The 142,477-nt window shown below is 47.8% G+C and overlaps 1 protein-coding gene across 1 annotated transcript; it reads left to right on the top strand.

The window, feature by feature from the left end:
• Window positions 1-46,693: 46,693 nt before the first annotated feature.
• On the top strand, window positions 46,694-139,314 carry IQGAP1 (IQ motif containing GTPase activating protein 1). The gene is made up of 38 exons (XM_004577920.3): window positions 46,694-46,870; window positions 48,541-48,640; window positions 77,908-78,064; window positions 79,143-79,220; window positions 85,814-85,890; window positions 88,838-88,905; window positions 89,914-90,027; window positions 91,004-91,182; window positions 92,028-92,112; window positions 97,294-97,457; window positions 98,212-98,296; window positions 99,002-99,165; window positions 99,295-99,455; window positions 100,459-100,583; window positions 102,082-102,245; window positions 112,681-112,771; window positions 112,971-113,138; window positions 114,051-114,193; window positions 115,440-115,610; window positions 116,168-116,251; window positions 116,345-116,416; window positions 116,525-116,594; window positions 117,033-117,241; window positions 118,193-118,348; window positions 119,408-119,571; window positions 120,129-120,353; window positions 123,344-123,484; window positions 123,582-123,666; window positions 124,671-124,903; window positions 125,305-125,437; window positions 127,290-127,392; window positions 128,165-128,300; window positions 128,669-128,756; window positions 130,499-130,711; window positions 131,182-131,348; window positions 134,929-135,051; window positions 137,003-137,111; window positions 138,655-139,314. The coding sequence occupies exons 1-38, from the start codon at window positions 46,816-46,818 to the stop codon at window positions 138,766-138,768; spliced, it is 4,974 nt and encodes a 1,657-aa protein (XP_004577977.2). The 5' UTR covers window positions 46,694-46,815; the 3' UTR covers window positions 138,769-139,314.
• The last annotated feature ends 3,163 nt before the right edge of the window (window positions 139,315-142,477 follow it).

Here is a 142,477-nt window from a genome sequence, read left to right as displayed (position 1 = left end):
AACATCCCATGTCAGTTTCAAATCTAGCTCCCTGGTAATTTGCCTGGGAAGGCAGCAGAAGATGGTCCAAGTGTGCTTGGATCCCTGCCACCCGAGAGGGAGACTGGGATGGAGTTCCTGACTCCTGGCTTTGGGTATTTGCATGGGTGATCTCTCTCTCTCAAATAAATAAATATTTTTCTAAAAACTGTCTGGAGTAGAGGAGGTGATAGGACCAATGGACACAGCTGGCAGAAGTATAGCATGCATGTTTGCTGCAATCACTAGGAACGACGCAGGTCCTGAGGTCATGCAGAGAGCTGCAAGGCGGTGCTTCAGCACCCGCGGGAGCTTGTGGCCATCTGTGCTGACAGTTGGGGCATCCCAGTCAACACCTGGAACTGTGGCCCGGCTCAAGGACAGTGTTGCCGAGTGTAGGGTAATTGGAGTCCCAGAACTCTGTGTGGGGGACAGGGATGGGTGGGTGACCAGAAAGAGGCCATGTACAGGTCCAGCTCTGCTGTCATGGCCATGAGAGTCTGGGGAGGATCCCAAACAGCTCCCCTCTCTTCCACACCTGAATTTTGAAACCAGAGGGAAATTGAAAGGGAAGCCTTTTACTTGTAAAATGTAGCAATCGCTGCTTGTATGTGTTGCGAATAAAAATATGTATTGTTAGGGTCCACAGTTGCCCAACAGGGGTGTGGAGCCTGCTGGGGCTTGCTTTTGGCTCCCATGGTCAGGAAGGATTTTGTTGACAAGATGATGAGTGAAAGAGAAGGAAAAAGATGGGGAACCGCATCCTGCCAATATCTGAAGGGACAGGAACCTGAAGAAATCCAACCTGGGGCCTGGCTATGTGGCACATGAAGCCAATGCCTGCCATGCCAGCAGCCCATAGGAGCACTGGCTCAAGCTCTGGCTGCTCCACTCCTGATCCAGCTCTCTGCTAATATGTCTGGGGAAGTACCAGAGGATGGCTGTGCACCCACATGGAAGACCTGGAAGAGGCTCCGGCTTTCAAAAACTCAGGAGACGTGTAAATTGAAGGAGGCTTTAGCATGCACTTTAGCAGAATGTACCAATATTTCAACTAGACATCCTTTCTGAATCATTTACACATCTGGGTTATAAATTCTAGTGAAATATCTGTGCCTGTGTAAGGGTAGAGAAGTACACACACACATACACAGAGCCAGTGCTGTGGTGCTTCAGGCAAATCTTGCCTATGGTACCAGCATCCCATACGGGTGCCAATTCTGGTCCTGCTTGCACCACTTCTGATCCAGTCCCTTGGTAATGTGCCTGGGAAGGCAATCGAGCCAAGGTCTTGGGCTCCTGCACCCACATAGGAGACCCAAAGGAAGCTTCTGGCTTCAGACCGGCACAGGTCTGGCCATTGCAGGCATCTGGGGAGTAAACCAGCAGATGGAAGATCTCTCTCTGTCTCTCCCTCTCTTTCTGTAATTCTGATTTTCAAATAAAATAAATATTGTTAACAGATTTATTTTTATTAAAAGGTAGATCAGTAAACCAGCAGATGGAAGATCTTTCTGTCTCTCTTTCTCTTTGTAAATCTGATCTACCTTTTAATAAAAATGAATCTGTTAATAATATTTATTTTATTTGAAAATCAGAATTACAGAAAGAGAGGGAGAGACAGAGAGAGATCTTCCATCTGCTGGTTTACTCCCCAATTGGTCGCAATGGCTGGAGCTGAGCTGATCCAAAGTTAGGAGCCAGGAGGGAGCTTCTTCTAGTTCTCCCATGCGGGTGCAGTATTCCAAGGCTTTGGGCTGTCCTTAACTGTTTTCCCAGGCTGTAAGCAGGGAGCTGGATGGGAAGTGGGGCAGCTGAGACATGAACTGGCACCCACATGGATTCTGGCACTAGCAGATAGATGATTAGTGTACTGCACCAGCAGTCAGGGCTGGGTGTTTGGCACAATGGTCAGGATGCTGTGCTGGACATCTATATCCCACATCAGAGTGCCTGGTTTGAGTCCTCCTTCCTCTTTTCCGATCCAGCCCTCTGCTACTGCACGTCCCGGGGACAGCAGGGGCTGGCTCAGGTATGAGTCCCTGTCAGCCATGTAGATGACCTAGCTTTAGTTCCAGGTTCCTGGCTTTGACCTAGTCCAGCACCAAATGCTGTGGACATTTACAGGGGGTGAACCATGAAACTGGATAACTCCGTCTTTATCTCTCAACCTTCTAAAAATAAACAAAACATTTGAAAAATTGAAATCCACTCAAGCATTGATCCATGGTAGAGATTCCTTGTTACATTCTCAGTGCTTTTGATTCTTGTAATTCACAATAGGCGTGTTCTCACTGCATTACTGCAAACCCTGAGTCAGGGAGGGTGGACCCATTGCTCCTGGCAGACACACAAGCTTCCATGCCTGAGTCCCTGCTCTCAACACCTTCATCAGCTGTCAGCAGACAACCTAGACATAGGTGTCTGTGTGATACCTATGCCTGACGAATAACTAATTTCACTATCTACCAATGACTTATAGTTGTATCTTCAGAGACAACTTGCATTATATAACTTTACCTTCAAGGCCCTTGCCAATCAAGGAGTCTGCATATCAAAATCCTGCTCTTTCACGGAGTCCTCCTCCTCTACAACCCTGAGCTTCTGCTTTAAAAATTCTTCTTCCATACTCTCCTGATCTGTGGAACTTGCTGCAGACTTGGCAGTTTCCATACAGTACCACCTTTTGAAACATTGGAGACAGTGAGCCGGAGAGGAGCAGATTTTGTACCTTCTTGACTCAGGGTCATTGGCAATTAACTGGGCTTTTCACCCTGAGAAAAATGCTGCTAACCAAAGTGAAGTTGCTGTGCTCAATATTTATTTATTTTATTTGAAAGTCAGAATTTCAGAGAGGGATGGGGGAGGAGAGAAAAAGAAAGAGAATGAGAAAGAGAGATCTTCATTTTCTGGTTCACTCTCCAAATGGCCACAACAGCCAAAGTTGTGCCAATCTGAAGCCGGGAGCCAGGAACTTTTGGATCTCCCATGAGAGTGCAGGGCCCCAAGGCCTTCAGTCATCCTCCAGCTCTTTCCCAGGTGCATTAACAGGCAGCTGGATTGAAAGTGGAGCAGCTAGGACTCCAACCACAGATCATAAGGAGTGCTGGCTTTACCTGTTAAGACACAGTCCTGGTCCCAATATATACAATTTTTCAAAATCGTTAATGTGTTTATTTGAAAAACAGAGAACTCCTGTTAGAATGGACTGCTTCCAAATGCCTGCCCGGGCAGCTCACATTGTCACCACTCTGTACATATTTGTTAATAACCCTGAATGTTCTGGCCTGGTCTTCTACGTGACCCACCTCCTTGGGTCATCCTCTGCTGCCTTCCCAGGCTCATCAGCAGGGAGCTGGATCAGTAGGAATTCAAACCAGACCTCCAATATGGGATGCCTATATTGTAAACAACAGTTTTGCCTGCTGCCCCAGAATGCCAGCCCCTGAAATAACCCAATTTAAAATATAAGCACCCAGGGCTGACACAGTCGCTCAACGTGCTAATCCTCCACCTCCAAGTCACAGGCTCCCACATGGGCACCAGTTTATGTCTCAGCTGCTCTGTTTCCCATCCAGCTCCCTGCTTTTGGCCTTGGAAAGCAGTAGAGGATGGGCCAATGCCTTGGAATCCTGTACCTACATGGGAGACCTGGAGAAAGCTCCTGTCTCTTGGCTTCAGATCAGCTCAGCTCTGGCTATTGTGGCCATTTTGGGAGTGAATCAACAGATACAAGATCTTTCTCCATTTAAAATATCACAGAGCAGAAGAAGGATTGTGGAGGGAGGTTGGGGGTGATCGTGTGGCATCCAGGGAAGGGCGTGCAGCCAGTTGTGCAGCCAACATCCTTGTCCTCTCTGATCTGCTGTTTTCTGCCACTTGCTTCCTTTTTCTGGGCAAGAAGTGTTTTTCTGAACATGACCCCAGCAGCACCCTGGGTCCCAAGAGTATCCTAACCTCACAAGTTTCATATACCCTTGGGTGGGAGTCTCCTAGGTGTCAAGGCCATATTCCCAGGAGCGACAATGTGACTGGGTCATGGATCATGTGACCTCAGTTCAATGTCCTCTGTCATTCAACCACTCGTCAAGAGAAAGCCAGCTGGCCCCAGGGATCCACTCCAGCAAGAAGAGCTCTTCTCAGAGATGGAGCACATAGCCTAGTGAGGAACCTCACAAGGCACTCATGGTTGTGACATTCACTGCATAGCTGTGTCTGGGGCCCTCTGGGGCCACTGTAGCCTTGTGAGGTCCCTGGCTTCAGTTAGTCAAAGATGAGTTGCCAGCTGTCAAAGAGGAAGCAAGGTTTTCTTGAAGCAAGCAGCAAGCAGCACACTACTCCACAGACAGAACAGTCCCATGTGTTTCCCTTTGTGGGGCTTGACAAATGTATGTTAATAATCTTGGGTGGGACCAGCACCCTGGCATAGTAGGCTAAGCTTCTACCTACGGTACTGGCATCCCATGTGGGTACCAGTTCTAGTTCTGGCTGCTGCATTTCTGATCCAGTTCTCTGCTTATGGCCTGGAAAAGCAGCAGAGGATGGCCCAAGTCTTTGTGTCCCTGCACCTGCACCATGGAAGAAACTCCTGATTCCTGGCTTTGTATCAGCCCAGCTCTGGCCATGGCAGCCATCAGGGAGTGAAGCAGTGGATGGAAGATCTTTCTCTATCTTTTTCTGTCTCTCCTCCTTTCTGTGTCTCCTCTTCTCTGTAGTTCCACCTTTCAAATAAAAATAAAATAGCTCATTTAAAAAGTAGTCTCTGGCGGCCATTGTTAGCAATCAGGGATTCATTCCCCTCTCCTCTTTCCCTCCCTATAGGATCACGTCCATGGGTTGTCATGGCAACTGTGAACTCTCAGGGCATGAGAGGGAGTTATTTTTACAATGCTAAAGCGTTCTAACACATATATCATGGGAATTGAAGTCTTCTAGCCTAAACCAGGTTGCGTCACCCACCATGTTGGATCCAGCCGGCTTGAGCCAGTTCTTTTGCCTGTGTCTTGTTTTTTTCGACCCGCTTCCTGGTGGGTGGAGTTGAAGCTTTCCAGACACTGTGTCACAACCCCGGCATGCACGTCTAGAAGCGCTCGTAAACGCAGCATCTCACAGAACAGGAGTGCTTGGATTTCGGGGGAACGGGGTGGGGTGACCAACTCTCCTGGTGTGAGGGGATTTCCAGGTTGTCAGCTTTGTGTTCTAAAATGAAGATGGCTTTTAAGGGCTTTAAAGGATATGAGGATTTCGTTGTAAAAACCAGGGAGTACCAGGCAAACCAGGATTGGTTGATCTCTCCTAGATTTGGGAGATTGACTCTGATTTTGAATCTTGGCTTAGCTGTGAAAGCCACCCCAATTTTCTCTTACAAAAATGAGGATCTTTAGAGTTTTCTACCTCTAATCTCTGAATCACAGAAAAGCATACACATCCTCACCTGAGATCAATGTTTCTTTTCTCAGGCTTCTTGTCTTTCTTGTATTTCAGTGCGGTGTGATGTGGTCTGTCTGCCTTCCTTCCTTTTTCCCTTCCTGCCTCCCTTCCTGCCTCTCTTCCTCCCTCCCTTCCTTCTTTCCTTCCGTTCTTCCTTTTCAATTTGAAAGACAGACAAAGAGAGAGGGAGAGAGACCTTCTACCTGCTAGTTTTTTCCCCAAACGCCCTCAACATCTTTGCCCAAGTCAAGGGTCAGGAATTCCCTCTGGGCCTTCTGTGGGAGTGGTAGGGACCCAAGTACTCAATCCATCAGCTGCTGTCTTCCAGGGTGCACATGGACAGGGAGCTGGATTGGAGCTGGAGGAACCATCCAGGACTAGAACCAGGCACTCAGTGTAATATGGCAGCCCCAGCAGCCAGTTAACCACGGTGTAAAAAACTAGACCCTGACCCACAGTTATTTTTTATGCCGCATATTATGGTCCGTGGCTAGCTTTTCTTTTATGTTGTTTTCTTTTATGTTGTTCTGTATCTTAGCATTTCATATTAGAGTATTTAGAGTTGTCTCTTTATTGTTAATGGCTGGGTACTATTTCCTAGCATGGGAGTATCACAATTTATCTAGCATGATCTCCTATTGATGGACATTTTAAAGTCCTTATTGACTATAAACATTATGACAATGTGATAGTATTTCTCTTTAAAAAAAAATCACTTTCGGGCCCGGTGCAGTGGCCTAACGGCTAAGATCCTCGCCTTGAACATGCCAGGATCCCATATGGGCACCGCTTCATACCCCGGCAGCTCGCTTCCCATCCAGCTCCCTGCTTGTGGCCTGGGAAAGCAGTAGAGGATGGCCCAAAGCCTTGGGTTCCTGCACCCGTGTGCGAGACCTGGAGGAAGTTCCTGGCTCCTGGCTTCAGATCAGCACAGCACCAGCCATTGCGGTCACTTGGGGTGTGAATCATCGAACGGAAGATCTTCCTCTCTGTCTCTCCTCCTCTCTGTATATCTGACTTTGTAATAAAAAAATTACTTTCATTTTAAGCTTTTTTAAAAAAAATTACTATTTGAGCCATAGAGACAACAAGAATGTTGCCAAATGCTTGGTCACTGTGCCACGCTGAAGGCAGGAGCCCAGACCTCCATCCAGGACTCCCATGTAGGCAGCAGAGATTCAGGATCTTGACCCATTGCCCTCTGCTTCTCGGGGTCTGTGTTAGTAGGAAGCTGGAACTGGGAGCAAAGCAGCAAATCAATGCAGGTTCTCAAACACAGACCAGGAGCATCTCAACTAGTAGCCATGTGCCTGCCTGGACCATCAACTTGTGGATACATCTCCGCACATTCATCTGAAGGATAAATTCCATGAAGTGGAATAGTAGGACTAAACGACTTATTGTTATTGTTATTTATGATTATTAACTACTATGAGTCTTATTTAATCTTAAGAAATCAGCAGTTGGATCTACGTTTTCTTTATAAAAACTTGTCCCTCTGTGCATAAAGAGATATGCCTTTAGTGAGGCTTACAAGTAAAAGTTTATGAGGTCTCGGTACTGACATCCTGGAGCCTTCTAGAATGTCTCTGCCTCACTCTCCTTTCCTGCCCATCCTTCTTTCCTGCTTTCTTCGGCACAGAACCCCATTGCCGCAGAGTGTGTCTGTTGAGATGGTGTTTTAGGGCAGAATCAGAGCTAATAAACTTGACAGTTTATAGGGGTATAGAACCCCAAGGGAGCAGGAATGAAGGAAAAGGGAAGTAAGAGGGAAAGTGAACAGAAGAGTGCACGTGAATGTGTTGGCCACAGCTCGGCAAGACCCGCGCTGTCTTCTGCCTCGTGGGTCAAAGCTGCCTGACTTCTGAACAGCCTGTGGGATCCTAGGGGCAGGGAGCAGGGGCAAACTCAGGAGTAAACTTGTTTATAGCTGCCTTCTCCTGTTAGTCAAAACTTGCCCCTTTGGGACTTTCAGCCTAGTGGTTAGCATGCCTGTGTCGGAGCACTTGGGTTTGGTCCTTGGTTTGGGCTTTTGTTTTCTAGTAAGCAGCAGCTGACAGCCATGGGGGTAGACCCGGAACAAGTTTCTAGCTTCTGGTTCGGCCTTGGCCCAACCTCTGCCATGGTGGTCATTTACAGTTCTGCCTCTATTGCTCCCTGATCTTTTGTCCCTTGAATAAATCTATAAAAGGTTTTTTTTTTTCCCCTTAAAGCTTTTGTGTATATGAGAGGTTTTCCCCTGAGGGTTTCAAATCCTGTCTTTGAGTAGAGCTGAAGCTACAGAGGAAGAAGGTCCCCACTCAGCAGGGGAGCCCATGTGGCTGGGCACCCTTCAGTAGTGCAAGCCTGGGTGCACTTGTGGGGTGTAAACTGGCCCAAGGAAGCTGGTACAGTGGTATAGCAAGATCAGGCTCTGCCTAAAGCACCAGCATCCCATTTGAGTGCTGGTTTGAGTCCCAGCTACTTTCTGATCCAGCTCCCTGCTAATAGCTTGGGAAAGAAGCAGAGGTGGCCCAAGATCTTGGGTCCCTGAACCCATGTTGGAGAACTGGAAGAAGTTTCTGGCTCACAACTTTGGACCAGCCCAGCTTTGGCCATTTCAGCCATTTGGGGAGTGAATTAGCTGATAAAAGATCTTGCTCTCTCTTTCTCTCTCTTTCTCCCTTTGACTCTGATTTTCAAGTAAACAAAACTAGAAGATATATTTATTTTTATTGGAAAGACAGATTTTACAGAGGGAAGGAGAGACAGAGAGAGAAATCTTCCATCTGCTGGATCTCTTCCCAAACAGCCACAATAGCCAAAGATGAGCTAATCTGAAACTGGGAGGCAGTAGCTTCTTCCAGGTCTCCCTTGTAGGAGCAGGGGCCCAAGACCTTCAGCCATCTTCTACTGCTTCCCCAGGCCTTTAGGAGGGAGCTAGATGGGACAGGAACCAGCTAGCAGATGGAATGCTGGCACTGGCAGGTGAAAGATTAGCCTGTTGAGCCATTGCACAGGCTCCAAAAGAAATAACTCTTTAAAAAAAAGAGATTTATTTATTTTAATTGGAAAGTCAGACATACAGAGAGGAAGAGAGACAGAGAGGAAGATCTTCCATCCAATGGTTCACTCCCCAAGCGGCCGCAACCAAGAAGACGTCCCAAGGCTTTGGGGCGTCCTCGACAGCTTTCCCAGGCCACAAACAGGGAGCTGGGTGGGAAGCGAGCTGCCGGGATTAGAACTGGCGACCATATGGGTTACTGGCGCGTGCAAGGCGAGGACCTTAACTGCTACACTATCCCACCAGGCCCAAGAAATAACTCTTGGGAAAAAAAAAAAAGCTTGTTCAGGGCTTGCTTCAGTCAAGAGAATAGAAACTCAGATTGGCACCAGAATATGAGGCAGAGACCGCTCCTCCTTGGATAAAAGCTGATACAAGGAAAAGAGGTTAAGTTAAGGGCCCAGCACAGTAGCCTAGTGGCTAAAGTCCTCGCCTTGAATGCGCTGGGATCCCATACAGGTGCTGGTTTGTGTCCTGGCAGCCCCACTTCCAATCCCACTCCCTGCTTGTGGCCTGGGAAAGCAGTCGAGTACGGCCCAAAACCTTGGGACCTTGTACCCATGTGGGAGACCCAGAGGAGGCTCCTGGCTGCTGGCTTCGGATCAGCTCACCTGTGGCCGCCTGGGGAGTGAATCAACGGAGAAAGATCTTCCTCTCTGTCTCTCCTTCTCTTTTATATCTGACTTTCCAATAAAAAAAAAAATAAATCTTAAAAGAAAAGAGAGACCTCTCTCTCTTTAAGAGAGACTCTCTCGGGCCCGGCGGCGTGGCCTAGCGGCTAAAGTCCTCTCCTTGAACACCCCGGGATCCCATATGGGCGCCGGTTCTAATCCCGGCAGCTCCACTTCCCATCCAGCTCCCTGCTTGTGGCCTGGGAAAGCAGTCAAGGATGGTCCAAAGCTTTGGGACACTGCACCCGCGTGAGAGACCCGGAGGAGGTTCCTGGCTCCTGGCTTCGGATTGGCGCGTACCGGCCCGTTGCGGCTCACTTGGGGAGTGAAACATCGGATGGAAGATCTTCCTCTCTGTCTCTCCTCCTCTCTGTATATCCGGCTTTGCAATAATAATAATAATAAAAAATCTTAAAAAAAAAAAAAAAGAGAGACTCTCTCTTTAAGTCAAGACTCTAGCCATGTTGGAAAATGGGGATTTCTTCAGTAGGATGTGCTCTTCACTGCTTTGTAAGTTAGCTGAACACTTTCGCAGGGAGAATGATGAACTGGATGGGGGGCAGTGGGCAAGGAGAACAGGCTTAGGCAAGTCCAAGGTCATTGAAACCAGTTGGGCAGTGCCTTTGATGCCTGTTTATGACAAGTGGACCTAGTCTCCTGTCAGATGGGGGTACTTTTGGCCTCAGGCTGGGTAGCCACAAATTCCTTCCTTGTCCGAGGTTGTGGTTCTTACCATTTTCCTGGGTCACTCCCGGAACTCACATTGATTTATTTTCATTTTATTTGAAAGGCAGAGAGGTGGAGACTGGCAGAAAGAGAGAGAGCGAGGTCTTCTATCTGCTGGATAACTCTCCAACTGCTCACAATAGTTAGGACTGGGCCAGGCTGGTGCCAGGAACCTAGACCTTAATCAGGTTATCCTGTATGGGTGGTAGGAATCCAACTACTTGAGTCATGGTGTGTACCCTGTCTCCCAGGATGGACATGAGCAGGAAGCTAGGTGGCAAGTGGAGCTGGGACTCAATTTAGCCAGTCTTCTACAGCTGTCCCGAGTGGTGTCTCATTCACTGCATCAAAAGGCCACACCAGGCCCTGGAATTCTTGAGCAGGCATCATTTGATAAATTAACAGTTATAATTAGTCACAAGATCAGCAATCAGCTTGGTTAATTTTTTAAAGATTTATTTATTTTTTATTGCAAAGTCAGATATACAGAAAGGAGGAAAGATAGACAGGAATATATTCTGTCCAATGATTCACTCCCTAAGTGACCGCAATGGCTGGTGCTGTGCCGATCCAAAGCCAGGACCCAGGAACTTCCTCCAGGTCTCCCACATGGGTGCAGGGTCCCATGGCTTTGGGCAGTCCTCGATTACTTTCCCAGGCCACAAGCAGAGAGCTGGATGGGAAGCAGGGCTGCCAGCATACGAACCAGGGCCCAAATGGGATCCTGGCACGTTCCAGGCAAGGATTTTAGCCTCTAGGCCACTGTGCCAGGCCCAGTTAATTAAAAAAAATTTTTTTTTATCTGAAAGGCAGAGCTACAAAGAGCAAAGGAGAGACAGAAAGAAATACAGCTTCCATGTACTTGTTCATTCCCCAACTAACTATAACAGCCATAGCTGGGCCAGTACAACGATGGGCGCCAGGAGCTTCTTCCAGGTCTCCCATGTGGATGCAAGGGCTGGCTCAAGGACTTGGGCCATCCTTTGCTGTGTTCCAGGTACATTTGCAGGGAGCTGGATTGGAAGTGGAACAACCAGGACTTGGATGTCATTGCCGCACGCAGAGGCTTAACATAAAATGCCACCACATTGGCTCCAGCAACGAGCTTTTGTCAAGTAGAATGGGGAAACAAAAAAGACAACGGATTCTATTTAGTTGTAGTTACAGCAGGGTGGGAAGAGAACAGCTTGGGCAGAGATGTGAGCCCAGGGAGTGTTGTGACAAGCCCTGGAACAGTGTACTCTGTGCAAATCAGCACCAGAGTGCTGGCCTCTGGCAAGCACAGGGTACATGAAGAGGCACAAATGCATCTGGTGTCACCTTCCAGGCATGTTCAGGTGCCACTGATCTGACCTGTGGGCATCCATGAGCTCAGGATGCACCTTATACTTGGTGGCGTGTCAAAACTTCATTGGTTGTGGGCATGGTGTGGTAGCCAAGTGGCTAAAGTCCTCGCCTTGAACGCGACAAGATCTCATATGGCTGCCGGTTCTAATCCTGGCAGCCCTGCTTCCCATCCAGCTCTCTGCTTGTGGCCTGGGAAAGCAGTCAAGGATGGTCCAAAGCCTTGGGACCTTGTGCCCACGTGGGAGACCTGGAAGAGGCTCCTGGCTCCTGGCTTCTGATTGGTACATCTCCGGCTATTGCAGTCACTTGGGCAGTGAATCATCAGACAGAAGATCTTCCTCTCTGTCTCTCCTCCTCTCTGTATATCTGATTTTGCAATGAAAATAAAATAAATCTTTAAAAAAGATTTCATTGCTTGGTAAGGGATACTGGAGCTGTAATTGGGCAAATAATGGAGGCTGATGTGTGTGAACAGGACTTTTGCTAACCTTGGCGTGGAATTGTTCCACAAAAGAGGCCCTCTCTTCCCATCTCCTACTAGAAAGATTCATTAGCTGGGAAGAACAGTTGGCAAATTCGCAAATCCACTGTCCATAAAAAGCACTCATTACACTTCACGGGGCCATCTGCTGCCTGGAGCTCCCAACACTTGAAAATGATTGCTGAGGTCAAGTCCAGGCTGTAAAACAAAAGCTCTTTTATGTGTCCATGATGAGTCACTGCTTTGATTAGGACAGAAGTCCACGCTGAAGAGTTCTGCCTTGTTAGCCTTGACATAAATGGTGGAGAACATTCCCAGCAGCCCCCAGGCTTGGGATCAGAGTCGGCTGTGTTTAGACCCATTGGGTCCTCACCCCCTTGGAGCAGTCGTTTGCATGAGATGCTGTGTTAATATATTTGGCTAAATTAAAGAAGTAAGCTAATAAATAATACTGGAGTAATCCCATTTCATTGCTTTCAAGCATGGGTATATTCTTTTGAAGTTTATTTTGTTTTTATTTATTTGAAAGGCAAGGCAAAAGAGACAGAGGAAAATCTTCCATCTGTTAGCTCACTCCTCGAATGCCCACAACAGCAGGAGCAGGGCTGGGTCAAAGCCACTTGAGTGGCAGGAACCCCTTAGTTGAGTCATTATCTGCTCCTCCCCGGCTGTGCATGAGCAGGAAGTTGGAATCAGAGTGGTTCTGGTGCTCAAACCTGTGCATCTGGCATGGGAAATGGACTTCAGGTTGGAATTTTAACTACCACACCAGGCGCCAGCCCTGTATAAGCGTATTCAATCCATATGCTCCAAGTTCCTGTCTGTTAACATCGCAAGTCAGCATGCTCTATGATGTAGTCTATATAGTCTAAATCCTCCCTGTTCAAAGTGTGGCCTATCCTTGAATCAGCAGTATTAGGAAATTCATGGGAGCAGGTCAGGGCTGGCACGGAGCCTGGCCGTTAATATGCTGGTCAGGATGCCCACATCCCTCAGCAGAGTGACCAGGTTGGAGTTCCAGCTTTCTGATTCCAGCTTCCTTCTTCTCCTTCTTCTTTTTTTAAAGATTTATTTATTTTTATTGGAAAGACAGATATACAGAGAGGAGGAGAGACAGCGAGGAAGATCTTCTGTCCAATGGTTCACTCCCCAAGCGACCACAACCGCTGGAGCTGAGTCAATCAATAGCCAGGAGCCAGGAGCTTCTTCTGGGTCTCCCATGCAGGTGCAGGGTCCCAAAGCTTTGGGGCATCCTCAACTGCTTTCCCAGGCCACAGACAGGGAGCTTCCAGGTTTCTCTAATGCAGACTCTGGAAAGCATCAGGTGACTGATTAAGAACTTGAGCTGCTGCTATTCACATGCGGGACCAGACTGAGTTACTGACTCCTGGCTTCTGCCCCTCCGCCCCAGCTCCAGCTGTTGGGAGACTTTGAGGGGTGGATCAGCTGATAGATTTTTCTGCTCCGCATAATAAATCTTGAAAAATAAAGAGGAAGGGCCTGGCATGATGACTTAATTGGATGATCCTCCCCTTGCAAGTGCTGAGATCCCATATGGGCACCAGTTGTTGTCCCAGCTGCTTTACTTTGCACCCAGCTCCCTGCTTTTGACCAGGGAAAACAGCAGAGGACGGTTCAAGTTTTGGGGATCCTGTATCCACATGAGAGACCTGGAAGAAGCTCTTGGCTCCTGACTTCGAATCAGCTCAGCTCCAGCTTTGCAACCATTTTGGGGAATGAACCAGTGAATGGAAGATCTTCTCTGTCTCTCCTCTCTATAAATCTTTCCAATACAAATAAATAAATTTTTTAAAAAGAGGGAAAAATATAGCATCTCAGGTGCCATCTGAGACCTACTGAATCAAAATATGTGTGCATGTTTGTTAATAAATTTTAAAAGATCTATTCATTTTTATTTGCAAGGGAGGATTTTATAAAGAGAGATTTTCCATCCACTGGTCCATTCTGAATTAAATGGCCATAAGGGCTGGAGCTGAGCCTTGAGCTTCCTCAGACTTTCCCATGTAAGTGCAGTGGCCCAAGGCCTTGGGCATATTCCACTGCTTTCAAAAATGCATTAACAAGGAGCTGGATCAAAAGTAGAGCGTCTAGGACTCAAACTGGTACCCATACAGGGTGCTCGCACTAGCAGGTAGGGCCACCTGTTAAGCCACCATGGCCAGTCACTATGTTGAAGTTTTTAAATATTTGTTTATTTGAAAGACAGAGTGACAGACACAGAAACCATTTATCCAAAATGCAAGTGACAGCAAGAGTAGGGGCGGGGTCAGGTGCTCAGAACCTGTATTTAAATGCAAGGTCCTGAATAATCGAATATGTCTATTCATGCCATGCAAATCACTCAGTTACAAATGGGAATGAAGTACTGATAGATGCCATGACATGGATGAACTGTGACAGTGTGATATCCAGTGACAGAGTCTGGACACAAGGACGCACAGACATGATTCCTCTTTCAGGAAACATCCAGGAGCCATGTTAGCCAGGGGTGGGGAAAGGGGACGTTTCTTGTGACTCGCCCTGACTTGTGGGCTGGCTTCCTGGAGAGTTCTCAGAAAAGCAACAGAAAGAGTTTATTGTACAAAGCAATTTATCTGCAGCATCTAAGGAGACTGCGGCGACTCCTTCCCCAAACTGTGACTCCTTGAGCAAGGGAAATGGGTGCCTTTATTTTAGAGGTGGGTGTGGGATAAGGTGACAGATGGGAAGTGGTTGCTGCAGCTTGTAGGCGTGGGTGCAAGTCCATGCAGGCACAGTTCAGCAGCATGGGCTGGCACTTTGCTAAGAGGCTGGGGCACCTCCTGAGGCATAGCACTCCAGGGGCACCTCCTGGGGCATAGCACTCCAGGGGCACCTCCTGGGGCATAGCATTCGGCCCTGAAACTGAGCCAAGGTGATCCTTCTGTGCCCTCCCAGCAGGTGTGTCTCTTGCAATGGGGACAGGCCAGGTCCAGGGTGACTGGGGAGTGTTTCTCTCACTGGAGTGTGGCTGAAAACCTCAAAGAGAACTTTGGGGAACCCCAGGTGCTTCTAGGTTCTTGAAATAGAAATGAGTCACAGTGAAGACTTGAGCTACCCCATGACATGGGCAGGTCCTATTAGTGGTACCAAGTTGCTTTTTAGCTCTAAAGAGAATGTTCTGAAATTAGGTAGTGGTGACTATGATACAACATTGCAAAAAAACCAAAAACCAAACCAAAAACCAAACCAAACCAAAACAAAACAAAACAAAACAAACAAACAAACAAAAAAAACCCCAAACATGCTGAACTGTATGCATTTTAAAAAGATTTACTTATTTTTAACTTAAAGGCATATTTACAGAATGAAGAAGAGACAGAGAGATTTTCCATTTGCTCCCAAAATGGTCACAACAGCCAGAGCTGAGCCCATCTGAAGCCAGGAGCCAGGAGCTTCTTCCAAGTTCCCTGCTTGGGTACAGGGTTCCAAGGACTTGAGGCATCCTCTGCTGCTTTCCCAGGCTATAAGCAGAGGGCTGGATCAGAAGTGGAGCAACTAGGCACAGGTACTGCAGGTAAAGGATTAGTCTGTTGAGGGATCACATCAACTCCTGAACGGCATACTTCATAACAGTGAATTTTAGACTATGAAATTTTCCTTGAAAAAAATATTTTGAAATACAAGCAGCATAGCACATTGCCTGCTAACTTGAACGTATCCTATAATAGCTTCCTTCTATTCCCATGAAGGAAGCCAACAAAATGTGACTTTGATCATGATATTCCTAACAAAGACCAGCTGGTTGGCCTGTTCCCTAAGCAAGACAACTCACAGTAGCATGAATTTACTTAACCTCGCCCATGCTACTGTGGTGTGAAAAGATTTCATGCCTGTTGCTGGCACGAACATCGCTAACACATTGCTAGCATCCATCACAACAGGAAAGTGTAGGCCAGCACCATGTTGTGGCAGGTTAAGCCTACACCTGCACAGGTGCTGGCATCCCATATCCTATAAGGGCGCTGGTTCAAGTCTTGGCTGCTCCACTTCCACCCAGTTCCCTGCTAATGGCCTGGGCAAGCAGTGGAAGATGGCACAAGTACACTGTTGGTCACTCATGGGGTGGGCTTAGCTGGTGGGCATAACTTGCTGCTGCCCCAGGTGGCATTCCCTTGCAGTCCTAGCCACAGCAGTCAGACCCCAGCCTCTCCTCTCCTCCCCTCCCCTTTCCTCCCCTCACCTCCCCTCTCCTCTTCTCTCCTTCTCAGGCACCAACCCCTGCACCATCCACCTCTGCTCCCTCCCCACTTTAAGTAATAAAAGCAAAAACCTCCAGGTGCCAATCCCGGGAAGAAAGTCCCAGTGGAGGAGATGAAAGGAAAACCGGGTAGTTCCCCCTCTTATCCCCACTACTATCTGAACCCAAGTTCAGCTGCCCACACAAAGGAGAGCTGGGTAGCAAGATATTCATAGTGCTTAGTGGTGTTTTTTTTTCCCCCACAAGCTGATTTTCATTTCAGTTTCAAAAGTTCGTGGAAAAAGGGGTGAAAAGAGAGTTCGACCTTGGCGGCTCGGGTGACAGCAGCCCTCCTTAGTGGTGGCGACCCAGTTGCAGAGAGTGCCTGAGCCAGGTCAGACCCAATGCCTGGGACTCGACCCATAGGCTCCTTCGCCACATGATGACCGAGTCCTAGGTAGGCTTTGTGCAGCCAGTGCGCCTATTTGGCATCAGGCTCTGCTTGCTGGCTTCCCGGCAGCAAGCTCTAGGTTTTTTAGGGTTTGTAATTGCTGCCTAGGGACACCCATGGATAAGGCCAGTGTGAATGTAGGTAAGGGATGAATTCTGTGTGATTCCTAGTGATGGGGTCACCGAACTTGCTTGCAAACATGGGGATTGAGATCTGAGGTTTGGATGGGAGAGTCCATAAATTCTGTTTGGGCCACACTGATTCACCAACCCATATTGGAATCCTGAGATGGGCTGCTAGCGTAGAGTATCACTGACTGACACACACCAGTATACGTGAAAGCTATGGCTGGGCGCCTGTCTGTCTGGGCTAGGTGCCAGTATGTGACCAAGGGCAGAACAGGGGATGGGTCACATTTGGCAGCGTCAGGACACTAACCAACATGCAAGATAATCAGATCTGGGGGTAGATTCTCTGGGGGAAGTGTGGGCCCAACCCTGTGGAAATACAAGTCCCACTGGTTAGCTCACGAGTTGTTGTGGTGATGGGCTGAGCTAGGTGTGACCATGGAACCTGCCATCACTTACGCATAAAGGAACTGACAACAGTCTGAGCAGGTCAAGGCAGCAGCACCCGAATGTGCATCCTAAAACAGGATGTGGGGTGGGCCAAGCTGCAACTGGAAGGGGACAGACTGGACAGGGCCGAGTAAACCTTCCAATTTTAGTATATGTGTTGCCGAAGCGAGCACAGGGCAGAGTAAACCTTAACTCACAAGGAAGAACAGAAATCAGGATGGAGCACAGGTCATGCTGACCTAGACTCTTACACCAACTGGTCTGCATGAGCCAGGGATACTAGGCCACAGCATCAAAGGCATAGGCCAAGACAGGTGGGGGCTATGCCAAGCTGAGTCAGAACAACCACTGGCATACACACGATCTATGGTTGGGAACAGGCCCGACTGGGGAGCTAAGAAGACACCCTAACTGGGTTGGGGTTTCCACTGGTGAGTGCGGGGGCTGGAGTGGGGTCTGCGTTCTGGTCTGGACATGGCTGCAGTCTCCCTTGGCACAAGTGTGAACCGGGACTGAACACACCAGGCCAGGCTAGACTCCAGCACCCTCTGGTGCTCTGGAGGACTAGGGTAGATGTAGGATGCACTAGGCTAGGTCTCTGCCCCTACTGAGTCATGTGTGAGCCGTGTCTGGGTATGGATGAGGCTTGGCTGTGCTGAAACATCCAACAGTAAGAACCGGAATGGGTTGAAGGCAAGTCAGGAAAGGCCACTGTTCCTGCTAGTTCAGGAGGTAGATTAAGTAGGGCTGGCTCATGGATCTGCCAATATATACGAGATCTGGCAATGGGAGAGGTTCTGATAGAGGAGCCTGGGCAACTCCTGTGGCAGGACATAGTCCCTGCAGGTAAGTTCAAGAACCACAATAGGGAGCAGTCTAGACGAGGCCAGGGAAAGATACCCACTGGAATACATTTGGCATAGGTTGGGGGCAGACTAGGCTGAACCAGTTCACATCACCCGCTGGCGAATCTGAGCACCAGAACAGAGTGTGGGTCGGGCCAGGTATGATTGCAACTCATACCAGTGCACATTATGGCTGGGATTGGATGCCTGTTGGGCTGGACTAGGCTATAACCCTCACCTGTGTCAGCTGGAATTGGGGGTGGGCCAGGTCAGCCAGGCTACAACACCCACTGGCAAATGCCATGATGAGGTGGGCCGTACCAGACTGGGCCTCAGTGCCCAATCGGCACATGTGAGAACCAGGGAGGGAGGGGTCAAAGCTCGTAGGGGGAATGTGGAGGGCTCCCCAGCTGAACAGTCACTCCCACTGGAGAGCATGAGCTGGGATGGGGGCAGACCAGACCAGGCAGGGCTACAACACCTGTGGTCCTCATGTGAGCTAGATCAGGGAAAAGCCAGGCTGGGCTGATTGTTCCTACTGGTGCAAGCATAAATTAGAGTGGGTGATGGTTGGTTGGGCTTAGTCGCAGCATTAGCTGGCAGAAGCTGGCACTGGGGGCTAATTCTGTCAAGTTAAACAGCAGAACCACCTGGAGAGTGCATAATCCGGGAGTGGGAGTGGCCTAGAAGGGAAATAGTGGGCTCCTCCCTCTTGGGTTACCACTCTCATTGGAGAGCATGAAAACCAGGATTGGGGCAGGGGTGGCAGAACAGCACCTGCCAGTATGTGTGTGGGCTGGATAATAGGGTAGGTTGGGTTGAACTAGGCTTCAATGCCCATTGACATGTATGAGAGCTAAATGCGATGTGGGACAGACTGAACAAGTCTGCGGTACATACTGAAAAGCATGGGACCAGGGTAGGGGGCGAGCCTGGTAGGGGTTATGGGGAGTTGCTCTGACTATGCTGCAGCTCCCACTGGTTTGCATGAGGGCCAGGTATGAAGTGGGCATGATCAGGCTGGACTACAACACACATCAGTCCATGTGGAAGACAGGGCTGGAAACAGAACTGACCCAGCAATTGCAACCACCAGCATATGCATAAGCTGATTGGGGCAATGGACTGTGTTGGACCCTGTACTGGCAAGCACACACAAGAATCAGGTCTGGGATCACCTCAGATGAAGTTTCTCTGGGGATCCCTCCAACTGAACTGCTGATCTCAGAACCCCAACCATGAAAAGACTATGTCAACCAGTCGATTCTGAAGAGATTTCATCGCGCTTGGAGCAGCGAGATTGGCAGCAATTCAGAACTGTTGAACTATCAAAATTGTATGAGCAGGACCCTCAGAGCATGCCCCATGTTGGGGACCTGGGATGGGCGGGAGGCTGGGTGGCGCTTTTCCCTTTTCCCCTTATCTCTTCCCTTACCCCAGATACAGAAAAAATAGATTAGTGTGGAAACAATGGTCTTACCCACTTTCCTATAGCCCTTGAGCCTTTGTGCCCAAATCTACTATGTAAAGATAACCAACATAAAAGAATAATTTTAAAAAGGGTGAAAAGATACATTAGTGTTACTGAAGGACTCTGTCGGGCTCTGTGCACATGAGCATAGTGGTAAAGATCCAAGTACTCTGGAGAGGAAATCAGCACAGACATCTCTACAGCAGGCCTGCCTTGCGAACGTTAGCCCAGGAGTGTGCTGGCAACCTCCTGATCCCCTTCATCAAGGACCTGGGGTTCCAGAGACAGGCAATGAGGTTGGTTTCCAGATCTTCCCAGGAGGCACTGGGCTAGACTTGGTGGCATCTGCAGAGAGGGACCCTTATTTGGGGGCAGCCAGTCATTGTATTGCCAATTGGTGCTCATCCCCACCTGATTCTGCTTATCTTTCAGCCCTAAGCCTTAAATGCTTTGCTTTGAATTTCTACCAAAAAGGAATTGAATTTGTTCATTACCCTGGAGGAGATTCCGACTTCTTGCAGGATCTCCCCTGTGGCCAGGCCGGCATCTGCTGCTGGTTCAAGTCCCGGCTGCTTGGCTTCTAATTCAGCTCTTTGCTAGTGTGCCTAGGAAAGCACCAGAAGATGACGCAAGTGCTCGGGTTTTTGCCTCCCATGTGGAAGATACAGAGTTTTAGGTTCCCGGCTTTGACGTGGCCCAAATCTGGCTGTTGCATTTTGGGGATGTGAACCAGTGGATAGAAGATCTGCCTTTCTCCCTTTCTCTGTGCCATTCTGCATTTCAAACAACTAAAGGTGAAAAAGCATAAAAAGAGATAAAAATTTAAACTTAAAACTAAAATCCCGAAAAGGAAGAAAGGCTCCTATGTTTATGTACCTGTGTGTGTGTATGTGTGTTTCTAGACAGGGTACATTAATAGAGACTTTGTAAGTTGGTAGTAACTGAGATTTTGTAAGTTGGTAGTACCACTCAACCTAGCTTAATCAAGAAACAAGCTCAAGAAAAATTCAGGGTCGTGTCTGACACCTGTGACCCTGGAACCTGATGCCCTCGGCCCTCTTGGTTCTTGTGCTCTGCCTCCCTGTCTCTGTAAGAGGAGAAGTTCTCATCCCCCCTCATTGTGCAGTCGGTAGGCAGCCAAGATAGGTGCCCACATGCTACCTGTTCTCTGCGACAGGCAGGCAGGTCCCATAAGCAGGAGGCAGCTCACACTGAAACGTGGGGACTGCTTTGTAAACCAAGGCCAGGTGTTCCTTCCAAAGGACTGTGCTGCAGGACAGATGGCAAATACTGATCACCCACAAACAGGATCCCATCTCATATTATTTTGTGGCATTTTATTTTCTGTGTCCTCTATTTCTCTGCTTTATGGCAGAATTTCAATGATGATGGCATTTAATGACAGAATAATATTCTTTTTTATTATTTACTTTTATTGAACAGTAGGTTGAGAGAGAGAATTGATTGATCACCTGCTGGTTTAATCCTCAAATGTTCACAACAGCCAGGGCTGGGCCAGGCTGAAGGCAGGGGGCCTGTAACTCCAGCCTGGTCTTCCATGTGGGTAGCAGAGGCTCAAGCACGTGGGTCATCATTATTTTTTAAGATTTATTTATTTTTATTGCATGATCATGGTGTCTCCCCTGCCAGGTAAGTATTATTTATTTTTCTTGCAAAGTCAGATATACAGAGAGGAGCAGAGATAGAGAGGAAGATCTTCTATCTGATGATTCACACTCCAAATGGCCGCAACAGCCAGTGCTGCGCCAATCCGAAGCCAGGATCCAGCAGCTTCTTTTAGGTCTCCCACATGGGTGCAGGGTCCCAAAGCTTTGGGGCCGTCCTCGACTGCTTTCCCAGGCCACAAGCAGGGAGCTGGATGGGAAGTGGAGCTGCTGGGATTAGAACCGGCGCCCATATGGGATCCTGGGGTGTTCAAGGTGAAGACTTTAGCTGCTAGGCCATGCCGCTGGGCCCATGGACTCCCCCCCTTTTCATCCTTCATTAGGTGCACCCCCTGTGGCCCTCCTGAGTGTGGTAAGATTTCTCGAACAGTGTTCACACACAGGAGGGAAATCTTCCCACTGTCGTAAATGTGTCAAGCGCTTCCTCCAGAAAGCCCATCTTTCATGCCATCAAAACACTCATGGGTTTGGGAGGAGGGGCAGTCTTTAGGGATTCTGTTCCTTCCCAAATCTCCATGCCCATTCCTGGCGGCTGTCTTCAAGTACCCCAGTATCTCTTTTTCCTGTGGTAATGACACAAAGTAGGTTCTTTCCAAATAAGGGGCAACATTATTGTTAACAGTGGTGATTCATTATTTGAGGTTTTTCTACATAACAATCTTCAGTCTGTGCTTGATCCTTAAAAATTCACCCAAGGACAAGCTTGATTGCTTGCTTGCATCAGCCTCATTACTCAAGGAATAAGGAGTTGTTTTAGTCTAACCCCCTCCATCCCCAGCCCTTGCAAGAACTTCAATTAGAACTAGAAGGTCAGGGATGTGAACACAGAGATTTAATAGAACGGAAACTCTTGCAATGCAGCGCTGGTCCGGGATTAGTCACCGGATCTCTCCCTGACCTGACAGGGCAGGATTATTGCAGTCTTCTGACTTGGGGACCAGGAGAAGCTCTCATGGGGCTGGAGGATGGGGCGCTTCTCCCTGCCCCTTGGCTGTTTTCTGAGGGCATGAACACCCTGTGAGGAACAAGCAGAGAGTGCTGGAAGAGGGCTGTGAAAATGGTAGAAGCAGAATGGCTGGGAAGGTCGGATGTTATTATAAGGACCCTCCCTGGCACTTGGCTGAAGGAAGCAGCCCTTGTCTGCTGATTCGCTGGGCCATTCGATTAATGCAACTCTGCTTGCTTTAGGGCCATTCACTTTATTCACTACTACATTCGGAAACGGAAGGCAGGCAGTGTGGTCCTGAGAACTCTGAGAAGGTAAGGGCTCGAAGTTTGGTATTGAATTCGGCCAAACTTTCCCCTTTCTCAGTCCCACATTATACCTACTTTCCCATCTGACAAGATTTATGTGAAGGTCCAACACACACACACACACACACACACACACACACACACATACACAAGCATTTTGGAGTTGAGTTATAAATGTAATAGCTCTCTGTAATGTTCCTAGTGTCTTTTTTCCCCAAGAAATTCTAGTTAGTACTTCTTCAAGTGTATCATTTTATCTCATAAGAAGGCTTGGGAAAGCAGTAGAGGATGGCCCAAAGCCTTGGGACCCTGCACCAGTGTGGGAGACCCAGAAGAGGCTCTGGGCTCCTGGCTTTGGATTGGCATAGTTCCAGTTGTTGCAGCCACTTGGGGAGTGAATCAATGGATGAAAGATCTTCCTCAATGATTCTCCTCCTCTCTGTATATCTGACTTCCCAATAAAAATAAAATAATTCTTTTTAAAAAGAGAGATAGAGCAATAAATTCCACCTGCTTGTTCATTCCCCAAATGCCTACAAAGAGCTATGACTGAACTAGGCCAGGAGCCAGGAATTCCACTGGGTGTGCATGTGAGTGACAAGGACCCAAGTCCATGAAGTATCATCTGTTGCCTTCCAGGCACATTATCAGGGAACTGAATCAGAAGCAAGGGGGCACTTGAAACGGGAGGTGCCCACTCTGATGTGGGAAGTGGATGTTCAAGCAGTGCCACCCCACCCCGAGTCCCAAATGTTTAACCTACTGAAAGACAAGAGCTGAAAATACTGAAGGACTTGACTCGCTGTGGGTTGCACAGCTAACAGACGCTGCAGGTCACCGAGCATCCAATGCACAGGCCTCCTCTTCACGCGCAAGGAGCAGACCAGCCCTCGGATTTGTCAGAATCACGTGGGCTCCGTGAAGTCAGTGTGAGATGGAGAAATGATGGACAGCTGGGAATGATACCGGACCCTGCTGGGGCCCTTGATGCTGATGAAATGAGAGGGGAGGGCTGGAAAAAAATTAATCTGGTCAATCCAGTGCAGGGTTATCATAACATGAGCCCAGACCAATGGCATTCACATCACATGGAAATTTGATAGAAATGAGTTCTTGGTCTTCGCCTCAGACCTACTGACTAGGAAACTCTGTGGTCTAATATGTATTTATTTAGGTTTGGGGATGAATTCATGCACTCTATCTTCATGTATTTTATCTACCCAGTTATTGTTTAGGCTCAGAATGCAAGCAAAGGCAATAAATGGTAAAAACCAAATGAGATGGGAAGGAAAGAGCTGGCCAGCAGAGTAGTGATACTTCCCGTGGAATTCAGGGCTTTCCTTTCTCAGGGGAGGGAAGTACTTTTGACCAGGATGCAGAACAAGAAGGTACCGAGTTGGATTTGACCTCCCTAAGAAGTGACATTAGAGAATTTATATTGGATTCACAGCAAAGGTCCCAGGCATCCCACAAGAGGGAGCCAGTTAGAGGGCATTTGAGGGAAATAAAAGCTGCAATATGAGCACGAGGAATCATAACCTCAAGCCCAGTTAGGAACGTGGTTTGGGCTCTTGGTGAAAAATTTAGGAGGCAGCATAGAAACAGAGGGCAGGTACCGCAGCTCCCAGCTTGGATGCTGCTATTGATGTGTCATTGTCCTCAACAGGCCAGCTGACTACTCTAGGTCTGTGCTGAATCCAGCTCTAGGAATGTATGAAGCCTGGACTCTCGCAGGCACTGGAGCTGTCTGGTATCAGCCGGCTTTTCGTGCTCAGAGGATGCAGGCTGGTGCTGTGTGCGCCAGAACCTCCCCAGCTCCCATGCCTCAGCCCAGATTCTAGGAGGAGAAGGGAAACCTCCCAGCTGTTGGCACAGCAGGCTCTTTGCCTCCAAACCACGGACTGCCCCTGGCTCCTATAGAGATAATCCACCTTACTGATTCACGTCCCAGGCAGAAGCCAAGAGACAGGAGCTGTAGCGGGGTCTTCCGTGTGGGTGGCAGGGGCCCAGGCACTTGGTCCATCAACTGCCTTTTTAGGTACATTAGCAAAAAGCTGGATTGGGACTAGAGCAGCCAAGACTTGAACCGGTGCTCTATATGGGATGCCAGGGACATAGCAGGGGTTCAATATGCGGCAATAAGGCACTAGCCTCAGGCCCAGCGGCGTGGCCTAGTGGCTAACGTCCTTGTCTTACATGTGCCAGGATTCTATACGGGTGCTGGTTCTAATCCCGGCAGCCCTGCTTCCCATCTAGCTCCCTGCTTGTGGCCTGGGAAAGCAGTCGAGGACAGCCCCAAAGCCTTGGGACCCTGTACCCACGTGGGAGACCTGTAAGAAGCTCCTGGCTTTGGATTTGGATTGGCTCAGCTCTGACCCTTGCAGCTACTTGGGGAATGAATCAGAAGACAGAAGATCTTCCTCTCTGCCTCTTCTTCTCTCTGTATATATGACTTTTTAAAAATACATATTTTTAATTTTGATAATCTTACATAGTTGATTAGGGCACAAAGGGCCAAGGGTTACAGGAAAGTGGGTAAGACCATTGTTTCCACACTAATCTAAATTTTTTTTTTCTCTGTATCTGGGGTAAGGGGAGAAAAAAAGAGAGAAGCTCCACCCAGCCTCCCACCCATCCCAGGTCCCTGATGAGGGGCATGCTCCGAGAGTCCTGCTCAAGCAGTTTTGATAGTTCAACAGTTCTGAATTGCTGACTTTCCAATAAAAAGAAAATAAATCTTAAGCAAAAAACACTAGCCTCTGGGCCCAGCCTGGCATGGTACCCTAGTGGCTAAATCCTCACATACGTCGGGGTCCCATATGGGTCCTGGTCCCCTGGCCGCTCCACTTCCCATCCAGCTCCCTGCTTGTGGCTGGGAAAGCAGTTGAGGATGGCCCAAAGCCTTGGGACCCTGCACCCAAATAAATGGGAGACCCGGAAGAAGTCACTGGCTCCTGATTAGCTCAGCTCCAGCCATTGCATCCACTTGAGGAGTGAACCAGCAGATCTTTGTCTCTCCTTCTCTGGAAATCTGACTTTCCAATAAAAATAAATAAATCTTTAAAAAAAATTTTTTTTAAATTACAACAGCCTCTTTAATGTTTTTTGTTTACAGACACAGGGTACCAGTTAATAAGGAATGCTGAGGTTTCTTAGCACTCCTTCAGTTGTATATCTGCAGATGTCTATTCTATGAGATGTGAAGTTTTTAAAAAGATTTATTCATTTATTTGAAAAGCAGAGAGAAAGCAAGAGAGAGAGAGAGAGAGAGAGAGAGAGAGAGAGATTTTCTGTCTGTTGGTTCATTCTCCAAATGGCTGCAATTGCTGGACCCGAGCTGATCCAAAACCAGGAGCCAAGGAGCTTCATCTGAGACTCTCACATGAGTGCAGGGGCCCAAATACTCGAGCCATCCTCTGCTGTCTTCCCAGGCCAAAAGCATGAAGCTGCATAGGAAGTGGAACAGCCGGGAATAAAACTGGCACCCACCTGAAATGCTGGCATTTCAGATAGAGCTTCAGTATACTAAACCACAGTGCTGGCCCCCAGTAAACTTCTTGAAGCTTCCACTTGTAACACTGGCATCCCAAATTGAAGCACTAGTTCAAGTCTTGGCTGTTTTGCATCCCATTCAGCTTCCTGCTAATGCACTTGGGAAGGCAGAAGAAGATGCCAGTGCTTGGGATCGTACCATCCACACCAGAGACTGGGATGGAGCTCCTGGCTTCAGCCTAGACCAGCCCCAGCTGGGGTATGGGCAATCTCTTTCTGTTCCTGTCTGTCTTTGTTTCCTGTCTTTGTCTCTCTGTTACTCTGCCTTTCAAGTAAATAAAAGAATAAACTTTAGGTTCTGGTACAGTGGTACAACAGACTAATCCTCTACCTGCAAGCACTAGCATCCTATATGGGCACTGTTTTCAGTCCTGGCTGCTCCATGTCTGATCTAGCTCCCTAGTTATGGCCTTAAAAAGCAGTACAGGATGGCCCAAGTCCTTGAGCCCCTGTACCTAGATGAGAGACTCAGATGAAGCTCGTGGTTTCACATTAGCCCAAATCTGGCTGTTGTGGTCATTTGAGGAGTGAACCCAAGGACGGAAGAAATTTCTCCCTGTCTTTCCTTTTCTCTCTGGAAATCTGCCTTTAATTAAAAAAGAAATAAATCTTTAAAAAGATAAAATGGAACTGTATCATTAAATGATAATAATAGATAAAAGTTTTAAAAGATAATAAACTTTAAAAAATCATGTCTGAAAAAAAAATAATCTGAGAGGCAAGCAGAAACACAAACAAGCAGAAACAAACACAAAAGAGTGAGCTCACATATGCTGGTTCACTCTGCAATGGTCAGAGCTGAGTCAGGGCAGGAGCTAGGAACACAGAACTCAATTCAGGTTTCCCCACGTGAGTGGCAGGAATCTAATCACTTGAGCCTTCACTGTTGCCTCCTAGGTCTGTGTTTGCAGGAAGCTGGAGCCAGCTGGGGCCAGGAATACTAGGTAAGTGAGTGAACTCAACGCTTGCTCTCCTGCTCCGCCCTCGGATATGGCTTACCACTCCCAGCTGCTAGAACCAGGTTCTCCCGTGTTCAGAGCTGAGGGCCTCTTGTTAATCTTCCCATCCTTCCTTCCTACCTCCCTTCACTCCTTCCATCTTTCCATCCTTCCTTCTTTTCTAGTTTCTTTTTTAAAATGTACTATTACTTTCTTTTTTGTTTGTTTGGAGTTTTGTTAAGAGATTTATTTGTTTTTATTGGAAAGGCAGGCTTACTGAGAGAAGTAGACAGGAAGATCTTCGATCCTTTGGTTTACTCCCCTAATGACCGCAACCATCAGAGCTGAGCTGATCCGAAGCCATGAACCAGAAGCTTCTTCCAACTCTCCCACATGCGTGCAGGGTTCCAAGGTCTTGGGCCATCCTCTACCACTTTCCCAGGCCACAAGCAGAGCGTTGGATGGGAAATGGAGCAACCAGGACATGAACCGTTGCCTGTATAGAATGTGGCACCACAGGCTAGAGATTTAATCTGTTGATCCACAGCGCCTATTCCAACCATCAGTGCTTTTTCACAGAGTGCACCTTAGCGGGGGCCAGAGTCAGAGGCAGTGCCAAGGCTTTAAGCCAGGCACTCTGAAATGGGAAGTAGCATCTTAACCACTTACACCAAATGCCTATCCCTCTACAGTATCTCTTAAAAAAAAAAAGTAATAAAGGCATGATATGTTTGTTGTAAAAGGTTACAAACAAGAATGCCACAGAAGTTCCCAAAGTAAACTGTACGGAAGGGCTTTGTCTTGTCCTCTCTTCCCTCTCTCCCTGTCACTCACTGCAATCGAGCACAGTCAGAGCCTGGCAGGCCACATCCTGTTGCCAGCACCGTATTTCCACACCCCACTGCCAGCATCTGGCCTTCAAGGATGCTTTCCCATCTGGTCTCCTGGACCCTTCCTTTTGGTTCAGCTCAGCAAGCACTAATGGGGTGTCTGTCAAACACTGACTCCTATGCCAGAGCCCAAAGGCTCCATGATAAACGTTGCTGCTTAGACAGGATTTGGCTTCCCCCCCACAAATTCAAACCAATATTTCCCTCCAAAGTCCTTCATAGTTCGTGGCTGTGTGATGAAGACAGAAGTTGGATTCAATGATAATGTTTATCTGAAGATGGGGCCTTTGGGGTGCGACAGGTTTGGATGAGGTTGCGAGGGCAGTGCCCCATCGAGGAATCATGACGGCTTTAGAGAGTCAGACCTCTGGCCATGGGGAGGAAAGCCCACTCCCCCACCCATCACGGTGTTTCCTCCATATGCATTCAGCATTTACCATCCTCATTTTAGATAGCCACACCCCCGCGGTGCCTCATCCTTACCTATGTGAAATACACCTTTTTTCTTCCTAGATGGCTATTTTTGTGTATTTTAGTAGCAGGGATGAAAAGCCAACTAATGTGACAAGGTAGACACAAGGTTCCCACAGAAGAGCTGTTCAACTTCAGGCGAGTTATACCCTCTCTCAGAACCTTGTTTCCTTGTCTAAGTAACTAGGATAACTCAGTGTCCTCTTCATGGGGCTGGGTAAGGACTCATGAGCTGATGTGCATAAAGCTCTTTGTGCCACACTTAGCACATGGTGTCTCTTCTGCAAATGTCAATGACAGGATTATAATAGGCCAACCCTTCGTCTGCAGCATTGTTATCCCATTTGGGTACTGGTTTGTGTCATGGCTGCTCCACTTCCCAACCAGCTCCCTGCTTATGTGCTGGGAAAGTAGTGGAGGATGGTCCAGGGATTGGTACCTTGACCATGAGGGAAAGCCAGAGGCTCCTGGCTTCAGATCAGTTTAGTTCTTGCCATTGCGGCCACTTGGGGAGTGGGCCAGTGAAAGGAGGATCTTTCTCTCTGTCTTTTCTTCTCTCTGTAAGATCTGCCTTTTCAGTAAAAGTGAATAAAACTTAAAAAAAAAATGATGTGTTTATCTGAAAGGCAGAGACAGGGAGAGACATTGAGGTCTTTGACCTGCTAGTTCATTCCTCAAATGCCTACGATGGTCAAGGCTGGGCTAGGCCAAAGCCAGGAGCCTGGAACTCCATCTGGGTCTCCCACATGGGTGCAGGAGCCCAAGTACATAGGCAGCCACATAATGCCTTCCCAGGTGCATTAGCAGGGAGCTGGATTGAAAATGGAGCAGCTGAGACTCAATCCCAGGCACTCTCTTAAGGGTATGAGTGTCTCAAGTGGCAGTTTAACTGTCTGTGGAGTAACTCTTCCCCCAACCAAAGTTTCCATTTCTTTTGAAAGGTAGAGTTACAGAGAGAGATATATATTCCATCCAGTGGTTCACCTTCCAAATGGCCACAACAACCAAGACTGGGCCTGCCTAAGGCCAGGAGCCAGGAACTACATTCAGGTCTCTCACATAGGCTGTGGGGAAACCAAGTCCTTGAACCATCTCCTGCTGCTTTCCCATGCTCATTAGCAGGGAGCTAGATCAAAGCGGAGCAGCCAGGTCTTGCATATTTTTAAAGTTTAGTTTTACTGAAAAGGAAGATTTTCCAGAGAGAGAAGGAGAGACAGAGAGAAAGATCTTCCATCCGCTGATTCCCTTCTTAAGCGGTCTCATTAGCTAGAGGTGAGCTGGTCTGAAGTCCGGAGCCAGGGACTTCCTCTAGATCTCCCATATAGGTGCAGGATCCCAAGTCTTTTGGCCATCCTCCATTGCTTTATCAGGCCATAAACAGGGAGCTGGACGGAAAGTGGAGCAGCCAGGATACGAATCAATGCCTGTCTGGATGCTGGCGCTGCAGCATGAATGATTAGTGTGCTGTGCCTCTGCAGTCCCTATTACGTGCATTTCACGAGAAGAAAAAAGCTCTCTCAGAGGCTCACATTTTTTACTTAAATTTCATTGTTATACTTTGGCACGGGGTGGGGGAGAGATATAGGTAGGGAATCTGTGTGCCCAAGATTTGGGCAGAAATCAAACCAACAAACACATCCAATTATGTCTTGCACACACACACACACGCTCTTCAGCTCTTCTCTGCCAAATCTTCAAAAATAAAAAGTATCAAATCAAAAATAAGCCTTCCTTTAGGTGCACAGTGAGTGCAAATCAGTGTCCACCCTTCTATAAATAACTCAGCATTCACCTGCTCTGGGTGGGAGTGCCCTGTTACATGAATAATCCTTGCATCAACATCTTTTTTTCCCTCCAAACAAAAGTTGTCTTCACGCTTCAGATTATTTCCACAGAGTGTGAATATGTTTCCTGCTCTAGTTCCTGGCTGCCAAGTAGTTCTTTAAGTGAATTGTAGCCACATACAATGTTATCAGGAATAAATGACTGCTAGTTTCGCCACACCCTGGCTCATGAAAATAGTTCCGCTAATGTCATAGGTCTGATTCTTACACATTCCTTTGATTTGCATTTCTCTGATTTCTCAGGGTGTTGATATATATATATATATATATATATATATATATATATATATATATATGATTTTTTTTCTTGTGTTTCTTCTGTCATCAGTTACCTGTATACTCAAAGGAAGAACAGGAATAATAATAATAATAATAATAATAATAATAATAATAAAAACCTATTCCATCTTGAAAAAGTTTTTTTTCTTTAATTTGAGTCAGAGTTGCAGAGGGTGGTAGAGGAGAGACAGAGAGAGATCTTCCATCTGCTGGTTCACTCCCCAAATGGCCCAAATAACTGGGTCTGGGCCACATCAAACCCAGGAGCCTGGAAATCCATCTGGGTCTCCCATGTGGAGATCCATCTGGGCTACTTTCTGTTGCTTTTCCAGGAGCATTAGCAGGAAGCTGGATTGGAAGAAGTAGAGCAGCTGGGACTCCAACTGATGCTCTGATATGAGGTGATGGCAGTGCAGGTAGTTTCACCCACTGTACCACAATGTTGATGCTTGAGAAAGTCACCTTTTCCTCGTCCTTCCCTTCTCCATTAAAAAAAAAATCTCATAAGTTAAGCATGTTCATTCATAGAAATGTCAGAAAACACAACAAAGCAAAAGCAAGCAGAAAGCTTGCATGGTGCAGGCTAAACCTCAGCCTGTGGTGCTGGAATAAGATAACATACGGGCACCAACCGGTTTGTATCCTGGCTGCTCCGCTTCCTATGCAACTCCCTGCTTGTGGCCTGGGAAAGCAGTAGAGGACGGCACGTGGGAGACATGGAAGAAGCTCCTGGCTCCTGGCTTTGGCGCTAGCTGTTACAGTCATTTGGGGAGTGAGCCAGTGGACAGAAGTTATCTCTGTCTGCTTTTCTCTCTGTAACTGTGCATTTCAAATAATAAAAATAATAAATATATATGCATATATATTTAAAAGAAAAGGATAAATTCACCTTTAGATACTGCTGTGGAGATAAGCCACTCAACAGCCACTTGTAGAAAGGAAGTCACCTTTTCTCCAGAGGGCATGTACCGAGCCCCGAGTTTCTCTTGTCATCTGTTTTTACAGGGTGTGGGAGCAAGCAAGCAGGGAGATACAGAAGAAAGATTCAGCTGTTAGCCTTGGGCTGTGAAAACACTATGACACAATTCCTGGTCCTTTCCATCTGTTTAGTCAACCTTTTATCTTTGCGTCAGTGGTACTGACCTTGCCCCTCCTGACTCACAGCTAACCCATCTCCCCTTGTCCACCATGCTGGCCACCTCCTACGTCACTTACGCGTGATCAGTGAGAGGCCTCCCTGCAAGTCTGCTGTGTCTCCTTCAACACCAGTAGGAATTGTTGCCTATCCCTTTATGCTTTTTCTTTGCTGAAAACATTTGCAAATACATCACCTAACCTTTTGAAGCCGTTTCCCCACCTCTAACATGGGAATACTCATCCGTCAAGTTGATCGAGTGTGACCTGGTGTGTGTGAAAGTGTTTTAGACAGTACAGGATATTGCACAAATGCAGGCTGCTTTTAGGACAAATAACAAATTCCTTTATTCTGCCAGGCAGAGTGGTGGTGCAGTATTCCCGGAGCACAGCCTGCTCTCCCCTTCTCCCCTCCCCTGCATGGTACAATTTCTCCCCTTGGAATGACTTCATGCCTCAATTCTTCCTGCTTAGCTGCCCTCCCGCCTTGAAGAAGAAGCTGGTGATCAGAATGCACAATACAAAGATCCGAGCAAGAAAAATCAACTGTGGGTGTGCCATGTAGGTTAGGAAAACAGGCTGCTAGAGCCCTTGAGTCCCATTGGCCCCCAACCTATATTCCATTTTCCTGGGGCTGGCTGGAGTTTCCCCTCTCCCCATCTCCCTCTCTCTCCATCGCTCTCTCTCTCTCTGTATATTTCTTTATCACACACTGTATGTGTATATGCTGTAGCTGCACTTAGCACAGTATCTGTAAGTATTGTATAATACTCATTTGCATAAATTACTTAGATGTCCTAAAAAAAACTAGGCAACTCTTCTGCCTCTGAGGTTCCCCTGTGTTGGTTTGGGTGGTTGCCCTTCGTTCCTCTCCCTGCTCTCATATTCTGTACTTAGCCTGGCCACAGTGGGTCTGTTTTCCTGCTGGTGGCTGCTTAGACTATTGCAGACACTTGCCATCACAGGCATCTCTGCTATGAATGTTTTGCTGCATTTCTTTGTGTGGCTGTGTAGGTGTTTCTCCAGGTGTGCTTATCTGGGGGTGGATTCGGAGGTCACAGGGCAAGTGTACCTTTAAGCAGATCTTGCCAAGTGATACACCTGCTTCCGTTTGGATCATTACGCACTGTTTTTTTGCTGACCTTGAGGAGTTCGGCAATCTGGGGTATGTAAAAGACCATGTCATGGTGCCTCCCTCTCCCCCCCAGTGGGGAAGCAGAATGACTTCCAAAGCATATGGCCACCTGGGCCCTTGTTCACTGAGTCCTCTTCGTGGAGGCACCTGTGAGGATATTGTCTGCAGGTCTCCTCCATTGAGCACATGGGGGCTCCTCTTCGGCTGTCTTCTCCCTCCAACTGGGATTCTACCCCCTGCTCCATTTCACCCTGTGCCACAGCCATTCCTGACTACAGGGCAGGGGTTGCATGATGCCCCTCTGCATGCCCTAGGCTTTGCTAGCAAACACTTTATGAATCTTTGTAGGATTAAAGCGCACTCCTCCCAGCTTAGGAACTCCTGTCTGCAGGAGACAGCTGGCTCTTACTGTGGACTCTGAGACCTTCTATGGCTCTGCCTGGGACCTTTCCATCCTGCCTTCTCCTGTGACCACCCTGTCCTTTCCCAGACATTGGTTTCTGGGTCTGCAGCAAGGTGTCAACAGGGTGTCAGGCTGATGCTGCATGTATGAAGATCCTATCAGATTCCTCCAGAGACAACTTCGAGAGTCTGAAGTCAGAAACTCACTTTTGTTACTGAGTGGGACTTGATATGCTTCTTTTAAAAAATATTTATTTGCTTACTTGAAAGAGAGACAGAGTGAGAGAGAACGAGGCAGATCTTCCCATGTGCTGCAATGGCCTGAGCTGGGCCAGGCTAAAGCCAGGAGCCTGGAGCTCCATCTGAGTCTCCCACAGCAATGGTAGCAGCCCAAGCACTCAGGTTATCATCTGCTACTTTTCTAGGTCTGCTATCAGGGGTCTGGACTGGAAGTACAGCAGCGAGGTCTTGTACTGGAACTCCAACACAGGACACCGGAGTCACAAGCAATGGTTTAACATGCTGTATCACAACATCTGTTGCTATTTCAATTTCTTTTCTTTTCTTTTCTTTCTTTCTTTCTTTCTTTCTTTCTTTCTTTCTTTCTTTCTTTCTTTCTTTCTTTCTCTCTCTCTCTTTCTTCTTTCTTTCTTTCTTTCTTTCTTTCTTTCTTTCTTTCTTTCTTTCTTTCTTTCTTTCTGTTTTAAAGATTTTTTTTAAGATTTTATTATTATTGGAAAGCCGGATATACAGAGAGGAGGAGAGACAGAGAGGAAGATCTTCCGTCCAATGTTTCACTCCCCAAGTGAGCCGCAACGGGCCGGCGCGCGCCGATCCGATGCCGGGAACCAGGAACCTCCTCCAGGTCTCCCACGTGGGTGCAGGGTCCCAAAGCTTTGGGCCGTCCTCGACTGCTTTGCCAGGCCACAAGCAGGGAGCTGGATGGGAAGTGGAGCTGCTGGGATTAGAACCGGCGCCCACATGGGATCCCGGGGCGTTCAAGGAGAGGACTTTAGCCGCTAGGCCATGCTGCCGGGCCCCTAAATATTAGTTTTATTTGAAAGGCAGTTACAGAGAAAGAGAGAGACAAAAAGACACACACAGACAGATCTTTCATCCTCTGGTTTACTCCCCAAAATGTCTCAACAGCCAGAGATGAGCTGATCCAAAGTTAGGAGACAGGAGCTTCTTTCAGGTCTCCCATATGGGTGCATGGTCCCAAGAACTTGGGCCGTTCTCTGCTGCTTTCCCAGGGCATTAGCAGAGAGATCAGAAGTGGAGCAGCTGGGACACGAATCAGCACCCTTATGGGAGGTGGCACCATAGGTTTGGAAGCATGGCCTACTGCGGCACTGTCTTCCCACATCAATTTCTCTGTCCAGGTGACTCAGACTCAGTTAAAGGAAACTAGAACCACCCACACTTCAGCTCCTAAGCTTCGACTATGGGTCCCAGCACAGCCAATAAAACTGCTTCTCACATTATCCATGTGGAAGCTCTCCTGCTACATGGTATCAGAACTGACATGTTCTGGTTGTCCCACTTCCCATCCAGCTCCTTGTTTGTGGTCTGAGAAAGCAGTAGAGGATAGTCCAAGTTTTTGGGCTAATGCATCCATGTGGGAGACCTGGAAGCGGTTCCCGGCTCCTGGCTTTCGATCGGCTTAGCTGTGGCCATCATAGCCATTTGGGGAGTAAACCAAGAATGGAAAATTTTTCTCGATTTCTCCTTCTCTCTGTAAATCTGATTTGCTTTTCCAATGAAAATAAATCTTTAAGAAAAAAAAAGTATGTTGGGGGGTAATAAGCATATTGAAATATAGACCTCAGAAAGTGTGTGTGCCATGTTGTGTGGCTCGGGTCCTGTGACTGAGTCTCGGGTTCCTTGTTCCCTATATCTGCTCTCCAACACTGCACGCATACCACCTGCAGGCTTTGTCCTAACCACCTCTGGACTCCCAACTCCTGATCTAGTGTCCCCAGTCTCTTGAGGGCCACTAGATCCTCCTTTGTCTCCAGCCTGGAGGGTGCAGTAGGGCTTTGTGGCCTATTCTGACCACAACCCGGAAACCAATGCCCCAGCTCCCTTCTGGGCTGACTTTCTGGCTTCTCCACACACTTTCCGGGACTCCGCTGCTGCTTCTGTGTGCAGTGCCAAGACCATGACCCGGGCGTTGGTGGATGCAGGTTGGAGGGTCTGCAGAGGTGCCAGGCCTGGCCAGGAAGTGGAGGAACACCTACTGGCCAACCTGTGGCTCCTGTATCAGGAGCTGTGTTGAACAGTGATTTGTCCAACAGTCTTAGAGTCAGCAAGAGCTAGGCTTGAATAAAACATCTGCTAAGCTCTGGGTGCTGCCTGTCTTCTCACTTTTCAAATTTTGCAAATAGGGGGTCACTGTAACAGCACATAGAATTAAGCCACTGCTCGCAACACCGACAACCCACATCCAAGTGCAGGTTTGAGTCCTGACTATGATGCCTCTGAGCAGCTCCCAGCTAAGATGCCTGGGAAGGCAGTGGGAGGCAGCCCAAGCGCATAGACCTTGCCGCTCAGAGAGGGCTGCTACTCCTGGCTTCAGACTGGCCCAGTCCCACTGCTGCATCCATTTGGGGAGTGAGTGAGCAGATGGAAATTTCTCTTTCTTTGTTACTTTGTCTCTCAAATAATTTTTTTTGTAACCTCAATGTGACATAAATCTCTTTTGTTTTTTAAGATTTATTTATTTTTATTGCAAAGTCAGATATACAGAGAGGAGGAGAGACAGAGGAAGATCTTCCGTCCGATGACTCACTCTCCAAGTGAGCACAACGGCTGGTGCTGCGCCGATCCAGAGCCAGGAGCCAGAAACTTCCTCCAGGTCTCCCATGCTGGTGCAGGATCCCAAGGCTTTGCGCCCATCCTCGACTGCTTTCCCAGGCCACAAGCAGGGACCTGGGTGGGAAGTGGAGCTGCCGGGATTAGAATCGGCACCCCTATGGGATCCCGGTGCATTCAAGGTGAGGACTTTAGCCACTAGGCCACTCTCAGATCTTGCATTCTCCAGGTGATTCTGCAGTTAAACTTGACAGATTTTGCCCTCTTGAGAGCCTCTGTCAGTGGGAGTGGTGATCCAGCAGGTGCCCCTGCCAGGTTCATCCTTTCACCCCTGGTTCTCACGTGTGCTGGTTCGGTTCTGGCCTAGTCTAGTATAGCCTGTCTCACCTCGGCATTTGTCAGTGGGTGTTATACCTGGCCAGGCCCGGCTCACCCCCAATTCTAGCTCATGCTGGTGGGGGCTATAGCTTAGCCCAGCCAGCCCCCAGTCCTGGCCCTCATGTGAACTGGCTTGTGTTGTGACCCTACCTGGCCTGACTCACACTCCATCCTGGTGCTCAGATTCACCAGAGGGTGAAATGAACTGGCCCAGCCTGGTTCGCCCCCAACATGAGCCAAATGCATGCAGGTGGGTACTATAACCTGGCCTGGTCTGGGCTGCTCTCTTTCTTGGTTCTTGTGCTCACCTGCAGTGACTGTGTCCCAACAAAGGGGTTCCCAAAGCTCCTCCATCAGAACCTCTCCCAATACTAGATCTCACACATTCCAGTAGGTCCATGAGCCAGCCCTACTTAGTCCACCTCTTCTCCTAGCAGGAACAGTGGCCTTTCCTGATTACTTTCACCCATTCTGATTATTACTGTTGGATGCTACAGTCCAGCCAAGCCTGGTCCACACCTAGACACAGCTCACACATAACTCAGCAGGAGTAGAGACCTAGCCTAGCCCGTCCTACACCCACCCTGGTTCTCACGAGCACCAGTGGGTGCAGAAGTCTAGCCCAATCTGGTGTACCCCAAGACCCAGCCCACACTTGTGCCAAGAGAGACTGCAGCCATGTCCAGACCCGATCGCAGCACCGACTCTGGCCCAAGTACTCACCAGTGGGAACCACAACCCATCTAGGGCATCCCCTTAGCTTCTCAACTAGGACAGATCCCAGTAGATCTCGTGTGTGCCAGTAGTTGTTCTGACCTACCTTGGCATAGTCCCTCACCTATCTTGGCCTTTATCTTTGGATGCTGCAGCCTGGCCTGGCCCAGCTGGCCCCCCATTCCTAACTCTCACTGGTGGGTACTGCAACCTGATCCTACTCAGTTTGCTCTCATCCCTGACTCATACAAACCAGTAGGTATGGCAGCCTAGCCCAGCATGACCTGCACTCCATCCTGGTTTCTACGTTTGCCAGTGGGCTATGGTTTGCTCTGCCCTGCCTGATCCATCCCCTTCCAAAACCAACCCACACATTTGCCAACAGTTGGAGCTACCTTGCCCAGCCCACCTGACTCTCAGGCCTGGACCATGTGCTCATCAGTGGGAACTATGACACACTAGGGGAATTTCCCAAGTTCCCCTATTTGGTCCACTTCCAGACCCATATCTGATACATGCCAGTGGGTGATTGGCCCTTACCTGGCATGGCCTGTCCCATCCATCCCAGCCTTTGTATAAGTTGGTATGACCTGGGCCACCCCCACAACCTGTTTTAGGATGTTCATGTGATTGCTACTGCCTAGACCTGCCCTGCTTGTTCTTAGCCTCAGTACCGGTGAGCATCAGTGAGTTCCATGGTATCACTTAGCTCCGCCCATCACCATTCCAACTCTCAGCCTAACCAGCAAGACTTGTAGTTCCATAGGGTTGGGCCCACATATCCCCCACAGAATCCACCCCTGGACCTCATTCTCTTATGTGCTGGTTGGTGTTATGGTCCACTCTAATATGACCCATCCCCTGATCTGATACTCACTGTCAGGTACTGGGATCTAGCCCTGCCAGACAGGCACCCAGCCATAGCTTTCATGTGGGCTGGCATGTGATGGTCAGCCATGTTCCATGCTAACAAGCCCAACCAGGACTCCCATGTGGGCTCTTGAATCATTCTGACCCATAAAGATCTTTAGGTCACTCCCCTCCAAACCACCAGGTCTCAGTCCCCTTGCTTATCTGCAAGTACAGTGGCCCTGTCATTGGGAATCCCACAGGATTAATTCCTCACCTACACATACAGTGTTCTTATCCATGGATGTCCTTAAGCAGTAATTCCATACCCCCAAGACCCCAGAGCTTGTTGCCATGTGGCCAGTGGGTAAAACCCTGCACTGGTTGGTGCTATGGCAGCCCACAAACCCAGGACCCTCCCCCCGCCTAGCAGGAGTAGATGGGGAGCTGTGATTCCCCAACCAGAAGTCTGGTATGGCATGGGTTTCCCCAGCCACAATCATGTGGCTGGGGGATCCAGACACCCATGCTGCTGCTCATACTTACCTGGACTCCACCCCATAACCATCAATTCTTAAAGTCTCCACAGTGGGGATGCTACTTTTGTTAACTGTATATATTAGGTCTTATTTACCCCAATTTTTGTCTTTGAGGAGTTCATGATCTGTGTAGGAAGACAGACAAATAATCAGTCATAATTCACGGACTAAGCGCAGTCACAGAGCCATCTAGAGTCATAAGCTATCTGGAATCCAAGCTGTCTTCCTAGGATTCCTGCGACTTTGAGGAACAGCAACGCGGTAGTTGTAGAATCGGTTTGAGCAGCAGGTGGTTAAAGGAGGAGCTGACATTTGAACAGGTACCCTACCCCTTTTGAATATTCAGTTCTTTAAAGATTTATTTATTATTATTGCAAAGTTAGATACACAGAGAGAAAGAGAGACAGATCTTCCCGCTGATGATAGACTGCAATGGATGGGAACGGGGCTGTGGGATTAGAACTGGCGCCCATATGGATTAGAACAATCACCCATATGGGATCCCAGCATGTTCAAGGTGAGGACTTTACCCACTAGGCTATCGTGCCCAGGCACAGTCCTAACACCTCCCAAGGATATAAAGGGACTACTAGACCGCTGTGTGAGAGGTTTGTTTGGGGTTTTCTGCTTGGATCTTTCTGTGTTTTGGCTTTTTTGCTCATTCTCTCAAACTTGCCTGCATTTTTCCTTGGCTTTGACGAAGTCCTGTTTCCTTGCACATCCTACACCCCGATTTTGAATTATTTCGTGAGTGCAAGGAAGACTCCTGGTAAACGCAGCCAGGGACCGATGTTTATGTTACAAAGCAGACTTAATTAGCAATGATGCACCTGTGTCCCCAGCACCTTGTCCACCTCACAGGCAGGGAGTGGGGACTTGGTGGTTCTCCCGGGTCTGTATTTGGAGCCACCTGGCTAGTCCTCAGGTGTGACTGTGTCATCCATGTCTCTGGCCGTTTGTGAGAAGTGAGTGGAGTTGCCCATCTGCAAGCACTGAGAATGATGTCACAACTCTCTCTACTTTTGTCTTGGGTGACTAACTTGCTTTTTTTTTTTTTTAAAGCTGATGATTTACAACTGCTGATTGAAACATGAGAAACCTGGGGACTTGTTTTGCCAGGACACATGTGTATGGTTTGTAGTACACGGCTGGGAAATAAATGTGGAAGTGATTCTAATTTTTTTGGGGGGAGTGACCTTTGTGTAGGGTCTGGGAGTTTGAGTGGGAGTTTCCTGGGCAGATAAGAGCCTGAAGGGTATTCCAAGCAAAGGGAAAGCTCTACTTGGGAGCTTATCTGAAGTTATCCTGAGAGTATTTTTCCACTTCTACCGGCCTGCAAATTGAAGTTATAAACCAATTTTATCTTTCAAAATGATCATTCAGTTCATTATTTTGTCAATTTAGGGTTATTTGTTCTTAGGCTGTTAACATGTTTAACTCTAAATTATTTTTGGTTTCTTTGAAAGACAGAGGCAGTAGGAGACAGAGAGGAATCTCGCATATACTGTTCATTCCCCAAGTGCCTACAACATCCAGGGTTGGGCCAGGCCCAAGCCAGGAGCCTGAACTCCATCCAGGTCTCCCAAGTGGGTGGCAGGGGACCAAAGCACTTGGGCCATAACCACTGCCTTCAAGGGCACATTAGCAGGGAGGTGGATCAGAAGTGGACTACCTAGGACTTGAATTGGGATATGATACAAATAGCAGTCTAACCACTGTGCCACACATATGCCCCCGTGTTTGTTGATTATACTAGGTTTATATTTACTAATAAACTAATATCTTAAAAATTGTTAAAGATTTTATTTATTCTTTTTATTGGAAAGGCAGATGTACTAAGGGAAGGAGAGACACAGAGAAAGATCTTTCACCTGCTGGTTCACTCCCCAAGTGGCTGCCATGTCCAGAGCTGGAATTTCTCCCTGGTTTCCTATGTGAATGCAGGGTCTCAAGGCTTTGGGCCATCTTCTACTGCTTTCCCAGGCCACAAACAGGGAGCTGGATGGCAAGTGGAGCAGCCTGGACACGAACACATGCCCATATGAAATCCTAGAAGTTGTAAAGCAAGAATTTAGCCTCTAGGCTACCGCACCAGACCCATATTTTTAAAATTAAAAATACATATTTATTTACTTTTTAAAATTTTTATTTATTTCTATTTGAAAGGCAGAGAGTTACAGAGAAAGAGAGAGGAAGAGACAGAGATCTTTCATCCACTGATTCACTCCCCAAACGACTGCAACAACTAGATCAGGCTGGGCCTGCCTGAAGTTAGGAGCCAGGAGCTTCTTCCAGGTCTCCTACCTAGCTGTAGGGGCCCAAGCACCTGGGCCCTCCTTTGCTGCCCTCCTAGGCTTCCAGCAGGCTGCTGGATCAAAGTGTCACTGCCGGCAATGCAGACAGAGGTTTAGCCTTGTATGCAACCGCATTGGTCCAAAACTGGTATTTTTAATAGGTCATTATAGCAAACTTGGTAAATATAGAGAAGCAAACATATCCAGTGTAATTTTAGCACATGGAGAAACCACTGATAACACAGTGGTGCATATACTTCTTTTTTTCTATTCACGTGCCCATATCTATCTTTCTGTCCACCTACCTGTTTTTAACAAAATAAAACCAAAACCAAACCATAGCAACAGACAAGCAAACTGGTGGCTGGTATTGTGGCCCAGGAGAGTACGCTGCTGTTTGCAATGCCATCATCCCAAGCCAGAGTGCTGTGTGAAGTCCTGCTCCTCTGCTGCTGATCCACTTCCCTGCCAATGTGCCTGGGGAGGCAGCAAAAGATGGTTCATATACTCGAATGTGGAAGACCAGGAGGGCAACTCCTGGTGCCTGGCTCCTGGCTCCATCCTGGCTCAGATTGAGTTGTTTCTGTCATTTAGGGAGAGAACCAGTGGATGGAAACTATTTTGGGACTGGCATTATGACATAGTAGATACAACCGCCACCTGCAACGATGGCACTGCCTGAAGACATTGGTTCTTGTCCTGGCTGCTCCACTTTTGATCCACCCTACCTGCTTATGGCCTGGGAAAGCAGTAGAAGATGGCCCAAGTGCTTGGGTTCCTACACCCATGCGAGAGACCCAGAAGTTGTTCCTGGCTCCTGGCTTTTGTCTCTTTCTATTCTACCTTTCATATTAGAAAAATTTTTTTAAAGCTGATAATCGCTCTCTTTTCTGCGATTCTGCCTTTCAAATAAATAAGCAAAAATATAAATTTTTAAAAAGATTTATTTACTTTTGTTAGAAAGGCAGATATATAGAGAGGAAGAGAGACAGAGAATAAGATCTTCGGTCTGATGGTTCATTCCCCAAGCAGCTGCAATGGTTGGAGCTGAGCCAATCCGAAACCAGGAACCAGGAGCTTCCTCAGTGTCTCCCACATGGGTGCAGGGTCCTTGACTGCTTTCCCAGGCCACAAGCAGGGAGCTGGATGGGAAGCAGGGCCGCCAGGATTAGAACCGGCACACATATGGGATCCTGGCGTGTTCAAGGCAAGGACTTTAACCGCTATGCTATTGCACTAGGCCCAAAAATACACATTTTAAAAAGAAAAACTTGAATCAGAAAATATTAGGACTTTTAAAGAAAGGTTTTAGTTATTTGAGAGATAAAAAGACAAGACAGAACTCTCATTTGTTGGTTTGCTCTCCCAAACCCTGCAACAGCCAAGGGTGAAATCAAAAGCCAGAGCTTTCTCCTGGTCTCCCACGTAGGTGGTAGGAGCCCAGGGACTTGAGCCAGCACCTGCAGCCTCTCCCAGTGTCTAAATGAACAGAAGCCTGGACTTCGGAGAAGAGCTGAGGCTGAATCCAGGCATGTGCTGTGGAACGTGGTGGTTCCAGGCAGCGTCTTTACCACTGTGCCACCTGCCTGTCTTGTAGTTCCTGACTAGGGAATGTGGACCTTGTCATGAGACAGACACGGGTATGCATCCCAGCTTTGCTTCTTGCTGTGTGGCTTCGGGTAAGGACCACTGCTCTTATAACTGCTAAATGCGGGTGAGAGAAGTCTTCACATTGCTGAATGATTACGAGGACAAGATGAGTGGGTGAATTCAAAACACAGGTAAGGGCTTGGTGCAGCTCAGCTTTCTTAGTTGCAAAGGAGGACTTAACCATGGTGTTAACTAGAGTTAGGTTATATACTTAAAACTTGAAACAATAGTGCTTTTTTTTTTAAGATTTATTTTATTTTTATTACAAAGTCAGATATACTGAGAGGAGGAAAGATAGAGAGGAAGTGGAGCTGCCGGGATCAGAACCAGCGGCCATATGGGATCAAGGCGAGGACCTTAGCCACCAGGCCACGCCGCCGAGCCCGCTTTTTGTTTTTTTAAGATTAATTTATTTTTATTCAAAAGTCAGGTATACATAGAAGAGAGACAGAGGAAGATCTTTCGTTTGTTGAGTTACTCCTTAAGTGTCCACAACTGCCAGAGCTGAGCTGATCCTGAGCTGAGCCAGGAGCCAGGAGCCTCTTTTGGGCCTCCCATATGGGTGCAGAGTCCCAAGGCTTTGGGCCATCCTCGACTGCTTTCTCAGGCCACAGGCAGGGGGCTGGATGGGAAGCGGGGTTGCCAGGACACGAAATGGCACCCATTTGTGATCCTGTTGCATGTAAGGCAAGGACTTTGGCTACTAGGCCACCGTTCCAGGTCCAGGGACAGTGCTTTGAAATCCTGTGGAGTCGGCAGTGTTTTGGCGTAGTGAGTAAAGCTGCCACCTGAAACATTTGCATCTTTTGTGGGCACTGGTTCACATCCTGGTTGCTTCACTTCCATCCGAGCTCCCTGCTAATAGCCTGGAAAGACATTAGGAGATGGTCCAAGTGTTTGGACCCTGCCATCCAAGTGGGAAACCTGGATGAAGAATAAGAAAAAATCCAAATTTCTAAGCTTTTCCACTATAGAGGAAAGATATTTGTATTACTGGACCCTCCTCATTACAAAGATATTAAGAATGAAATTTGGGCCTGGTGTGGTAGCCTAGCGGCTACAAGTCCTTACCTTGCATGCACCCAGATCACATATGGGCACTGTTTCATATCTCAGTTGCCCCACTTCCCATCTAGCTCTTTGTTTATGGCCTGGAAAAGCAGTCAAGGATAGCCCAAAGCCTTGGGACCCCGCACCCATGTGGGAGACCCCTGTGAGAGACCCAGAAGAGGCTCCTGGCTTCTGATGGGCTCTGCTCTGGCTGTTGCGGCCGCTTGGCGAGTGAATCAACAGATGGAAGATCTTCCTCTCTTGTCTCTCCTCCTCTCTGTGTATTTGACTTTCCAATAAAACAAATAAATCTTAAAAAAATTTAAATCAATATATAAAATATATATAATTTTATATATAAAATTTTATATATAAAATTATATATATATGTATATATATATATAAAATAACATGGGAATGGTGGGCTAGAGCCAGGTTAAACTGGCCACCAGCCCATGTCTGGCTGCTCTACTTCTAATACAGCTTCTCGTCAATGTACCAGGGAAGGCAATGGATGTTCCAAGTACTTTGGGTTCCTGCCACCCTTGTGCGAGACTGGGATGCAGTTCTACGCTCCTGGCTTCAGCGTGGTTGAAATTTGGGTGTTGTAGCTATTTGGGGGGTGAACCAGCAAATGGAAGATCTCTTTCTATCTCTATGCCACTCTCCTTTTTCAAATAAATATCTAAATAGATAAATTTCCAGAAAAATCTAATATAAAATAATTATACCAGGTAGGACTTTGAGAATTTCTGACAGCAATTAGTGGATTCTAGTATACCCAGCTCTGACTGCAGCTTTCTGCCAATGCAGTGGGGGTGGGTCAAGGAATTGGGTTCCTAACACTCATGTGGGTAACCTGGATTTTGTTCCTAGTTTTTGCCCCATCCCAACCCCGCCCACTGTGGGCATTTAGGGAATGAATCAGTGAATGAGAGCTTTCTTTGTCTCTTTGACTGTTAAATAAAAATATAAAGTTTCAAATGATAAGGAAGTGACAGCTGACCCTGCAAATCTTCAGCTATAGAATTTACACTTGGTGGGACCCTGTGATTAGAAAGGATTTAGTCTTTTTTTTTTTTTGTACATTTTAAAATTTATTATTTGGAGAGAGGCAGAGAGAGAAAGAGAAAGTTAGTTCCCACTACATGGTTCATTCCCTAGATTCTGCAATAGCAGGGGCAGGAAGAGAGTCTGAAGCTGGGAGCCAGGAATTCTGGACAGATGGTGTGTGGATAACAGGAACCCCATCACTTGAGCACCTGCCTCCCAGGGTGAGCATTAGCAGGAAGCTAGAATCAGCTGCAGGAGCCTGGAGTCAAATCTAGGCCCTTGGATCTGGGCCTTGGGTATCCCAACTGGGGTCTTAACCACTAGGCCAAATGTTCCACACCTATTCCCTGGGGATTTATTATTGTTATAACTTTTTAGTGTTCTTTTTCTCCCACTTACTTGAAAGAGCAAAAAGAGAGAGAGAAAGACCATTTTTCATCTGCTGGTTCATTCCCTCAAATGCCCCAATAACCAGTGTCGGGGCCAGGTCTCCCATGTACGTGGAAGACACTCAAGCACTTGGGCCGTCATCTGCTGCTTACCATGATGCATCAGCAGGAAGCTGGCTTGGAAGAGGATTTAACCGGGACTGGAATCAGTACTCTGATATGGGATGCAGGTGTCCCAAGCAACGATTTAATGTTGCACCCAAATCCCTACCGCGTAGCTCTTTTTTAAATGGGAAATTGAACTAATTTTAGAGCTAGATTTTTTGAATTGAAACTTTACCAAATTACATATGGAAGTGGACTATCAAATAGTATTTTTCTTTTTTAAGATTTATTTTATTCAAAGATTTACAGCAAAAAGGAGAGACAGAGAGAGATCTTCCATCTACTGGGTCACTCCCCAAGTGGCTGCAACAGCTGGAGCTGAGCTGATCTGAAGCCAGGAGCCAGGAACGTTCTCCAGGTCTCCCACACGGGTGCGGGATCCCAAGGCTTTGGGCCATCCTTTGCCGCTTTCCCAGACCACAAGCAGGGAGCTGGATCGAAAGTGGAGCAACTGGGATACGAAACAGCACCCATACGGGATCTGGGCATATGCAAGGTGAGGACTTTAGCCACTAGGCTACCACACCAGGCCCTCAAAGAGTACTTAAACTACATTTGTAAATGTATTCGATTTATAAGAAATATTGAACTTAAAAATGTTAAGTTGAAGAAATTTTTAAAAAAGGTTTATTTCTATTTGAAAGAAAGAGCTACAGAGATCTTTCCTCTGCTAGTTTGCTCCCCAAATAGCTGTAACAGCCAGACCTGGCCAGTCATAAGTCAGGAGTCTGTTTCTCCAACGTGGGTGCAGGGTCCCCAGGACTTGGTCCATCCTACACTGCTTGTCCAGGCCACAATCAGGGAACTGGATGGGAAGTGGAACAGCCCCAGGACTCAAATCAGTACCCATATGGGATGCCGGTACCACAGGCATTGGCTTAAAATTTAATCCCCACTGTGCCAGCACAAAGGAATTCAATTTTAACGTATTAAGTTTATTAGACACACATAAATGCTTGAAGATGTTGAATTCAGTCAGTCAGTTATTTGTTTTCCGGAAAGGGATCGGCGGTAAAAATAGAATAATAAAATTTGTAAAGGTAAACTTCAAAGCTTAAAAAGGAAATGACTTTTGAATCTGTAACTGCCACACCCTTGCCTGTTTTTCTGTGGGGGTGTTTGTTCTCACAGGGTGTAAGCCATCTGACTTGTGGGGATTGAAGGAAGCGTGAATCAACTGGAAAGGGCTGAATGGAAAAGTCTGTAGAAAAGCTTGTTTGACAGGCAGAGGAGCTTGGGCGTTTTTGAGAGGAGCAATGGGGGACACGAACAAGCTTACTTGACAAAGCACCTTCTGGCTGGCGGAGGTCACAGCGGTGACAGTGGCATCCTTGCAAGCAGGCAATGGTGAAAGCCGCAAGCTCCCCAAGTCAGCCGGGTCGGGCGCGGGTGTGAGGCGGGAGCCGAGGTATTAGGCAGGCCAGAATACTGACAGTCCCTGCTGGACCCAAGACTCGGACGCCACCGGCAGTTCATGGGGGAGCACAAAGCCCCTCGGGAGAGGGCTGAGGACCGAATACCCTGGGATACCAGGGCGGTTCACCAGGGCCAGGGAAGGCGGCACCCTGACAGGGGTCAAAGAGTCTCCTGAAAAAAGAACTGGTCAACAAGGGTAGGGGCCCAAAAGGAAGGGCGTTGGGAGACGCATGGTTCTTTCGCCTCGGCCTCCGCGTCTCAAACACGTCCTAAAGCGCCCCGGGTACGACAGGAGGACCGCCGGGCTGCTAGGGGAGGAGATGCGCCCCCGCTAAGTCGCGCGTTGGGAGGCAGCCCGGCCAGGGCGCGGCTACAGCCGGGAGCTCCTTCCCCGCGTAGCCCAGCCGAGCACGAGCCCGATTGGTCGCCGGACTCCGCCTCCTTCCTTCCGCCTGCAGCAGACGTTAGCGGGAGGCGGCAGGGGCGGGGCCCTGTGCGGTTGGCCACGCCCCTCGCGGAGGCGCGTGGGCGGGGCCCGGCCGGCCGGGCAGCCCGCGCACTCGGCAGGAGCTGCAGCTGTCGCCGCCCGCGCCTCCGAGGTCTCTCGGCTTCCTCCAGCAGGGACCTGGGCTCGGCCGCCATGTCCGCCGCGGAAGAGGTTGACGGGCTGGGCGTGGCCCGGCCGCACTATGGCTGTGAGTGCGGGGCCGGCGAGGTGCAAGGTTCTGGTGGGGGAGAGAGGTGGTCGCGTTCGCAGCCTCCGAGGGAGTTGGCCTCGATGGTGGGTGTGCGGGCCGTGGGCACCCGGAAGAGCTGGCTCGGCGGACGGCCAGGCCCCCGGAGCCGGCGCCTCCGTGGGCTCCGAGGTGGCAGGGAGGGACCTCAGAGGCCTCCCCACCGCGCCCGGACTGGGGGCCCCACCCAGTGCCTCCCGTCGCCCGGCTCGACCGAGATTGGGAGCCGGCCTGGGTGAGGTGGCAGCCCGGTGCAGGGCGTGTCCCGGGGGCCGCAAGAACGTGCTGCCGCTGGTGCTGCCTGGCGACGTGGCCGAGAGCTCCCCACCTGCTCGCCCCGGGCTGTCCGAGGGGTGCGGTCCCTGGGCAAGTCGCTTCATCTTGCATGGACTTACAGTTGTCTCATCGGGATTTCAAAAGAGAGCGAGATTGCAACCTTAGCCCGTTTGACTTCCTCATTTTTTGGTAGCAGGTTCCTGGGACATCAAGTTCCAAGGAGTCATGTTCTTGGCTTAAAGGATAATTTCACGCACTTATACAATTCCACCTTGAGCTATTGTGCCACGTTCGTGAAATTCAAGATAAGAGCGGGCCCTGCCTTCCAAGAATATTTTTTTCCTTTTCTAATCAGAGAGACAGGTGTGCACACCAACGGTAATGTGTGATGGAGAGAAGAGACAGGGAAGGAGGCAGACAGGGACTTGGGGCAGCAGCCTGAACACAGGTGGGGACGGTGAAGGATGCTGCCGAGGGCCTGGGTGGGGCAGGAGAGGTGGAGGCCGGGTGGTGTGCAGGAAGGCCAGGCTGGGGTTAGGAACTTACTCCACAGTCTGGGCACCGCTTCAAGCTCCAGCCCCCAGGCTGTGGGACCCTACTCCTCCTTGACCTGCAGTCACCCCACCTATCAGAGAGCAGTGCTGGAAACCATCCTCCACCGTTTCCTGCCACTTAGTTCTCTACAGGTTCAGGCTTTGCTCCAGAGGGGGGTGCAGTGCCACTGGACCTGCGCTGGGAATAAATCCTGGTGGACAGACAAAGCAAAATCGGGCCGAGAATTCAGATCCGTATTTTTGTTGAGATTTGTTTTATTTTGAAAGGCAGAATAAAAGAGAGAAAGGGAGAGACCGAAAGAGATCTACTGCCGGTTCACTTAGGGCTGGGCCAAGCCAAAGCCAGAAAGGTGGCACTCCATCTGGGTCTCCCGTGTAGGTGACAGGGGCCTGAGCACTTGGGCCATCACCTGCTACTTTCTCAGGCACATTAACAGGGAGCTGGATCAGATTTGAAGCAGCTGGGACTCTAACCTGTGCTGTGGTTTGGGATACCTGTGTGGCAGGTAGCTTAACTCGCTGCTCCACATGCAGACCTTTCCAGCCAATGTTTTTCAAGGTTATGCTAAAATGCAGTCCGTGTTCAAGCTTGTGTGAAATGTCTCGAAAAAGGGCATGATGAGTATAACTGAAACTCTAGGGTTCTTTTTTAGGAAAGGCCTCGTACTCTATCTGGGGGTGTCTACACTTGTCCCTGCTGCTCTGACCTGGGTAGTGACAAGCAGGCATTTGTGGGCGGTCTCAGGCGGATGACTGATCTTGCTGTTTACCGGGCCCTGCTTCTTTTTTCTCCTGTTCTAGCTGTCCTGGATAACGAGAGACTCACTGCAGAGGAGATGGATGAGAGGAGACGGCAGAATGTGGCTTATGAGTACCTTTGTCATTTGGAGGAAGCCAAGAGGTAAGGATGCCAAGCTGGGGGAGGAGGGAACAGGTGTAGCTGGGAGGCGGAGGTTGGGGATGTCAGTACAGGTAGAGGACTGATTCATGGGAGCAAGTGACCTTGAGGGTAGCTCATCAGGAAATGCTGTGTTGAATGTTTCTGTGTCCTGAAAAGTTTCCAGATTTCTGCTGTTAAGTTTTATGCTTAATAGTATCTTTTTGGGTTTGAAGTTCTTAGTCTTCAGGTTTTACGAAATTCCTCTGGTTTTCATTTGTACGTGAATTGAGTTCCTTCCCTCAAGACTGGGGGGATGTAGGTAACATGGGAGGCTTAGAAAAATTAGTATTATTGGGACTGGTGTTGTGGCCTAGCTGGTAAAGCCTCCACCTGCGATGCCAGTGTCTCATATGGGCACTGGTTCTTGTCCTGGCTGCTCCACTTGTGATCCAGTGCCCTCTTAATGTGCCTGTGAGAAGCAGTGGAAAATGGCACAAGTGTTTAGTGCCCTGCCACCCACATGGGATACCTGGATAAAATTCTGGGCTTCAACTTGGCCCAGCCCTAACCATCTAGGGAGTGAGCTGGTGGATGGAAGATTCTCTCTCTCTCTGTAACTTTTACCTTCAAATAAATAAATCTTAGGATAAAGAGTGGGTAGTATTGTTCATATGGGTCTACCTCCAGCAGTATTGTGACGGGCTCCCCTGTGCACACATGACATGTGCAGGTACAGTTGTTACTTGGCTTCCATGGATATCTGGTGGTTAATTTCCTTTTGTTCTGTTGCCTGTGTTCTTTGTGAGGCCCCAGGACAGAGAGATGTAATTATGGATCATGCTTTGTCTAAGTTAACTGCTACAAGAGCTAGCAAGAGGTAATAAAAGGTATTTGTAGTCTAAAGTTAATGACAAAGATATTTCAAAGAGTGCTAGATAATAAGTGGTTTTGTTTGTTTTGGAACAATTCTGAAAATGTTAAAAACAGTATAGGAAAATCTCCCGGAACAATACCACAAACACTCTTTACTCCCAGAACTAACCCTTCCGATCTTTCCTTTGCCCCTAAAACACACAAAACAGGGGCAGACATATTCATGATAGTGTCACAGAAGTTCACCTAGCAGGAGGTGACCGTGTGGTCAACAGAGTGGGCATTTTGTTTCAGGAGTTTTGTAAGGGAACGGGTACTAAGTCCTCTGCCACTTACGTTGTATTCTGGTTTTGCTTAGTTATTTGAAGAGATCATTCATCTCCCAGCCTACACCTCAAATGGCTGTAGTGGCCAGAGCTGGTTCTGGCTGAAGCTAGGAGCCCAGAACTCCATTTGGAGTCTCCCGTGTGGATGGCAGGGATCCAGGCACTTGGGACACCTTCTGCTTCCCTCCCAGGCTTGTTAGATGGTAGCCATATAGGATGTAGAGTTGCTGGCTGGGACTTGAACTGACACTCTGATATACAAGTGGTGGGTGGCTGAACATGCTGCACCCCCACACCAGCTACGACCTCTAGCTTTGAAAGCTGCCCTTGGTCTGGGTGGGCCCTTCTGTGCTCTAGAACACCAGAAATTCTCTTCACCTTGTGGTGAGAGGGAGGTATCCCAAGCTATTAGCCTGCCTTCTTCTGAGGAAGATTTGAAATTTATTTGAAAGAGTGGCCGAGTGCGGGAGAGCACTTCCGTATGCTGGTTTACTTCCCAGATGCTCCGCACTGGACCAGAACCTCAGAACTCAATCCAGTCTGCTACGTGGGTGGCAGGTACCAAGGGGTTGGGCCTTCACAGCTGTCTTTCAGGGTGTCTGCTAGCAAGAAACTGGAATTGGCAGCGGAGTGGAGATGTGAATCTGTGCATGCTGGAATGGTTTCTCAAGTAACATCTTAATCCCCCACCTCAATACCTTCACCCCTGACAGTGTTTTGTGTGTGTGTGTTTGTGTGTGTATGTTTAATTTATTTGAAAGAGTTAGAAGGAAAGACAGAGAAAAGTCTTTCATTTCCTGGTTTGCTTCCCAAATGATTGACTGCAACTGCCACAGCTGGGCTGGGCTGAACCTTGGAACTTTCTCCTGGTCTCCCCCAGGTGGGTGCAGGGGCCCAAGCTCTTTGTCCATCTTTCGCTGCTTCCCCAGGTACATTAGCAGGGAGCTGAATGGGAAGTGGAACAGTTGGGACTACAAACTGCATCCATATGGAATGCTGGTGTTGCGGGTGGTAACTTACCTCACTATACCACAGTGCCAGCCCCATTCCTGGGGAGAACTTTAATCCAGGTACCTGGGTCTCAGCAGAGGGCCAGGCCATAGCCAAGATCTGGAAACTCAGTCCAGTCCTCCACACAGGTGACAGGGACTCAGCTCTTCGCACCATCACTTGCTGACTTGCTGGATGCACATTAGCTGGAAACTGGAGTCAGGGAACTAGGGAACTAACTGCCTGCTAGTGCACCTGGGCGGAGCAGGGCTGTAGAGTCGGGAGTGGAGTTGGGCGTTCCGCTATAGCGTGTGGATGAGATACAGACGTCTTGATTGAGAAGCCATTGCCCGTTCCTGATACTTTTACATCCTTTGGAGTTGTCTAAGGCCGTGGAGCCATTTATGATGTTCTTTATTTTCTTACACTCTGGGTGATAAGGGAGATTATAATAATGGCCCTTGTCCCCCTTGTCCTGGCATATGCCACCCATTGGCCTAGCTTTATGGTAAGTCTCCTAAATTGGGGAGGGAATTGTATAAAATTTGGAGTTTTTTTTTTTTTTTTTTTTTTTTTTTATTGGAAAGCCGGATATACAGAGAGGAGGAGAAACAGAGAGGAAGATCTTCCATCTGATGTTTCACTCCCCAAGTGAGCCGCAACGGGCCAGCATGCGCCAATCCGATGCCGGGACCAGGAACCTCTTCCGGGTCTCCCACGCGGGTGCAGGGTCCCAAAGCTTTGGGCCGTCCTCGACTGCTTTCCCAGGTCACAAGCAGGGAGCTGGATGGGAAGTGGAGCTGCCGGGCTTAGAACCGGCGCCCATATGGGATCCCGGGGCTTTCAAGGCAAGGACTTTAGCTTCTAGGCCACGCCGCTGGGCCCGGAGGTTTTTTTTTTTTTGTCTGTGTGTTTTTGTTTTGGTCTGAAGCTTGAATTAGGAAATTAAGTAGAAGAAAAGCCTGAAAGTGTTATGGTAGGAAAAGAGGGCTGATGTGGTCGCTGCTACCTCTCTAACAAGTGTCCTGGGCACACCGCAGGCTGATGGCGTGGGCTTTGCTATAAGCCTGGGCTTCTGTTGCCAGCTCAGTCTCCTACTGAGGGGAGCTAAGCGGCAACCCCTCGCTCCCCCTCTAGGACAGGGACTCTGTGAGTTGGCCCTGTGCTGTTTCTTTTATGTCCTCCACCTCTCCCAAGTTGGAGCTGCCTAAGGGGTAGGGTTTGCAGTGGCTCCAAGGCCAGGAATCAGGATCAGAGCGCTCTGCAGGGGACAAGGGCTCTCTCTCCAGCTGTATTTATAATATCCCTACTCCTCCCACCCGAGCACAGTGGCCTCATTGTGAGTCCCGGGGTACTCCATTTTCTTCAGTACTGTTAACAGAGCTCTGTCTTGGGCAAAGCCGAGAGTGTGGAGAGAGTGGAATATGAACACACGCTGGACTGTGTGTGTGGAAAGACAAGTGTGTCATGCCCCAAAGGTTAAGTGGGAAATGATGAACATGTAAATTTGGGTGGTTCTTCAAAGTGCACACTGAGAACAGTTGGGAATTAGAACCCATAGAAATTGGTGCTTTTCTTGATCACTTCCATATGGGAGTTAAGCTGTCCTCAGGAGATGTCATCTTGGGATTCGAGGCTTTTTTGCTGAGGACTCTGCAGCAGGTGAGGACTTCATTATCTCTAGGCTCACACTGGGGCTTGTTAGATCTTTCTGTCCGTTCTAGTCAGGCTTTGCATTTGTTGAGGCTACCAAGCAGTTATGTAAGAGGAATAAAGAACATTTTCATGGGATGGAAGGAGGTGACATTTAAATAGACGAAATGCTTGGGTGCTGTGCAGGAGGAAGTCCTTGAGAGAGCTCAGAGGAAGGCACAGGTGGAAAGAACTGAGAAGGGAATGCAGGGGAAGAAGTATGTGCTGCGCTGGAATCGCTAGAATGGGGAAGAACTGTGTGATGTTGCACCGCCCCCTCCCCTGGGGCAGAAGGGAAGGGTAACAGCTGGGTCTGAGTGGAGGCTTTCTGTAGCTCCCCAGTAGGAACAAGAGGTTAGCACTGACTAGGAGCCCTTTGCCTGCTGTAATTTAGGGGAACTGAAAAAGTATCTTGGAAAGAACCAGTTCTTGTGAATAGTTCCCTTTTGTGCATATCTCTTCATTTTTGGCAGTGAAAAAAACACAGCATTTTCTGGGATGGGCTCCATCAGATCTCATTTTCCTCTAAAACATATCAGAATGGCGGGACATCTAGATCTGTTCTGGCAGGCACACTGTGGTCATCTAGGATGTCTAAGGAAACCCAGGGGATAGGCTGGGTGACTAGCCAGAGAAGCTTCTAGAATCCTCAGAGAAACAACACCAGCTTCGGGCTGAGGTTGCCCCAATGTGTAAGCACCGCTTAACCCATTGATCTGGGGCCCCTAGCCTGTGGTTATTTAACCTGAGGTGCCCCCTAGTCATATGGGACACCTATAAAGATTTAGCTTGACCATTTAGTATACCACTCAGTGTGACTGTGAAGTAGATGTTAGTGGAGTAGTCTGAGTGGAAATAGAAGCTGGATACAAGTGAGTCGTCAAGGGAAAGTGTGGGGTGAGATTTCATCTCAGTTGTTCAAATGGAGAGAGCAATAGAAAGAAGCCTTAGGTCTGGGCTCTGAAAATGCAGCCCAGCTCCAGGGAGAGAAGTGGGTGTATTGAAGAGTTATTTGTTAAAGTGGTTGAAACCAAGTGCTTCTCCACATAGTAACAATGTTGCAGCTGGGGAGTGTGAGTTCCTAGTGTGGCCAGAGAAAACATTTTACCCCAAAGAGCTGAGACAGTACAGCCAAATTTACAATTTAGAAATGTAGCGAATAGGGCCCAGAGTTGTAGCCTAGCAGCTGGAGTCTTTGCCTTGCATGCACCAAGATCCCATATGGGTGCTGGTTCTAATCCCAGCAGACACGCTTCCCATCCAACTCCTTGTTTGTGGCCTGGGAAAGCAGTCGAGGACAGCCCAAAACCTTGGGATCCTTCACCTGCATGGGAGACCTGTAAGTGGCTCTTGGCTCCTGACTTCAGATAGCTTCAGTTCCAGCTTAGGGAGTGAATCATCGAATGGAAGATGTTCCTCTCTGTCTCTTCTCCTCTCTATATATCTGACTTTCCAATCAAAATAAAATAAATCTTAAACAAAACAGAAATGTAGAAAATAGGGATTAGTTTAGGCGTTCATTGTAGTAACTGTCATTATTACTAAGAAAGTTGGTTGTATGACTGTATACTCAATATTTAAGTAAGTCTGAATTTCAATAAGTCTAAATCAGATGTCTTTTTGAACATCTTGGTTGGTGAGGTTCTTGGTGAAGTGAGGCTTGGAGTTGGGGCAGGGTGAGTTCTGCCTGAGTTTGCCAGTTAGGAAGCTCACAGGGTGAATCTGAGTTTGGAGCAGAGTGCGTTTGGCAGCGGTGCTGTGAGGGATGCACGTGGTAGACGTGTCCCTTCTCCTGGCCCTCCAGCAGACGCAGTGTGATGGTAATAAGGCCCTGGTGCATGTTTCTGGGAATTGGATAGTCCTGAGGGTTGGCCGTCCTCATTCTCCATTACAGACTAGTTTGTATCTGGCAGGAAAAGCTAGATGACAGCGCTTCCAGGCAGCGGGATGGGCTGTAGGGCATGAAGACTTTTCTTTTGTATTTTAAGGCCATACTGCATATTTAAAATGATAATGAATTTTATAATAGAGAAAAGGAGGAAGAGAGTAGGAAAAAGAGAAAGTCATACAAGTCCATAATTTTTAGAGAATTATGATAACATTTGGCTTTCTAAGCTGCTACGTTGTTTTAATTACTGTTTTCAGGCTGCATAATGTCCATTATTTACTTAGGCTTATTCCAGTTTCAAGTCATATTTATTTGATTGTTATTTTCCTGGGTTATCAGTTTATAAACTTTATTTTCATGTGCATTTTTTTCTGTTTATTATTTGGTTATCATCTAGTGTCATGATATTAACATTTCTAAGTCTTGAAAAAAATATGCGTGTTGATGTTTTGGCTTGATTTTTCCATTTTGTCTTTTACACTGTAGAGTTTTAAATTTTATGAAGTATGTGGAGGATAGCAGATGTGGTACAGTGGGTTAAACTGCTACTTGTGACACCCACATTCCTTATCAGAGTGTTGGTGCGAGTTTTGGCCACTCTGCTTCCAACCCAGCTTCCTGCCAATGTGCGTAGGCAGCAGCAGATGACAGCTCAAGTGCTTGAGCCCCTGCTCTCCATGGGGCAGACCTGAGTGGAGTTTGTGGCTTTTGGCTTCCTGTCACTCTGCCTTTCAGACTAACAAAGTAATCTTCTGAAGAAATTGAAAAAGTTTCTGGGTTAACATAATGTGAAGAAATACAGAAAAATTAAACAATAATGGATCTTTAAAGCTGATCTTTCTGTTGTTGATCTGTTCAAAGCCTAGACTTATGTCTCCCAAACCTTGCTAGGACTTTGTTTTATATTGGTAGGTTTTTTTTTTTTGTTTTAAATGGTATGATATTTTGGAGACTCTGAATCTTCAGAGTGAACTCTGATGTAAGTTAGTCCCCGTTTTTTTACTGCTGGTTGGCAGGTGGTGGCTATTTTGTCAAATATTAACTCACTTACGGTTACACTCCTGAACGTTTTATTCTGTTTCAGTGAGCCCTGTTCCTTCTCATTGAGAAAGACTTATGACTTCACGTACTTGCACTTCCTATTCCTGAGAAACAGCATCTGAAGCTAGCTTGCTTTTAGTTCCATGTAACTGGATTTTTTTCCATTTCTTTCTTTATCTTTGATTTGAAACTTGCAGAATTCCTTGAAGTATAATTATTTCCCCAGGTTACTTATTAGGGTTGCTGTTGGTGTAGTAATTTTGCCTGTAGTGTGCAGACTCTGCTTGATTTATAATACTTTTTTTTTTTAATTTTAGCTCTAGGAAATTATCCTTTATACCTTTAATAATTGGTTCTGATTCATTAGTGCCGTCTAGGGGATTAGATCCGCACACTTGTTTTATGACTGTTCTTCATTTCATCTGTTTAGGCTAAATCATAACAACGATGATTTAACACAGCTCGTTTCAGGCGTTTGTGTACCTTGTGTTCCACTGCCTGGGTTGTTTTCCTGGGTTTCTATTCATGGTAGTCCTTTTGTTCTGTTGTAGTTTTCCGTTTGAACTGTTAGGTATCCTTCCCCTTTTGTTCTGTTGCTGATTTGCTGAAATGGTTTCTGTTTAGTTGATGAAGGAGAATGTGGCACATGTAATGTTCTTTCCACTGTAGGGAAAAATGCAGGGGTAGCCAGGAGAGGTGAGTGAAATGCTTCAGCCATTCCCTTTGCAACAGTACGTGGGAGAGCAGATGTGACCACAGCAAACCCGTGTTAAGTGACCAGCTAAGTGGCCCGCTTGTCTAACACTCAAGGATGGGAAAGTCTGCCTGTTAAGTGGCCAGTTGGTTTACCTGATTTGGCATATGTTTTGTTCTGGTCTTGCGGTCAGAGTAATAATAAGAAATAGTATAGATTGTAACAAAATGATAAAAATACATTTCAGCCCCAGGAATGTCATTATTTGGCTTTGCTCGGGGTCTCTGATTTCTCTTGTCCCTGCTTCATGACAGAGCGATTCAGGGATATCTATTGGCAGCAAGACTCCTTGGGACGTTTTTGAAGCCATGTGATGTTTGATGGATTTGTGGTTGTTTCCAGTTTGAGCTGCTGAATAAACCGCTTCACAAGAAGTGTTTTGTGTTGAGAAACTGCTGGTAGGCAGAGGGAACCCATCCGGAAGTGATTCACATCTCTGCGGCTGTTTGTTTAACTCGGGACTCGGTTGCCTGGAGACTATTCTTGAGCAAGTTGAGTGAAGGGTGGTTGAAGTGCCTGATCAGACCAGGACGGGACTCTGCTGATGAAAAACGAAAGATCTGGTTAATGGTTTATTCTGAAGAGTTTACTTTTCCTTACTTAGAATTGTGTGTTGGAAAGGTTTGGCCTTTCTGTAAGGCATTATGCTTTAACCTTTAAAAGGAAGGTTTTGCCCACCTCGCCCCTCCCCTACAAAAGCAAAATCCTGTAGTTTTTATGAGGCCATGGTGATCTATTGTATTTCCTGTGTCTCCGAGTCAGTGGCCTCTTATTTCCTCCTCCTTGCTTGGTGGCATCTTCAGTACTCAGCACTGGCTCTGTGATGAGCACTGCACTTGCTTTATCTGATCAGCCATCCTTGAAGCCCTGTGGAGTGCTTATTATGTATTTTCAGCAGATAAGGAAGTGGTTGGACCAGGTTATGTGTTCCCCCCACCTTGTTCCCTGCTCTGCAGCATTCTCCAAATTAGTGGTGACAGTGGGGTCGATCCCAAATTCATGGTGAAAGATGATGCGAGTCAGGGTGATTTTCATTTCATAGAGGGGGAAAGGAAGCTAATATCATTTGGCCCAACCACCTGGAATTCAGGCTCCAGTCTGTGTGACAGTATCGCTAGTACTTTAAGCTGTACAGATAGTCTCGGATGCTAATACCAGGTCAGCTGGTGCCTGGGGACATTTGACGGGTCCTTTGCCTGCCTCTGGTGGTGACTGAGAGAATGAGCTATTTGATGGATGTCTCTTCCTGCAGTCTGCTCCAGTCGCTGCTCAGTGGGGGCACAAGTCTGCAGATGGCTCCTGTACTTGGGAGTTTAACTGGCTTGTTGTACTGTGCCTGGTTGCTTTTCTTCTCCACAGCCTGCCACCTGCCCTGGAGGTCCCAGGAATCCAAGGAGCAGGTGTTCCTTCCTGCAGGTTTCTGGTCTGTGTGTGCAGAAGGGCGTGGCCACTAGATTGGAAATGACCCTGGGTCATTTGGCGAGCACTGTGTGCACTGTGTGCACCGTGTCTGGGGGTTGTGGGTGGAGGAAAACCTGTGGAAAGGCCTCCCTTTTTTCTTGACTCAGAATACCTTCCTGCTGAATCACTGAAAATGGTAATGAAAAGCAGAAGGAACAGGGGACAATGAGACATGAAGAGCAGAAGGAACATCGTCGGAGAGGCTACTGCCAGCACAGGGCTTGGCTGCTGTGGTGGCAGGTGGCGGGGTTGGGCTCCCAGAAGAGCTGTGCAAATTCGTGGTAGAAAGGAATCCTATTCTCAAAAAAAAGGAATCCTATTCTCAAGGTGGGTGTTTGTCTTTAAGGTTAGTAAGTGTCAGGCTGTGGCCTTGGAGCCAGAGGATTTGTTGGTGATCCTAAATATCCCGATGGAAAAGGACTTTAAGAATAAAGTAGGGAGTGGAACAAATTTAGAAAAGGCAGAGTTGAAAAGAGAATAACCTGTGGTCATTAAAGAAAATTATAAAAATAGAAAAAAGAAAATTATAAAAATAAAGTTGAATAGAAATTTCTTGGATAGGCAGTTGTTGTTAACCAACAGACCATGATAAAAGAAACAATATGAATATCCCAGACAATCTTGAACTAGCTAAAAAGGAAACAAATTATCTTCCGCTTAGAAGACCATTACCGAAGTGCTTTTTTGCCCTTATGTCATTAGTTTGGGCAATATTTGCTGATGCTTATTTGTTTGAAAGATAGTGCTAGACACTGGCTTGACTTTGGGGATTTTCCTTAAAAATTCAAGAACTGGGCCCAGTGTGGTGGCCTAGTGGCTTAAGTCCTCACCTAGCACGCGCCAGGATCCCAGGTAGGCGCCAGTTTGTGTCCTGGTGGCCCCGCTTCCCATCCAGCTCCCTGCTAATGACCTGGGAAAGCAGTTGAGGATAGCCCAAAGCCTTGGGACCCCGTACCAGTGTTGGAGACCCAGAGGGGGCTCCTGGCTCCTGGCTTAGGATCGGCTTAGCTCCTGCCATTGCGGCCAGTTGGGGAGTGAATCAATGGATGGAAGATCTTTCTCTGTCTCTCCTCCTCTCTGTATATCTGACTTTCCAATTAAAATAAGTAAAATAAGTAAATCTTTAAAAACTTAAAATTTAAAGTATGTTTTCAGTGCATGAACATGAAGCATAATCCATAGGGTGGGTGGGGCGGAGCCTGTTCCCACTGCTCCCTGCATCATGCTGAGATTCCGGGTCCCCCCAGAAAGGTGTCCTCTTGGGAGGGAGGGACAGGTCTCGTTGACTTCTTATGGAAAGAGGAAGCATGCAGTGCATTTTGGGCTGCTTCTTGGGACTGCTCAGGGGGACATGAGAGCAGCTCTTTTTTACTTTTTCAGAGTTCCTACTTTCCAGCTGTGAATTTAACCATCAGTGGGCATTCCCTGGCTTTTGCTGCTGTGAGCAGTGCTGAGGTCAACAGATTCATGTATATATCTGTGCGTGTGTGTGTACTCTTGCTGGATAGGTTTCTGAAAGTGAAGTTTCTGCATTGGAGGGGATATGCCTGTTTGGTGTCAGTAAATATTGCCAGTCTGCTCTCCTTGGAGGTGGGGCTGGTAGTCTCACCAACCTCAAATACTGTGAGTTTTGAAACCAGTGCCTCTTTCACGGATGAAGATGGTGTTGCATTGTGGCTCCCTTCCCAGATGATTTCATCAAGAGTGAAGCGTGCCCCTCGGTGTGAAAGCCATGGGATTTCCTTCACTGTGAACTGTTTTAGCAGACTCTTTGGCTAATTTTTTCCCCATTGAATTGCTAATATTTCTTAGTGATTTGTAAGAGCTCTTTTCATGAGGAAATTAATCTTTTACATCCATCCGTGTGTGTTGCAAATATTCTGTTTGATTTCTGACTTATACACTGTGTTTAAATTTAATCATCTTATAATTTTGGCTTTTGAGTTTTCTAAAAATTATACTTTGAGAGTCTTTATTCTGAGATTAATGAAAACATTTTCTCCAAGCCTTTGTAGGATACGAGGCGTTTTCATGCTGTTTGATCTGCTTGGAGTTTGTTTTGCTGAGCAGTGAGGTAAACTTCTTACTGTAGTGTGTCTCCCAGGTGATTTCTGAACTCTGCCTGGTTCACTCCCCAGATGGCTCTAATGACCAGAGCCAAACCAATCAGAAGCAGGTGCCAGGAGCTTTTTCTGGGTCTTCCATGTGAGTGCAGGGGTCCAAGGACTTAAGCCATCCTCTGCTACCTTCCCAGGTCATGAACAGAGAGCTGCTTTCCCAGGCCATAAGAAATAGAACAGCTAGGACTAGATCTGGCACCCTTGTGGGGTGCAGGTGCTGCAAGGTGGAGGCTTTGTGTGTTGAGCCATCATGCTGGCTCCTGTTTTGATCTTTGAGCATCAGCAGCTGCTATCTTAGCGAATGTGCTCTGCAGTCCACAAACTGAGATCTGCTTTTTCTTCGTTTTCTTTTTAGAGTAAGGTAGTTCCCATTGTTGAGATGTGTGAACCTTGTAGCTTAAAATCCTCTTGGGGGCCCGGCGTGGAAGCCTAGTGGCTGAAGTCCTTGCCTTGCATGTGATGGGATTCCATATGGGTGCCAGTTCGTATCCCCACTGCTCTATTTCCCTTCCAGCTCCCTGCTTGTGACCTGGGAAAGCAGTCGAGGATGGCCCAAGCCTTGGGACCCTGCACCCGTGTGGGGGACCCAGAAGAGCTCCTGGCTTCGGGTCAGCTCAGCTCCAGCCGTTGAGGGTACTAGGGGATTGAACCAGCAAATTGAAAATCTTTCACTTTGTCTCTCCTCTGTGTAAATCTGACTTTCCAATAAAAAATAAATAAATCCTTTTAAAAAGTTCTCTTGGGAGAATTGGCTAGAGTTGTCCAGGGTGATTCCAGGCATGTTGTGTTGTTAATATTCAGCAGGGTCCCAGTGAGAAAGGAAGCTGGTATTTGAGAATGTGGCCTTGACCTAAAGACAGCAGAAATGAGCCAAATTAGTATCATTTAGTCTTTGTGCTAAGGAGAGTTCAGGTTTAGGATTCCAAAAACTGGGGCTAACTTTGTCTTTTTAAAATTGAGTACCGTTCCACTAAGGAAAGGGTGTAGAGCTAAGATAAACTCCAGGAATCTGAGTTAAATCAAGCCAGATCGTTGGACCAGTGGGTTATTTAGAATCCCCGCCATGGAGGCGAACATTCTGAATCTCCAAGGGAGAGTGTGATGTATGGATCTTCCGCAGACCTGGCTCAATTACCCAACTCCTGTCTCACACACCATTAGCTTAGGACTGGCGTGCCAAGTTTTTTTTTTAATTTGGGAAGCACTATTCTGTATCAGAGTTAGAGAGATTTGAGGGACTAGGGGGACAAGTCCGCAGTCAGTTCTCAATTGTTTTATGTTTTATCACAGCTTCATTCTTCATTTGCATTTCCATGCTCTTGGTTCATTGAACTTGAATTAAAGTGGTAATTTTACTAAATGGGGAGGTGTGATTGCTTAGCTGCCCTAAGTGGTCTTTAAGGCATTGTGAGAGGTGCAGGAGGATAGTTTTTGAAAATAGGGAGTATAGCTTCATTAAAAAGAAAATTAGAGAGTACAGATATGCTCATTATTAATCAAAGGAAAGGAACAGCGTTAGCCCGGTGATGCCCGGCCTGAGCTCCTGTGTCCAGCTTCCCTGGAGGAAGCAGACCTGGAATGCCCGTTGGCTCCTGGCGCAGTTCCCCGCTAAGCCCCTGCCACTGTGCACATATAGGCAGTGAGCCAGTGGATGGGAACTGTCTCTCAAATAAGTAATACCTTAAAAAATAGATAAGGACCTGGTGTGAAAGCCTAGTGGCTAAAGTCCTCACCTTGCATGTGCCGGGATCCCATATGGGCACCAGTTCGTGTCCTGGCGACAGAGCTTCCTATCCAGTTCCCTGCTTGTGGCCTGGAAAAGCAGTCGGCCCAAAGCCTGGGATCTTGTGCCCAGATGGGAGACCTGGAAGATGATCCAGGGTCCTGGCTTCGGACCAGCTCAGCTCCAGCTGTTGTGGTCACTTGGGGTAGTGAATCATTGGACAGAAGATCTTTCTGTCTCTTTTCCTCTCTGTATATCTGACTTTCCAATGAAAAAAAATACATCTTTAAAAAATAAAAAAAAAGGTGTAAACAATTACGATCCAATTAACTAGTTTCTGGCAAAACATAAGGCTGGTAAAATTCTGGAGCAACTGTCAAAAAGGTAGGTAACTTAGGAGCACTTAGCAGGAAACAAATGATGCTTAGGGGCCATTGTGGATGCGCTGATAAAAACCACGTGACAGAAACATCATTTCCTTTTGGACATGATCGCCAGATTGGGGAGCCAGAAAAAAAATTTCAGCATGGCCTTTCAAAGAGTGACTCATATATTTGTGTGTGTATGTATAAGATTTATATATTTAAAGGTTTATTTACTTGAAAGGCTGACTTACAGAGAGAGAGAGAAAGATCTTCCATGTGCTGGTTTCCCTCCACAATGGGTGCAATGGTCAGGAATGAGCCAGGTCAGAAGTAGGAGTTTCTTCTGGGTCTCCTACATGGCTGCAGGAACCTATCTACTTGGGGCACCCTCTGCTGCTTCCCCAGGTATGTTAGCAGGGAGCTGAATTGAAAGTGGAATAGCCAGGACTTGAACTGGCTCCTAGGTGGGCTACCGATATTTCAGGTAGCTTAAATGCTACAGTGCTGGTCCCAGTTTGTGATACTTTTCACAGTGAATAAATGTGAGCTAGGTGTTAATGGCATTAAGAAGATTTATAGCTGGTTAAATAAAGCAGATTCTAGAAGAGCTGCTAGTGGGAGAGTGACTGCTGAATGGGTGAGGTTTGTTTATGAGTGGTGAAAGTGTTCTAGAATTAGTGGTGATGGTTGCACAATATGATGAATCCACTAACAACCACTGTATTGCCTACTTTGAAAAGGTGGAAAATGGTGAGCTCAATTTGATCTCAATAACAGAAAGAGCTATTAAGCTTATAATTCACATAGAGCTCTCCAGAACATATAAAATATGTAATTTTTTTTGAGAGAATGCTTTATTATTTGAAAGGCAGAATGACAGAGAAGAAAAGGAAGAAAAATCTTCCACCTATTGTTTCACTTCTCCAAATGGCTGCAGTAGCCAAGTCTGGGCCAAAAACTCCCTCGTGGCCTCCAGCATGGGCACCTAGGCCACTGGCGCTTGGGCTGCCATGTGCCGCTTTCCCAGGTGTGTTAGCAGGCTGCATTGGAAACAGGACAGCTGGGATCCAGCTGGCACTCCAATAAGGTATGGTAGTGTTGCAAGCAGTGGTTTAACCAGCTGAGCAACACCAGGGCCTGTAGGACATTTTACCTGGGAGTTGTGAGGTCATCAGTGAGGTTTTGGTCAATCAGGTTTTGGTCTGTCTTGTTTGTGGAGGGGTAGTTAATCTACTGCACGGCAAATTCTATCTTTCAAATACCCTGAATCTTGTGAAAATTAATATTTATTTAATATCTAAATGTGATAGTCTACATTGGGGCTTAAGAAATGCTTAAGTGTGGGCTCGGCAGTGTGGCCTAGTGGCTAAGGTCCTCGCCTTGATCCCATATGGCCGCTGGTTCTAATCCCGGCAGCTCCACTTCCTCTCTATCTCTCCTCCTCTCAGTATATCTGACTTTGTAATAAAAATAAAATAGATCTTTAAAAAAAAATTTAAAAAAAAGAAATGCTTAAGTGAGGATAGGGAGAGAAGTGACATTCCTGGGAATAGTATTAATAGGACAAGAAGGCAGAAGAGTCCTAAGAAACATCAACTCATTGATGGAGAAGTGGTGTCCGCAGCAAAGGGACAAGTGGGTCTGGAGTCGGTGTTCTTTTCTGTAGGCCATCCTTGCACAGGGACCCTGGTCGTGGGGAGTGGCCTGGTGGTGGGGCCTTCATACCATTGTCCACGCAAGTGTTTATTAATGCTTTGCTATCAAAAGATTCCTGAGAATTGGAAGGAGAATTAACTTAACTCATGGTGCCAGGGGAACTTTAAGAAGAAGTTTCCAGAATATGTTTGGGCTGTTTTTGGAAAATCCACGCTACAGAATATTTTCAAGCATGGTCTGTAAACAGTTAATGGAAGGTTGTTATTCTGTCTTAACCTAAGTATTTTCTCAAGTTATTTAAAAATTTTTATTTTCATTTTCTGTTACTAAAAGCTATTTTTATTTTCAGTGACTTGTTAATATTCCATTGCTTTTTTTTCTTGATATGATTAAAAATGTTGAGCAGAATGCCCTTAGTAAAGAAAAACATTGCAGTGAAACAAGTAAAAAAAAAAAGAAGAAGAAAGAAAGAAAAGAAATGATTTGTCAACTCTGGCCCTGCTCGGGGAATGGTAGAAGCGGAGAGGAGACGCAGCAGGAGATTTGCAGGTGGATTGGCAGACGTGTGGGCAGTTGCCTGGCCTCCAGGAACCAGTGGTCGCGAGTCACAAGGCCGGATGCCAGAGAGGGAGTGTGTGAGAGTTGAGATGAGCCAAGTGTTACTTTATGGCTGGGTTGTGTAAGATGAGCCACAATGTGGGGGAGAAGGGACAGCATGTGGAACTTGAGCTCCTTCAGCGTTGTTTGTGAGTTTCTCCTCCTTGGTACCCAGTCCCACCTCCTACCAAACATGAGACAGCCTATTGGGAGTCTAGTTCCAGTGGAGGGGGCTGTAGTGGGCCAGAGGTAAAGAGCTGTGAGGTAAAGCTATGAAGTAAGAGCTGTGGGTAATTGCTTCTCTCTCTTTTTTTTAAGATTTATAAGATTTATTTTTAATTTTTATTAGAAAGGCAGAGTTACAGAGAGAAATCTTGCATCCGCTGGTTCTCTCCGTAGCAGGAGCTTCTTCCAGGTATCCTGCATGGGTGCAGGGGCCCAAACATGGGTTACTCTTGGCTGCTTTCCCAGGCCATACGCAGGGGTCTGGATGAAATGCCATATGGGATGCCAGCAATGTAGGTGGAACCTTAATCTACTGTATGACCTCTCCAGGCGGCCCATATTTTTTTTATTTGCCTCCCTCCTTTTTCTCTTTCCTTCTTTTAAAACAGGTTTGTTTTAGCAGTAAGCATTTGTTAAGCAGTAAGCATTGTAGACAAGTTTAATGAACAGACTAAGTACACCTGATGGACCAGGTGGGCATCTCAGACAAGAACTGAGAGCCAATAGACTTATTAATTTGAAAGATAGAGAGAGAGAGAGAGAGAGAGAGAGAGAGAGAGAAATATCTTGCATTTGCTGTTCTGTTCCCCACAACAGCCTCCAGGAATCTCCGTCCGAGCCTCCTCAGTGCATGTCAGGAACCCTGGTCATCAGGGCTTCACCGCTGCCTCCCAGGAGCTGGATTGAGAGCGCGATGTCAGGGTGAACCAGAGCTTCTTACTTGGAATACAGGTGTCCGGAGCAACAGCCCAACCATTTGTAGCACAATGCTCACCCCAGTATTTTTGTTTGGTTTGTTTTATTATTTCATTAGAATTGAGACCAGGAATAGTATGGTCCTGAAGTAAGAGACAAAGAGCAATTTGTGTCTTCCGGTGGTTAGAATATTGTGTTTCAGAGTCAGGTTAGCAAAGAATTCCAGTTTTACATAGGTGAGTAACTTTAAGGGCCTGAAGAAATACAAAAGGCCATAGGAAGCTTTAGAGCAACTTCCAGGGAAGAGGAAAGTGTTTCTGGCAGCAAATCATGGAAGAGTTCACAGAGGCGGTGCCCTTTGAAGGTGACATTTAGACAGCGGCTCCATCCCTCGCTTCCTGTGTCTGTGGCCTCTGTGTTCCGACCACGCTTTCTCAGCTCGTAGCCCTTATGCCCTGAGCCCATCTCGTGCCGCAGTCCGTTTTGCCTGCCTTCCCTGTAGCCGTGGGAGAGGCTTGTCTGTCCAGCCTGTCCGGAACCTGGTCCTGTCCCTTCTCGTCTCCCAGAGTCCTGATCCAGTGTGACTTGCTGGCACTAACTTGCGCATTTTTCTACTAGTTCTTTCTCATTAAGGCACAAAAATCTTCCAGTTCAGAAGATACACTCCCCAAGCCCTACACTAACTTCACATTATCTCTTTTACTTCCAGGAACACTTCCTTTATCCTCCACTTCTTTTTTTTTTTTTAAAGATTTATTTATTTTTATTGGAAAGGTAGATGTTCAGAGAGAAAGATCTTCGTTCTTCTGGTTCGCTCCCCAAGTGGCCCCAAGGCTTTGGGCCATCCTCTACTGCTTTCCCACAGATAGGGACATGGATGGGAAGTGGAGCAGCTAGGATATGAACCTGTGCCCATAAGGGATCTCGGCATGTGCAGGGAGAGAACTTTAGCCACTAGGCTACCGCGCCAGACCCTATCTACCACTTCTTAACTGAGGTGGACGTAAATCTTGCGTCCTTTCTTACATTACTGGTGCATTGAATGCTGTGCCCAGGAACTCTTGAGTTCTTATCTTACTTGTTTTCTGCATATTGCCACTCCTGTCTCTCACTTTTTATACTTCTTGAATTTTGAACTGTGTATCAAATTACTGACTGGTGTGGACTAATATACTGCCTGTGCTAACACAGTCCCTTCAGGTGGCGTCCCGGACCCTGCCTCCGTCTCTGCCAGGTGCTAGCTCTGTTTGTGTTGCCACAACCCATGCAGTGAAGGGGCCTTGTGCTTTTCCTTAAAATACCGTGAACTTAAACAGGGTCCTTAATGGATGTTGTAGTTGACCATTCTCCCTTATTATTATGAATTTTTTAAAGATTTATTTATTTGAATGGCAGCGCTGGAGGAGGGGAGAGATATCTTCCAGCTGCTGGTTCACTTCTTCAGTGGCCTCAGTGGCCAGGACTGAGCTGAATCAAATCCAGGAGCTTCATCTTGGTCTCGCACCTAGATGGCCAGGGCCCGGACACCTGGGCCATCTGCTGCTGCTTTTCCCAGGGCATTAACAGGGAGCTGGGTCAGAAGTGGAGCAGCCAGGAGATGAACAGCACCCACGTCGGATGCAGGTGGTTGGTTTTACCTTTTTTGCCACAACACTGGCTTCAGTTAGTCCTCCCTTCTAGGATGTTCTTACTAAGTATTCTGAAAATTATGTTTTTGACCTCCACAGATGTTTGCTCTTGCAAAGAAATGTGGGCCTCTCTTCTTTGTGGAGAAGTCCTTCTGCTTGTCTTCTCAGGATCTGCCTCAATTAGGAATGTTAGGATGGTAGCTGCTGAGTAAGAGCTCTGGCACTTCATGAAATGTAGTGCATGAGACGTGGATAGGCACACAGATTGAGCCTGTCATGGTCAGAGTTCTGGCCCTGAAGACTTGGCCTGGGAGTAATTGGGCAGTCCTGTTTTCTAGAGACACCATCACCACCACCACTAACAACAGAACCCTTTGATGCTTTACATGCTGTGAAATTCACCTACTTCAATGCTTTTTTTTTTTTTTTTTGGGAGTTCAGTAATATTTCTTAAGTGGACTGAGCTGTGCAGTGTATCACCATAGTTTAGTTTCCATCACTCCAGTAAGACTGGGACTGTACTGAGTTGTGGTAACAGGTGTTTAATTTTGGCATGTAGATTGGCCCTCTCTATCCACTTCAGCTAATAAAGAAATGACCTGCACCCAGCCTGAGTTTTCGTAAGACAGAAATAAGCAAAGAAGTTAAATACCTTGCTTAAGGAAACATTTTCTTAGTGTTTCACTTACAGTTTTTCAGTTTTGTGCATTTCCACTCATTGTTTGAGATTTGTCATTTTGCTGGCGTGGCCTAGAAGGGAGCCTGACATGGTTCCTGTCTGGGTTGCAGCAGTGTTACTTTGGCCACCCTGTCCCTTTTCTCCTCTTCCCCCTCCCCATTCCTTCTCTATCTACCCTCTTTCCCGAACCTGTCCTGCTCAGAACCATCCTCTAGGTCAGATCTTTTCCTTGTTTTCCCATTTCCAACCCTCTGGAGAGAAGGCAGAGTCTGGACCTTGGAGGTGCGTGTCTGGATGGTGTGTTTGCTGCCATCAACATACACTCCAAGTGTCCTTCAAGACCTAAATGCCATTTTCTCTGGGAAAACCCCGGAGTGCTGCTTCTCTTTGATGTTCACAGCTTCATTAGATACTCAACATTCCTTTCCGTCATGACTGTACCTGTCACACTGTGTTAAAATCATGGGGCCAGGTAGTGCTCTGAAGAGTGGGGCCCTAGTAGGCTCCTGCTTGTGGGAGAAAGGCAACCAAATTTGGGAGGCTATCCCTGGGGGCATTTGCTCTGCCAGCTGGGTGTGGCCCCGGGGGAACCACTCCTGCAGGAACCGAATCCTCACAGCTTGGCCAAGTCAGTTCCTGCATTGCCGGGTTCCCCTTCCCTATTGCACTGAGCCAGGAAACCGCAGGAGTCACGTGTGCTGCAGAACTTGTTCAGCTGGTTTCCTCTTCACAGACCCCTAATTCAGATTCCCACCCTGTTTCTTTTCTGCATAGGCTCTTAGTCTGGGCTTGTTTTAAGGCTTACCACAGTGGAGTTCTCAGCATAGTCACTTCTTTGTCTCACCAAGTGGCAGAGTGGGTGGGGCTAAGTATTTCCTCCCTTTGAAGAATGTTATCAGCTGGACAAGGTAGGCAGGTATGACTTCAGTTACCGAGCGTCCATAGCAATAGGTTCATTTCTGGGAACCTGGCTCTGTCCCATTCTGACTCCTGTTGAGGTATGCAAATGCATAGTTCCCATTAGGTTAGTGGTGTTCCCACTAATCCTGTTACAGACAGGAAACGGAAGCCCAGGGAGGTTATAACACACCATTCTTGCTCATTTTCATTTCCTTCCCTCTTTTCTCTGTCACCACCACCTCTGCTTTTGTTCTTTGTTCCTGGATCTTCATTCTTGTAGGTGGCAAATAAGTGCTTAGTTATTTAAGTACAGGTGCCTTTCCTGGACATGGCACCATCTCAGACCAACCTTCCTCTAGTCTCCTAGTTTCTCTGTCTTTCCTGAGCTTCTTGAGGCAGGGGCTTAGCTTTACCTCCTGTGTTTGCCCCCTCCCCTCTCCTTCCTAGTGGTGATCTGACTCTAGCCTCACTACTCCACCCAGACCTTCCCCACGTGGGTGGCAGGTGGCTTCCCTGACAGGCCACATCCTTTCCCCTTGATACTCATTTCTCAGCGGTGTTGGCAGTGAGTGGCCCCTGCCAGCTCCCTGGCATGGTTTCCTTCCTAGGTAGCTGCCCAGTGACCTTGTGAGGCTCTCGGAGGCTCAGTTTTTCATCCCTCTTATTCTCCCCTCAACCAGTGCTGCTGTTGAGTTCATCTACCCGCAGGTGGGAGAGTGATGCAGGTTTCCCAGGTCAGGGGTTCCAGACTGGGTGTCACTCCTGGGTGTCAGGCTTGAGTCTACCACGTGCTGCAGGATGTCACTCATAGGTGTCCCTGTCAATGCTTCAACCCGAAGAGATCTCAGGCATGACTTGGCTGTCTTGCCCGTCTCTGCGGGTGTACTGAGTCTGCTTTCATGGCCGCCTCTCATTTAGTCATCCATGCCATCAGACCCCGAGTCATCTTTTAAAAATAAAGTGGTTTCTTTTTCCCTTTTATGGAAGTTTCTGTAAGTTTGCTGTAGATGGCACATGGAGCCAGGGTTCTTTTTTTTTTTTTTTTTTTCCTGGAGCTGTGTGTGGGAATGTGGGATTTCCCCACATACTGGGCAATGAGTGAGTTATTTTTTTTTATCTTTTTTATCTGTCTGATAGCTGTCACTTTAATTTGCATTTGTTTGAGGTAGAGAGATTCCCCTGTAATTACTGGCCACTTATGTTTATTATTTTGTGAATTGCTTATTTGTGCCTCCAGTCTCTTATACTAAGGAGGTGGCTGTCTATTTTAGGTGTTTAGAAATGTGTGTGTGTGTGTGTGTGTATTGTAAGAGAGGGGCCAGCACTGTAGTGAAGTAAGCTGCTGACTAGGATGTTTAGGTTCCAGTCCTGCCTTTCTTTCCAATCCAGCTGTCTACTCATGTGCAGTTTGGGAGGCATTGGGTGCTGGTTTAAGTGCGTGGGTCCCTTCTGCCCACACAGGAGAGTAGGATACAGTGCCTGGCTCCAGGCTTTTGCCTGCCATAGCCCCAACTGTTATTGGGTAAATGGGAAAAACTGAAACAACTAGTGAAAGATCTCTCCTTGTCATTGTGCCTTTCAAATAATTCAGTAAAAATTTTAGAAGATTGTAGAAGACTGAGCTCTGTTGTGTGTGGTAATTTTTGTTTCCCATTTGTCTTCTTGAAGTTCTATTTCGTTGTTTTTTTTTTTTAATTGCCCTACAGAAATTTAGATGCTTTGCTTTTAAAATTTTTAATTGAAGACCTTAGTAGCTAAGTCCTCGCTTTAAGCACATTGGGATCCCATATGGGCACGAGTTCCTTCCCAGCTGCTCCACTTCCCACCCTCTCCGCTTCCCACCCAGCTCCCTGCCTGTAGCCTGGGAAAGCAGTTGAGGATGGCCCAAAACCTTGGGACCCTGCACTGGCGTGGGAGACCTGGAAGAAGCTCTTGGCTTCAGATGGGCTCAGTTCCAACCGTTGTGGCCACTTGGGGAGTGAACCAGTGAACAGAGATCTTTGTCTCTCCTTCTCTCTGTAAATCTGCCTTTGCAATAAAAATAAGTGAATTTTAATTTTTTTAAAATTGAGAGAGACACACACAGAGAACAAGAACAAACACCTGTGTGCTGGTTAACTCTTCAAATGCCTGTGGTACTTGAACCAAAGCCAGGAGCCGAGAATGTTACCTGTTACCCCACTTTTTATAGAGCCTATTTATTTATCTTTTCATTTCTGATTTCTGCCTCTTCAGTCTTGTTTGTAAATTCTTTCCCCATTTTAAGATTATGGTATTTCTTCTGTATAAAAATCTATAATCCAGGGGTCAGTGTTGTGGTACAGTGGGTTAAACGCCCATCTGCAGGTCTGCATCCCATGTTAGAGCACTGGTTCGAGTCCCAGGTGCTCCATTTTCAACCCCACTCCCTTCTAATGCACGTGGGAAAGCAGAAAAAGATGATCCAAGTACTTGGGCCCTTGCACCCACGTGGGAGAACTGGATGGAGCTACTGGCTATTGTGGCCATTTGGGGAGTGAATTAGTGGATGGGAGATTTCTTTCTGCCTCTCTCTATAACCCTGCCTTTCAAATAAGTGTTTTTTTCCAGAAAAATATGTAATATATTTTGTGCTTCATATTAGTTGCAAAATGTAAGGTGAGGACTAGCCTTTTGTTTTATTTTTTTCCCAAGTCATCTGTGAAACTTTCCCCTTCCCCCTAACCCTCTCTGTCACCTAGCAGTTTGTAAAAACGGAACAGATTTCTTTGTAATCGTTCATGATTGCCCCGCTTAAAGCCATGATTGCCTCTGTCTGGGTTCCCACCTGCCCAGGCCGTGGTGCTCCTTGACAGTGTTCCCCGTTCCTACACCTGCAGCTTACCCCATTCACTCCCCACCACACTGACTTGTCATTTACGGAGCAGGCCTTCTTTTTTACTTTCTCTCTTGTTGATGCTGTGTCATGATCTTAAATGCTCTTCTTTACTCATTTCAGGCTCTCTAAATGCAAGTTATCGTACAAAGCCTGATCCGGGCAGATGTGGTCTCCCCTTGTAGCTGCGGAGTGTGATTTCCTTCAGGCAGGAACTGGGCTTGAGTTTGCCTTGGCCACTGATAGGCATTGCAGTGGGTCCCAAGTACTTCCTGTGTGACCATGTAGCTGTCAGAATAGATCATTTTTCAGGATAATTGATTTAAAATAGGTGCAAAACAGACCTGTGTAAAAAATAAGCATATAAGATTGCTTATAAGCATTATGCAGTTACATTAAAGACAAACCTTTGTTAAGCGCTCATTTTTTTTCACAACTAATTGTGTCACTTCACCCATGTCTAGTCATTAAAAGAGTAAGGGTTGTTAACGAGGCGGTGAACTGTGGTGGGTAGACCTGCTTCAGGAACCTGATCTTTGGATAGGCGCATTCAGGAGGTGACATCTCAGCATCCCTGAAGGGGGCTGTGGGTGGCAGCCATCAGGAAAGAATATGAACTGACTTGCTGGGTAAACTTGAACAGGTTACTCTACTTTGGGGAACCTATGATTTTCTTATCTGTAAAAAATAAGAATAACACTACTTACCATACGTCTTCACAAGGATCAAGTGAGAGAGCACACGTGAAGTATTTAGCTTCGTTCTGCTACATGTTGTTACGGGCTTTTTGTTGTTTTGTTATAAGATTGATTTATGTGAAAGAGTGATAGAGAAAGGAAGACAGAGAGCCATCTTTCGTTTACTGGTTCCTCCCCAAAAGGCTGCAGAAGCCATGGCTGAGCCGGGACCCAAGTGCTTGAGCCGTCATCTGCTGCTTCGCAGGCACATCGTCAAGAAACTTGATGTGAAGTAGAGCAGCTGCAGCTCCAACTAGTGCTCCACTACAGGACGCAGGAGTCCCAAGTGTCAGTTTAACCCACTGCGCCACAGCTGTTTATATTGAGAGTAAATTATTCACATGTTACTATTTTCCTATTATAGTTGCCATATCTGATATCACTTTTTCTTAATAATTTGTATTTAAGTTAGATTTGTAACCTGAAGAGAAGTGTTGATTGTGTGTCCTTCCTATGAGAGGAAGGGCTGAGTCCTGAGCTGTCCACTTGCTTCGGTTCCTGTGAGGAGCCAAGGAGAGCTTTGCTGCCGGCGGCCTGTGTTGGGACACGTCCAGTTACCCTCTGGGTGCTGGTTTGAACACTGATCCTGCTTCCCCTTTGGATCCAACTAATGTTCCTGAAGAAACAGTGGAAGATGGCCCAGCTGCTTGGATCCCTGCCACCCAAAAGGGAGACCTGGGCAGAGCTCTGGGCTTCTCGCTTTGGCCTGGCCCATCCCCTAGCCCCTTACGGGCATTTAGGAAGTGACCAGCAGATAAAGATCTCTTGAAATTTCTCTCTCTCTCTAACTCTGTCTTTGAACAAATGAATCTTTTTTAAAAAGTTTTGTTGTCCAACTCTGTTTTTAGCCATGACTGAATCCTGACGCCATGTAGGGTGTGCCATGTCACCACTTGGCATCATATTCTCTGGAATCCTTTTTCATTTTTTTTTCGCAGTTACCTATTAGCTAATTAAAACATTTATTTGCTAGTAAAGAAAATCAGAAAGACTGGTTTGTTGCTAGTGAATTTCTGAGAAGCGCATCCTTCGGTGTCCTGTGTGACCAGAATAGAGCGAAGGCTTTTTGGTGTGACAAGGCCTGCTCACCTGCCCTCGCCTCCCAGCACTCCTAGGGGTGGCAGTGCCAGGCGGGGCTACCACACAGTGTTTCTCAGGCCGCCTCTTTCTGGGCCATTTGGGTAAACTCCTCTTCGTCCTGTAAAGCCCATGAACATCTGTGGATGCTATGTTGCTGGAAGAGAAGTTGCTGTGTTAGGTAACATTAGAACTCTAGATGTAGACCTTCTGGACAGTCAGCTGAATCTAACATGGACAGTTGTCATGGAGGTGGGTGCAAAGCTTGCTTTTAGTGTGGGACTGGTGAGAGATGATTTGACAGCTCTGTGTTTGGGAAGAAATAGAGCTTCTGTTGATTGTAACAGAGTAGAGAATGTAATCTGAGGCTGGCTGTGTGGGTCCAGAAAGTTCACAATAAAGAAGGTGGTTGTCGCGTGCCTTTCCTGGCTGGTCAGACCATACCTGGAGCCTGGCAGCCAGTGAGAGAGCATGCAGAGGTGAATGAGAAAGATGTGAGGGATACCTGCTAGGAGTGCTGGGAGCCTTCCTGGTGCCCAGGCGTCATTCCTAGCTTTTCCTGTCACATCTCTTAGTCCTCACATTCTGGGAGAAAGAGCTGTTGTTTCTCTCTCTGTTTTTGTTAAAGAATTTATTTATTTGTAAGTCAGAGAGGGATAGAGACAGAGTGAGAGATCTTCCATTTACTGATTGATTCCTCAAATGGCTGCAATGGCCAGGGCAAAGCCAGGAATTTCATCCAGGTTTCCCATATGGATGCAGGGATTCAACCCTTGAGCCTTCTACTGCTTTCCCAGGCACTTTAGCAGGGAGCTAGATCGGAAACGAGCGCCCGTGTGGGATGCTGGCGGTGCAGGCAGTGGCTTTGTCCAGTCACCCCGTTCACTTTTCTCCTTAGGAGGGATGCTTGGAAAAACTGGAAGGATTTACTTAGGGAAGTGTCAGCTGTGCGACTCATCCCAAGAGGGCTACAGGAAAGGCACGGTGCTTGTCAGTGACCAGTTGGGTGTGAGGCCAGCTTTGCACTTCACTAGGTCCTCAATCCTCAGCAGCAAATCTGTTAGGACAGTGTTACTCCTTGACAGGAGGGCAAATGGATGCAAACCCGGGTATTACCAGTGACCGGTGCTGATCAGGGGGTACTCTGTGTTCTGCTCTAGAAGGCCTCTTCGGGGTCCCTGGAGAACAGGCGCTGGCCTGCAGAAGTGAAAGTTTCAGTTTCCTGTCACTATCCATGTTCAGTATCAACTTACTCAGACCTCGGAGTGGGGAGGGGGTGCCAGAGTTGAGGTGAACAGGAAGCTGTCTTATGGGCCTTCCTCCCTAAAGACACTGTGACCAAGACCTGGGCAGTCTTCCCATGCGAACTTGCAGAAAGGTGTGTGGGCACCAGTACTGTTTCTCTTGTCTGTGGACTTATTTTTAAATATATGTGTAAAGACAAATTGAATGCTTAAGTTTCCAAGGAGAGTTTGGTGTACAGAACATGGAGCCAGCAAAACCTTTCTCTCCGTGGAACATCTGAGACTGCCCTGACTGGACTGTCCCACAGCTTGGGGCTGTGGTACGAGGAGAATTCTCAACTCACAGTCAGTCTTGTTGCATCTATGCCACGAGTCAGCTGGTGACCTTGAATGAACCTCAGTCTTATTTGTAAGCAGCGGTACTTGGGGTGGGATTGCACACGGAGCCCTAAGGTTTGAGAAGGCTCATGGGCAAGAATGGAAGCTTTCAGATGCCTCTGATATTGCAGCTAACTAAGGATTCCTAAGGAATTAATTTTCCTTAAAGTGTCATTTCATGCTTGAAAACATACAGAAATGACATAAATGTCCAAACAGGTGACATAAATGTCCAAACATAAGCACTTGGTAGAATTTTTATGTAAGTTAAAGTCTTCAAAATGATACAAAAATATGGGAAATATTTGTAAAATCCCAAATGCTTATTAATTTCCTGCAGTGGAATGTATTATATTAAACAAAACAAAAACAGCAAGGTGTTTGCCTTAGAAGCACCTTGGGCTGCTGGCTGGGTTGTGATGTGACTCTATGGTTTGCTAGCAGAGCAGGTGGAGGCGCTTGTGTGCCTTGGAGGAGTGAAAGGAAGGCTTATTGTCTTGTTGGAATTGGAGTTGATTCCAAACTTCTGCCAGCAAAAGTCACGTGGCTCCTGACTTCTCCAAAGCAGTTCGATTCTGATTTAACTGATGATAAAGAAACCAGTTGATGTTCTCTGGGAAGCAGTTTGGACTGGAGGAGGGGTGACCTGTGGCCACTTGGGAGGCAATTAGGTTTGGAGCAGTTAAAAAATTTTATATATATATATATATGTGTGTGTGTGTGTGTGTAATTTTGTGTGTTTGAAAGCAGAGTTAGGGTGCGGGGAAGACAGAGGAAGACAGAAGTTTCCATCTGCTGGTTGATTCCCCCGGGCTAGGAGCCAGGAGCCCTGAGCTCAACACCCTCTCCCTGCCCCATCTCCCCCATGGGTGGCAGAAATCCAAGTACTCTGCTGCCTCCCAGAGTGTACATCAGGTGGAAGCAGGAATTAGAAGCAGAGCTGGAACTTGAACCCAGGCAGCGTTATATGGGAAAACAAGTGTCCCCATTGGCGCCATAAGCCCTCTGCTGGGCCTGCCTTTAGTTCTCCCTCTACTTACAGCCTCCACCAAATCACAGTCGGCTGTTCTCTCTCTGACCCTTATGGCAAAGACAAAGTATTCTGTCCTGCTGGAGTCTTTGACGGGGACTCTGACAGCTGTGGCACTAGGCCAGGCAAAGATCTGGTAACCCAGCAGCAGAGGAGGACTGGCCCACTCCTGGGATCTGGCATCGATGTAGGGCCCAAGTACGTCCTGTCCTCTTTATCTGTAGCCTTCCTGGGTGCTCACCTGACTTTGAGATGCTGGTGTTTTTTTTCTTTGTGCTGTTAGGTGCCACATGGCTGCTTTTGGCTGAGGCTGTAGTGTGGGAGTTCATGAGAAACAATGCTAGTTTGTGACCTGAAGGCTGGGGTTGCCAGGAACTCTTTGCCAGAATGCTATTACCTACATCTCTCCTAGCAGTAGTGGGAGGACAGTTAACTGAAGCGTGTCTTTGGACTGCAGCTATTTTCCATACCAGTGTTACAGGCATTGGCAGGGGTATAGTTCTGATGATGTAGCTGTTGTGAACAGTATCTATTGTAGTTACCATGGCAACTCTTTTTTTAAATAAATTTTATTTTTTAATAATCACATGGTTGATCAAGGTGGGAAGGATCGAGGCTTAGGGAAACTTGGGTGAACTCATTGCTTCCAAATTTGCTATTTCTTGTTGTTCCTAGGGCAAAGGGAGAGACAAAGGGGGAAACCACTCATGACTTTGCACACATCCCAGTCCCCAGGAATGAGGAACTGCCACCTCATATCAACCCAGAGTCTTGATATGTACATGTTTCGAGGGTTTCAGCTAAGTGGTTTAGATAGTTCCGAAATGCTGCCGATTTCACCGATCCAAGGATGATGTCACCCTCCATGGCAGCTCTTCTAAGGAAAACTTGCTTGTTTGTTTCCCCCGTTTCTCTCCCCTTGAGAACCTTATTGTCATTGAATGTGGGAAGCAGAAAAATTCCCTGGCCCTTCATAGATTCATCCTGCTTTTATCAAGAACTGTTGTGTCAGTTGGATGACGGACTGCTCCATAGAATTGAAGTAGAGAAATTGTTATTTTTCCTTGTTTAAGAAATAAAACGTTGTCTTGTATCAAGTCATTGTACATTGTACATTGTACATTGCTGGGAGAAAAGCAGCCAATAGCTGACTGGCATCCTGTCCTGGGCCTGGTTCATGTCAACTCTGTGTTAACTATACCAGTGAGCCAGCATAGTTGTCTGTTGTTTAATGTTATATGTGCAAAAGATAGGCTTTTTTTGAAAGAGACCTGAAAATCCAGACTTTTGGTCCTAAGGCAGGCTGCTTCCAGTGGCGCTTTGTGCCACCCATGTGATGTCAGGCTAGGAACAGGCAGCCTGAAGCGGCTTTTCCCATGCCTTGCCACTGAGCTAGGCCAGGGGTCTAAGGCCAGGATCTGGGAGAGTGGAGGGCCCAGTGAGAGCCTTTGGCAGGCCACAGGCCTGACACGTCCCAAGCAGGAGTGGCAGGCCAGGAAATGTGACACTGAGGTGCTAGGCAGGCTGCACCCTTCTGCCAGTCTGGGAGCAGACAGGTCAGGGGACATGCACTTGGGTCATCTTCCCCTGCTTTCCTAGGTGCATTAGCAGGGAACTGGATCGGAAGTAAAAGCAGGCAGGACTTGAACTGGCACTTATATGGGAGGCTGGCACTGCAGGCAGCAGCTCTGGCTGCTAACCCTGAAACCTGTGAAATTGAAGCAAAATGTAAAATCTAATTCAATAATTTCCCTTAGATACTCAAAGAGTCTTTGTCTTCAGAAGTGGCCCAAAAGCATTGCCACAAATGACTTTTAGCTAATTACGTTTCTGGTGGTGGAAAATACACACAGCTGAGCTTCCCTTTGTTTTATCTCACACTTCCCTAAAATCTGGGGAGGGGATGTGAGCATAGTTCTCTCTTCCTTCCCCTGTTGTGCCCTCTTCCATGAAGACCTCATTGTTTCAGTATCTTAGAGAATTGACTATATTGGCCCAGAACCTGAGCCTAGACACTTGCTGTGGAGTGTCCAGCACTCCAGCCTATGGAGGCTTGTAGCAGTTAATGGATTGGTGCTTTCCGTTACAAATGATTGTTTCCCAGGCAGTACTGAAAGGTCTGAGGAGCAGTGGGGGTGGCGGAGGGGGGACCACCAGAGCTGCCAGCCTATCAAGTGGGTGATGTTCACACTCAGGGATTTTCCCAAGTTCACTGCCTCCGAGCCCTGCCTGGGCTGGGGCATGGTTCCATGTGGAAGTGCTTTGCTGTGCTCCAGTTAAGCCTCCAGTGATCGTGGACACAGAGCTCTGGGTTTCCAAGAAGCAGTTCTGACCTCCTTTCTCCTTTCATGTAGGTGGATGGAAGCATGCCTGGGGGAAGATCTTCCCCCCACCACGGAGCTGGAAGAGGGGCTGAGGAACGGGGTCTACCTGGCCAAGCTGGGGAACTTCTTCTCTCCCAAAGTGGTGTCCCTGAAAAAAATCTATGATCGAGAGCAGACCAGATACAAGGTGAGTCCTACCCTTGCTTAGGACAGGGATTCTTTCCCGTAAGCTGAGAAGGAAAGCTTTACATATTTCATTCCTTAGGAGAGTTGTTGAGAAACAGGTTGAAGTATGTGTATATGTGTGTGCTAGCAGCATGGATAACCTTTTAAATAACCTGGAAGCATGAAGAAAATACTTGCACTGCAAAGGTTAATTCAGCCATGAAAGAGTTTTGGCTTTCTGTGTTTCTGGTCAGATTCTTATAATAGTGTGTATCTATAGACATTTTCATAGTCCTACATGAAAGTAGAAGAAGTGACAAGAGGAATTATTACTGTAAATGTTAAATTTAACTAAGCCCTGAGATTTGTTAGCCACTTCAAAGCAGTAGGAGCTTGAGGGGAAAAAAAATTCACCCCATGTTATTCAAGGTCAAGGTAACATGGAGAATTGATCCAACTTGAGACAGGTGGAGGACTTTGGTTGCTGAGCCCTAGTGCCCTGGGACAGCTGACTGCTGAGCTGACTTAGGATATGTACAATGGTAAGGCCGGCATCCCACTGTGTGCACATCACCTAGAAGGGTACTGTGCAGGACCACATAACCCAGAGCAGACACAAGCAGGGCTGCATATACCACGGACCACAACTCAGTGTGAACTGGGGGTCTCAGTGTCAAAAGAGATTTTTATGTTATGTTTAAATTCCATGAAAGACAAAGAAGAGGCGTAGCATCTAAACAAAAAGTAGCATCCTAAACAGAAGTTTCTTAGAAAACAAAGACTTGAACGGTGCGTTTTAATAAACAGTGACTCTGCAGACAGCTCTGTCTTGATGGTTGAATGATGAGAAGGGCAGGCTACAGCAAGAGCTGACAGCAAGGCCTGCCCTGAGAGGGGGCTGTTTCTCGGTAGTGTGAAAGCCTTGTTGAGCAATTGCCAGCTGTGAGGACCACCCCAGTAAGGGCTCCCTGCAGATAGATTATCCCATTCCATCTTTACAACAAGTAGATGTTGCAGGCAGGAAACACAGACTCAAAGTGGGGAAGGGCCGTAGTGTGAGCTGGACACAGCAGTATTCTAATGCTCTTCTCCTTCCCCAGGCGACTGGTCTCCACTTCAGACACACCGATAACGTGATTCAGTGGCTGAACGCCATGGGGGAGATCGGATTGCCCAAGGTACCTCATGGAGATACACAGTGCTGGCTGTAAACTTACTCTCAGAACCTTTGCTGGTTTTTGTTTTTTTTTTTTTTTTTTTTTTTTTGTTTAAATGCTTAGGGTCTCTTTCTTCTGTTTAGGAAGTGGTTTCTTTCTTTTTTTTTTCCTTAGCACTTTTTTCCCTCATCCAATGAATGCTCCCAATGACAATACTTCTACTTCGGTGAAAGTGATATTTTTCTTAGCTATAATTCATATACAGTGGGATTCACAGCTTTAAGCCTGCAATTCAGTGATTTGGCCATATTCAGTAAGTTGTTATATTAAAGTTTGACTTTGGGGAATATCCTAGAAATGTCTTTGGGTACAGAATAGGCGAATGCAGCAAGCTTTGAGGGTTGTTCCATGTGTGAGGTGGAGGTGCTGCAATGATGGCAACCTCTGCCCTCTGTGGAGCTTGCCAGGTCCTGCCTTGAATCCGCGAAGGCCTCGCTGGGTCGGCACCCTCACAGGCATGGCTGTCGTTTTCTCACTCCCTTTCCCTTTCTCTGTTTCTCACTCTTTGTTGCTCTTTCTTTGACCTAAGAATTTCAGTTCTAGAAAATTTTTGTTAAAGGTTTTCTATTTATTTGAAAGTTGAAATTTGAGAGTGAGCTTCCATGCTCTGGTTCGCTCCCTAGATAGCCACAATGGCTGGGACTGGGCCAAGCCCAAACCAGGAGCAAGGAGCTTTTATTCATGTCTCCCTTGGGGTGCAGGGCCTCAGATATTTGGACTGTCTTCCTTGCTTTCCCAGAAGCATTAGCAGAGAACTGGATTAGAAGCAGAGGAGCCAGAATTGAAGCCAATGGTCAGAATGGATGCTGGCATCCACAGGTAGCAGCTTTACCAGCTGTGCTACAGTGGTGGCCCTCACAGCTAGGAATTTGTCCCCTCAAGATGAGCAGACAATCCCTAAAAGGTATATATGGCAGGATATTTTTTAGCATTGCTTTGAATAGTAAGCTCTATGTTGTTTATAAGAGGCATTATTTGTGTTAAACTCAGTCAGATGTGAATTCCATTAAAGAATGCATCAACCTGGAGAATCAAGATGGCGGAATAGGGTAAGGACACGTTTAAACGGATGGAAAAACATTTAATCAGGATGAAGCAGAGAGGACACATTCCAGGAAATAGGAAAGGACAGAACAACAGCAGAGGGGTACGTGGAGACTGACAGACACAGGAAAGCAGCGGACACAACGGTGTTGCAGTGACTGATACTCCAGCAGCATTCAACGAACAGCAATCTGAACTCCACCAGCAGCCGGAACTCCACCAGCAACCAGGTGGGAAGGGACTTTCACTGGGAGCTTGGGAGGTGAGCCCAGACAAAGAACTGTCCGTCCTGCTGGTCCGTTTGATTTGACCAGGAGCAGAGACAGAGCAGCAGATCTCAGACAGATGGTGCGAGAACAGGGTGGATTTCACAGCCCAGTCAATCCCCTAGAGCTGAATTGGGCGCCATTTTGCATAAGGAGGCAAAGGCAAGGGAAAGGACTGAGCATATGCTGAGTTGGGAGTGAACTCATTTGTGACTCAGTGAACAGCAGCAACATGGAATTCTACAGGTTCCACCCAAGACAGGTCTGGGTAGCCCTAAGACCTGACGGCCAGCAGATCAAGAACTCCAGTAGTGGTGCATCAGGTGCCATTTTGTACACTGTGGTAATAGCTTTTGGACTGTAGGGGACAATAGTGAACTGTGCATGTGCTGAGCTCACGAGAACTCCCACTGAGTTCCGTGGATTACACTGGTCCCGCAGGAAAATAATACCAACTTTGTCATCGTACGGGTCAAAATAGGTCCATGTGGCACCCAGACCTAACGTCCAACAGGTTCTGACAAGATCAGCGCCACCAGCAACTTAACTATATATGACACCTGGTGTCTCTCTAATCCTGGGACCTGCTCCAACTGGAAGTGGGAGAAAAGTTACAGAGACAATGGTGCAGCCTTACCACGGTATCACAGGAGGTGGAGGGTGGTGAGCCAGGAGCTGGGGCTGTGGAGACCACAGTGGAAATCTAACATAATTATGAACCCAGACCTGGAACTCGCTGGAGGGAGTGGCACAAGTGGCTGCAAGCAAAGAGTTGTGTACCAACTGCAATAAGTAAAATTGCATTGTAGACCTGTGAGTGACAGCTTAGACACCTGCCCCAAGGAGAAGACTCTGCTAACCAGAAGTACAATGACCAAGAGCAAAAGAAGAGACAAAAGCACAATGAATATTACCGAAAACTCCCCTGCAAAGGAGCAAAATCCTATGCCAACCTCAGAGTTAACTGAGGAAGATATTGAGAAAATGGGGCACACAGAATTCATAAAACTCATTGTAAAGCTTCTGATCAACAACGAGAAGCTCATGCAAGAGTTCAAAGAATTTAAGGAAGCAATAAAGCAAATCAAGGCTGATATATCAGAAATTAAAAACACAGTAGAGCAAATTAAAAGTACAATGGAGAGTCTCCAAAATAGAATGAAGCAAGCAGAAGAAAGAATCTCAGAATTGGCAGATATTTCCTGTCATCAGGGGGAAGCAAACAAAAAGCTGGAAGCAGAGCTGGATCAGGCCAAAAAAAGTATTCAAGAATTGAAAGACACTATTAAGAGGCCAAAATATAAGAGTTTTGGGAGTCCGAGAAGGTGCAGAAAGGGAAACTGATTTTACAAATATATTTAATGAAATAATAAAGGAAAATTTTCCTAATCTAGAGAAAGAATTGGGAAACAAGATCCAGGAGGGGCACAGAACTCCCAACAGGCTTAATCAAAAGTGATCTTCATCAAGACACATGATCTTCAAGCTCTCTTCAATTGAACATAAGGATAAGATCCTGAAATGTGCATGTGAAAAAAAAATCAAATATATAATTGACATATAAAGGAATGCCAACTAAACTCACAGGAGATCTCTCACAGGAAATTCTACAGGTAAGAAGAGAATGGAGTGACATATTCCAGATTCTAAAAGAAAAAAAATTGTCAGCCTAGGATAACATATCCAGCAAAGCTTTCTTTTGTCTTTGAAAATGAAATAAAATTCTTCCACAGTAAAGAAAGTTAAAAGAATTTGCCTCTTCCAAACCTGCCCTACAAATGATACTTCAAGATGTTCTCTTGACAGAGAAGAGGAATGGCACCCATCAAAACCAAAGGCAAATGGGAAGAACATCCTGGTAAAATGACAACAGAAGACTAAACCAATGAACAACCCATTCCTAAAATGACAGGACCAAAGTACCATCCATACATATTAACCCTGAATGTAAATGACTCAAGCTAAGTCAAACATCATAGATTAGTAGTCTGGATTAAAAAACAAAACCCATCTCGTCTAGAAGAGACACACTTCACCAACAAAAATCAGCGGAAACTATTACATGGGTTTTGTTGTTTTCTGTTAATTTCATCTCTTCAAAACACTTTCTCCTGATTAAATCATTGAGTGACTCATAGATCATACAGTAGCATCATTTTCTTCAAGAAGGTTCTTGATTTTCATTTCTTCAGCTACACATTAGTCATTTAGTAGCATGTTATTTAACTTCATGGTGTTGTTAATTTCTTTTTTCTCCCTGATGTTGATTTTGTTTTGTGGCTTTTCATTTGAGGGGATGTACAGTAGTTGTGAAATGGAGACTAACATCAAGTTGTGAGGATACAATGCAGTATGCATTTCTACTTCCAGACAAAGATGGACTTACAATGAAACTGTTCAGTATATCCTGACAATAGGATTCTGGACTGTCTGCCATTGTCCATGCCCACAATGATGGACATATGACTGTGTATGAAGAACTATATTTTAGTTATGATATAGAGGAACTAGGTGGGGAAGGGAGGGAATTTAGGAGGGGATAAGGGAAATGCCAGGAGCCTATGGAATTGTATCATAAAATGATAATAATAATAATAAAATGTAAAAAAAAAATGTATCAACCTGTGCAGAGAAAGCTGCCTTTGGTATATTCATGGGTGGAGAACCAGTTTGGGATTACAAAAGGTTATATTCTGCCTGAGATCATTATTTTTGTGTAAAAATTAAATAGGCATTCTTAGTAAAAGCCTGTAAGAAGATAGGGCTTTTTAATTTCTGTGTAATGAGATTAAAGAGTGATTTTTAAAAACAAAAAGAAAAGTTTTTTTTTTAATACTTTCTTGTAGAGTCCAAATTTTTGTAACTAAAGAAGGCTCTAGAAAAAAATGAGGTGTGAAATATCAGACAGTGGCTTAAACTACTTTGATGTGAATGTTTGCCAAGCTTGTTAACGTACGTGTCCATTGAGTTAAATCTGGAGCTTGAGATTTTGTGGGAGACAAGCTTTTGTTCACTTTTTTTCAGAGCCAAGTGCTGAAGTCCTCTTCCTTGCCTCCGGTATGTTTGAGAACTAGGTCCCACTAACGTCAGGAAACGCAGGCCTTCCCGTCTAAGAGTGTCTTGACTTCTCTGTGCACCTGTGACTTCCTGTTCCTGTTTTGGAATAGGATGGTGCCAGTGGACAATAATGATTTAACCCTTTTGAGTGACACTAAGAGCTTTGTTAATGTTCACTGTTGCTAGCAGTATTGTTACTACTTTAACGTGATTGTTTCATTACCTTTTTTTTTTTTTTTTTTTGGTTTACTAACAATAGTAAGTTGTCCTGCACCACAAGTATGGAATAACAGCAAGTCTAGAATCTCCAAAACTATTCAAGGAAAACACAGCAGTCACGCTTGTCAGCCTTGCAATGTCTACTTTCCATGAGTTAGGTCCAGAAGACTCCTGAGTAATTTGAACTCAAAAGATACTCAGCCTGTTTTTCACATTTGTCTCTTTTCAAATGCAGATGTAGATGTGGAATCTGTAGGACATCTTCTGTGATCTCTTTCTATGGAGTAGACAGGCTAATTGTAGAAATGCAGTAGGCTTTTGGTTCTTTATGATACTTTCTAAATGGTACTGCTGGCTAACCCTCTCCTTGAAATATTTTGTTTTGATTTTTAATATTTTTTTCTGCAGTCTGCCCAATGAGTACAGTTTCTGTAGTTATTCTGCCTTCCTTGCAATCCTTATTTTAGCTGCTTTCTCTCGTTCTTGTGGTTTCAGTTACTGTGAGACCCTCTTCTATGAAACAAGCACGGCATCTCTGGTAGTCTGATGGGTGTTTATGCTTGGATAGCTTCCCATTGCTTAGAATTTTCCGTGTCTCAAACTAAACCAAGTGAGCTTCCCCTCTTCTGTAATAAAGGAGGCTGTGGTATCATTTTCACATTCGGTCATTTGGTCTCAAAACCTTGGAAATGCTTTGGGCTCCTAAATCCTGCCATTCCTGACGCCTGCTGTTTATTTAAAGTCTCCCTTCTAAGTTAAAATAACCTCCCAGCCTGACCCCTCAGCTGCAGGCTCTTCAGCAGTCAGTGTGTCTTGTGTCATGTCTCCAGACAGGTTTACCTGAGCCTCTGTTTTTATCCTTAGTTCCAAAATTAAGATACTACTTTGGGGGAAAAAAGAAAAGGATTCTTGAGGAAGGCAGAACAGAGAGCAGGAGAGACACCTTTCTGCTGCTTCACTCTCAAATGGCCATTCTAGACCAGATTGAAGCCAGGAGCCATCATGCTCTGCCATGTGGATGGAAAGGGCTCCTGCATTTGGATCATGTGAAACTGCTGGGATCCAAACTCATGCTCTGGTGTGTCCAAAGTGATGGCTTAACCACAATGATGGCCTCACTTTTTTTTTTTTTTAAGTGTTACTTATTTATTTGAAAGGCATAGAGGGAGAGAAAAGGTATCTTCTATCCACTGATTCATTCCCCAAACATCTGCAAAAACTAGTGCAAGCAGGCTGAAGGAACTTCTTCAGGGTCACCTGCATAGGTGGCAGGATCTCAAGTGCTTGGGCCATCATCTGCTGCCTTCCCAAGGTGCTTTAGCAAGAAGCTGGATTGGAAGTGGAGTGGAAGGGACTTGAATTGACACTCTGTTACAGGTGACCCAAGCAGTGGCTTAACCCATTGCACTGTACTACCTGGCCCCATCGTGCTTTATTCTTGCCATGTCTTTTGCCTGGACAACTTTGTGTGCTCTCTATCATGATTAATGCATTTCTGTAGTTTCTGCCAGCCACTGCTACCCCACATTTCCTTCGGTTAGAGCTTGAATTGTGTGGTGTCATCTTACTGTGAGGTAGGGATTGACGTTCAAGGCTGTTCTGAGTTCAGTTCACACCTGCTCCATCCCTGGGGCTCTTCAAAGTCTCATGTGCTTACCTGGTGAATTCAGTTGGCTTGCAACTTGGATTCTGTTTGCCTGTGTGTGGACCTGAAATAAGTAAATCAGCTTTTGCATCCCCAAATGGAAATCCAGTGGGTTGAGCAAGTGGCTCTTTTTTGTTTGTTTGTTTGTTTTGTAATTGTAGCATCTCATTCCTTGTCCTGCAGGTGAAATGTCTGTTCCCCCTAATGAAGTTCTCTGCATAATGCTGACGGTGGTTTCTAATCCTCCCTTGTTCTGTTTGCATTACTGGTGGATGATCAGATGAATCTATAGATGGCTATCTTACTGCTTCTTTTCTCTCTAGATTTTTTACCCAGAAACCACAGATATCTATGATCGAAAGAACATGCCAAGATGTATCTACTGTATCCACGCTCTCAGGTAATAAGGCTTTCTTGGTCTAATGTGCAGTTTAGAAGTTAAATTGCAGTTGCGTAGCTTTTTGCCCATGGAATTAGAATAAAAATGTTTTCCCACTAACTTCAGGATTTTTCAAATAGAATAGAATGCTGCTGTCCTAACAAAATAGTGAGAAACAGCTGTGTTTTTTTAGGGAGGAGGAACAAAGGATTTGTTTATTCCCATAATAGTAGGTAATTTTCTTCTAAAAACATGGTATAATCTTTCATTACTGATCTAGTGTTTTTGTGAATGATGCATTTCTCTTTGGAAGCAATCTCTTATTTAATCTTCTAGAGCCTCATCTTTATATTTATTCGTTCATTAAATAATTTCTTCTGCCAGTGCAAATTATGGCAGTAGAACTAAAAGTATATGTTTTTAAATAATTTCATGGTAAATTGGAAAGATGCCTTAATTTTGGGTCCCCAGCTCTTTCAATCTACAAGGTGCTGGCTTGGAGAGAAGAGATAATAGGTGTGAAAGAGGGACACAAGATACTTAGAGTGTGCTATGGTAGTGTAGCATAGGCGTATAGCAAAGGAGTATAAAAATGTTCAAATAGGAGTATCATAGTGTACCACAAGAAGTGGCATAGGAGTGAACTATAGTGTTATACTACAGGAGTGCAGAGTCGTGTATCATATATAGCAGATTTACCCAACGGCCATGGGACTAAAAGAGGTGGTACAAGTAAGCAGGACATGAATATGAGATTTCTGTGGGCTGTTCTTTTTTTGCCTGTGCTTCATACATGACAATTGTATACACATGTATTTATGAGAAGCCTGTTTGTTTTTTTCATAAGACATATACTATGTCCTTGGTTTTATCAGATTTCTTCTTTTTTTTAATTGTATTTTTGACAATCTTTACTTAGTTAATTAGGGTGGTTTTACCAGATTCCGTAAGAAATATACACACAGAATTAATGTAGAATGTAACAATTTCATATATATGTGTCTGAGCCAAAATCAGGTTGGTTCTGAGCATGGGATTGAATGGGCATTGACTTGGTGCTGTGTGAGGTTTGTGTTGATAATGGTGTGCTAGCTTTTCCTGCAGTGGGTATCTGAACTTGCCAGGCGCCAAGAGTGAGCTGGCTCAGAACTCCTCTGCTGGTTTGGGGCCTGTACCCTTCAGTGTAACCTGGATCCCACATCCCTCAAACTTTCTCTAAAACAGAGATGAAGAGTTAGCAATGCCTTTCTAATGATAGCCTCGAAAGCACAAAGGGAGGAAGTCCCCCATTGTTTTCCACTCCCCTTGAATGTGTAGTTTGTGTACACAGAGAGCAGCGTGTTCTAGTTTGAGATTTGCAGTTTCTCCTACGCTGTTTTTCCCAGAGGGTGAGTTGGCACCATCTGGTGATATGTAGGCGATGTCTGCAATAGCTCAGAGCACATTCATCCGCCGTGTTCGAGGCAGGTGCCCTCTGTGGTCCGCTGTGGCACACGCTTCAACTCCCAGGCAATTCCTGCTTTTCTCTTGGGCTTTTCCTACAGCCTTAGCTGGCGTTCTGCCAGCGGCACTGGCTGCACTGCAGTCAGGCCAAATCCTTTTGTTAGATACCACCCTGCTGTCCGACCAGAGTCCGACTTTACATTATTCTGAATGCCTGTGTATTTTCTATGTTTGGTTATTCTAAGAGCTAATTTCTGTAGTTTCCTAGCTGAAATTTGAGCAAAGCCTAAGGATCTGAAAATGTAGTTGATGTTTGATGGAAACTCGTCTTGTTGACAGGACTGGCTAAGAATGAATTGAGGTTGTTTCGAGGATTTGTCTGCTTACATATGTGTCTGCAAAGAAGTACTGAACTAGCAAGCTGCCCCAGTGCGTGGCACATGTTCTGTGATACTGAGTGCACCCATTGACCTGGCTGAGAGAGTTCCAAGAAGGGGCTGCGGCCCTGTGCCAGATTCCGTCTCCTCAGTCCACTGCTGGGCTTCAGAATCATCTGCACAGGGACTTGTAGGTTTCTCTCATGCAGCAAGATAGTTGGACTCCAGGTAGATTGTCACAGCTTCCTTCTCCCCGTTTGGGAAAGAGAAAAGGCAACTGCAGGTTAGATCACAGGCTGACCCCATTGTAGGCACCTAATAATGTGTTATTTTAAAAGCAGACACATGGAAGATAAGAGCAAAGATTTGAAAGTGTTCTTAGACATTCAGAGTGCAAGTAGGGCATAGTAGTAGGAAAAATATATTAGGAGGCAGGTTATGTTTAGATAAAATTGTTTTGGGCAATTTTTAGATAGGTTAAAATCTGAGAGGTGGCTGTCACAGTTCCGTGCTGTGTGTTGAGCAGTGAAGAGAAGCACTTACTTGCGTGCATGTGATGCTGCTTGTGCTCCACTGAGGGAACATTCAAAAAAACAGATAGTACATTTGAGTTTATTACTATAGCATACATGATACTTGTTTGTATTTACATGGTGCTAAGGTTTACAGATTAATTCTAAAAAGTATAGACCACTCTATTAAGCTTCTATGATTTTTAAAAAGTTTCCCTCACTGCTAGGCTGTCAGTGTCTTGGTCATATCCATCTTTGTGAAGTGCCCTTCTGATGGTCTCTCTTCATCTTATAACCCTGACATGCTAGTGCCTTTGCAGCCCCTTTGCCCACCTGAGGCGCGCAGACAGGTCTCCATCCACCCATGAACACATTGGTCTGTGTGTGCTGGGCTCTGGGTTTACAGATGAGCAAGGCTTCTGTCATCCCTGGCTGCATGGAGCTTTGAAGCAGGGTGTGTGTGTGTGTGTGTGTGTGTGTGTGTGTGTGTGTGTTCTATTCTTTAAAAAACTTCTGAAGTTGTCTAGATGAAGCTTATCCATCAGTAACTCAGTTCAGTAAGACTTGCTGTCTGACCATGAAGACAGCAGCCCCTGGGGTCAGTGAGAAAGCTGACTTTCCTCCCTCTGTCTCCAGCTTGTACCTGTTCAAGCTTGGCCTGGCCCCACAGATCCAGGACCTATACGGAAAAGTGGACTTCACAGGTAAGGGATCACACAAGAGGCAGGAAAAATGTTTGATTGATGTGGGAATAGCCTGGAGGATTAGTTGTACCCATTTAGGTGCTTAAACAAGCACCCTGGCAATAAACCCAAAAGGATATGAATAACTTGACTCCAGTATGGCAAGCGAGGCACTGAACTTGGGACTTCAGGTTCTAGTCTCTCACAATGTAGGCACGATAAGTGATTCTGTTTTCCTGTAGCTAATACCGAAATAATACCTTTCTCTTGTGGCAGGCACCTCTTGTGGACTAAGCGAGGTTGAGGGGAAGAGGGAGTGAGGTGCTATAAGGGTGATAATTCAGCAATTTTTAACATGTAAACTTCTTTGAGTGGGGTCTCTTTGAGTGTTTACTGTAGCCAGGCCCTCAAAGAAAGGGAGAGATGGGGGTGGGGGCAGTGGTGTAGTATTAGTTAGGAGTAAGATAGATGACATCTTCAAACTGGAAATTACTCTGTCACCCTGAAAGTAAAAATGTTAAAAGCTTTTATCTGTGGTGTCTTTCCTTCCAGGGAAGTTGTTTTGAAGACTTAGAGCTGGGGTCAGAGCTCATACGCTGTTTTCTTTGTCATTAGGCTTTCTGCCTCAGAACCCATGCCGAGTAGCAGCTATTCATCTGGGTTGTACAGGCTGAGATAGCCAGCCAGTCCGTACAACCTGGTTGTACTGAGCTGGTTCTGAGCTCTGTTCTTAAGTTCATTGGAGGAAATGCCTGATGGAGCAGTTATCAAAACTGTTTCCTCCGTGGCCTTCTCTCTTTATAGCTGTTTTTGATGCCTTTGATAGCAATAACCACAACACTAGCTCATGCCTGTGGAGTGCATCATTTTGTGTATCAGGCTGCTCTCACTTAGGATCCTGAGCCCTTGTAACTGCCCTAGGGATGGACGCCATTTCATCCTGTTTCACAGTAGGGTAATCTGTTACCTTTTCTAAATTTGGGGAAAGGTGCTTAACCTGCTTGGCTGGGTCTTAATTCCCTTCTGCAGAAGAAGAAATCAACAACATGAAGATTGAGCTGGAGAAGTATGGGATCCAGATGCCTGCCTTCAGCAAGATCGGAGGCATCCTGGCCAATGAGCTCTCCGTGGATGAAGCTGCATGTAAGGGGGGACGTGCTGTGGCCTCAGATGAGGATGTGTTGCTAACATTCCCAAAGTAAATCCCATAGTGGTGATCCTGAACATTGAACTTTGATAGCAGGTTTAAGTGCATAGGTAGTTGGCTTTTTTCCCTTTTTAATATTGATTTATATATTTGAAAGGCAGTTAGGGAGAGATACAGAAAGATCTTCCATCTGCTGGTTCATTCCCCAAATGGCTGCGATAGCTGGGACTGGGCAGGTCAAAGCCAGGAGGTTCATTCAAGTCTCCTATGTGTGTGGAGGGGCCCAAGCACTCAGACTAGCTTCTGCTGCTTTTCCAGGCATATTAGCAGGGAGTAGGATCTGAAGTGGAGCAGTGGGATTTGAACCAGTGCTTGTAAGGATTCTGGCACTACAGACACTGGCTTAACCCACCATGCCACAACGCTGGCCCCATAGACACAGTTGTAAATGCTGTGATGGGGTTCTATGCTATTATTGTTTGGAAATAAACTATTTTAATTAGCCCATTAAGTTACACATTTTCAATCCTGCACTTATTTCAACAACATACAATTTATTTTTAAACTTGATGTAAGTAGTATATTTAATTGCTTAATTTAGGTTTTCATAAGTGTCCTCTATGTAGGAGAGTGGGACATAATGTGTTAAAAATAAAAGCATTGAGAAAGTCATACCTACATTTCAAAGTGGTATTTGGCAACTGCAGGAGGTCTCTGTAGAGTGCTCCTTGCAGGCTCTCTGGTCACTGTCTCGCTGTGAGCACCCAAACACAGCATCCCCAGCATGGCCTGAAGGCAGAGCCATAGCTCTGTACATCACCAGGGACGGGCTGAGCTTGAGACGGCCCAGGAGGCCATCCTTCCCACCCCAGCCTCTAGGACAAGAGGTCGCAGTGCTGGTGTATAACATGTGTCTTTTGTACAGTCTCTGTTTCATGCTTTGCTATTCTCTCTCTCTCTCTCTTTTTTAAGTGCATGCTGCTGTTATTGCCATTAACGAAGCGATCGACCATAGAATTCCAGCCGACACGTTTACAGCTTTGAAAAATCCCAATGCCATGCTTGTAAATCTGGAAGAGCCCTTGGCTTCCACTTACCAGGATATACTCTACCAGGCCAAGCAGGACAAAATGGCAAATGCTAAAAACAGGGTAAAAATGAAACATCTGTCCTTTCTCTGTTCTTTTGTCGTTGATAAGACTCCATCTAAAGAACCAGTTTCATAGTTTTGTTGGGGTGTAATTTATACCTGGTAAAATTGACCCACTTTATGGTTTGACAAGTCTTGACACATGTGTATGGTCATTTAATCATTTCGAAGTGTCCCCCATTTATACTGCATCCTGACTCTGGGCTAGGCTGCTTCTTTTATAAGTTTACCCTTTTAAAGAATATTATGTACCTGAAATTACATGGTCTATAGTCTTTTCGGCATTAGACTGCATTTGACCTGTGCTTCTTGAATTCTGTGCAAATAAACTTCTGGCACGTGGTGTCCGGGGCTGGCATGCAGCAAATTGAGCTGCACCTGCCCCAATACCGTTTCCTGTCAGAGTGATAGCTGTAGTATGGGCTATCATGCTGCCTATCCAGCTCCCTGCTAAGGCAACAGAAGGCAGTTCAGGTGTTTGGGCTCTCGCCACCCATCTGGGAGACCCTTCTCTGCCTTCTCTGATGCCATGGCAGGAAGCTGATCCTGAAGCAGTTCAGCTGGATTCAAACCAATTTGATGTAGGATACTGGTGTTGCAAGCAGGGTGTGGCCCTCAGCCCAGCTGCCCTGCCAGCACAGGGCAGGCTTCCTCCGGTGCCTTCTTTGTTCACTCAGCTCTGGGAGGACCCACGGGTCTGCTTTTCAGACTTGTCATTGCAGTATATGTTGTACTTCCTGCTGGATAAGCCCAGCACAGAGCTGGGGAGAAGCCCAAATGGGCTGGGGTCCTGCCCCTCCACCGGAGACGTGAGCTAATTTAATTGCATTTCTGACTCATCCTCAGACGGAGAACTCGGAGCGAGAGAGAGATGTCTATGAGGAGCTGCTCACTCAGGCTGAGATTCAAGGCAACGTAAACAGAGTTAACAGTAAGTGATTCTCCACGGGGCCCCTGAGGATAAGCAGAGTTCACAGTAAGCATGTCCCTGTGGCGGGCACCCAAGGGTGTATGTATGGTGGAAGAGCCTGGGCATCAACCTGACCCAGGACCCTTGTTACTGTATGTTCACTTTAGACATCAGCAGGAGTTACTGCTCACTGCAGCCTATGAGTTCTCTGCTTCTGGTTCCCTCTTCAGTGAGTGTGGGCAGCCCCTCTTACCCGCACCTGACCCTGGGCCTGGGCCTGTGCCGACCTCCTGCGGGTCTGCTGGACTGCTGTTTACTCCCTCACCCTACCACCCTTGTGCTTTATATTTTGTGTAAAATGCTTATTTTTCTCCTCCCTCCCCCTTTTGATAGTAGCATTCTGTTCTTTAAAGAAAAATGCAAGCTTTCTAGAAATTAAAAGCTGGTCCCCTGGCACTTAGAAGCAACCCCTATGGCCGTTGGAAAGGTATATTTAAGCAAAATGAGGGTTCCAATGTCAATTCTCATGTGAGTGTGTGTTATACAATTTTTTTTAAGATTTTATTTTTGTTGGAAAGTCAGATGTACAGAGGGGAAGGTGTTCCATCCGATGATTCACTCCCCAAGTGGCCACAGTGGCCGGTGCTGCACTGATCCAGAGCCAGGAGCCCAGAACCTCTTCTGGGTCTCCCAAGCAGGTGCAGGGTCCCAAGGCTTTGGGCCGTCCTCAACTGCTTTCCCAGGCCACAAGCAGGGAGCTGAATGGGAAGCAGGGCTGCTGGGATAAGAACTGGCGCCCATAAGGGATCCTGGTGTGTGCAAGGCGCCACTAGGCTACCACGCTGGGCCCATATTACACTTTGAGAGGAAGTGATTCTTTGTGTCGGTTTCTTTCCATCACTCTGCTAGCAGATCTTCATGGACTGCTTTGTAGTTGCCAGGCCCAGTAGGCTCGTTGTGCCGCATGCCATGCCCAACTGTGTCCTCCCCATTCATTTTGGGAGGTCTGGCTCTAAAGTGGCCCAGACCTGGGTTTGGCTCTCCTGTCCTACTGTCCATGGCGGTGTGATGTTGGGCCCCTGTGTCCGAGTTGTTGGGTGACTGGTGGGCAAGGATGGGTGTTAACTGCCTGTGTTCAGTAAGTACTCAGGAAACGGTGTTAGTATTGCGCTTTAGTCATGCTGTCTTCCCCACTATAAGACCCACCTCCCTCATCCCTTGAACCTCCCCCTTTGTCCAAGATAGGCTCAGGTGCCACCTCAGTACCGACCTCAGTCACAATGCTGCGTTTGAGGTCTCCTCCCTGAGTCTGCGGATGCAATCAAGCACTTTTGAACTTAGTTTTGCATTTGTCTGTCTTTCTGATATCTTCATGCACTCCTGGAAGTGGGAGTGACTTACTCTTGAGGAACCCCCACAGTTCCTGGCGTAAGACTCATGGAAAGATCTCTAAGGTTTCATTTCAACCTGTTAGGCCAGGCTGGATCTTGTTTTGCTCAAGGTGGTGGTAACAGTCACCAGTGTCCTTGTTTGTTCATTTGGAGGTCACTGGGGAGATTGATAATATTTCACCATAGTTTCAAATCCCGACCAGGATGCCCTGTGTTGTCACATTCTGGTGCATTCTGTTAAGAGTGGATGATGACTGTGCACGCAGCAGGGCTTCCCCTCAAGCCAGGCAGCTCCTTTGTGCTGGGTTTGTGTGTAGTTCACGGTCAGCGGGGCTAGCTCCAGGGTCCCCGTGCCTTGCTGTCTGTGCTAAACTAGTACCCAGCCTGGTTCCTGGACACGGAACACACAGAATCCTATTTTACACTGAGGGATTGGGGTTTCATAGCCTGTATCGCTGTACCTTGCTGAGAGTCCGTCATAAACATGCCAGGACAAAGCTGTGTATGTGTATGTGTTCCTGATGTATCTCCTGTAGTCCTCATGTGAACAGAGACTTGGCACTAGGTCCCTCAAACCTTCCCCCTCAACTTCTGCCGCCGGGTCTAGGGGAAGGTAGACACGCAAGTGCATCATTGCAGAGCATCCTGATAAGAACCTGTGCAGGCCTGGGGCAAAAGAGGCAAGGCAGCCTCTGCGGGGTACTGCAGGATGGTCATCAGTGAGCACAAGTCCTCCCAGGGTTCTGGGGATGGAGAAGAGGCGGAGGGTAGGGCCGCATTCCCTGCAAAGGGGCTGTCCTTTCCTCAGCGTGGGAAAGCAGGAGGCAAGGGAAAGCTGCGGATCAGGAAGCTCCAGGGTTTTCTTAATGGAATTCTCAGTAAGATTCATTTTTTTAAAATTTTTTAGTGTAAGTTTTGAATTTTATGGTACAATTCTGTATAGTCTGGGATACCTCTCCTCCCAATTCCCACCCCCTGACTGATTTTCCCCATATTGTCACAACAGTACATTCCTTCATAAGGAGTTACAATTCCATTAGTCTGCTATTTAAGTGTGCACCGACATTGCTGGTACAATGTCAGACAGTCCATCATCCCATTGCCTAGATTTGTCCAACACTTTCATTGGGAGTCCATCTTTTATTTGGAAGTAGGGATGCGTGTTTCTCAGTAATATTCTTTTTTTTTTTTATAATCTATTTTATTGTGTTGTTGTTGACAATCTTTTCATAGTTAATTACAGTTAAAGAAAGAAAAAGAAGAAAAAAAGGTTCAGGGGGATAGGGAAGTGGGCAATACTATTATGTCCATATTGTTTCCATCTTGTATCTGAGGTAAAGGAGGATATTGAGGGAGAAGCCCCACCCGGTTTCCCGCCCACCCCGAGTCCCGGATGTGGGGCATGCTCTGAGATATGTGCTCGAGTGGTGTTAATAGTTCTCAGTAATATTCGTTACCGAGACTGTAAGGGCCAGCTGGAAGGCCCATTCACACTCCCTCCAGAAGAAAGCTGCAGACCAGATGGTTAAATGGGTTTTTGTCAAGTAGAATAAATTAGAGTCAGGTAAACTTTAGCAGGAGAATGCGTTTAGATGATGTTGTAATCATCTGTGCTTTATAAATATTAGCAAATGTTCATCACGTTTTTACATCTGTATTTAAACAGAAATGCTTCTAGAAAAAGCATTCTTGACTAGTGCTTTTGTAGGCAGAGCCTGAGATTGTGCAGACCTGCTGAGGCACAGCCTGCAGTGGCCCACGTTGATTTTATTTCCTGTCCCCGAGTACTTCGAAAGCTCCCTGAGGTTGAGGATATCGTTGCTTTGTTCACTGCTGTTTGCACGTGGCTGCAGGGCTGAAGGAGCAGATGGTTGGCCAGCTGGCAGGCAAGTGTCCCTGCAGCCAGGTGCTGTAAGATGCCACCGGCCAGGCACAGGGATCATTGAGTTCTGGTGCAGGCTTGCTCACAGGGAGAGGCAGTCAACAGGAAGCTGCAGAGAAGTGATGAATCCGTCTGTGTTGACCCCGTCCCTCGCTTCCCTCGCAATGTTACCTACTGGTTCTATAAAATATTCTTTCCTGCCACACCTGCCTCCTATTTTGTGCTTTTATTTTCCTGAGCTGTTTTGTTTTTCTTTCTAACAGCTTACATTAATTTTCATTTTTCTAATGGAAACTTATAAAATTGGAAAGTACTGCACCCATTTTTTGGAAAAGCTTAATTATTTGAAAAAGTAGCAAGAGGAAGAGACAGAGCTCTTCCGTGTAGAAGTTCACTCCCCAGAGGAGTGACTGCAAGGGCCAGTGGATTAGGCTGGAGACAGGAGCCTGTAACTTTTTCCAGGTCTCCCAGGTGGGTGGCAGAGCCCCAAGTACTTGGAAAGTCTGCCATTACTTTTTCCAGGCCATTATCAGGGAGCTGGATTGTAGGTGGAGCAACTGGAACCTGAACTGGTTCCCACATGTGATGCCATACTTGCTGGCTTCACCCACTATACCAGCTTCTGCCCCAAGTGTTTTGGTTAAAATTTTTTTTTTCTCCTTTGATGTTAGAATAGGTGCTCGTCCTTTGGTTGGATTTCTCTTTTACAAAACAGGGAATTCAAGAATAAAGAAAGTAATTATGATCCTCCAGTGGCTATCATTTTCTTTTCTTTTTTTTTTTTAAAGATTTATTCATTTTATTTATTTATTTATTTATTTAAAGATTTATTCATTTTAATACAGCCAGATATACAGAGAGGAGGAGAGACAGAGAGGAAGATCTTCCATCCGATGATTCACTCCTCAAGTGAGCCGCAACGGGCCGGTGCGCGCCAATCCGAAGCTGGGAACCTGGAACCGCTTCCGGGTCTCCCACGTGGGTGCAGGGTCCCAATGCATTGGGCCGTCCTCGACTGCTTTCCCAGGCCACAAGCAGGGAGCTGGATGGGAAGTGGAGCTGCCGGGACCAGAACCGGCGCCCATATGGGATCCCGGGGCTTTCAAGGCGAGGACTTTAGCCACTAGGCCATGCCGCCGGGTCCCAGTGGCTATCATTTTCAAAACCAGAAGCTACTTTATTCTTTCAGCATAATAATGTTTGTTGCTTTATAATTAACAAGAATTCTCTCATGTGTGTGATTCAGTTTTATCTTCATACCCACTCTGTAGGGAAGATACCGTGTTTGAGGAAAGGGACATCCTGGTTCTCAGTGTCAGAGCTTGCGCAACCTCAGGCTTCAATGACTGGAAGGAGGGAGTGTGTGAGAGGGACAGACAGTGCCTTCTGGGCCACCCTGGTCATCTGGGCACTGCCACCCTGCCTGGGGACCATGCTCCAGGTGATGCTGTGTGTTTGGGGGATGAAGGCTGTTACTGAGCAGCACTCTAGCCCAGTGGGGCTTGGGTGCGTCTTGCCAGAACTCTGGGCTGGGAGAGTTACAGAGTCTTCCAGAGATGTAATTAGTTGGTATTTTTTCTGAAACATAATCTGGACAGCCACTACTTGGCATCTTAGAGGACATTTTAGGCATCATGCTGGTCTGGATTGGTAATCTGTGAATTGCTGCCCATGCTGGTCCCACACTCCCTGCCCACATCTGGAAGCTTCTCAGTGGCCCTGGGGTGTAGACCTGGAGTCTCTGTGAAACCTGAGGCACACCCTTGGTGGGGACCCTGCCCTCCACAACTTGGAAGCCTTCTTCCAGCCCAAGCCCTGTGCCTCAGAAGGAGGGTCTGAGTTGGAGCTGAGCTGGTTTTGGGGGAGGGGAGAGTACACGGGGCTGTTCCTGTAGCAGTGCTTCTCCAGCTGTTGCCGTTTCCTCCTCAGCACTTTCAGCGTTAGCAAATGTCGACCTGGCTTTGGAGCAGGAGGACACGGCCGCCCTGGGTAGGGCCCTGCAGGCACCAGCCCTGGGCCTGCGGGGTCTGCAGCAGCAGAACAGCGACTGGTACCTCAAGCAGCTGCTGAGTGACAGGCAGCACAAGAGACAGGTGAACCTGCACGGGGCTTGCCTGCTGGACTCCCCACCTCCACCTGGGCAGCCTCCCCCGGGCTCCTGCATATAGTGATCGTGTTTGTTTTTGCTTTTGCTTTTTGTTTAGTGTCCCCAGATACAGTACACATTGTTTTTTGGTCCTCTTTTAAGATAAACAGACCCCACCTTTCTTTATGATTTAACTACTTCGTCCTTTAAACTGTCCCCCTCCTGGTCCCCAACTAAACACCAATGGGGAAAGAAAATTGGGAGTATTTAAACATTCTTGCCTCAGGAATTTCCACTTTGGGGGAAGAAAAAAACAACAAAAAAACCCCACCTCTTTCTTCCTCAGACCAGCAGTGGGAAAGTAATTTGCTGAGCCTGAGGATGGATTGTGCTTTGTGGTTTCTGGGGAACAACCATGAAGGACTTGGCATTTTGTCTAAATAAGGACAAATATACATTGCACACATTCCTAGCGTGTGTCGGAGTGAGCAGCTTAAGAGTGTTAGTGATTCTGTAAACATTTCCCTGCTCATCACAAGATTATTTTTGAAAACGTGCGGGCGTCTGGGAAACTGTGTACCTTGGTTCCAGCCAGGCTTTGGGCTCCAGCAAGAGCTGGCCCTTTGGCTACCTGTGGCCAGCAACTGTCACTCCCACCTGTGGTCCTGTCCCCCTAATGATTGCTGATGTGATACAGGAATGCTACAGTCTGGCAGCACAGACCACAAGAGGGCTTGACACAAGTGTCCTATTCTTTTCAGAGTGGTCAAGCTGATCCCCTGCAGAAAGAGGAGCTGCAGGCCGGAGTGGATGCCGCAAACGGGGCCGCACAGCAGTATCAGAGACGTAAGGGGCCTTTCCACTGGCTGCCCCTGCAGGGAGGGCTGTGTGGGGCTCTGTGGCAGAGAAGGGTGGAGTTAGCTTCCGTCACCTCCCAGCCTTCCCCTGAGCCTGCCAGCCACATTAAACCCCTGGGCACTTTGGGTGGCAAGAAGATTCCTGCAGTTGTGCAAGTAGAACTAGAATCAGTTGGCCAGCAAGACTGTATGGTTGCTTAGGGAAACCTGGAAGAGGTGGCATTTATAGGGTCAGTAATCTTAGGTGACACAGGAGAGAGGAGAATGTTGTGATGTGGGACAGTGAAGGGAGACAGCAGCTGGAGTATAGGCGCAGGTTGTCGAGATTACGTAAGGAAGAGAAGTTAGGATCCCAGTGTCGATGTTCTGGGCTGAGTTGTGAAGACTAAAGAGATGGCAGAGATTGTGAACAGCTTTGAGCGGCAGCTCACAAAGTACCTGTTGTCTTTGCCAAGCTACAGGGAAAGTTAGAGGACAGTGGGCCCAGGTGCCAGGAGGCTAGTGGAGAAAACCTGTGAGGAGAGCCAGTGGGAGGTAGTTAGAGTGGTCCACCAGTTCTCCCTTCTGACAGGGAAAGAGGAAAAGTTTCCCTGCAGGCTTGGCTTGTGGCTGGTGGCTTACCCACAGAACCCAACTTCCTTCCATGCACATTGGCCTCAGTCCTCTGCTCAAGTGACCTCCTGGTTTCCCCCAGGACTGGCTGCAGTGGCCGCCATTAACACCGCAATCCAGAAGGGTGTTGCGGAGAAGACTGTCTTGGAGCTGATGAACCCTGAAGCCCAGCTGCCCCAGGTGTATCCCTTCGCTGCCGACCTGTATCAGAAGGAGCTGGCCACCCTGCAACAGCAGAGTCCAGAGGTAAGCAGGCTGGCCTGCTCATCACCAAACTGCAGTGACTTTCAGCCCAATTTTGTGGCATTATGGGGTAACTTGTATGTGTTAGAGATCATCTAGGCTCATCTTTGCCTGGTCTCTCTTCCTGTGTAGCATAGCCTCACCCACCCTGAGCTCGCAGTGGCTGTGGAGATGTTGTCCTCGGTGGCCCTCATCAACAGGGCGCTGGAGTCAGGCGACATGAACACCGTGTGGAAGCAGTTGAGCAGTTCTGTGACGGGCCTCACCAACATCGAAGAAGAGAACTGCCAGAGGTGGGTCCCTGGGCGAGCGAGCTGTTGCAGCTTTGGCTCTGTCTTGTGTTGCTTCCAGAGGAATCCATTTTAATCTATCATGCTGAAAGACTGACAGCTCATGACAGATTACTGCCCTTAAATGTACAAACATCTCATCTCCTTTGTTATGGAGCCCAGATAGAACGACCCCGACCCTGACAGGAGGAATGCTTCCCCACCATCGGCACACCCAGTCCGTTTGCAATCTCCAGTTGTTCTGAAACTACCTTGAGAGCAGGTTTATCCCAGTCAAGATCAGGCCCAGCACTAAGTCTGTGTGTGTCTTGGGAACCTTTTGTGGTAGAGCTGTCCCTTTCTCCACAGTACTGACATGTTAAAGGAGATGGAGCCAGTTGTCAAGTAAAATACCCCACCTGCAGATAGTTCTGTTTGCTTTCTCAAATTTGGTTTATTTGCTGAATTGGAAATCAGAACTGAAGGATTTTACCCTGCTCAGCGTTTTTGGTGAGATGTACTTTCACAGTACCTCATATCCAAAAGGGTGTAAAATCTCCTTTTCTTACCGTTAAAGGGGTTCTGGGGCTGGTCCCTTCAGTTGGGAGACAACTTGTCGCTCCATGATTCCCCTTCCCCCGAGACCATCATCTCTATATATCAGGGAATCCAGGTCCCTGTGGCTCATTCAGCTCACATTTCCACCCCAAGCCATGATGTTCTTGGCCTGAGTCCGGTTTTGCTAGAAGAGTTGCTCCTACACTTGTTTAGTTAGTTAGTATATGACCTTATTTTCTTGACTTTAGAGCAATTGCTTGAACTGTTGCCCCTGAGTTGGTCTTACCTGGAATTGAAAACATGTAGCAGACCATTGTACAGAGTGGTTTCCTTGCTTTGGAATACATCAAGTGCTTGTGATGTCCCAGCAGCCTCTGCCCATTGAATGCCTTGCGCCATGGTTGTCTCTCTCTCTCTTTTTCCCATGCTACACTTTGTTTTCATTGTCTTTTTTTGGGGGTTGGGGCAGGTATCTCGATGAGTTGATGAAGCTGAAAGCTCAGGCCCGGGCAGAAAACAATGAATTTATTACATGGAATGACATCCAGGCATGTGTGGACCAAGTGAACCTGGTGGTGCAAGAGGAGCACGAGAGTGAGTAATCTCCCTGCCTCCCCTCCCCCGGAACATCACCAATCAAGATGGCATGACTTTGTGGATTGGTTATAAATTTGGCTCTTGGAGGAGCTTCTAGTTGGGAGATTAAAAAATATTCATATTACTTAGAGAGCTAAGGTTGGGTATTCTCAAAATATCAGGCAGTTGGAGTGGACATTTGACAGTGGTTAGAAGTGGCTAAGACTTATTTCTGTGTTTAGAAGGCAGAACAACAGAAGGAAAAGGAAAGAAACAGTGCTTGGTCTCCTCTGGTCCACTCCCCAGATGGTCACAGTAACCAAAGCTGAGCCAGACTAAAGCCAGGAACTCCATCCTGTTCTCCCACATGCGTGGCAGGGGCCTAAGCTCCTGGGCTACCCTCTGCTGGTTTCCGGGGCACGTAGTGGGAAGCTCAGTCAGAAGCACCCTGATACGGGATGCTAACATCATAGTCAGTGTCTTAACCCGCCGCACCACAGCAGATGTTCTTGGAATCAGATGTAATTGTGCAGGTTGAGGACTCATTTCAGACCCTAGCTTCAAGTTGCATGCTTCCTAGATTGTCTACAAATTTGTGTGGTGGTTTTGTGTATGTGGGGGGGAGGGGACGCCCTCTTGTCCCCAGATTCCTAGAACACAGAGAAGTGCTCAGCTGGTGGTTGCAGTTTTGCTAGGGAAGGACCTGCCAAAGAGGAAGCCTGTAGGGCCATGCCTGGAAAGGTCCCAGGCACACAGCCCCTGAGCCCTCAGCTGTCAGCAGCCTCCTGTCACCAACCAGGGACACTCCTGGGCTCTCAGAGTTTCCGTCTGGCTTCATGACGTTTACATGATTGCCTCAATGTTTGGCCATGTGTGGTAGGCTTCCAGCCTACCCCTGCCTGGTAATGGGGAGGCCACACCAGTGCTGCATGACACCAAGCCCAGTCTTGGGAACCAGCGGCATATCTTTCCTTCTGGGCCACATTCTGAAACTTTATAGAAGCCTGGGGAATATCACGTATCCAGGTTTGAAATCGTCTCCATTTTCAAGTTAGGATAAACATGGAACAGAAAGACTGGAGCTTTCAGTGGGAGTAGGAATAAAAGGAAATTTGAATAAAATAAGCACCAAAACCCACTGTGGTTCAATGTAAATGCAAATGTAGTTTGTGTACTTTCAGTGGCTTTCTGATTAGTCCACTTATTTCAAGATTGATGTTCATACAATGTCTTAACTAAAAAAATAACCTTTCAGGGCCAGCATTTGATGTAACGGTTAAGACGCTTGCCTTCCATTTGGCTGTACCTGGGTTTGAGTCCTGGCCCTGGGTCCTGATCTCAGCTTTTAGCTCCTGTACACTCTGGAGACCAGTGGCTGCTGGCTCCATGCAGGAGACCTCCCAGCTTTGGCATTAGGGAGGACGGGAAGCAGCTGCAGGGCACTCTCCTTGTCTTAAGGCTCTGTGCCTCTCCAATCAAAAAACAAAGCAACAGAACACGGTGTTTTCCCATGCAGGGATTTTAGCCATTGGCTTAATTAACGAGGCCCTGGATGAAGGTGATGCCCAGAAGACACTGCAGGCCCTGCAGATTCCTGCAGCGAAGCTGGAGGGCGTCCTGGCAGATGTGGCCCAGCACTACCAGGACACGCTCATCAGAGCCAAGAGGGAGAAGGCCCAGGTGAGTAGTACCAGTGGTGTTCCCTTTGGCCCAAGCATGCCCTCCTCCTTCTCTGATGGAGATGAGGGAGCAGGGGAGGGCAGAAGGGAGGGCCTGTCTGTGAATGCATCTGATCAGTACCACCTGGGCAGGGAAGACACAGAGATACAGACACGGACTCTGCCTCCCAGGAGCACCTGCTGCTCCACACATTTGGGTTTTTGTCTTTTTAAATTACTGGTAAAGGTGGCTCTTCAACTAAGTTCCTGATTGAATTACAGAATCCAGAAAAATGCAGTTAGAAATATAAGTAGGAGGTTGTATGAATTTCCAAAGTGATTGTCCCTGTATAATTGGTATGCAAGTGGTAGAAATGTCCCCAGCACTCCCAGAAACCTCCCTCAGGCCGCCTTCCATCCTTACTCACCTGGTCTCTGGTGGCAGCCACTGTTGGGGTAGTGCGTTGCGTTTTTGCCTGTCCTTGACCAAGGAGCCTGTCCTGTGCACGCATTTGTGTCAGTCTGCAATAGGTGTGTCCCTTATAGTAGTGATTTCCTCTGTGTGGTGGTTTGTGCCTTCTCACTGTTGTGTACTCTTCCACTGTGTGGTGGTGTAGGCTACCATTGATGAAGTTTACTTTTTGCTGGCTGTTGTAAAGTGCAGTGGGTGTTGTAGCATATCTTTCAGTAAATATATGTGTATTGCTCTTAGGCACACATTTAGGAGTTAGAGCCTAGAGAATGCATTCATGTTAAATTTCAGTAGATAATGTCATAAATATTTTTAAAGCTTAATTGCTTTGAAAGAGAAAGAGAGAAGTGCCCACAGCAGCTAGGGCTGGGTTAGGCTGAAGTCTGGAGCCTGGCATTCAGTCCCACATGGGTGTCAAGACACCCAGATACTTAAGCTGTCTCCTGCTGCTACTTGCCAGGCTGCATGCTGTCAGGAAGCTGGGATTGGAAGCACAGCTGGGACTCGAACCCAGGCCCTGTGATAGGTGATGCTCACATCCTAAGTGGTGTCTTAATCACTGTGTGCAACGTCCACCCTAAATAATGTCATAAAAGCTTTCTAAGCAGCTTTGTTAAAATACTCATTTCCTATGCACTTCACCATTTTAAAGTGTGTCACTCAGTGATTTTTAGTATATTTATAAACTTTTGCAGTCATCAGCATGACCTGTTTTAGAACATTCCAGCAGAGGAATCTGTACCCATTGATAGCCATTCCTCATGAACCTACCATCTTGCTTCAAACTCCCACAGTCCTGGGCAGCTGTCAGCCTACTGCTGATGCATTTGAACATTTCAGGCAAATGAAACCCTTCCATACCTGGTCCTTTGTGGTCAGTTTTCTTCACTGAGTGTGGTTCATTTCTTCCTGTTGCTGAACGATAGGCAGTGTATGACCATACCAGCTGAGGCATATGGGGGTGGCTTCCATTTTATGGGTGATTAGTGATAATGCCATTCTGAAAGTTTTTCAGAGTAATTAGAACACAAGCCCATGTTTTATAAGTTAATTTGTTGAGGAAACTGATGAGATTTACACCTTTTTTTATCCCATTGCTAAGAAGCTGCTTTAAATGTAGCAGACTCTAATATGTTAGTGGTTTGATTAAAGCATAATTGTATCTGTTGCACTAATTGATTGATCTCCTTTTACGTTGTTCATAAGTAATAGCAATAGAGTGCAAAACCCATAGCTGCCTTGTCTTAGAAAATTCCCAAAGTCAGGTTCTTGCAGCAGGCAGAGGAACTGAAAGGAAAACTCAGTTTAGGTGATTCATGTTATTTCTGGAGGGCAGGCAGATCACAACAGAGCAAGGCTTCATGTTACTGGAGGTTTTTATGTACTGACACAAAGTGTGGGCTCTATTCGTTTTGTCTTGGGGTGGAGGAGTTATGGGTAATGCTGTAATGCCCTTAGATTCCATCACCATGAGCAATTAATTGACTTTACTGCATCCTGTGCTCGCTTTGACAGCACACATACTAAAATTGGGACATTACTGCATCCCAATCATGTAAGCGTGCTGTCACACAGCCTGGGTTTCTTTGAAGAGACATATTATCATGTGGACTGTCACTTGATCTTGTGGTGAAGGTTGACTCACCGCTGTTTAACAGTTTGAGATAAAGACGTCTGCAGATTTCACTTACTTAGGTTGCAAGCCAGTGATGCTGGGAAAGTGTCAGTCTCTGACAGTGGGGTCTGAGTCTTTGGTTCATTTTCTTGGATTGGAGCTTCCCAATGTTGGCTGGTCTTGAGAACACATCATTTAAACAAATGGGACTTTGGGTCCCAGCACTATGGCATAGCAAGTTAAGCTGTTTCCTGTAGCACCTGCATCCCATAAAGTCAATTTGAGTCTTAGCTGCTCCACTTCCCATCCAGCTCCCTGCTTGTGGCCTGGGAAAGCAGTAAAGGATGGCTCAAAGCCTTGGATCCCTGCACCTGCATGGGAGACCACAAGGAAACTCCTGGTTCCTGACTTGGTTCCTGGCTTCAGCCTGGTCCAGTTCTGGCTGTTGCATCATTTGGGAAGTAAACCAGCAGATATCTGATCTGTCTGTCTACTCCCTACCTCCACCTCCCCCCTCGCATATAGCTCTGACATTCAAATAAATAAAATAAGTTTTTTTTTAAATTCCGGGCTTTTAGATTTTAATTCCACTGATTCAGAATTTGTGGTTTGGTGCCTGGCTGCAGTCCTTGTGTGTGGGCCTGGGGCAGTGGTGCTTGCTTTTCCTTTCAGGAAGGCCCAGGTGCAGCCTCACCTCTGTCCACCTGGGAGTGAGTTTGGGCCAGTGAGCTGCGTTAGTTCTGTATCTCACAAGAGAAGCAGCTTGAGAACATGACTTGTATGGCTGTCACTCCTGCCACCAGGCCATCTGCTCTTGTGTGGGTCATGGTGTTAAACTCTTAGAGGATGTGAGTAGGATTTGAAGCATTTCCTTTTGCTGTGGAACAGCTTTTCAGAATTCATCAAAAACAGAGGAAGGGGAAAGTTAAAGGAAAGTTTGCTTAGCACTGCCAGGTCCATCTGAGTGTTAGGTGGAATTTTTGTTTTTTAAAGACATCTGCTTAGCTTCTCAATTTTAGTGAGCTACTTTGGGGTTGATTTTTATTGTAATTATCACTGAGTTTGAGATTTAGCAAGCATTATCTTGATTTCAGTTTGATTCCTCAGTGTTCATGCAACACGTTTGCATTAGGTTTTCATCCAGGTAATACTGGCCTCCTAGAACGAGTTAGGAAGTGCTGCTCCCTCTTGTAATTTGAAAGCATTTGTTAAACCTATGATTGAATCAACAGTGAAGCCATGTGATGTGTGTGTGAGAGAAAGGTTTTTTGACTAGTGATTCCATACTTGTTCTATATTAAGCTTCTCCTACCCCCACACTCTCTTTGCCTTCTTGGAATCTGTATGTTAGTGCAAGTCTGCCCATATTCCTTTCCTATCCTTTCCTTTTTTAATGATTGATTTATGTAAAAGAGTTAAAGAAATCTATTCACTGGTTCACTATCCAAATGGTCACAGTGGTCAGGGGTAGACCAGGCTAGGGTCAGGAGCCAGGATTTTCTAGTCTCCTTTATGGTTGGCAGGGGCCTAAGCACTTGGGCCATTTTTTGCTGCTTTCCCAAGCTATTAGCAGTGAGCTGGATGGGAAGTGGAGCAGCTGGAACTCGAATCACCCATAAGGGATGCCGGCACTGTCCATTGCTTTATTATTTTATCTTGATTCTCAGACTGGATGATCTCATTTGACCTGTCTTCAACTTGCTGATTTCTTCTTGCTCATATTTGCCATTGAATCTCTCTAATTAACTTGATTTTCCAGTTACTGTTCTTTTCAATTCCAGGTTTTCGTTGTTTGTGTTTTTTTTCGGAATAACATGTTTTGTGGATATTCTCTAGTTAGTGTGACAGTGTTCTCACACCTCTCTTTAGGTCTTTCAACATATTATTAAAGCAGCTAATTTATGCTTTTGTCAGTCCAACCTTCGGCTTCCTCGGGGGTCATTTCTGTTGTCTGCTCTTGCTATATGTGGGCTGTCTTTTTTTTTTTTTTTTAATGTCTCGCCTAAAAAAATTTGAGGCCTAATTTCTGCTTTGTTTTGCCAAAGATGGTTTTGTTTGGTCGTTTAGGACTTGGGTCCTGCTGTGTGCTTCCGTGGAACTTGGCGAGAGGATTCACACCGGCAGGTTGAACGCAGGTGGGAGGTGTATTCTCCTGGGCACTACAAGATCAGTTCCTGACCATCTTGCCATTGTCAGCACAACTCGTGTCACAGTGCAGCTTCACAGGCAGCCGGGGGGCATGGGACACACTCGCCTCGGAATCATCCTCTGGCCTCCCATGCTTCAAACGGCCAACTTTTCCATGACCCTGGCCTTGGGCAAGGGTCAGGCACAGACTGTGCAGGGACTGGGTTGCCTGTGCTGTTGGTCCCTTTTGGCACAGATGTTCCTTTGTTGTCATTTTGGAAATGTAGACCTGAGAGCAATGAATAAATAAATAAGATTTTTTAAGAACAGTAGTAATGTGAGGTGACCCTGTAAGTCAGATCCCATGCTGCTTGTAAAGGCTGTTGATTTTGTTTGTTTTTAGCTTTATTTACTTTTACTTTTTTATTTGAAAGGCAGAGTTGTACAGAAAGGAGGGGAGACAGAGCCATCTGCTGGTTTACTTCCCAAATGGCTGTAATGATCTGAGCTGGGCCAATCTGAAACCTGGAGCTTCTTCCTGGTCTCCTATGTGGGTGCAGGGGCCCAAGTTGTTGGGCTGTCCTCTGCTGCTTTCCCAGGCACATTAGTAAGTAGCTGGATCACAAGTGGAGCAGCCAGGACTTGAACCAGGAGCCATGTGGGATGCTGGTGCTGCAGACAAAGGCTCAACTTGCTCTGCCATGGTACTTGTTGATATTGTTTAGTGACTTTTCTATATTCTCTCAAGTCTGTCCTTTGTCAGGTGTGTTTGTAGCTCTGAAGTCAGCCTGGCTCACCAGTGGTCAGTTAGTGATAGGAGGGAGGTTTCCTTCAGTGCAGTACAACCAGTGATGCACCCAGCCTTTGCTGAAGGGCCCCGTGGTGTCCAGGAGTGCCTTCACCAGGCAATCTGGTTTATGGCTCTACCCTCACTCTCCCTTTGCACTTACCCAGACTCTCCATGCCACTGGAAGGGAGAGCAAAGAGCTTTCCCGGATCTTTTCTGAGTATATGCACCGTCCACACATGCAGTGTGGCCTTCTCGGCTCCCAGCCCAGGAAAATGACAGATTTTCAAAGCTCCCTGTGGAAACCATATCCTGCAGCTTTTTATTCCAAGTTTTTTGGTCCATCTGTTTGCCTGACCTGCTGTCCGTTGCCTCTTACTGTTTTTGACAAATACTCCTCATACAAAAGGCTGTTTGTCCAGGTTGAGCTCCTAGCTGGATCAAATACAGATAGCTGGCCAGTGTGATGTGACAGGGGCCGCCTAATGACAGTTCTCTGGAGATGTGAATTTCACAGGAAGGGGAGGGAGCCAGGGGAAGGTCGTGGAAGGCACTGTGGAGCTCACCGTCCCTGCTGGAACAGAGCTGTTTTCCTTGAAGAAACTCCCAATTTTTCTGAGCCCTTAATTAATCCCCACAACCTTGAAAACATTGATTCTGCTGAGTGAGTTTATTTATTTATTTGATTGTTTTATTTATTTTTTTGTTTTTATTGATTACATTGCATTATGTGACAGTTTTATAGGCACTGGGATTCCCCCCCACCCCTCCCCAACTCCCCCCCATGGTGGATTCCTCCACCTTGTTGCATTACCACAGTTCAAGATCAGTTGAGATTCTTTCATTGCAAGAATCTACCAAGCATAAAGTCCAGCATCTTATTGTCCAGATAAGTTCAATGGTTTCTTGGGGAGACCATCTCTGGTCTGAAGGTAGAGCCGGCAGAGTATCATACAGATCAATTAAAAGCCCCAACATTATATCAGTAACAATTTATAACACTATGGAATTAGTTGACATGGTATGAAGTAACCAATATGTTAAAAGAAAAAAAAAGAATGCAAGTTCTGAACCACATCCTGTGACTTCTACATTGACATTTCAATTATTAGTTTATATGCAACCAGGTTCTATACACCTTAAAATGGCTATAGATTACTATTAGATTACCCGAAAAACAGCCAGGTTCAGCAAAATCATGCTTCAATGCTATGAACTGCTAAATACTAAAATTAAAATAAACATGAGACAGCTGAATGATTGTTTTATTGTTGGACAGTTTTTATTACTTTGATGTTGAGAAGATTGCCAGAGGTCTTTATAACTACCATTTCCACTGATGTCATTTCCATCTTGTTTTAAGTTGAGTGCATTTATACAGACCAAGGCAGTTAAGAGGACAGACAGCTTTTCAAGGATGCCCACCCTGAGGGAACAGTGGTTCTGGGACAGGGAGGGAGGAGGGCCCTCTGAGAGTGGCTATGCTGACAAGCAGTTAAGGTCAGGCACACCAAGGTCATGGAAGGCCCGAGAAGATTAAAGCCCAAAGTGAGAGCCCGCGAAGTGGCCGAATAGTGCGAAGTGGCCAAATAGCAGAGTAAAGAGCAAGCTAGGCGAAGGGGGCTTGGGTTGGGGGAGCAAGGTCCATTTCCGGGAGCAGCTTTAGCCTTGCTGTGAGCGGGATGACTGAGCCTGGGGTTACAGGCCCAACAGGTACCACATTGGGTCTCCTGTTGTTATGGTTGAGGAAGAAATTAACACACATGAAAGTCCAAATAGGAAAACACTTTCAGTGCCCTTAGGATGCTTCCAGAAGGTGCTTATTAGTAAAGTCTGAAGGCCAGGGCATGGATACCAGACGTTCTCAGAACTCAGCTTAAATCTGTCTGTACCTCATTGTCATGAACACACATGTGTACATGCATGCTTATGTGGCCATGGCTAGTATGGAGCTGGTAGGCCGCAGTATTGTCGGTACCAGTGGCTGAATACTAAAACTTCACTTTGGTACATTGCCGTAGTCCAGCCCTTCTCACATGTCTGTTATTATGCCTCAATTCTAGCTATTTCCTGAACTTTTCCCTGTGTAGCAACTGAAGGATTAACATTTGGCCATTCTAGCTGACCAGTGTTTGTGTTTGTGCAGTGGATAAAAATGTTGTATAGAATGGGGTATATAGTGTGTATGTGGCTACAGGGGCACATGTACAATGTTTTGCCCTGCATTATATGTACACACCACATAATAAAATACAGACTTTGATGGAAATTTTAAGGGGCAAGACGTGCCCTGTATAGTTGGGGGGGGTGTGCTGTACACACAGAAGAGCCCTTTTTAGCCGCCGCCTCCTGCTCCCCGTGTTGACGGTGTCTTCAGCTGTCACGCTTTATAGTCCTTGCCCGTTTAGTGTGAGATCTGGTCGTCTCTGCAGAAGCGCTCAGTAATCCAAGAACCACTCAGGCCTGCTGTGAATCTGTGCTTGCTGTGCTCTGGGTAGCACTTTCCCCTTCAGTTGACTGCATCTCGTAGTCTCTATAGTTCTAGCCCAGGGTTAAGTTCCCCACTCAGGGATTGGAGTTCATCTTGGGTGATCTCTTTGGCACATATTTTTGTGGGAGGAATTGGGAGTTTGGATTTAGCTGAAGTAGAAAGAGTCCATTTGGTGTGGAACCTGAGATGGGGCAGGCTACATGTCTCCTCCTTTACTCAGGGTGGTCGTCTCTGAATACTGTTTCCTGAGACACTTCCCCACTGTCTTAAAAAAAATTTTATTTTTACTTGAAGAGGAGGGAGAGATCTTCCATCCATTGGCTCATTCCTCTAATGTCCAGAATGGCCAAAGCTGAACCAATCCAAAGCCAAAAGCTTCTTCTAGGTCTCCCAGATGCGTGCAGGCTCCCAAGGGTTTGGGCCATCCTCCACTGCTTTCCCATTCCATAAGTAGGAAGCTGGATGGGAAGTAAAGCAGCCTGAATACACAACTGGCACCCATGTGGGATACTGGTGCCATAGGCAGAGGCTTAGCCAACTGCCCTGAAGTGCTGGCCCCTTACCCACTATCTTTTTCTTGCCTTTCATACTGTAGCTCTCTTGCTTACTAGAGGAACTTGTATGAAGATTTTCCGCTAATCCTCTGATTTTAGTCTGCATGGGCAGGGCAGAGAGAGCCTCTTCCAGGGTCAGGATTGTCATAAGCTCCATCTTGCTCAGGGCAAGGAGGGCCGGGCTCAGTGTCCCAGCTTTGCCCCAGCTGACTGATTATTCTCGAGGTGGACCACGGTGGCTGACCTGTAGAAAAGCCCCTGCCTGGTTTTGCAGAGCCGAGGTTGCTGCGCTGTTTCTCCCGGAGACTGGCCCTGTAGCCCTCACAGCTGAGACCGGCTCATCCCCACCATGGTATGCTGATGTGGCCTTTCTCTAGCTCTGTGTCAGAGAGGAGCCAGGGCCTTGTTTGTCCACCAGCACCCTGGAGACCACTGTGCTGCTTTGCTCTACTTGGTGACAGGTCGTGTCCATCTGCATGAGAAGCCCACAGGAAAGCCAGGCTTCGCCACAGGCTTCATGGCTCCAGCTATTGAGCAGAGGCATTTTCCTCTTTGCCTCAAAGCCCAAACCTTCTCTCATCCGGCCACACAGTTAGGGTTATTGACCAAGTTCTTTATTCTGCTTCATTGTCAACTTGGCTGGTTATAGTCACATGGGACAATCTAGATGGATTCTTAAGGGGCTACATTTAAAAATTATTTACTTGAAAGATTAAGAGACAAAGAGATCTTTAATCTGCTTGGTTCATTCCCCAAATGTGCACAACAGCCAAGTGTGGATCAGATTGAAACCAGAAGCCAGGAAATTCATCCAGGTCTTCTGTGCCAGTGGTGGGGACTCAAGTACATGAGCTACCATTGCTTTTCCCGGTGCATTAGCAGGAAGCTGGATATGGAGTGGAATAGCTAGGACTTGAACTGGCACTCTAGTATTGGAAGGGGGCATTGCAAACTCTGCCCCTAAAGTACTCTTTGTCCCAGTGCTGATAGCTCAAGCCCTAGGAGCATGTTAATCTTGTTGTATCTGCCAAGATCGTCACAAACATAACCCTCCCACCCTGGTCCCCTTAAGACCCACAGTGCCTTGCCTTTTCTGAGAAGACTACCAGCATTAAAATGCATGACTGGGCTGTTCACGAATGCCCTTTGATGCTTCTTAGCAAACCAGGGGCCCGTCTCTGCCACAGGGGAAGTTCAGATAATGTCTGCACCGCCTCTGAAATTGGGCTGTGTAGCAGCACAGGCTTCCAGCTCTGGCCCTGGCACTGAGAAGAGGTGGCCAGCCGAACGCCTGTGTGGGAGCTGTCAGCAGTGATGCGTGCAGTCAGGAGCTTGGCCACAGCTGCTGCCTCAACTCAGGAGGGTGGCAGGTTCTTGGAAATGGGAGAATGACTACTAACAGTTCCTGTTGAAAAAAAAAAGGCCAGTGGCTTTCACAGCAGAGGATCTAAGCTACTTTCTTTTTTAAGTGCCCAGAACCATAGTGGAAAGAGAAAAGTGAGTTGTCTTTTGTATCCCTCCACTTCTTACTGGTCACCTCAGACTGTGCCAGGGCCAGTGAAACCCCACTTATCTGTGTATTTCTGTGTAAAACGCAGTTTTGAAGTTCCCCACCACTGATTCAACCTTTGGGTTTTGGTTGCCATTTTGACTCTTGGTCCTGAAGGTTGTAATTTAAAACGAGCCTTGACTTTCTGGAAAGAGTATTAACCTCTATGCTGGCCATTCATTTTGGAACAAGTGTCCAGCATCCACGCTCCTCCTCAGCCTGGCCCACCCAGGTTCTCCAAACTTCTTCCCCCATTCTCCTCCTGCTGGCTGCCTTCATCCTCCTGAGCCTCTTGAATTCCTTTCAGTGTACCCCTCACATGTTTGTTGCGTTCCCATGGTTACAGCCAAGGCCCCCGGGGCTAATGCTTATTTCACTGAATATTCGGGAATAGCTGCTTCAGTCTCTGGCACTGCCACAGTTGGAGCCTGTGGAGGAAGGAGGCATCCCTTGGCGAGATGGGCAGCCAGAGCCAGGGGAGGACCTGCCCTGCCCTTTATGTGACAGCTGACTGGGAAGCTAACTCAAGGTCCCCCAAGAACTACTAACTCCCTCTCAGTGGCAGAGCCCCCAGGGACCTTGCACAGGTCCTGCAGCACCTCTCAGCCTCACCACCCCACGGAACCAAGCTCCTGAAAGTGTATCCTGATCACAGCCGTTCCATTGCATCTGAGCCGTCCCGTTTCAGCCTTTTCCAGTGTTCTGATGCCTGACTTCCTCCCACTGACTGATCCACATGTTCCCTAGGTGTTTGAAAGTTTTCCAAAATGTAATGGAATCCCAGATACCCAGTCATCAACGCAAGCATCAAATATACCTAGATTTTGCTGTCCTAATGTTGTTTGTTTTTTCTGATGCGTAGGAAACCCAGGACGAGTCAGCTGTGCTGTGGTTGGATGAAATTCAAGGTGGCATCTGGCAGTCCAACAAAGACACCCAGGAAGCTCAGAGGTGTACGTACCAGTTGTTATGTTTCTGACTCTGTGGCAGTGGGCATGCCAGGGGACTCCATATCTCAAGCTTCAGCTTAGACAAGGCAGCGAGGCCTGGGGTGGGTGGGAGGAGCTGTGTGGGTAGATGTGGCTGGGGGAACTAGTGTGTGAATTCAGACACTTTCTAAACTGCTCCCTTGACACTTCTGTTGTGGGCCAGTTGCCTTAGGAATCTTTGCCATTAACGAGGCCGTGGAGAGCGGTGATGTTGGCAGGACACTGAGCGCCCTGCGGTCCCCTGATGTGGGCCTCTATGGAGTCATCCCTGAGTGCGGCGAGACTTACCAGAGTGACCTTGCTGAAGCCAAGAAGAAAAAGCTGGCAGCAGGTGAGGGATGGGAAAATGAAAGGAAGCTGAGCACTTGGGGTCAGACATGAAGGGATCAACAGATGTGTTAGTATAGCAGGAGGTGATAGCCCAGCTGTGCATGGATCTCCTACCATATCACAACAGCTGTGTTAACCAGGTCATTTGTCTGCAGAAATGGGAAAGCTCACACTACTTGACTGTTTATCTCTCTTTTTTTTTTTAAGATTTATTTATTTATATTACAAAGTCAGATATACAGAGAGGAGGAGAGACAGAGAGAAAGGATCTTCCATCCGATGATTCACTCCCCAAGTGACCGCAACGGCCGATGCTGTGCTGATCCGAAGCCGGGAACCAGGAACCTCTTCTGGGTCTCCCACACGGGTGCAGGGTCCCAAAGCTTTGGGCCATCCTCTACTGCTTTCCCAGGCTACAAGCAGGGAGCTGAATGGGAAGTGGAGCTGCTGGGATTAGAACCAGTGCCCATATGGGATCCCGGCGCTTTCAAGGCGAGGACTTTAGCCGCTAGGCCATGCCGCCAGGGCCCGACTATTTATCTCTTACAAGATGTCACTTACAAGTAACTCATCTGCTACAGAAGACCATGCACAGCCCTTCTTCCCAGGAGAGGCTGATGGGCTGTGAGTCTTAGATCAGAATAGTTCTCCGACATGCAGGACAGACATGGGCTTTGGTGGTCACTCATGGGCAGTTCCGTAATTGGACTTCATCGGTATTTCCTCTTCCTGTGTGTGAGCCAAGCCAGATGGCACAGGCATCATTTAGCAGGGCCCACACATCAAGGCCCAGGCTTTGGAAAGGGTCTGCCTTGAGATGGCTAAGCCTGACCAAGTCAGTCCTGCAGCATCAGACATGGACCCTTGGGCATGTGACTCAGGAGTCTTCTGTTTTCCTTTTGTTTGCTGCCAGGAGATAATAGCAGCAAGTGGGTGAAGCACTGGGTGAAAGGTGGGTATTACTATTACCACAACCTGGAAACCCAGCAGGGCGGATGGGACGAGCCCCCAGACTTCGTGCAGAATTCCATGCAGCTCTCTCGGGAAGAGATCCAGGTGGGTCAGAAAAAGTGGGTTCTTTTGTTTGTTTGTGTTTTTAATGTTTATTCATTGTGACTTTTTATTTGAAAGGCAGTTGGAGGGGTAGGGGAGCAGTCCTCCAACTACTGGTTCACTCCCTGAATGCCCACTACAGTTAGCGTTGAGCCAGGCCAAGACCCTGTCTGGGTATCCCATATGAACAGCAGGGACCCGAGTACTTAGGCCAACACCTGCTGCCTCCCAAGGTGCGCATTAATGGGAAGCTGGTTTTGAGGCAGAGATGGGATTTGCTCCCAGTTACTCTGATGTATAGGACATGGTCATCCAAGGCCATGGCTTTAAGCCTCAGTCCCTCAATGCTGCTCCAGGAAGGTGCTTCAGGGCTAATACTAGTTAACAGCAGTAGGGCCTAAGAGCCAGGAGACTCTAGACTAAAATTAGGGTCCTAAAAGCTGTTTGGGAGTAATCCTTTTGAATCTTTGGAAGAGTGGCTGAGGCCTAAATTAATAAAGTATCTGAATTGTAGCATTATGTGAAGTGAACTGGGCAGTGGTTAAAGGCCCAGATGATCCAGAGCATGTCTGCCTTCCAGCTGTCCAGCGCCATGAGGACGGCCAGCACATGAGAGTGGGGTGGGGAGTAAGATGTTTAGGAAGCCAGTGTTCAGGGAGACTCACCTCTGTTTTAGAGGAAGATGGTGTTAACAGGGTTTCAACAATGAGAAGCAGAGTCAGTGCTGTTCTGAGCATAGAGGACAGTGCTGCGGAGAGGCAGTGAGGCCTGGGGGAGCACGGGCTGTTCAGAGGGAGGGGGTGCTGTTGGCTGGCTTGCCGCAGGTGCCATGCCCAGGAACCTAGGCTCCATCCTCCAGAAGGGGGGATTTTAGCTTGTGTCAGTCAGGTGCCCCTCTTTAAGAATCTTGCCCATGTCCGTGGAAACAGTGCGCTTTGGCAGTGATTTGCACATATGACCTAAGAATTGAAAAGGGAAGGACATCCTGTCTTTGAGCATGTGATCTGCCCTACTGCCTCCCTCAACACCCGAGTTAGTAGCTTTCAAGTATACTCTTCGCAGTGTCCACCCTCCACAAGTATGCTCCTCCCACTGTCCACTCGCTATGATTTTGCACGAATGGCCTAAACTTATCTGCTCCCTCAGTTGTCTCCTGGGCAGTTTCTTAGCAGCCAGGGCTGGTTGGCACATTGTGGCCATGTCGGTTCTCACCTGCAAGTGACTTTAGTGTGACTCAACACTTTTTCAGAGTTCCATCTCCGGGGTGACCGCTGCATATAACCGCGAGCAGCTGTGGCTGGCCAACGAGGGCCTCATCACCAAGCTGCAGGCATGCTGCCGCGGGTACTTAGTGCGGCAGGAGTTCCAGTCCAGGATGAACTTCCTGAAGAAGCAGATCCCTGCCATCACCTGCATCCAGGTATCTCGGAGCCTGTGGCGCAGACAGCAAGTGGGCTTAATAAACTGTCCTCTCTGACCTTCCAGCTCTGGGTGTGGTTTTTTGGCTTCTGACTGCATTGTCTTGTCTTTCCTTGGCGGAGTTCCTCCTGCTTCACTAACCTCGTGGTTTCTGAGTGTGCTTCCTGGAGTTTGCTGCTGCTACGGGGACACCTCTCCTTGTCTTCTGCACCTGTGCCTGCCCTCGGTTTAGATTTGAACCTTGGGAAGCTATAGAGAAGCTCACCAGTGCATGTCATAGAACTCATTCTGAGTGGGGGACTGGGGCTCCAGAATAGTGAGGGCTCTTTGTCTCCTGCCCTGTAAATGGGGATCTAATCTAGATCTGCCTGGAGAGGTGTGAGGGCCATGCTGATGCCAGGGCAGGGGGAGTCAGCCCTGCCCCCACTCCCATGTCACCACGGGCCCAGGTCCTCACTGAAGCCCCTTGGGAACATCCACACCTGGGTAACACAGAGGAACCAGGTGAGGTTCTGTTGTTGCATCCACTCACCCTTGGGACATGTATGCTGGTTGCAGTCGCAGTGGAGAGGGTACAAGCAGAAGAAGGCATACCAGGACCGGTTGGCCTACCTACGCTCCCACCGAGATGAAGTGGTGAAGGTATGGGCCCCAGGTGGGCTCCCCCAGCAGGGTGGGTGCCCGTGTGGCATGTGCCATACACGTGGGCTCCCTTCACTCCTGGGCTCCTTGCAGATCCAGTCCCTGGCCCGGATGCACCAAGCTAGAAAGCGCTACAGAGATCGCCTCCAATATTTCCGAGACCATGTAAGTACCTACAAGTGGGTGTGAAAGAGCCAGGACTGTCTGTTGGTTTGGTCATGCTTCTGGTAGGCAAATGAACAGGAGAATGTTGCTTTTGTGTTTGTTCTGTAGATAAATGACATCATCAAAATCCAGGCTTTTATCCGGGCCAACAAAGCTCGTGACGACTACAAGACACTCAGTGAGTAGTTACTTAGCAGGGAGGAGCTGAGGTGTGGCTGAGCCCCACCAAGTTCCGAGTGTTCTCAGATCTCTTATGTTATGCTGGAGGCAAGACCTGATGCTTGGTTGGTGTCTTGCTGCCAGCTGTGCTGGCGTTTGTCATAACCCAGCAGCACAACCGAGCAGACACTGCTGGGTGGCAGTCTTAGCATATCTCACAAGTGAAGAGATGCCTTGAGTGCAAATAGGGCTGTTTTGTCAGGGTAGTGCTGGTGTGAAAGCTCGTGGAAATGCATGGAAGGAAGACATTGGATTTCAAACCTTTCTGTTTTAACCAAAATGAAAGTATCTCTTGATCTCCTTTTTCATGAGCTTTCTATAGTCCCCTGGCACCTCCTGAGGCTTAGAAGTTGTCCCAGCAACTGTTTCTTGACTGACACATGCTCTGTCCCATCAGTCAACGCTGAGGATCCGCCTATGATTGTGGTACGAAAATTCGTGCACTTGCTGGACCAGAGTGACCAGGATTTCCAGGAGGAGCTGGACCTCATGAAGATGCGGGAGGAGGTGATCACCCTCATCCGTTCCAACCAGCAGCTGGAAAATGACCTCAACCTCATGGATATCAAGATCGGACTGCTGGTGAAAAATAAGATCACCCTGCAGGTATGGCCCACAGCTGTGTGGCCTGGAGCTATGTGCCTTCTTTCCTCGCAGGGAGGGTAGAACCTCACTTGCTTCTCAGCTTATAAAAGAAATAAAGCAGTTTAACAGGTAAAATTTCAGGTAGAGAAGAAACGATAAAAATCCTGCAATTCTACCATCTGGTAATCTTTTTTTTTTTTTTTTTTTTTTTTTTAATTTTTATTACAAAGTCAGATATACTGAGAGGAGGAGAGACAGAGAGGAAGTAGAGCTGCCGGGATTAGAACCAGCGGCCATATGGGATCAAGGCGAGGACCTTAGCCACTAGGCCACGCTGCCGAGCCCACCATCTGGTAATCTTATATACATTTTGCTTCAAAATAGCCAGAAACTCAATCCAGGGCTCCCATGTGGTGGCAAAAACCCAACCACTCAAGCCATTGCTGCTGCCTCCCAGGGCCTGGGGTTGACAGGAAGCTGGAGTCAGGAGCAAGCCAGGCCCCGAACCCAGGGCCTCCAATGTGGAATGCATGTGCCCCAAAGCGTGTCCCAACCCCCGGCCTGAATGCCTGCCCCCAGAATACCACATCAATGTGAGATGAAAGACTGTGATGTACTACTTTGCCTTCCTGGGATCTGACTTTCAGATTGTATTCTGACTTTTCCTTGGGAATCAAACTGCAATCGATAGCTACACGCATTTATTTTAGTTCAACTTGTTTTTAAGGTAGAATCAAAGGCGTTGGTTTCTTGGGTCGGGAAACATTTTCATGGCTCAGGTTCCTCGTGGAAAGCTTGAAGCAGGAATGAGCCAGACCAGGGGCATAGGAACAGGACAAAGCGATGCCCCTGTGGACTGTCCAGCAAGGCCTGCCTGGGCAGTCGATCTTCCCAGTTGCTAAAAGACCTTCCACGGTGCCCAGGGACAAACCTCGACAGCTTTTTGATCTGCATGTTGGGTTTCATTTCCAGGATGTGGTTTCACACAGTAAAAAACTTACCAAAAAAAACAAGGAACAATTGTCTGACATGATGATGCTCAACAAGCAGAAGGGCGGCCTCAAGGCTTTGAGCAAGGAGAAGCGGGAGAAGCTGGAGGCCTATCAGCACCTGTTTTATTTATTGCAGGTAAGTGGTTCCTGCAATTGGTATCATAAAACCTGGTTTACTTTTCCTCTCCGAGAAAACCTTGCCCATCACTTCGGCAGTATTTCCCATACCCACTAAGGGGCATGTGAAGGCTGCTTTTATGTATATATGTATAAATATGTGTTCTAACCCTTCAAGTAAAAAAATTATGATTTTTTCCCCCCAGCTTCATATACAGCTATGCCTTGCTTGGGAGGAGGAAATGTTCTGAGGACTGTGTGGCTAGGCAGTTTTGTCTCACAAATACACCAATCTGGCTATAGGGTAGTCACTCCATGGGGTATACTTTCTCTTAAGATTTACTTACTTGTTTGAAAGGCAAAGTGACAGAAAGAGATCTTCCATCCAGTGGTGTGCTCTCTAAATGGCCGCAACAGTGAGGACTGCAGCAGACTGAACTCGGGAGCCAGGACTTCCACCTGAGTCTCCCACACAGGTGGCAGAAATGCAAGTACTCAGCCATTTCCTGCTGCCTTTCCAGGTGCCATTAGCAGGAAGTTGGGTCAGAAGCGGAGAGCCAGGACTTGAACCAGCACTCTGTTACATGTTGCTGGTGCTACAAGCAGAGGCTTAATGTGCTTACCACAATGCTAGCCCCTCAGTATGGCCTTTTGGTTCCAATGTGAGAATGCATTAACCTGCTCACCTTTAATAACACAGCATACTGCATTGCAGTAAGCTCTTCTAAATGAATAAGTGGAAAAGAAAACACTCCACTGTAATGATGAATATACCATAAATGCCAAAACATGTCATGCAGTTGTTCATGGTCATTGTTGAGTACTGCATGCAGCACATAATCACAGGCGCTCTAGTTTTACAGAACTGCCATTGAAGTAGGTGGTTTTATATCTGCAGTCCTACTGACATGTGAGTGATGTATTGTGCTGTGACCTCACCATAGCTGTTAGCCAGGACATTTTCAGCCCTGTCTCCATCTTATGGGAGCACCATGGTGTCCATTGTCTATTGGTTAAAAGTGTGGTTATGCAGCATGCCTGTGTGCAGCAGTCGCTGACCCCTGGATTTTTGTTGCAGACCAATCCCACCTATCTGGCCAAGCTGATTTTTCAGATGCCCCAGAACAAGTCCACGAAGTTCATGGACTCTGTTATCTTCACACTCTACAACTACGCGTCCAACCAGCGAGAGGAGTACCTGCTGCTGCGGCTCTTCAAAACAGCGCTCCAGGAGGAGATCAAGTAGGGGCGGCCAGCCACGGTGTGGGGGCGGGTGGCGCATGGGCCCAGGGGGCAGCCCGTTCATGAGGAGGACTTTGGGGGAGCACCCACTTTTTTTTCTTTGTTTTTGACAATCTTTACATAGTTAGGGCAAAAAGGTTCAAGGGCTACAGGAAAGTGGGTAAGACTATTATTTCCACTTTTTTTTTCCTGTATCTGGGATAAAGGGGAAGATAAAGGGAGAAGTCCCACCCAGTCTCCCACTCTTGATGTGGGGCATGCTCTGAGCGTCTTAGGGAGCACCCACTTTTGCAGTAGGGCTAATACAGAGTCCAAAGGAAGGCTAGAGGAGAGACAGACCAGACCAGGTGAACTTTTGGACCACCGTGGGTGGCGCTGTCATTTGGAACACAGCTGACCCGAACCTGCGGGCTCTGCGTGGTTGTCTAACAGAAGAGCTGATGCTGACTCCACAGCGTGGGGGGAGGTGCTCCGGGCAGGGGAGAAAGTGTCTGCCCACCAGGAGGCACATGCGTCCCCAACTAACTTCCAAGGGATTCACATCTGGTGTTTTATAGGTCAAAGGTGGATCAGATCCAAGAGATTGTGACCGGCAACCCCACGGTTATTAAGATGGTTGTGAGTTTCAACCGTGGTGCCCGGGGCCAGAATGCCCTGAGACAGATCTTGGCCCCGGTAGTGAAGGAGATCATGGACGACAAGTCGCTGAACATCAAGACTGACCCTGTGGACATTTACAAATCATGGGTCAATCAGATGGAGTCTCAGACGGGAGAGGCAAGGTATGGGGACCGGGACACTCTCCCTTTCATTCTTCCTGATTTTCACTCTCTCTCTTTTAGAGCAGTTTATCTACCCTTCAGTTTACAATCTAGCAGTGGTTGCAGCAGCTTTCCTTAGTAAACTGGTCTATCGGTTGTTGCCCCACTGTGACATCATCTCAGCCAGTACGTTGTGTTGGACCTGTGCCAGTGCCCTGTGCAATGACACAGTTGGCGTGGGCTCAGCTGGTAATGCCCAACAGGCCTGCTGCCTACCCTCTCAGTGGTTGATCGCATGGGAAACAGCAAGTAGGCACCTGAAAATGATAGCACACTTAGGACTCAAGGGAGGTTTAAGATTGCATTGCAGCAAATGGAGTGCAGCAGGGAGCTGATGCAGGTTGGGATGGTTAGGGAGCAAGCCTGTTGAGGCCCAAATGGTGAGGTGGGATTGGCCTTGTTAGTGAATGGCTGCGTGCCCAGTGCTCTAGATGGGCACTTGCGTAGGAGGGTCACACAGCTTGAGCGAGAGCTCTGTGTTCCTTTGGCACAGGGTGAGTGCTGAACTGCCCCAGAATCTCTAACAGTTGTCCTAACAAAGTTAATGTGTCGCAGGAGACCCCTGTGCTAGGTGAGGCCATGGCTTAACCACCAGGCTAACATGGAAAGCAAAGGTGTGGCTGTGTGTCGGGCGCGGAAGTTAGGGGCAGGGTGGCACAGGGCTTCTGGTTTCCTTCTGCATGGCTGAGGACAGAAAAGTGAGTGTGGTGAGTAGAACTTTCTCCTGGGAGTTGGGTGAGCACATGCTGCAGGTGCGTGGAGCCAAGGAGCAGGTCCATGCCCCAAGCCTGTTTCGCAGAGCCATATGGCACTTCACTGCGTCCCTGGCAAAGCGTTTGTTTCAGTGACGTTTCCTCCATGGACAGGAAGCAGCCACCAGCTTACATTGTGACCCAGTCTCCTGATTGTATCTTTGACTGGTTTCTGGCCCCACACTTTGAATTAGCAATGCTCTGCCATATCCTGGGGAGAGAGCAGAACATTCTGTCAACTTCTAGAAAAGGCTTCTTTCCTGTATGGAATCATTTGGCATCTGATTGAGTTTGCAGAGCTCTGTAGATTTGGCAGTAGGAGTCAGAGGCCCACAGCCAACCAGTGCTCAGCTGCCTCAGTACTTGTAAGGCAAGTCCTGCCTGCCTCCCGGGGCATCCCTGGGCAACAGCCCCATGGATGCTGGTGCAGGGCTACACAGTCATTTCATTCATGGCCCAGGTCAGAATCCCACTGGTCATTCCAGGATGTTTTTTCTTGGGGGTGTCTATGAGAAGTTAGCCGTTTGTTTTTATTTTCATGAAATGGTGGCAATTTTAACACCTTAAACCATTTCCTTATATTTACATATTTATTTGTTTGAGCAAGCCAGCTAGCTCAGATCTGCTGGTTCACTCCACAAATGCCCACGATAGGCCAGGCCTGGCTGACAGTGGGTTCCGCAGACTCAATCCAGGCCCCCCATGCGGGTGGCAGGACCACTACCAGCTCTCCAGGTCTGCCTCAGCAGGAAGCTGAGTTGAGCGTTGAACCAGGTTCTCCAAGGAGGCTTGCAAGCGTCTTGCACTGCGGATCAAGCACCCTCCCCATGTGTTCAAATTCTGGGTGTCGCTAACTGCAAGGCCCGATGAGAGCCTGCATTGTACCTGGTCATCAGGGATGCTGTTACCGGGATGGCGATATGCTGTGTGCTCTGCCACACGCTACGTGCCACACATGTGGCATTGAGTCTCTGTCACCTCTCAGGAAAATTTACCTTGGAAGTCGGAAAGTGTAACATTGTAGTATCCAACTACAGCCTTTCCTGTTATTCCTTGTGCTTGTTACAACTTTCTTTGGAGTATTAAGCACGTAAGGTCATTATGAATTTGAGTGATATAATAGATGTGTAGCATATCACATAAAAAATAAGGTACACAATGCTCTTTATTAACATAACCGATTGTTCCTCACCAAGTGTTCCCATTGGTTGTTGCTGTGGTTATAACTTAGCTATGCTGCAGCAAGTGGAGCTGGCTCCCTGTTTGCTGTGTCAGTCTGCTAGGGCTGCTGCACAAACATCCATGATATGGGGGACTTGAAACCAGAGAAGGTTGGTTTCTTGGGCAGGCGCTGTGGTGTAATGGGCTAATCTGCCACCTGTGATGCCAGCATCCCATATGGGCACTGATTCAAGTCACAGCTGTTCCACTAAAGCAGCAGAGGATGGCCCAAGTCCTTGGGTCCCTGGCCCCACATGGGAGACCTGAGTGAAGCTCCTGGCTTCCAGGCCACTGGGGAGTGAAGCAGTAGATAGAGTATCTCTGTGTGTATGTCTCCTTCTCTCTTCATTTGTGATGGTGGCTTCCCCAGGCTTAAAGAGTCCAACCTTATTAGCATATTCTACAGGACCTCCCATGGCCTGGTCCCCGCCTGTTCCACTCATGTTTCTCTTCCTGCTGTCCATTCTGTGCAATTTGACCTGCCTTCCGGGGAGACCCTGTCACTCCCTTTTTCCTGAGTTTGGGTGTCCTTTGTCTTGGATCTCTTCCTTCTCCAGTCTGAGCACAGCTCCTTCATGTGGACTTGGGGCACAGCGGGGTGTGTGTCACCACACTGTGAGAGATGATAGCATATCTTCTTCGGCTCTTATTCCCACGAGCCTATTCTAGTGCCTGGCACATAACTCAAGGCACAAAGCTCCCACCTGAAAACAGCCCAGCAGGGTAAGCCACCACTTTGTGAGGCTGGTATCCCACAGGACAGGGCTGAATTGAGTCCCTGCCACCCATGTGGGACATCCTGACGGAGTTCCAGGCTGCTGGCTTTTACCTCTCACTTTATTAAAAAAAATCCAAGTTCATACTCTAGCCTGACCACCTGCCAGGCCTGTGATCCTAGGTGCCCAGGCTTTCTGCTTTTTGTTTGTGGAAGACACTGGCTACTCCTAACTGCCATTCGGATCCTTCCTTCCTTCCTAGCAAACTGCCCTACGATGTGACCCCTGAGCAGGCCCTGGCTCATGAGGAAGTCAAGACTCGCCTGGACAACTCCATCAGGAACATGCGGGCTGTGACAGACAAGTTCCTGTCAGCTATCATTAGCTCCGTGGACAAAATCCCGTGAGTGCTGCCTGCTGCCGTGACCCCAGTAAGAACGCAGCTGCGGTGCCCTCTCCGGCCCCTTGGTCCTGCTCACTGGCTTTTGTCCACCCCACAGGTATGGGATGCGCTTCATTGCAAAAGTGCTGAAGGACTCGTTGCATGAGAAGTTTCCAGATGCTGGTGAGGATGAGCTGTTGAAGGTAAGCATGTCAACGCTGGCAGGTACCTGTCCCCTTCCTGCCCCCCCATTGGCCCTTTGAGGAAAAGCTGGAAAGTTAGGCCTGACCATTGACTGCTAGTAAGTGCCCACGGTGAGTTCTGGCAGCAGCTCAACTGTTGCACCATGTACATGGTTCCTGTACAGTTTGAGTGGGGCACACGCAGGTGGAGGAGGGCGTTTCATGCTTGAGTTAAATTCCTGTCTTTTGGCTGAGCATTCGCTCCCTCTGCTGGCAGCCAGGGGAATAGCAGCGGGTGCAACTTCCGTGCTGAGGCTGTTGCTGGTAACTCTCAGCTGTGCTCCTTCCTTTTTTGTTTCCTCTTTTTAATCTGAACGCTTTTTTCTTCTCTCTCCTAGTTCTGTGCTTTCCTACAGTGAGGCCTCGATTCTAGGCTTTCTGTACGTTCAGGTGAATTCTTTTTTTTTTTTTTTTTCTGAATGAAACTCTAAGGGAAATGCCGTGACTGTTTTTTTTGTCTTTGGTTTTGTTTTCCCTTCCCCCTGAGGAAGAGATGTGTGTTGGCTTGAGTTCATCCTGGGCATGAGCTGGGGTCTTTGAAGTCTGCAGCATGAGGCTGGTAGGGGAGGGCGGGGGAGTGCACTGTGCTGATGACCAGGGAAACCCACCTGGGTGGACGGAAAGCCTCCCCAGGGGAACACAGCAGCCGAGGATGGGCGAACCACAAGGACCCTGGAGTGCTGAGAACGCACTTGGAATCTGCTTGGGTCTGGTCCTGGTCAGTTCTGTCCTCGTCCTCGCACCCCCACCTGCCACCTCTGACAGAAGGATGTTTGGTGGTTTCCATTCTGAGCCCTGAGAAGTGTGCATGCATGCATGCATGTCGTATGTGCATACTTGTATTTATTTTCCTCCCAGGACTGCGTTCTCTGATTGTCTTTTGTTAGCAGAGTGGCCTGTGGATCACTGGGCAATGTGGTTTTTCACGTGCGCTCATCTGCTGTGTCCCTCTCCACTCCCCTCAGATCATCGGTAACCTGCTTTACTACCGGTACATGAACCCCGCCATCGTGGCTCCTGATGCCTTTGACATCATTGACCTGTCAGCGGGGGGCCAACTGACCACAGACCAGCGCCGCAACCTGGGCTCCATTGCCAAGATGCTGCAGCACGCCGCCTCCAACAAGATGTTCCTGGGTGATAACGCGCACCTCAGTGTCATTAACGAGTACCTCTCCCAGTCCTACCAGAAATTCAGGTAAGCGGCGAGGTACATTCTATGGGCTTCCCCCCGCCCCCCTAGCACCCACTGACAGCCTGTTGTAGATTGCCCGGGGCTGTGGGTGCAGGGCGCCTCCCCACACAGCAGCTAGGACTAGGCGCGCACAGACACAGAGGCTGCACGTTGGGCACCTGTTACTCCGCATCTGAAGAGAGCTTGGAACCCGTGTGCATTAGCATTTAGGCAGCTTGGGTTCTGTGCTCCAGCGTGTTGTGTTGAAGGTCACTGGCCAGGCCCCCTGAGAGCTATATTTATGTGACAGCTGAAGGGTGAAGAGAGAGGCTGCGGAACCCGTGTCTCCCGGCCCTGTCTCCCTGGAATGCACACCCCTGCTGGCTTCTCTCAGTGCGGGGGCTGCCTCTTGTGCTTGCTTTCAGGCGATTTTTCCAGACTGCTTGTGATGTCCCTGAGCTGCAGGACAAGTTTAATGTGGATGAGTACTCCGACTTGGTCACACTCACCAAACCGGTTATCTACATTTCCATTGGTGAAATCATCAACACCCACACCGTGAGTGTTCTTCTTTCAGTTGCTTCCTCTCCCTGCTCTGTCCTTAATTATCAGCTCCCCCGTCTGGTGGCCAGCGTATGCCCCAGCACAACTCCCCGTGGTCTTTCAACACATTCACTGCTGAGTGTCCCCCGAGGTGTCCCTAGCCGCCAGGTCAAGGTGAAGCTCCCCAGACATGCTGCCCACCCCAGGCTCCCTTACCCACGACCACCCAAATGCACATGGACCCCAAAGTCTCCCTTGTGGACACCAATCCACAGGTTTGAGAACACTGTTTTTTTTCCCTCTCTCTCTTTTTACTTTAGCCCTCTGTGGAATTAACAGGATTTAGAATAATCACCTCTTCCTGTGCATTGCATGGAGAGATGCTTCCCTTGTAAGCTGTTTCCTTAGAATTTTTTTTTTTAACAAAAAGATTGGCATTTTCCCCAGCGTGGACATGGAGAACAAATTGCAGTGTGGGTGCTCAACTCTCAGGATACTGCCTGGGCTCCTGGTACCCGGGAGGCTTTATGGGGGCTCCAAGGTGACAGCTATATTTTCCTGGGTCCCATTCTCTGAGTGTTAAGAAAAGTCTGGGTTTGAGTTGCTTGAAGTGACTTACCAGGGTACACTGATTGCTTTGGGTGTTTTGTTTTTGTAAGGTTTCTTTCTTTTTTTTTAAAAAAGATTTAATATATATATTTAATTGAAAAGGCAAATATACAGAGAGGAGGCGAGACAGAGAAAAACACCTTCCTTCTTCTGGTTCACTTCCCAAGTGGCTGACATGGCCAGAGCTGAGCGATCTGAAGCTAGGAGCCACGATCTTCCTACATGTCTCCCACGTGGGTGCAGGGTGCCAAAGATTTGGGCCATCCTCCACTGCTTTTCCAGGCCACCGGCAGGGAGCTGGATGGGAAGTGATGTAGCTGGGCTACAAACCAGTACCCATATGGGATTCCGTCATGTGCAAGGTGAGGATTTAGGCACTAAGCTATTGTGCCAAGCCCATAAAACAGAGTGATAGTACCTGGCATGGTAGCCTAGTGGCTAAAGTCCTTACCTTGCATGTGCCAGATCCCATATGTCCCAGCTGCTCCACTTCCCATCCAGCTCCCTGATTTTGGCCTGGGAAAGCAATAGAGGATGGCCCAAAGTCTTAGGACCCTGCATCCGTGAGGGAGACCTGGAGGAGGCTCTTGGCCCCTGGCTTTGGATCAGCTCAGCTCCAGCCATTGCAGCCACTTGGGGAGTGAGCAGTGGATGGAAGATCTTTCTCTCTGTCTCTCCCTCTCTCTGTAAATCTGACTTTCCGGTGAAAAATAAATAAGTCTTTTAAAAAAAAAAGGCAGAGTGAGAGATCTTCCATCCTCTGGTTCACCCCTCATGTGGCTGCAACAGTTCGGGCTACCCAAGGCCAAAGCCAGGAGCCAAGAGCGCCATCTGGATCTCCCATATAGTTGACAGAGGTCCGAGTGCTTAGACCATCTTGCACTGCTTTTCCAATTGCGTTAGCATTCCCTGGATGAGAAGCAGAGCAGCTGAGGTGGGATGCCAGCATGCCCGGCTGCTGCTTAACATGCTGCACCACACACCAAGCCCAGCTTTGTGTAGCGGAGCCTGTAGGTTTCACTTGCATTTTGTTTGTCACACATCTGAGTTCCAGGTGGCCCCCGGCAGAGCCCCAGGCGGAGGCTGTCCAGCTTCCCATGTTGGGCTGGGTCAGCCTACGGGGTGGGGGAGGGGAGCTGGTTAGTGAGTTCTGAGCATTGAGCTTTGCTGTCTGGCCTCCTTGCTGCTCAGTGCCAAGGGAGGCCGGGGCCAGCAGGCTGAGCGTGTGGGTGGTACTGACCGTTGGCATCTGCCACAGCTTCTGTTAGATCACCAGGATGCCATCGCCCCAGAGCACAACGACCCCATCCACGAACTGCTGGACGACCTCGGCGAGGTGCCCACCATCGAGTCCCTCATAGGTATGCCCTGCAGGGAGACGTGGCGGAGGGTGGCAACACTGTTATGGCCTTGGTCTCTGTGTTGGTGTGGGGCTGCAGACTGCCAGGAGATGATTGCAGACACAGACTCGGAAACCCTGCACTTATTAAATGCAGTCCCTAAAGGGAGCGAGCATTTGAGAGGGGACTGGGGAACTGCGCTGCAGTGGCTCAGGATGTCTCGTCAGCCTTCCTTTCTGCTCCCACCCTCCGTCTCTCTCTATCTCTTTCTGTCTTTAAGATTCACTTATTTTTATCGGAAAGGCAATAGGCAACAAAGAGTAGAGATAGAAAGATCTTCCATCCACTGGTTCACTCCTCAAGTCGCCACAATAGCCAGAACTGAGCTGATCTGAAGCCACGAGCTTGCTCCAGGTCTCCCACGTGGGTGCAGGGTCCCAAGGCTTTGATCCATTCTCCACTGCTTTTCCCAGCCACAGGCAGGGAGCTGGATGGGAAGTGGAGCAACTGAGATACAAACTGGCGCCCACATGGGATTCTGGTGCTAACAGGTGGAAAATTAGCCTGATATGCTACTGCGCCAGCACTCGGGCATTTCTGAAGTTATTTTTCATGTGACTCCTTTTCCCTTATCACATGGTGAAACATTTAGAAAAAAAAAAATGTCTCAGACCACCGTGTGTTGGCTTGTTCAGGTGTCGTCTTGGGCTGTGTCAAAGGCACATGTCATCTTCTATGTGTGTTCTTTGCCCCCAGTGTCTCCTTGCTTACAGTGATTCTTTCTGCCCTTCAGGGGAAAGCTCTGGTAATGTCACTGACCCAAATAAAGAAGCACTGGCTAAGACAGAGGTCTCCCTCACCCTGACCAACAAGTTTGATGTCCCTGGGGATGAGAACGCCGAAATGGACGTGCGGACCATCCTGCTAAAGTGAGCGGCGGGAGCACTGGGGCTGGTGGGCACAGGGCCTTGGCCTGCTGTGAGTCAGCCGGCTGGGGCCCATCAGAGGCAGCCATCATGGGCCTCATCTGTCATCCTGCTGATCACCTTGAGGATCGTCCTTGGAACAGGACTTCACCTTGTCCGCTGATACGCTGTTGTAAACTTTGACTCTGGTACCTGGCCTGCTAGACATTGCAGACACATAACAAGGCCAAGGGCCTTGAGTGTCATGTGTGACAGCTGCTTGTGGGATTGCTGTAGCCTAGGGCTGATGCGAGTTTTGAGGTCACCGCTGATGTCACATGAGGGTCAGAGCACACCGGGCAATGCCTCACTGCCTCCCCATCTCATTGCAGCACCAAACGTTTGATTGTGGATGTCATCCGCTTCCAGCCAGGGGAGACCTTGACTGAGATCCTGGAAACCTCGGCCACCAGCGAGCAGGTAGGCTCCTGGCTTAGTACATGGCTTCTTCGCGAGGCCAGTAGCTCTCCCATGCCGGGCATGTGGAGCAGGTGTGAGCCTGGCTGGAGAGTGAGTGGGTGGTCAGGCCTACCATGAGAAGGTGGCTGGTTCCTGTGTCCAGATGGCACCTGGGGCACCAAGTTTCCTGGTGCTGTCCTGCAGACAGGAGCCCGTCCTGCAGCTGACTGATGGCTACATGGTTGGAGTTCTGTGTATCTTGGTAGATAGAGGACAAGTACAGAGTACAGTTTCTAGGCTCAGTGAGCTCTGGGCTTTTACTGGGGAAGTGTGACATGGAAGCCTGAAACAGTGAAAAAACCATTAAAAATAGAAGTCTGAAGCAATGAGAGCACTGTTAAAGTGAGCAGTGGTGTTGGCTGAGCAGAATGGACATATTGGAAAGGTTTACAGAGAGGAGATACAGAGAGAAATATCTTCTGTCTGCTGGTTCACTCCCCAAGAGGCCACAAAGACTGGAGCTAAGCTGACACAAAGCAGGAGCCAGGAGCTTCCTTCAGCTCCCCAATGTGGGTGTGAGGTCCCAAGACTTTGGGCTGTCCTCAACTGTTTTCTCAGGCCACAAGCAGGGAGCTGGATGGGTAGTGGAGCAGCTGGGATATGAATCAGTGCCCATATGGAATCCCAGCACATGCAAGGCAAGGATTTAGCTACTAGGCTTTTGTGCCAGGATCTTCCTCCCCATTTTGTAAACAAGGATATCAAGTCCCTCGGATCCATTAAATAACTTGTGATGACAGGAGCAGTCCCGGACCCTGCCCTGCCTGACCCTGAGCCTGTGCTTCACACACTGCGTGTGTAGCTTAATTTGGACATTAGAAGCAAAGGAAACATTCAGAAAGGAAGTTGTTCTGGTTGGGGAAAAATTACAAGTTTGAACTTCAGCCATCCCAAACATGCCAGTACAGCACAGTTTACACTGTGGCCTCAGAGCCTCTGACACGTGGCACAGGGGTGCCCACAGAAAGTGCCGAGAGGAAGCAGAAGGCAACAGCGCTGTGTGCTTCAGGAGTGCCAGCTGGGGCCGAGGGCAGGAAGACAGGTTAGACTGATCCAGGTGACGACTACAAGTACACATTGCATTGGAGGGGCCGAAGGGGAGGGGTGTGGTGACTGGTGATGAAAACGGAAGATGCTCAAGCTAGATTGCAAGGAATTGAAGAAGAAAACGCAGAGGCCAGTGCTGTGGCATAGTAGGCATCCCATATGGGCACCAGTTCATGTTTCCAGCTGCTCTGCTTCCAATTCAGCTCCTTGCATACATTGAGATCTTTTGTCCAGTGGTTCACTCCCCAGATGATTGCAGTAGCCAGGGCTGGGCCAGACCAAAACCAGGAGTCAGGAACTTCTTCCAAGTCTCCCACATGGATGCAGAGGTCTAAGCACTTAGCCTGTCTTCTGCCATTTTCCCAGGCATGTCAGCAGGGAGCTAGATCAGAAGCAGAGCAGCCAGGACACAAACTGGCAGCCATGCAGGATGTTGGCACTGTGGGTGGCAACCTAACATGGTGCATCACAGTGCCAGCCTGAGCTGTGACCTCTGCGGGAAGAGATCTGCTGATTCCAGCATGCCTTAGTTTCTCATCCATTCCAAAACCGAGCATGGGAGCTCTCTGAGCTCCCACATGCCCAGGCTATATGCAACTTTGAGTTTAGGGTTTGTGTGGCAAGCTTATCAAGAATCTCTTTTTCTCCATCTGAAGGAAGCAGAGCATCAGCGGGCCATGCAGAGGCGTGCCATACGTGATGCCAAGACCCCCGACAAGATGAAGAAGTCCAAGTCCGTGCAGGAAGACAGCAGCCTCACATTGCAGGAGAAGAAGGAGAAGATCCAGACGGGCTTGAAGAAGCTCGCCGAGCTCGGGACCGTGGACCCAAAGAATAAATACCAGGAGCTGATCAACGACATCGCCAGGGTACTACCCGGGGGGCCTGGCGTATGGCTGTGTCGGGCACTCCCAGAATGACCGTCCCCACTCAGGTCGCCTTCATGGAACACAAGCAGATCAGCAGGTCCTTGGTGTGGTGTGGGCTGAGGCCTTGGACAGCCACAGCCCCGGCCTTGAGACCCCTGGGTTCCTGTCCAGGGGCTTGGCCACTGACACACACATCTCTTCTTCTCCCTGTCCTGCTGACAAGCAAATTCTATGATTGTGGAAGTTTGATTCTAATACATTCCCTATTGCTGTAATATATAAATGGGTGGGACAGGGGGCCAGAAATAATTGATGATCTGAATTTGTGTGTTGGTTTGTGGACACAGATTGCTGTGCATTAGGCTGCGTGTCAGCTTAGGCAGCTAGCGAAGCCTTGTCCTGGTCAGTGACGGCAATCCAGGGAAGCAGGCGAGACCTGCCATTTCCTAACGGTAGCAATTCTGCTTCAGGACATTCGGAATCAGCGGCGATACAGGCAGAGGAGAAAGGCCGAGCTGGTCAAGTTGCAGCAGACGTACGCCGCCCTGAACTCCAAGGCCACCTTCTACGGGGAGCAGGTGGATTACTACAAAAGCTATATCAAAACTTGCTTGGATAACTTAGCCAGCAAGGGCAAGTGAGTATTTTTCTTTTCTTTTAATTTTTTTTTTTTTTTTAAGATTTATTTTTATTGCAAAGTCAGATATACAGAGAGGAAGATCTTCCATCCGATGATTCACTCCCCAAGTGAGCCACAACGGGCCGATGCGCGCCGATCCGATGCCGGGAACCAGGAACCCCCTCCGGGTCTCCCACGCAGGTGCAGGGTCCTAAAGCTCTGGGGCCATCCTCGACTGCTTTCCCAAGCCACAAGCAGGGAGCTGGATGGGAAGTGGAGCTGCCGGGACCAGAACCGGCGCCCATATGGGATCCCGGGGCGTTCAAGGCAAGGACTTTAGCCACTAGGCCACGCCGCTGGGCCCTCTTTTCTTTTAATTTTTATGGTTCATGATATAGTTCCACAGGCTCAGGGATTTCCCGTTCCATCCTCCCCATATACCATCCCTCCCCCCACTGATTTTCCCTATATTATTATTGTAGTGTAGTCCTTCAACAATAGTCACAAGTCTATCATTCTGCTATTTAAGTGTATCCTGACATTTTAGGTATAGACCATGATAGAAAGTCCAGCATCCTATTGTCAGATATATTTAGCAATTTCATTGAGAGTCTGTCTTTTGTTCACCTTGTGTGATTGCCTCGTTCGCTTTGGTGGCCTGTGAGGTCAGCGTCTGGTGTCTGCAGTTGGGAGGGCCTGGGGAGTTCAGGGCCACTCTAGCTAAGCATGTCTTGCTCCCGGGTGTGTCTTTGGCCCTAGAAAAATTGGAGGATAGTGTGGGCGGGGACTCATCTACCTGTCTCCAAGCCTGGATGGACTTAAAAGTCACATTAAAACGTTACTAAACATGTGGCTCCCCTGGGCCCTCTCCGTACCTCCAGAGAGACGGAACCACACACCCTGATTTCTCAGGAACCAAGGGAAAGCTGTGAGGCTCTCCTGGTACTGGCCACACACCATCAGTGTGCCCATCTCACCATAAAGGGACCAACTGCAAACCAGGAAGATGAGGCAGTCACCGCAGGCTCTGTACAGTCTTGGTCTGATTGACTTTTTATCCCTTTCTTTCCATGTGAAGGATTTCTGAGAGGCAGGTTAGAGCACTAAGTCACCAGATGACTCACTGAGCTCTCCCAGGCTTGAAACATTCACTGTATCTGCTTCCCCGCTCCCTCCTACCTTATTTTACTCTTCTCCTCTCCCTCCCTGGAGCAAACTGGTCCTGGGATGACAGGTAGGCTGCCCTGCCCAGCCTGCCAAGTGATTACAGGTATGCTGTTGACATGTCCCCACTCTTGAGCACTTCCTAACACTTCCTAACACAGGGACAGCTTGCAGAAGGAACTGTTTCCTCCTTTGTAGGAAGACTGGTGTGTGGTAATTGAGATCTGAGTAGTGGGAAGGTGCTGGGCACAGCAGTTAAAATGCCACCTGGACTGCCTGCATCCCCTGTCAGCGTGTCCTGGGTCAAGTCCCAATTCCATGTCCATTCCCAGCCTCTTGCTAATGTGCCCCTGGAAGGCAGCAGGGAATGGCTCTGCCACCCACGTGAGAGACCCAGGATTTGGTTTTGATTTTGTTAAAGATTTTACTAATTTTTTTGAAAGACAGAGTTGGGGGCAGGTAGAGAAACAGGTTTTCCATTCACTGATTCAAGTAGCTGTTATAGCCAGGACAGGGCAGGCCAAAGCCCAAGCCAGGCACTTCATCTGGGCCTCTCACATGGATGGGAAGGACCCAAATACTCGGGTCATCTTTCACTACTTTCCCAGACATGATATTAACAGGGAGCTGGATCAGAAGTGGAGCCACTAGGGCATGTGGGATGGTGGTGTCACCAGTAACAGCTTAATCCACTCTACCACAATGCCGGCCTGAAAGACCCAGACTGAGGCCTGGACTCCTGATCTAGCCCCAGCTGTTGTAGACATGTGGGTGGTAGACCAACAGATAAAAGATTTTGCTCTATGTCTGTTTCTTTGCCTTTCAAATAATGTGATTTTTAAAAAAAAAAAAAAATCAAGAACACTGGGTTGCCAGAGTGCTCATTAAAAAAATTTTTTTTTTTAAATCAGAGCTGTAGCAAGAGACACATAGACACAGAAAAAGAGACAGTTACCATTCATCTACTGATTCACTCCCCAGATCGCTGTAATAGCTGGGACTGGGCAAGGCCAAAGCCAGGAACTCCATCCAGGTCTGAATTGTGGGTGGCAGGGGCCTAAGCACCTCAGCTGTGTCCTACTATGTCCTCCTGCTTTCCCAGGCTGTTAGCAGGGAGCTGCCTTGGAAGTGTAGCAGCCAGGACACCAGCCAGCACCCAAAGGCCATGCTGGCATTGCTGGAGGCACTTTACGCACTGCGCCACAGTGCCAGCCACCAGAGTGGTCACTGCTTCCTGGCCTCACAAGCAATGACAGGTCTCGACGGTTTATAATGGCTACATGTGCTCCCTTATATAGGGAGATACAAGGCTTTGTTTAATCGGCTCCATTGGTGGACATTTACCTGTTTGTGGTTGTTTAAACATTTAAAATTCTACAAGATTTAATTTAGGGACCTGGCATGATAGTCTAGTGGCTAAAATCCTCCATGAATCTGCTGGGATCCCATATGGGTACTAGTTCATGTCCCAATTGCTCCACTTCCCATCTAGCTCTCTGCTTGTAGCTTGGGAAAGCAGTAGAGGATAACGTGCCAAAGCCTTGGGACCCTGCACCTGTGCAGGAGACCCAGAAGAGGCTCCTGACCCCTGATTTCAGATCAGCTCAGCTCTGGCCATTGCAGCCACTTGGGGAGTGAACCAGCAGGCAAAAGATCATTCTGTCTGTCTCTGCTCTCCATAAATCTGACTTTCCAATCAAAATAAATAAATCATTTAAAAATCAAATTGTGTTTAGGTCTATAGGCACAAATATATAGAATTATAGCTAGATAGGTATGTGTAGATAATGTAGATGAGATTTTGCATGTGTGAGCGTATTTCTTAAGATCAGTTGCTGGAAGTGGGACACTGTAATGTTTGTGTTCTCCGTTACCTTGCCTGGCGTCCTCTCCTCGCTCCTGCTGGGCTTTCTTGCCACGTTTCTGGAAATTCTCCTCCTGGGGTTCCCACTCCTCCGCCCTCATTTCCCTCCCTTCCCCGTTGTTCATTTTCTTACTGCTTCTGGCCCTGGTAACCCTGCCAGCCCTCACACTTCCGCTCATGCTCTCTCTGCCAGCTTAAGCTCTCCTAATGACGGTTGATCTGAAGATGATCGACTCCTCCAGCACACACAGCAGAAAGTGCCCTGGGTCGGCACTTTCTGCGGGGGCTGGTGACTGGAGCTCTCAAGCTGATGGGACACTCGGGTGCCAAGGAGGGCATGGAGAGGGCTGAGACGCCATCCAGTCCGGAGGCATGTTCTCCAGTCTGCACTAAGGATGCGGGCGATCCGCTGATGCTCCCCCTGCTTTGCAGAGACACTGGCTGTTCTGATCCTCACGTCATTCGGCCATTTGCCTGTGTGCTGCTGCTCTCTGGGGGGGTTTCCTGACCTCATTCCCTTCACCTGCCTACGTCACCATTTATAGAGTGGGCCAATGGATTCTCTCACAGGGTCTCCAAAAAGCCGCGGGAGATGAAAGGAAAGAAAAGCAAGAAGATTTCTCTGAAGTACACGGCCGCAAGACTGCACGAGAAGGGTGTCCTCCTGGAGATCGAGGACCTGCAAGTGAGCCAGTGAGTAGCTGCCGTCCCCCCGCCGTGGCCCAGCGGCCTTGGTTTCCACTCCCACTTTCTTCACCGTTTTGTCTTTCCTGCCAGCCGCGAGGGGTTTTATTCATGAATAAACGCACACTTGCCCCACAGCAGTCTGCCTCATCACACATTGTTCACCTACCTGTCATAAACGCGGAAAGCTTCACTTGCAGAACATTCACCGCCTGTGTGTAGATCCCACATTGATTTCTTCCCCCTTCTTTCAAGCAGAAATCAATTTCTTCCAGTTCTTCTGTGCCTGAACCAGAAACAAGAACAACAAGGAGGGAGTTCCTCCCACCTCCTGTCCTGCCGTTTTCTCTTCCGGGTCACAGAGGGACCCCTGTGGCCTTAAGCAGACCCTGGGCCCAGCGTCTCTCGCCAAGCTCCAGGCAGTCCTGCATCCTGGAGCTTCCCGGCCTTTTCTTCTTGTGTCTTGTTTTAAAAACAAAACAACTGTGACAAAAAGGAGCTTTTTGTTTACTGGATTTTGAAAATGTAATAAAGCATGAGGGAAAGGTACCCGAGACCAAGGAGGCTCCCATAGGCACTGCGTGCACGCATCCGTTATCTATGGAGAGCGCCCATCCACCCCCTTTGAATTTGTTCATTTAAAGGCAGAGTGACAGAGGCAGAGAGATGGAGAGAGAGAGAGAGACCTTCCATCTGCTGGTTCACTCCCCAATTGGCCACAGTGGCTGCAGGGGAGTGAAGCCAGAAGCCAGGAGCTCCCTCTGAGTCTCCCATGTGATTGCAGAGTCCCAAAGCCTTGGGCCATCCTCCAGTGCTTTCTCAGGCCCCAGCAGGGAGCTGGATCAGCAGTGTAATAGCTGGGACTAGAATCAGCGCCCAAATGGCATGCACCTCGGGCAGCAGCTTTACTCACCACCCCAATCGCTGCAGCCTGAAAATAGTTCTCTAGTAGCACCTAAAGTGTATGTGAAAATTATCATTATTGAATACTGAAATTGTTTTTTATATTTTTTGAATCTGGTAACTAAGAAAAATCTTCAAAAATTGTTTCTTAGCTTTCTAATTTAGTATTTCCTGGTTGTTTTGTTTTGTTTTGAAAAATGGTTACGTATCATTTTTCTGCATTTCTCCAGTTTTCAGTCAAGACCTTTGTGTGATTGTTTTTGTTAGCTTGTTTGTGTGGAGTTACTTTGGTTGGGCACTTGATGCACATTTTCAGATTAGTCTCACTGCTTATAATCAGTTCTCTTCTTTTTTCTCATTACCGCCTGTTAACTTGTTCAAGTTTCAAATTCTGTGTGCATCTCTCCTTTTTAATTTGCTACTGAGCTTAGAAACCAGTGTTTCAACCACACCAAAGGAATATTGGCAAGGTATTTCCATTGAGTGAGATGCACATATTTTTATACATGAATGTTTCTGGCTGCTTTCAGGACCCTCAGCTCCATTTACAATGGATGAGGCAACCATGTGGTTGACTGTGGGGGCCCAGGCTGGCGGACATGTACCTTGATAGCAGTGAGACCTGGTGGGGACCCACAGGGCACCCCCTCTTGTCAGCAGTTACCTCCTCTCTTGGCTCCTAACTCTTGCTGCCTTTGATCTACTGGCTTGCTTCTGCCAACCCTCAGACAGGTGTGCATTCAAACTCTTGCTCTTCCTCCTCCTCCTACCCCATGCGCAGTCCAGTTCTCCCTTGGCTTCCAGTGGTGGCAGTGGGAAGGCCAAGAGACTGCCTCCAGCATCAGTCCTTCACAGGCCACTTGCAGCATCTGCATCAGGAGGCATGGGCGTGCGGCTCTAGTGGCCATCCTCACCAAATCCCCGGGCTGGCAGTCCTCGGGCGTGGTGAGCCCACACTGCATCCCCTCGCAAGCCCTGGGCCCTGAAGGCTTGCTTCCCCTACTTTCCCCGTCTCACAGAACACTCTCATCCAAGTTCTGTGCTTCTGTCTCAACAGGTTTAAAAATGTTATCTTTGAAATCAGCCCAACAGAAGAAGTTGGAGACTTTGAAGTGAAAGCCAAATTTATGGGAGTGCAAATGGAGACTTTCATGTTACATTACCAGGTGGGTATGCATCCAGGAGGCCGTGGGAAGAGACGCCGAGAGTAGTGGCTTTCGATGGGGCCACTGTGTTGACATGGCTTTCCCAGAGTGCCAATGTGACGCTGCCACTCAGTTGAGGCCACGAGCAGCTGTTGCCAGTACTGCCTCGTGGGCCTCCTTGGCCAACGTCGCTGCCCGCCTCGCTCTGACTTGGTACAGATGTACCTTTCAGGCATCGTTTTCCCTTGTGAAGTGTGTAAAGCAAGTTGCATGGAAAATTCAGAAGTAACTCTGTCATTACTCATTTTGTAACATAATTGTTTATTTGTTTATTTTTCCCAGTACCTCAGATTTGTATGCGTTCAGGAGGTTTTTAGTAACCCATTAACCCTTCTAGCCTGGCATCTTGATCTGCTGTTCCTGTCTTGGGGCCCGCTCCCTGCTGCTGTCTTCTCAGAGCCAGCGGGCACCTCTCCGGGCCCTGGCTCCTGCTGTTCCTTCCCACCCTGCCCCCCGCCTAGCCACCCCCTGGCCCTGGCTTCTCCCTGGCTTCAGCGGCCCTTGGACATGGCCTCTGGTTAAGGATAGCTATTTGTCCCCACCTGCATGGAGGACAGCAAGCCTTTCTTGGTCGCATGCCCTGCGCACCCTCAGATCCTGTTAGCTGAACAAGCGCTGGATGATTTTGTGAGGCTCATGGTTGAGCCAGCACTTTCACAGAAGCCTACCCATGTGTGCCCTCAGCTGACCAAGTCCTTCAAGGCCCGCCAGTCGGCCTCCTGTGATTTATTCCTTTGCGCACAAATTCCATCCACTGTGGTGCAACCTCCGTGACAGGAGGGGAATGGGAGTAGCGACTGCATGTGACACAGCCCGGTCTCTGCTCTCGGCAGGATGAACTTGAACTGACCAAGTGGGCAGGGCCCCTCATGCACACCCGCTCTAGTTGTTTAAACTCAGCCGGACCTGGGGATGGGGGCAGTACAGGAAAAACAGGAGCCCTCCCCCTGCAGTGCCCTGTCCTGCCAGGCACGCAGGCAAGTCCTTCCACTCACCCGTCACAGTGGGGTGGTGGTGCCTCATTTCCAGCTGCTGCTCCACAACCAAGGCCCGGGCAGGCCCCACCTGCCTCCCAACCCCACCCACCATAGAGAAGCACTCCTGGTACTGCCAGCCTCGTCACCTTCTCCGTGCTTCATGCATTTCCTCCTGGGCTGACTGACCCATAACAGGGGGTGAGACAGGGGAAATGTCAGCCCAGCTTTCTCAAATTCAAAGGTTAGATGTGGGCAATGACCCAACAGGCCTCATGTTCATGCCACGTGTGGTGTATCTGAATATAAATATGGTGCTGCCTTCCGAACTCCAAATTAACCAGAACATGCAGCCAGCTGGGCTGGGAGCCTTCTCAGCCCGCTTCACATCTGGCCCCTGAGGCGAGCCTCCTTCCTGCCAGGCTCCCCACTAGGTCCCTCACACCTTCCTAGTTCTTGCTCCACAAAATTGATTAACTGTCAGAAAATTCACATTGTTTCCTCCCACCCCCCATATCACCCCTCAACAGGACCTGCTGCAGCTACAGTATGAAGGAGTGGCAGTCATGAAACTGTTTGACAGAGCTAAGGTCAATGTCAACCTCCTGATCTTCCTGCTCAACAAGAAGTTCTACGGGAAGTGACAGGATGCTGTGCCGCTGGCTGGGATACACGGAGTGAAAACGTTGAGGCTGACCAGGGCCCATGCGGTCCACAGCCGGCCTCGACCTCCGACGTCCCAGGCCTGCGCTTCTAACCCCTCCTGCTATCCTGGGACATCCCCCTCTCACCCAAAGCGAAGCTGTATCTCGGGCTTTGCATGGCCCTTCTGGTGCCTTCAGTTTCCTTCCCATGGCTTAGGACAGGATGGCAGGGCCCCTAGATTCTCTCTGCTCTCATGGTTCTTACAGATGCTGGCCTGGGCTGTGAGCTTCGGGGTTCAAGTAGCAGTAAGTCAGACGAATGAGATTCAGGCTCTTGCTTAGCAACATGGAAGCCACAGACACCAGTCCAGGGCGTCCGTCTGATAGCCACGGTCAGCCAGCCAGGTTGCCAGCACCAGGCCAGCGCTGCTAACCAAAAACACTCCCTTTTGTATTTGTGTCCCATCAGTAGAGTGCAGGGAGCCAGTGTTCACCACCTCACCCCCTTTTGGGTGTCCTTCATGCAGCCAAGTGGCATTTTCAGATACAAAGGAGATTGATTTTTTTCACCATGTAATTAGGGACTTTCTGTGGGTGTGACATACTCCCCCACGGATACAAAATCCCATTGACACTCCATTGGCTGAGAGAGTTCAGAAGGGGCAGTCCATGCTCCAACTCCCACGCATGCCCAGGAGGTAGCCACTCCTGCCCCTGTGGCCACCGGATAGGACTGTGTCTGAAACTTGTCCTTTCAGAGTGCCTTATTTCTTACAGAGGAGGGATTTCAGGTTTCTGTAACGCTGTGAGGAGCCTCCCTTGGGACAGGACATTGACGGTGTATCTAGGCTCCCAGAACTTTCTCGCAACTGCGACACTAGGGTGCAGGGGGAATCCCACCGGAAGTGGTCTGGAACGAGGACCAGCAGGTGCAGCCCACCCCTGCCTTCTACTTGCTACTCTCACCTCTGCTGCCCACACCACACCTTGCTTTGATGAGTCCCCCAATTGCTGGGAGTAGCCCAGCATAGTTCAGTTCTAAACACTGAATGAAGGAAGCTTTTGTTCTGGGGTGAAAAGTCGCATATTTTTTTAAAAAATAATAGTCTGCACAGGGAGGAAGACCCCGACGTCACGCTCCTGAGCCGGCATTCGCTCAGCCATCTCAGCTCTGTGCTCGGCCAGCTTCAAACCTAAAACCTAGGAAAGGATTCCGGTGTTTGTGGAAAGCCAGAAAACTTATGAATGAATGACAACAGGTGACCCGGCGGGAGCCCAGCCGGGGGTTGCTGTCCCCCGCCAGGCCCCGAGGGCTGAGGTAGGTCTCACCCTGAACCCTGCGGAGCTGTGGCGTGGAGACTGGCACTGTCACTGCCTTTATTTATTAGCTGTCGCCTGCCTTCCCCAGCCCCAGCTCTCTCCTCCTGTGACTGCTCTGCCCGGCTATCATGACATTTACCACAAATTCACTTCCTCCCCATATTTTGGACTGCCCATCCGATTGTCGCTCCACACAATCGCCTTTGTATCTGTACCAAATAAAAGGTCATTTGTTCATGTTTGGGTTGGTTTCTGCATCGTCCTTAGCAGTTCCTGCTGATCAGTGGTGACTAAAGTGAGATCTAATCATTACAAACCACAACAGAAAGCCGCCCCAACCAGCCATGGGATCACCCACATCTCTAGGCCTGAGGTGTGGCTGTTGCCTTCCCCAAGGTGACACGCTCCAAGTCGCCACTGCACGGAAAGGTAGGGAGTGAGCAAATGCAGCACACTTCTTTGCCAGCGGCTGGTGAACCTTGAGCAGCAGCATGAGGAGATGTGTGTTAACACGCAAGTCCCCAGCAAGGAGCGGGGGTTCCTGGGCCTAGAAGCTGTGGGCGCCACATTGTAGGTTAGGCTCACGCATGCACACATGTCATGGTCAATGTGACCTGAGCAGATTAGAGACACCTGAAATAAGGGGGAACCCAATTAAAGGGAGACCCCAGAGGAAGAGGGGAAGGGTGTATAGGAGCATGGGAGGGTGAGACGATGGGGGCACAGTGAAAGGTCTGTGCTCATCCTGAAATGGAGATGGTTCCATCTGCATGGTCACTCAACCCCACAGCGTAATTTCACATTGTCTTACAAAGCAATTAGGTGCTTTTTGGGGCTGACGCTATAACTCGATTGGCTAATCCTCTGCCCACAAGCATCAGGATCCCATATGGGCAACAGTCTGTGTCCCGGCTGTTCCACTTCTCTAGTTCCCTGCTTGTGGCCTAGGAAAGCAGTGGAGGTTTAAAAAAACAAAAAGTAGGGCTCAGCAGTGTGGCCTAGTGGCTAAGGTCCTCGCCTTGATCCCATATGGCCGCTGGTTCTAATCCCGGCAGCTCTACTTCCTCTCTATCTCTCCTTGTCTCAGTATATTTGACTTTGTAATAAAAATAAAATAAATCTAAAAAAAAAACAAAAACAGAAAGTATCAAATAAGGAAGCCAGAGAACCAAAGGGACAGCCGGGGCAGGGAGGTGAGCACCACGGGTGATGCTGGCAGCTGGGACATGGCAGCGCTGCTTGGCACACCTGGTCCATTCAAGGCTGAAAAGAACCTATGAGAACTTGGGTATTGTTCTACACCAATAAATTGTGTTGAAAATTGTGCAGTAATACTCCAAAATGTAAATGGGAAAATGAAACTAAAAGATTAGCTGGGCACAAAGATTTTTTTGAAATCTATATGTAGTTTTTTTCTGAAGATTTTTATTGGAAAGGCAAATGTACAGAGAGGAGAAGAGACAGAGAGGAAGATCTTTTGTCTTCTGGTTCACTCCCCAAGTGACCACAACAGCCAGAGCTGAGCCTATCTGGAGACAGGAGCTTCTTCCAGGTCTCCCACACAGCTGCAGGGTCCCAAGGCTTTGGGCCATCCTCTACTGCTTTCCCAGGCTACAAGCAGGGAGCTGGATGGGAAGCTGGGCTGCTGGGACACGAACTGGCACCCATATGGGATCTCGGCGTGTGCAAGGTGAGGACTTTAGCTGCTAGGCTACCTCACTGGGCCCCATGCATAGTTTTTAAAGATACTTGCAAGAGTAACCTAGAGTGTGACATCCTTGGATTGGTGAAATCGGCAGCATTTCAGAACTGTCCAAACCAGTTGGACAGAACCCTTGGATAATGTACACATTGAGTCCTGGGATGATATGAGGTGGTGGTTCCTCATCCCTGGGTACTGGAATGTGTGGAAAGTCATGAGTGGTTTCCCCCTTTATTTCTCCCTTTGTCCCAGGAACAACAAGAAGAAATAGCAAATTGGGAAGCAATAAATTCACTCAATTTTCCCTAAACCTTGATCCTTTCCTCCCTGATCAACCCTGTAATCATTACTTTTAAACAATAGTTAATTTTTTTTATCAGTAACATAGAGGGAGAGGTGGGGAGATCTTCCATCTCCTGGTTCACCTCCCTAGTGGCCATTGTACAGCCAGGTGCATCAACAGGGGGCCTGAGCAGCAATGAAGGTGGGCCCTGATGCCAGGCACATCAGGATGGTTGTGGGCACCCAGGAACAGCTCAGCCCCGTGTCTGTCCTACAGGTTTTTCCTAAATGCATTTCCATGTAAGTATCAAGGGAAGCCACTATCCATTTTTAACGGTACATGGGCCAAGTTCATTGTCAGCTGGCAAATTTACATCCCTTTTTTCCTCTTTAGCATCCCAACCA

Source organism: Ochotona princeps, chromosome 6, assembly GCF_030435755.1.
Source record: "Ochotona princeps isolate mOchPri1 chromosome 6, mOchPri1.hap1, whole genome shotgun sequence".
NCBI classification, from domain to species: Eukaryota; Metazoa; Chordata; class Mammalia; order Lagomorpha; family Ochotonidae; genus Ochotona; species Ochotona princeps.
This window is presented reverse-complemented; position numbering and strand designations above follow the sequence as displayed.

Coding starts and splice junctions, on each gene's coding strand:
- IQGAP1 (XM_004577920.3), top strand. CDS start 46,816: ATGTCCGCCGCGGAAGAGGTTGACGGGCTGGGCGTGGCCCGGCCGCAC. Junction 117,242..118,192: donor AAAATAAGATCACCCTGCAG/GTATGGCCCACA, acceptor TTTCATTTCCAG/GATGTGGTTTCACACAGTAA. Junction 125,438..127,289: donor AAATCATCAACACCCACACC/GTGAGTGTTCTT, acceptor CATCTGCCACAG/CTTCTGTTAGATCACCAGGA.